This window comes from Colias croceus, chromosome 22 (assembly GCF_905220415.1).
Source record: "Colias croceus chromosome 22, ilColCroc2.1".
NCBI lineage: Eukaryota > Metazoa > Arthropoda > Insecta > Lepidoptera > Pieridae > Colias > Colias croceus.
Window position 1 is genome coordinate 7,132,126 of NC_059558.1, and position 144,179 is coordinate 7,276,304.

At 33.4% G+C, this 144,179-nt stretch overlaps 7 protein-coding genes across 14 annotated transcripts; 4 read left to right on the top strand and 3 right to left on the bottom strand.

Moving 5' to 3' along the window:
- The first annotated feature begins 5,438 nt into the window (after positions 1-5,438).
- LOC123701698 (cytosolic beta-glucosidase-like) lies at positions 5,439-11,158 on the top strand. The gene is made up of 7 exons (XM_045649203.1): positions 5,439-5,694; positions 6,268-6,356; positions 6,862-7,009; positions 8,070-8,233; positions 8,932-9,084; positions 9,729-9,820; positions 10,833-11,158. Exons 1-7 carry the CDS (start codon positions 5,565-5,567, stop codon positions 11,131-11,133), a joined length of 1,077 nt encoding a protein of 358 aa, XP_045505159.1. The 5' UTR covers positions 5,439-5,564; the 3' UTR covers positions 11,134-11,158.
- Positions 11,159-14,545: 3,387 nt separating this feature from the next.
- Positions 14,546-23,115, top strand: LOC123701866 (myrosinase 1-like). The gene is made up of 11 exons (XM_045649449.1): positions 14,546-14,599; positions 15,592-15,695; positions 16,771-16,918; positions 17,161-17,327; positions 18,487-18,747; positions 19,284-19,372; positions 19,807-19,954; positions 20,393-20,556; positions 20,924-21,073; positions 21,568-21,656; positions 22,876-23,115. The coding sequence occupies exons 1-11, from the start codon at positions 14,571-14,573 to the stop codon at positions 23,096-23,098; spliced, it is 1,572 nt and encodes a 523-aa protein (XP_045505405.1). The 5' UTR covers positions 14,546-14,570; the 3' UTR covers positions 23,099-23,115.
- A 1,822-nt stretch (positions 23,116-24,937) lies between these two features.
- On the bottom strand, positions 24,938-32,840 carry LOC123701683. 3 transcript variants are annotated; one of them, XM_045649183.1, is made up of 3 exons: positions 32,627-32,840; positions 30,007-31,597; positions 24,938-27,043 (listed from the first exon to the last, which is right to left on the bottom strand). In XM_045649183.1, the coding sequence occupies exons 2-3, from the start codon at positions 31,590-31,592 to the stop codon at positions 25,027-25,029; spliced, it is 3,603 nt and encodes a 1,200-aa protein (XP_045505139.1). In that variant the 5' UTR covers positions 31,593-31,597; positions 32,627-32,840; the 3' UTR covers positions 24,938-25,026. The 3 variants fall into 3 exon arrangements, with proteins under 3 accessions (XP_045505139.1, XP_045505138.1, XP_045505141.1); XM_045649182.1 differs by having other exon boundaries at positions 24,938-27,037; positions 30,001-31,597; XM_045649185.1 differs by lacking the exon at positions 32,627-32,840 and adding an exon at positions 32,491-32,531 and having other exon boundaries at positions 24,938-27,037; positions 30,001-31,597.
- A 1,899-nt stretch (positions 32,841-34,739) lies between these two features.
- Positions 34,740-38,094, top strand: LOC123701684 (protein SYS1 homolog). The gene is made up of 3 exons (XM_045649186.1): positions 34,740-35,167; positions 35,584-35,705; positions 36,709-38,094. The coding sequence occupies exons 1-3, from the start codon at positions 34,979-34,981 to the stop codon at positions 36,896-36,898; spliced, it is 501 nt and encodes a 166-aa protein (XP_045505142.1). The 5' UTR covers positions 34,740-34,978; the 3' UTR covers positions 36,899-38,094.
- Positions 38,095-45,859: 7,765 nt separating this feature from the next.
- LOC123702008 (snake venom 5'-nucleotidase) lies at positions 45,860-69,961 on the bottom strand. 3 transcript variants are annotated; one of them, XM_045649645.1, is made up of 16 exons: positions 69,604-69,961; positions 68,361-68,503; positions 57,756-57,876; positions 56,637-56,744; positions 55,730-55,816; positions 54,523-54,689; positions 53,787-53,885; positions 52,841-52,963; positions 52,400-52,565; positions 51,226-51,404; positions 50,535-50,690; positions 49,840-50,019; positions 48,689-48,813; positions 48,320-48,418; positions 47,045-47,141; positions 45,860-46,388 (listed from the first exon to the last, which is right to left on the bottom strand). In XM_045649645.1, the coding sequence occupies exons 2-16, from the start codon at positions 68,484-68,486 to the stop codon at positions 46,305-46,307; spliced, it is 1,917 nt and encodes a 638-aa protein (XP_045505601.1). In that variant the 5' UTR covers positions 68,487-68,503; positions 69,604-69,961; the 3' UTR covers positions 45,860-46,304. The 3 variants fall into 3 exon arrangements, with proteins under 3 accessions (XP_045505601.1, XP_045505603.1, XP_045505600.1); XM_045649647.1 differs by lacking the exon at positions 68,361-68,503; XM_045649644.1 differs by having other exon boundaries at positions 68,361-69,961.
- Positions 69,962-70,077: 116 nt separating this feature from the next.
- Positions 70,078-71,257, bottom strand: LOC123702016 (carbonyl reductase [NADPH] 1-like). The gene has a single exon (XM_045649661.1). It carries the CDS (start codon positions 71,172-71,174, stop codon positions 70,302-70,304), a length of 873 nt encoding a protein of 290 aa, XP_045505617.1. The 5' UTR covers positions 71,175-71,257; the 3' UTR covers positions 70,078-70,301.
- Positions 71,258-72,798: 1,541 nt separating this feature from the next.
- Positions 72,799-119,334, top strand: LOC123702013 (phospholipase A1-like). Of its 4 annotated transcripts, XM_045649654.1 has the most exons (7): positions 72,800-72,899; positions 73,873-74,047; positions 108,478-108,582; positions 113,344-113,493; positions 116,161-116,314; positions 117,715-118,404; positions 118,618-119,278. In XM_045649654.1, the coding sequence occupies exons 2-6, from the start codon at positions 74,023-74,025 to the stop codon at positions 118,385-118,387; spliced, it is 1,107 nt and encodes a 368-aa protein (XP_045505610.1). In that variant the 5' UTR covers positions 72,800-72,899; positions 73,873-74,022; the 3' UTR covers positions 118,388-118,404; positions 118,618-119,278. The 4 variants fall into 4 exon arrangements, with proteins under 4 accessions (XP_045505612.1, XP_045505610.1, XP_045505613.1 ...); XM_045649656.1 differs by having other exon boundaries at positions 72,799-72,899; positions 117,715-119,334; XM_045649657.1 differs by lacking the exons at positions 72,800-72,899; positions 73,873-74,047 and adding an exon at positions 76,276-76,424 and having other exon boundaries at positions 118,618-119,277.
- The last annotated feature ends 24,845 nt before the right edge of the window (positions 119,335-144,179 follow it).

Sequence of the window (144,179 nt, forward strand, 5' to 3'; positions counted from 1 at the left end):
TAAATCTTTAAAATTAATTACTTATTACACCTTGTTTGATTTCAGTATGAAATCAAACTATTTCCATGTCAATAAATATTCAATAGCCGTGGTTCCTTGACCAGTTCAATGGGAATTCAACAATATATTGATTTTTATGATTTATCTTTTATTAAAAGCCTCTACTTTCCGTTATGATGTTTTCAACGTTAAAATATACAGTTTATTTTTTATAACTTTATGAGCAATTTGCATTTTTTCTCACTTCGTAGAACTTTAAAATAAATTATAGGTACACATCAAACAGGAGTAAAAGCTTTTCAATTTCATCAATAATTGCAAAGCCAATTAAATTATAGATCTCTTAGACTATACATACGTTTTTTTTAATAAAAAAGTCAGTCTTACATTAATTCCCCATCTCTCGGACTATATAATGTTTATAATAATTAAAAATTAAGTTCACACATTATTTAATATAAAATATAAATAGTCAGTTGTGATCATGACCTTCCGGGTACTGGTTGTGTTCAGGTTAGTTAAAAATAGTTTTAATTTATTTATTTATTTCAAGTGTTTATGTATTACTACACAATGACAAGATGGTTTTTGATGAAATTGAAGATGGCAGTAGATAGATTTTCGGGAATAATGTTTATTTAGAAATATTTACTTTTACGGTTTAAGGGAATTTGGTGAAATATTTATTTGAAGTTCGTTTGTTTTATAACGTTAAAAGTTACTTTTTCTTCTTTTAATATAAATACAATACAATTTGGAATTGACATAACGATTTTGACGAACATTAATTTTAACATAGCGAATTGTTGTTAAAATACATTTTGATAAACACTTCCAAATGTGATAATTGAGATAAGTACAATTAAACATTGCATATTTTTAGAAATAAAAATATCATACTGACTGACACATGCCAGATGCACGCTTGTTCCCGAAAATAATATTTTTCCCGCTTCTACAACATTTTTTTTTTAATTTTTATTACGTAATGCTACGCTGCTATCGATCGTAGTACGATTACAAACTAGACTTATACTTGATGCTTCCTTGGATTTCCAAGACAAGATTTTTTCTATTCGAAGTAATTTCTGAGGTTAACGGGATTATTTAACAAAACTTTTTATCTTTATAATAGAGACTTTTCCTTTATAATAGATAACTAATTAAACTAATTTCGTCCTTTAATTATTTTTGAATGTTACGACTGGCAACATATTTTAATACTAGCTGTTCCTCGCGGTTTCATCCGCATTGCTCTGCTCCTGTTACTTATATCTAGAGAGAAGAAACATTTTTTAACGTGAATCAAACCGGGCAAAGCCAGAACGAATCCTTAGCATATTATATTATGTAGGATTTGTTTTGCAGATTCCTTAATATTTTTACTACAGAGTTCATAATCTATTTCTCTATTCCTCATGCCTCTCTCTAGCTCTATGATTAAAATATATACCTCTTTCCTATCTTTATCTTGATCACTAAAATATAACATCACAAAATTTCAATGTCAGAACTCATAGTTATCCTAAGAAATATTAAAAATGCAAAAGTAATCTTGTTAAGTGTAATTAATAATCTGTACCTAAGCGAAAAAAAGCTAAATGAGATGTTATTTTATGTATCTAATAATTTTAAAAACTGTGACTTTGTAAATCTAAAACCCTTTTATAGGACAACTAAAATGTACTATTTTGAACTTTGTAAAATTCTCAACTATAAAATTGACATGTATTACTATACAAAAACATTTTTAACCTTCAAAAAAAGCCATTATAAAAGACAAAAAACGTTTTCTGTAAAAAAAGAGTTGCCTCCTGAAAAAGGTACCATACCATACTACTTTCCTATTGTTTCAAAAACAAAATGTTCAAAGTCGTCGGAGATACACGTTAGTTCGATTCCAGACACGTCAGTAACATTTTTTCGAGTCTAACGTAGCTAGTCTATTACATCAAAATATTGCGGGCCTACTTAACAAAATGCAACTTATTGAAGTTACAATTAACGAGCTTTCGGAATTTGGTAATAAAATTGACTTTATTTGTTTTTCGGAAACTTTTATAAAAGCAGGACACGAAACATGCATACAATTAAAAAACTTTAAACTTGCAAGTTCCTTCTCTAGACGCAATGAAAAGCGAGGAGGAGTATGTATCTTAACTGACAAAACTATACAATCAATTAATATACCGTACTGTAATGAAATTTCAGTGGAAAAAGTATTTGAATGTTGCGGAGTCGAAATACCAAATATGAAAATGATTATTATTTGTATCTATAGGACACCAGATTCTAATAGTACCAACTTTCTAAACATTTTTGAAATTCTTTTGCATAAAATGACTTTTAAATCAAATAAAAAAATCATAATTGCTGGCGACATGAACATTGATATTTTAAAAAATACACCCATTTCCAATAGTTTTAAAGAAATCTTAATGGCCTACAACCTTTATTTGCACATTAACCAACCCACGCGGCGAAACTCCTGCTTGGATGTTATCATAAGTAACATTAGAGAGTCAATTGGCAAAGTTCATTTTCTTGATCTGTCAGACCATGAAACTGGCCAAACGTTACAATTTCCCATTGCCACAGTGAAGAAAAAAAATCACATCTTTATAAAAAAACGTTGTTACAGTAAAGAAAATACGAAGAAATTTGTTAATGCTCTAAACAGCTTATCCTGGACCGAGGTTCTACAACAAACCTCAAGTAATGAAGCTTTCAATGAATTTCATGACATCATTAAATTATTTTTTGATCTATGCTTTCCCATAAACAAAATCAAATTAAAGAACAGTGTAGCATCACCCAAATGGATTTCAAAAGGTATAAGAATCTCAAGTCGAAATAAACGTAAGCTTCGTCATACATACTACAAAAATAAATCTGAAAATAACAGAAATAATTATAAAAAATACGAAAGAGTTTTAAGAAAGTGTATAGTATCTTCTCAAAAATGTATTAACCGTAATTATATAAATAAATCAAAAAATAAATCAAAAGCGACATGGAATATAATATCAAATAAAATTAATAATAGTAACATGTCTGAAAATATCGAATATATATCACAAAACGATATTGTAATAGATGAACCAGCTAAAATTGCAGAAGCTTTCAATACGTTTTTCAATAGACATAACTCCGCTAATGGTTCTGGTTCTGCTAAGTATAGTATTGTGTCTAAAGAATCCTCTATTTTCTTATCTCCGTGCATAGAATCCGATGTTTATAAAGCTGTACAATCCTTGAATAATACTGCAGCAGTAGGATATGACAATATACCAACATGTACTATTAAAATGTGTATTAAAGTAATATGTCCTGTATTAGTCCATCTGCTTAATTTATCTCTTACACAAGGTATATTCCCTGATAGACTCAAATATTCAGTCATTAGACCTATACATAAAAAAGGCAAACGTCAGGAATTAGTCAATTATAGACCAATTACCCTTATACCAATAATAGCAAAGATTTATGAAAAAATTATGTATAGCAGGTTAAATCGATTTATAAGTAAATTTAATATCATTAAACAAGAACAGAATGGATTTCAACAAGGTAAATCGACCACACTCGCAACTCACACATTGACAAAAAATATTATTGACAACATTGATAGGCGTAATGAGGTATCTGTAGTCTTCTTTGATATGAGCTGTGCATTTGACTGTGTTGACCATGAATTTCTACTCAGCAAATGTTTTCTGTACGGAATAAGAGGTCCAGCGCACAAGTGGCTGACCTCATACTTGACTAACCGTATGCAATGTGTAGAGATATCGTATATAGACAACAATTCGTTAAAAAAGTCGGTAAGATCACAATACGTACATAATAAATACGGAGTGCCACAAGGCAGTATCCTCGGGCCTCTCCTGTTCTTATTGTACATAAATGATCTTCCTAACGTTACAGAACATAAATGTACTCTGTTCGCGGATGATGTATCCATCACCATACCTCGTAACAAATTGACCACCTACAAAGAAGACATTTATTTGACTATTAAAAATGTAACAGAATGGCTAAAATATAATAATTTAACTCCTAACATTACAAAGACAAAACTAATGCAATTCTGTAATTATCATAACATTAGACATAACCTTGACATAATTTATAATGGACAACGTATTGACGAAGTTACTGAAACGGTATTTTTAGGTATCACATTAGACAACCACTTAAATTGGAAAGCTCACACGGATTCTGTTTGTACCCGTGTAAATAAGTTTGTATTTGCCCTCAGAAGAATTAAACAGATTATTGATGAGAGAGCGGCAATCATTGCATATCATGGTTATGTTTCATCGTTGCTTCGGTATGGTCTTATTTTATGGGGCAACTCTACTAACGTAAAAAAAGTTTTTATAGCTCAGAAAAGGTGTGTCAGAGCAATATGTGGAGTAGGGCCCTTAGAAAGTTGTCGAGACTTATTTAAGCGACTCGGACTTTTAACACTTACTTCCTTATACATCTTGGAGGTTGGAATATTTGTGAAACAGCATCCCTATATGTACATTAAAAGTTGTCAAAATAGTCAGTACCCAACCAGGGATCCTCACAGATTGCAACTTCCAATTTGTCGCACTGCTTTATGTAGCAAAAACAGTCATGTTATGAGTGCGAAGATATATAATAAAATCCCAATGGCATTTAAGGAATTGCCCATGCAATTGTTTAAACTTAAATTAAAAAAGTGGCTGCAATCTCATTGCTTTTATAATATAAATGAGTTCTTTGCTTGTAAACACTAAAGATAGAAAAGGTAGATAATAATAATAACTGTAATGTAAAATGTTAAAATTAATCTAAATATATATTGTAATTTAGTTAGTTAAATACACATAAATATTTGTATGCCAGTCTGCTGGCGAATTGTGCGGACTTTAATGTAATATATTGTAAAACCTTGTAGACCACAATTCCTGCAAATAAATTATTTCATTTCATTTCATTTCATTTCACTTGCAACATTTACAAATACAGACAAAAATGCTCATAAAATAAAAACTACTGGGCCTATCCGAATTAAATTTTTATGGGACCAATTCGACACCATCCCGCATCGAACAAAAAAGAATCACGTAAATCGGTTCAGAAACCTCGGAGTAATCGGTGTACATACACAAAATAAGCATACCGGCCGAATTGATAACCACCTCCTTTTTTTTGAAGTCGGTTAAAAATTCGTCGACGTCAATTAATTAATTAAACTTATGCATTTTTTTACAACATCAGACCGTATAGGTATCCCACAAGTACCGAGTCTGTAAATAATTTCTTCATTGAAGAAAAATAGATCTATCATGTCCAAACTTTAAGTTACTGTTATACGTAGAATTATGGTTTCACTGTATTGATACGTGGTTTAGCTTAGCAGGTAAAATATTTCTTCATGTTTTTCTTACTTTTTTGCAGGCGGCTGGACAAACCCCCTCATAGCAGACTGGTTCGCGGATTACTCCAGAAAAGTGTTCGAATTATACGCAGATCGAGTTAAAACTTGGCTAACTATAAACGAGCCATCAATATTATGTGATATTGGGTATATGACTGGGACATTTGCTCCTGGGATTATGGAGGACCAGTTTGCACCTTATATTTGTACCAAAAACATACTTCTAGCTCATGCGAAAGCTTATAGGATATTCGATCAGGAGTTTAGACAAATCAATGGAGGTAAATTATTTTTTATCAAAGATTTTTGTAGCCGATATTTGCATAATTGATAAATCGTAAACTAAGCTAGTTGAAAATAAATCCGAATAACTTAAAATAAAAAAAATATAATATATTTTTAAATTTCAAGATAGTTACCCAATATAAAAATCTATCGATATTAATATATGTACAAGCACTAGCACATCTTTCTATATCTGTATAATGAAACAGCAAGATTTCACATGTCCACTTATGAAAACATTGAAACAAAGTTAATCGTAGAAATGATTATGATTATCCATATACTATAATATTATAAAAGCGAAAGTTACTCTGTCTGTCTGTCTGTTACTCAATCACGCCTAAACTACTGAACCAATTTTCATGAAATTTGGTATGGAGATATTTTGATACCCGAGAAAGGACATAGGCTACTTTTTATCCCGGGAAAATGACGCAATCCCGGAAATCCCACGGGAACGGGAACTATGCGGGTTTTTCTTTGACTGCGCGGGTGAAGCCGCGGGCGGAAACCTAGTGTTTATATATAAATCATACCAAACTGAAGTTTTTGTTACAATAATCTTGCAGGTCGCATATCAATTCCAAATCAGGCGCCATGGTACGAGCCGCTAACACAAGACGATGAGGAGGTCGCTGAAATGGCTATGGAACTTGCGGTAAGTGTTTTATTGCTTTATACAAAATATTAAAAAAAGAGTCCGTGTTCCGAGCACGTGTGTCAGAAGTGAAACTTCTTTGCACCTTGCTACGTGATGTGACGGTATTACTATGACGCGACCTTGAAAATTCACTCTCAAAGCGCTTAAAGAAGTTTCACTTCAAAACATTTTAATTTATGAAATGCCCTGGTTAATCGCCGAGACTCTCTTTGTACTCGGAAAAAGTTCTAAGATCGAATGTAGAGCCAAGCGTCTCTACACGTGTTTACTCCTCAAGCCCTAGTAGAGATTGATATGACATTTGAATAGTTATATACGTCGTTAATAGGCACTTAGATTTCAAAGTATTTCTAAGTGGAATTCAAAATCAAAACAATTAAACTAAATTATCGTATTATGTAAATATTTATTTTATTTATACAATAAATAAATAGTTCATTTTATTCCTCGAAATGATAAATATGTGGTTTTAATTAATTAAATTATGTTTTCCAATTAACAGGCAGGTAGATTCTGTCATCCGATCTTTTCTAAGGATGGTGGATGGCCACCAAAACTAGAAAAACTAATGTGGAAGATCAGTCTCATGGAGGGACATAGACGATCTAGATTACCTGAGCTTACAGAAGAAGAGAAAAAATTGATAAGAGGTAGTTTTTCATTTAAACCAGTAGCATTTAAGTGAACTGAAACTCGATTTTCTTGAATGTAAGTTCATACATAGGTACATAACCTTAATATGTTTTTCTCATAACACCACTATTATTTTCCTTTTATTTTCATCATATTCCCTCCCCTCCTTTTCTAATGGGTTTCATCCGACTGCGATTTTTTTGCACTTTTTATTATTTTTAAAGGGATCTACCCCAGTCTATATACAACGACTTTTCGGACGAATAAATTCGTTTTACTTCATAGGTACATAATTCTCCCAAGAAATAGCATTGCGTTCTGTCTTATAATAATAAACTATATTTTTGTGTAGATATTATAAAAAAAAATTGAATTTTTGTGTTGGTTTTTTTTAAGCTTTTTAATATTATATTTGAAAATTGTAAATTAAATGCCGATTTTATCTTAACTTGAATATTTACATTGTTTAAATAGATAATATTTTGTCTGTCGAACTTTATTTTTATGTAGATATTATATTATATTATTAATATTATAAAAAATGAATTTTTATGTTGGTTTTTAACTTTTTATGTACTTTAATTTAATATTTTAAAATTGTAATTTTTGTATGCCGATTTTATTTTAATATGACTGACATTAGTTTTTAAATAGATATTCTGTTGATAATTTGTTAAACGTTATCTTGTGTATTTATCAGTTTTTTTTTTTTAATGTTCATAAGTCATAACCGTTTTCAAAAGCATGTAGTGTTAGCCTGTAAGTAATTGTTACACTTGATACGTTGAATTGTATTTTTCCTCTTATGCCATATATAGTGTAAACAATTGTTGGCTATCCTTTGTAAATAAATAAAAAAAATAAAAAAAAACTAATCTCATTGAAGTATTATAATTTCTATGATGTTTTACTTATAGAGGAAACGATAAAGTACCTACTATCCTATACACACGCAGTGTGGTGGTACAGTTTAAAAGCTCTACAATTTTTTAAATATCTAATATATGTAGATTATACCATTGAATATTAAATCAAATATTATATCTGTTCCATTGTATTTTATTCTCCTTTTAACAGGAACGGCAGATTTCTTCGGTCTAAACTACTATACCTCTCGTGCGATACGACAAGCGAAGCCGGGTGAGAAGATAGGACAGTGGTTCCTTGAGGGATCGCCAGAACTGAATGCGGTGATGGAAGTTCCAGCTGATGGTTATTATAGCTCTTCACCTCTTGTATATGTAAGTAACAGAATTACAAATATACAAACAAAGAAAATATAAATTCTTTATTGTGCCACAGAAAATTACAAATGAGATCAAATAAGTAAGTCAAAGAGTACAATATATTTGGACACGTATAAAAATACAAGCTGATGAACAGAACCTCCTCCTTTTGTTTTTGGAAATTGGTTAATTACGTGATCAGGATCAGTTTTTATTACATAATTAAAAAGAGAGATTTCAAAAATTTGTTAGCACATACCTAAGAGGTTCACAAATAACAGAATTGAATGATTATAATATTTAAAAAAACGTGTAATTTTTAGAAGTATTTCATTCGAATCTGGGAATATTAGCATGATAAATATTAAATTCGTTATTTAATTTTATTTAATTTAATTGAAGTTATACTTCTTTTGGCGCGATGGAGAAAAATGATGAGAGTGAATTTTTACGATGCGCGCGCACACCGACACCTAAATTTAACAGCATGAAGTTAGTTCTAGGTGGTATGAAAATTGTTAACTATGTTCAAGTTGTATATTCTAGTATTTTTTTTCCATACGCCGAAGTAGTATAACTTCTAACGCGTGTACATAAGTACACACACTCTTTTTTTATAGATATTGTAATACTCTGCTTAAAGGCTGCAGACACTTCCTTAAAGTTTATTATACCTCGAAAAGCATGGTCATTATCCTATAAAAATATTCTAGATATATCCTGAAGGCCTACGCAAACTGTTGAGCTGGATTAAACAGACATACGGAGACTGGGAGATCTTCATCACAGAACATGGCTACCCCTCCACTGGGCTGGAGCTCAATGACTATAATAGGATCGTTGCTATTGGAGAACACTTGGAACAGGTAGATACCTGTCAAGTAGATACTTGATATTATAAGTTTGTTAAAATTGTAACTCTATCTAAAACTACTGAATGGATGGATATTTTATTTTTATTTTTATAGCATTAAAATGATTGAGATGTTTATAAAGAATATAAAATGAAAAATCGATGATGAGACAGGATTAGAATCCGCGACTTTACCTAACAAAATTAAGAGTTCAGAAAATAGAAACATATTTTATTTCTCGATAAAGATGCATATTCGGATTACGGGTCATTGTTTGTATACATATTTAGGATATCTCCCGTTATAGTTTGCCGTATAACTTATTTTTATGATTTAAGATTACGTTTAGCATGAAAGCTCAAAGAAGGCCTATGTTTTTTTAAGCTATTGCATATCTTCTATCGTAGGCCTTGAGCGCGGGGACCGAATCTAGAAATTCCGTAATGAAAAAACCTCACGCTGCCCACTCCGACGGGCGGAGGTGTGGCTTGAAGGCATAGCATGCAATAGCTTTACCGCGGCAGTCCCCGAGTGCCACACGTTTTTTCTTTTTTATTTACAAACTTCCAAGTTTGAAATTTTATGAAACTTACGGTGAAGAGGAATTCCATTCCTTTACAGTTATATGTAGGTACTAACAATGTCACTTTCCTTAGGTCCAACGGTCCATAAAGGATGATGGTGTGAATGTTACTGGTTATACGCTCTGGTCCCTGCTGGATAATTTCGAGTGGGCAAGTGGTTTCTCGTAAGTATAAAATAGTTGACTATAATATTTTAAATGCAAAAGTATGTGGAGATGGATGGAGGTTAGTTATAATTTCTGAAAAACAGCATATCGAGGTGAAATTTACACACATATTGCTTAGTCCAGCATTAACTATATAGGATATTCTTACACTATACTACTTTATAAGAACCACGTAGTCTGTTTTTAGAAATAGCCTATGTACGATGATGTAGGTATCTCTAAATCAAATTTCATCCAGATTCGATTTTGCAAGAATTAGTAGGTAATAAACATTCCCTGACTCATCCACACAAACTTGTGTGTTTGTAGAAGCAGTAAGATTATTACCTACTAGCAGTCTGCCCCGGCTTCGCCCGTGGTACATATTTCCGATTTCGCAATAAGAGGTAGCCTATGCTCTTTCTCAGCTTGCAGCTCTGCAGCAGAAAGATTGTCTGTGATAAATTTCATCAAAATCGGTTGAGAGGTGAGAGGTGAGAGGTTGAGAGCGGGACAGCGTAACAGACAGACAGACAGAGTTACTTTCGCATTTATAATATATGTATAATAATATAATAAGCGGCCGCGGACTGCCCAGCCCCCCTAGCCCAGTGGCTTTCTGTTAGCGTAGCGTTCAATAGAATAGACTACGAATGTATGAGTAGATACGTTTATCTACAGCTTACGTCAATCTCATACATATTCTATTGAACGCTACGCTAATAGAAAGCCACTTGGCTAGGGGGGCAGGGCTGTATCTCTATAGTGCAGTCATGGGCAGGCTGCGGCTGGTGTCCCACAACACATTAAAATTCTCTAAAGGGCCTCTGCGTGTTGGACCTGTGTCCCCACGTAAGCCTCCCAAAGGACCGGGTACCTTCCTTCTGGCCGTACCCGTGTATTATGGAGAGAAACATAATAATAATAAGTAGGGATTTATAAACTTTACGACCATATAATTAATCTGTTCTAAAGTTATAAAAGCTCTATAGAAGTACTGATCAGATTTCCATTGTCTTTTTTTTTACAGCCAGCGGTTTGGTCTTTACCAAGTTGACATGGATGATCCAGAACTCAAAAGGATACCTCGATTGTCCTCCAAGTACTACACATGTGTGATTAAACACAACACATTTGATGTACCAAGTAACTGCTTCGACCAATCAGAAAGCGCGATTCGTGCTACGAGGCAATCCTTATCGAATTTACCAATCCCTAACATGGGGGAAAGCGTTAGTTTTTTCAAGGAAGTGTATGAGAATAGACGATGCATTGTAAAAGTTATGAAATTGGGGGCAAAGATGATGGCATTAGTTGGCGCGAATAATTAGGTGTCTATGTTTTTTTACCCTACATCATTTTAGAGGTTATCTCTCTATGATCAAATTAAAAGACAGTTTATATTTATTATGTAAATAATTATCGTTATGGTTTGCTGATGTAAAGTTGGAATGAATATAATTAAATATAATGTAAATTATAATTATTTATTGATATCAGAACTTGGCGTTTTATTTAACCTAACCCTATTTGAGGCTACGATTACGACCTACGTTTTTATAATTTTCTAACAAAAAAAATAATAATAGAAATCCTGTCCTGTTTTATCATTTTTGTCATGTTTCCGATACATTATAATAAATTATCATTTAAATATTAAAATTATACACTACTTATGGGCATTGCTCTCATAGGCCTCAATAATGTTCTAATTGGCCATTTCAAATTTCGAAGCAGGGTTCATTGAGCTATTATTACTACGTACAGAGAAGACTACGTACCTACCTATATATCAATACTTTTGCCGAAGTAACTATTCTCTAATCTGTGCTTTTGCAAATACATAGTTAAACAATTGTCATTTGTTAATTATTACAGGTTATTACAAGCATCATATTCTTGTAAAAACTAAAAAGGCGTTGTTTATGTTAAACAGTAGGAACTCGATTTAAATTGACTTTTAATTATTTTTCTCTTAATTATACTCTTGTATCACCAGAAAAAATACGAAGGTTTATATAAATGTTACCTCCGTGGGCAAAAACACGCCATAAGTCTATTAAAGGACATTAATGAATTTAAATGGGTTGTTGATTCATTATTACGAAAATTGTGGGATCTTTAATATGCTGATCAAGGTATAGGTAATTAAGTCATATTATAAATTATAAATACCTAATAATAAAAAAAAAAAACTATTAAGAAGCATCATCCTTAAAAAATCCATACTTAATATTATAAATGCGAAAGTAACTCTGTCTGTCTGTCTGTCTGTTACTCAATCACGCCTAAACTACTGAACCAATTTGCATGAAATTTGGTATGGAGATATTTTGATACCCGAGAAAGGACATAGGCTACTTTTTATTGCGAAATATATACCACGGGCGAAGCCGGGGCGGACCGCTAGTACTTTTTATGCGTAATTAACGTGATTTACTATGATGTTTAATAAATGTAAAAAAACGAAATCAATACAAATGAGAAGTAAAAGAAATATGTAGGAGTAAAGAAGTTCAATTGGCGCGGAACTCATGTTTTTTTTCAGTTTTGTTCATGTACATGTACAAACACACATATTTTTAATAGGTACTATAGATTTAAAAAAAACATATTTCTCAACATAAGTTATTTCCAACTTGAGTGAATAAGTTTTTGTAACTTTGAATATAGACGTTCCTTTTTCCTAATCGTAATACATTACCTAAACTCCCTTCGTATGAAATTCAAAGGGTCTTACCACAAAACAATTAAAACACAGTTTAACTTTAAACCAGGGATAAACCAGGGACCACTGTAATAGTCGTCTTTGTGATATACGATAAAACCAGAAAAGAGAACCCGCGCTTAAAGATAAACCCTGCCTAAGTTTTAATCTATACTTAATAGTTAATATTATAATTATTATAATCTATACTAATACTAATATAACAAAGCTGAAGAATTTGTTTGTTTGTTTGAACGCGCTAATCTCCGGAACTACTGGTCCGATTTGAAAATTCTTTCGGTGTTAGATAGCCCATTTATCGAGGAAGGTTATAGGCTATAATATAACATCACGCTACGACCAACAGGAGTGGAGCCACGGGGGTGAAACGCGGAGCAGCTAGTATACGATAAAACCAGAAAAGAGAACCCGCGCTTAAAGATAAACCCTGCCTTAGTTTTAATTCAAGATATAAATAAATTTGACATCTTGCAATTATTTCAGTGTATTTAATCTCTGTGTGTTAATTGTATTAATATATTTTAAGATTATTACATCAAATAAATAATTTATTAAATAATTTGTAATTTTCATGTTCACGTTCATGTTCATTTTCATTTTCATCCTCATTTTCATTTTCGTGTGTGCACGTGTGATACACATTGCACACATTACAATTCCTATGGTGGATTTCTTTTGTAGTAATAATTCTTATTTTCTCTCTCTAATCTAATGCTCCGTTTGTCCACAAAAATTACCCACTAAACAATAAAATAACATTCTTCATTATAATATTATGAAGTACAGTAATTGTAGATTTGCGGGTATTTGAACATTTGCTCAACACAATCAGTTGGCATGTCCGGGCTAGAGAAGGGGTCAGTCAATATCGAACTGTCCGACCGAACGCGCGTATAGTAGCGTAGCAAATTACATGGCTTAGTAATGACGGTTAAAAAGATTTTATTATAATAAGTTAGTGATATTTAGTGTGGATATACCTAATGGATTTACAAAGTATACTATGTAACAATACCTATATGAGTTTTCGTGAATGCCTTATCTTGTAGAAGGCTATAAATTCAACACACTAAAGTTTACAACGTAGCGGCAACGTCGCATTGGTTCTTGATTTTGATGGGTAATTAGAAATTATATTATAATTAGTTTAAATATTTGAGAGGCGTAATAAGGTGAAGGTCAACGATCCCTTTTGTTTGTCGCTATTTAGTTTAATAGATATACAAACAAACAAAATATGATTAATTCATATTTTAATATGTTTATTTGAATAAAGAGAGCGAACTATGTACCAGGTACTTCTAACAATTTTAACACTGATGGATTTGTAGTTGGTTTAAAATGAATTTTTTGTATTCCATAAATGATTACTGTTCCTCGCGTTTTGACAAATGGTGTGACAGCCACAAATTTTGATACTGTCGCATCTTTTTTCTATGAACCTCGGTAATTTATTACCAAGATTTTTTTTCATAATATAATATAAATGGAAAAGTTATAATATGAAGCTATTTTTATAGCACCCAGTACCTACTGTATACACTGCGTAGTTATGTTAAATCTTTAAAATTAATTACTTATTACACCTTGTTTGATTTCAGTATGAAATCAAACTATTTCCATGTCAATAAATATTCAATAGCCGTGGTTCCTTGACCAGTTCAATGGGAATTCAACAATATATTGATTTTTATGATTTATCTTTTATTAAAAGCCTCTACTTTCCGTTATGATGTTTTCAACGTTAAAATATACAGTTTATTTTTTATAACTTTATGAGCAATTTGCATTTTTTCTCACTTCGTAGAACTTTAAAATAAATTATAGGTACACATCAAACAGGAGTAAAAGCTTTTCAATTTCATCAATAATTGCAAAGCCAATTAAATTATAGATCTCTTAGACTATACATACGTTTTTTTTAATAAAAAAGTCAGTCTTACATTAATTCCCCATCTCTCGGACTATATAATGTTTATAATAATTAAAAATTAAGTTCACACATTATTTAATATAAAATATAAATAGTCAGTTGTGATCATGACCTTCCGGGTACTGGTTGTGTTCAGGTTAGTTAAAAATAGTTTTAATTTATTTATTTATTTCAAGTGTTTATGTATTACTACACAATGACAAGATGGTTTTTGATGAAATTGAAGATGGCAGTAGATAGATTTTCGGGAATAATGTTTATTTAGAAATATTTACTTTTACGGTTTAAGGGAATTTGGTGAAATATTTATTTGAAGTTCGTTTGTTTTATAACGTTAAAAGTTACTTTTTCTTCTTTTAATATAAATACAATACAATTTGGAATTGACATAACGATTTTGACGAACATTAATTTTAACATAGCGAATTGTTGTTAAAATACATTTTGATAAACACTTCCAAATGTGATAATTGAGATAAGTACAATTAAACATTGCATATTTTTAGAAATAAAAATATCATACTGACTGACACATGCCAGATGCACGCTTGTTCCCGAAAATAATATTTTTCCCGCTTCTACAACATTTTTTTTTTAATTTTTATTACGTAATGCTACGCTGCTATCGATCGTAGTACGATTACAAACTAGACTTATACTTGATGCTTCCTTGGATTTCCAAGACAAGATTTTTTCTATTCGAAGTAATTTCTGAGGTTAACGGGATTATTTAACAAAACTTTTTATCTTTATAATAGAGACTTTTCCTTTATAATAGATAACTAATTAAACTAATTTCGTCCTTTAATTATTTTTGAATGTTACGACTGGCAACATATTTTAATACTAGCTGTTCCTCGCGGTTTCATCCGCATTGCTCTGCTCCTGTTACTTATATCTAGAGAGAAGAAACATTTTTTAACGTGAATCAAACCGGGCAAAGCCAGAACGAATCCTTAGCATATTATATTATGTAGGATTTGTTTTGCAGATTCCTTAATATTTTTACTACAGAGTTCATAATCTATTTCTCTATTCCTCATGCCTCTCTCTAGCTCTATGATTAAAATATATACCTCTTTCCTATCTTTATCTTGATCACTAAAATATAACATCACAAAATTTCAGCGTCCTTTGCACCGCACAATGCTTGGCCCACTCGTTTCCACCAGGGTTCAAATTTGGCGCCGCGACATCAGCTTATCAAATAGAAGGGGGTTGGAATGCTTCTGGTAAGAAATATATTATTTAGGGCATTGAGATTTAGGGCCGATTTTTCAATCCATAGTTAAAACTTATCCGCCCAATAAAGTATTACACGATAATATTAAAATGTCACCCGTAAACTGTCAAATACGGCCAATGTTTACCTACATTAATTAAATAACGTACTAAACTACCATTTTTGAAATGGTAGTTTAGTACGATATTCGACGAATAAGTATAATTAACCAAGGATTGAAAAATCAGCCCTTAGAAAAACAGACTGTCTTACCACAAAAAAGTTTATGCAGGGTTTAACTTTAAGCGCGGTTTCTCTTTAATCTGGTTTTGCCGTATTTCACAATATAGACATGTGACAAATCCCTGGTTTAAAGTTAGACTGTGTTTAAATTGTTTTGTGGAAACCCAGTGGTTTGATAGATAGATTAGATATGATTTTGAAATGTAGGTTTTTAGAACAAATTGAATATTTTAGGTAATTTTCAAGGTAGCCATTATCTGGGTTAATTGGTTAAAATTTTAATACGATATGTTAAATAATTAAACACATTTATTCGGATAAAAGGATTATGTTTATATTTTCTTTATTATTATTCCATAATTAATTAATTTATTTGTTTAATCTTACCTGCTCCAGCGGCGTTAAAAAATTTATACAAAAACTTGCGGATAAAGCCGCAGTCAGATAGCTATTACATCACAAGATGTGACGAGACGCAAAGAATTAATACTGAACATAATATGGGTATTTCATAATAGGTGTGTTAATTGAATTCTTTAATTATTAATTTTTAATGTATGTGTCTATAATAATATATACTATCTATTGTAAACAATTTGAATCATAGGGTTGAATTATTCAATCAGTTATTTCTTTATGCATTTTTATTGCATCCTTTAGACTCTGTTTCCACCAGAGATGTGCGAGGATGCGTATCGAGGGATGTTTGTAAACAACCAATAGTATCGATTCGAACGCTTAATGAAGCAATACTATTGGTTCTTGACAAACACACACTTCGCTACGCATCCTCGCACATCTAGTGGAAATACAGCGTAATGTAAACATTTATTGGCTTTCAGGCAAAGGTCGTAACATTTGGGATACATTTACACACGGTACAAGCAATATAGTGGTCGATAAAAGCAGTGGGGACATAGCATGCGACTCCTACCATTTGTGGCAACAAGATGTTAACATGGCTGAAGAATTGGGGCTCGATTTTTATCGGTGAATTTTCTATTATTACACTTATTATAGTAAAATTATTGAAAAAGGTTGTGCGAGCATTTTTGTGGGCAAGTGCATCATATGGCACAGGCAACTGTTTATGATTTTTATTTTAAAGTATATTTCAAATTTTTAATATTATAAATATTATACCACTAACCCCACTCATAATATTTTGTCTAGGTAACTAAGGAATATGATATCAAAGTATTTACATACATACGTACATTTTACTATTCCAGATTCTCCATATCATGGTCCAGGCTACTCCCAAAAGCGTTCGCAAATGAGATCGATGAAGATGGAGTAGCATATTACAACAATTTGATAAATGAATTGTTGAAACGCAACATAGAGCCTGTTATTACTCTGTATCATTATGACCTTCCACAGATTCTGCAAGATCTTGGTGAGTTTTATAGCTATTTGAAAGAAGGGAAATTATTAGCACAAGCTGATGTTAGGGATCCGCTCCGCTCTATTTGTAGTCACATATTTATTTCTGGACGTATTTGCATTTAGTGAGGTGGGGTATAGGACACCTATATAAAGAACCTGTACAATATTTACGTCTATTAAAATCGAGCCTAAAATGTCAAAGTTAAAATAACTATTGTAGACTCAGGCCCGTGCTAAAAAAATAAAATGACGTACAAAATCAAATGACCAAATTTACCCCGGCAACTGTCGAAAAATAAAAATAAATTCCGACTTTGTGGACCACCATTTTTGTACGGAATAATGGATTAAAAGCAGTATAGAAACACTAAACAGTATGACACAGATGCCGTACAAAATCAAATGACCAAATTTACCCCGGCAACTGTCGAAAAATAAAAATAAATTCCGACTTTGTGGACCACCATTTTTGTACGGCATCTGTGTCATACTATTTCTATACTGCTTTTAATCCATTATTCCGCAACGCCGTACAAAAATCATGGAGAGAAAATCTCTACCTGAACTTTCGAATTCTCATCTGCACTCAGGTGGACAGCTTACAAGTGATGTCATAGTGCTGAATCTTATTATTTAATGCTCTTATATCGTTCTAGATAGGTCACCTGGTGGGTCAAATGTCCCATAATTTTTTCAACATGGGCCTGTAGTCTATTGATGCACATTATATTATACCGTTTAATAATATCTCAAGTTTCATTTGATGCGATTATAATATAGGTACTATTGGCTATTCTATTTCACTTTGTTCACGTGCTACCGTAATATAATGAAACTTGGACAACTACACAGTTTCCGTCTACTTACTAATATATAATACTAGCTTACCCCCGCGGCTTCGCCCGCTTTGTCTAAAACCTTCCTCTTGAATCCCTCTATCTATTAAAAAAACGCATCAAAATCCGTTGCGTAGTTTTAAAGATTTAAGCATACAAAGGGACATATAGAGACGACTTTGTTTTATATTATGTACCTACTACCTAGTGATTATACATACCTACTTAATAATTACTATAAAGACTGATAAAACGTTTGCAAGAGATAAATTGCTTGTCTATTACAATATTTTTTTCATAATAAGTATATAATATTATAGTAATTTATTTCAGGTGGCTGGGTGAACCCCCTCATAGCAGACTGGTTTGCCAACTACGCCAAAGTAGCTTACTCCCTCTACGCTGACAGAGTAAAGACTTGGCTCACCATCAACGAACCATCCATACTGTGCGACTACATTTTCACCACTGGGATGTTTCCTCCAATGATAAAGGAACCCGTACTGGGACCATATTTGTGTAATAAGAATGTCCTGTTAGCGCATGCCAAGGCTTGGAGAATATATGATGAAGAATACAAGCCTGTTTTTAAAGGTACCTATAATATTATGTGTTATTAGTTCGAGTTAATGAGGTCGTTAAATCCATACTTATGTGTCTTTTTAGATATATTAAATTTATTAATTACTAGCTTTCCAACCGCGGCTTCGCCCGCGCAGTCAAAGAAAAACCCGAATAGTTCTCGTTCCTGTGGGATTTCCGGGATAAAACCTATCCTATGTCCCGGGGTAAAAAGTAGCCTATGTCTCTCGGGTATCAAAATATCTCTATACCAAATTTCATGCAAATTGGTTCAGTAGTTATAAGGCGTGATTGAGTAACAGACAGTTACTTTACAGATACTACAGTTACTTTCGCATTTATAATATTAGGTAAGTATGGAAGTATGGATATAATCGGCAACAAAAAAAGGGATTATTGCGTGACAAATGACAGTCGTCTTAATAATCATCACTGCCACATGGACCATTACGATTAATTTTGTAATTAAAAGATTAGCAAGAAATAAATAAATGATTTATTGTTGTACAGCAACAAAATTACTTATTACATAATCATTTTAATTTCAGGTCGAGTATCGATAGCCAATAACCCAGTATGGATAGAACCAGCTTCTCCAGAACATGCAAACTTGGCGGAACTCGCCAGGGAATTTGGGGTGAATTTCTTACCATTATTTATTTTACAGACAATATAATACCTACACACTACTGCAGTAGTCATACCATTTCGATAGAAGTGCATATTAATTACAACGTAAAAAAATCTTTTTGAAGTGAAAACTTCTTTAGCGGCGTTGAGCACTTTTTCTGTTATGGGTATAAAATCTTAAACTCGCGTCAGGACTACGTGACCTGATCGAAAAAGCGTAAGACGGATGGAGAGTAGACAGCTATCCCCTCTCTACTACGCGCGTTTTCACTTCAGCTGCCGGCACTCCCGGAGTGCAACCCGTTTTTTTTTTATATTCTTATTTCTTACCAAACGTACTTTATATAGGTACCTACTAAAAGCACTTTAACTGTGCAATATTTTAAATATCTATTATTTGTATGAATTTATTGTAAATCTTTGTTAAATAATTAATTTCAGGCTGGTCGTTATTCCCATCCTATATATTCAAAAAAGGGTGGATGGCCACCAAGTGTCGAGAAGCACATGGCAATACTGAGCAAGAAGCAAGGCTATTCAGAATCAAGACTACCCTCATTCAGTATTGAAGAAATTGAACTTATACGAGGTAAAGTTTTATGTGATGTCTTTTATTTATTACTAGCTTTCCGCCTGCGGCTTTGCCCGCGTTTTCAAAGAAAAACCCGCATAGTCCCCGTTCCCGTGGGATTTCCGGGATAAAACTTAGCCTATATTACTACTTACTATATTAGACGTGGATAATGTAGCTTTCGAATGGTGAAAGAATTTTTAAAATCGGTCCAGTAGTTTTTGAGCCTTTTCTTTACAATCAAACAAACAAACAAAGTTTTCCTCTTTATAATATTATTAGTGTAGATATGCTGACCTCTAAAATCTTAGACAAAGCAGACCATAATAGTTACCATATCCGTAAACAATTAATCAGTATTTCTGTATGTTGTACGACATACACGGTGAATAAATCCCGTTTAAAATCCGTTAAAGTCTTTAATTTGTAAACTGGACACATTATTTTATTTTACAGGTACTTACGACTATTACGGACTTAATCATTACACGAGTCGTGTTATTCGTCCAAGACGACCAGGCGAAGAAATTGGGCCATGGATCTTCTACGGCTCCACGGAGTTGGATGCTGTGCTGGAAACGCCGAAGTCCTGGCCCACCACTGATGCTGATGATGTTGTTGTAAGTGCTTTCAAAAGATGAATATTATATCCCTTTGCAAAAAGATAAAGTTTACTCAAGGATACTTACCTACCGGGATTATATCGAAGTAAAGGTGTTTTATCCTATCCCAGGTAACAAGTTACAAAATACGGGAGCATTTAAATATTCTTATCACTAACATTTACTGTAAAGAAAATAAATAGGTATTCCAAATTTATTAATTCACTTCTTTCGTTATGTATTTCATACCTAAAATATGAGGATCGTTTCTAATGTTCATTTAGATTACGACAATATTCAATCGTGAAAAGAATTTATTCTATTCTATGTTTAGAGCAATTAGCAAATGAATTAATTATTTCTCAAACAAAATATTATTTTCTAGATGTATCCTAAAGGAATTCGTAAGCAATTAGAATGGCTTCATCACAAATACGGAAATATAACCTTCCTGATAACAGAAAACGGCTGTGCAAGTCGCAGTGATGACAATGACCAAGACAGAATAGCCTTTATTAAAAGCTATTTAGAGCAGGTACCTAACACTTTTATTGATTCAGTTATTCCTTTAAAATTTCAGAATATACAGGATGGAAATTTTACAATGGGCCCTGAATGGAAAGTACTTACTTACCTACTTCAAAATTTTTCAACAACGAATTTTTCTTTCAGCAAAATTTGTTATATTATCAAGTTGTGTTTGTATTTCAACTTTCAAGTAGTTACTTCCTCTCCAGAGCCAATTGAAAATATCCACCCTGTATATTGCATATAACTAGTAGTATGTGTGAACATGTTCTAAAAAGTCTTGTCAAATTGGTTATTTTTTTAATCGGAATGTGACAGGAGTAAAAAATCGTCAATGTTGATTTCAAACACTGATTTCAAATAACTACTAGTCAACTGAAAAAAACATGATTGCCGCTTTTAAAACTTAACCAAACTGAGTAAAGTTTAACAAGAACACATCCATTTCTTAATTTTTTGTTCAGACTATATATTTTAATAACGACTATCTTTATTTTTTAGGTATCCCTTGCTATTAAAGAAGGTATTCATGTAGAAGGATACACTGTGTGGTCACTGATGGATAACTTTGAATGGCTTTTTGGTTACAAGTAAGTTTAATTTATAAGTTTAAATTGTTGCTAACTGGCAACACTGTGAAATATATACTCATTGCCTCATTGGAGTATTTTATGAGAAAGATTGAATTTTGTCTATGGATAAAAGAGAATAAACTACAAAAACAGCAAAACTATATCCAAATATCCGTTATCGAAGCGAGATTTCCATAATATTATGGAGACCGGGTTTGGTTGTCTCACGGGTTGGTTGTCACAGGGGTCTTAACACAAAACTGAACTATCGAATAAGTCTGTTGAACAGCGTGGCAAGAGCGATACAGTGACAACGCTGTCCCCACTTCGCGTCAGACCGCTCCGATCTACCGTGAGGGCCTCACACGAGTTTATTGTTTTCGCACAGCAAAAGTAAATTTTTGTGCTGCTGTGTCGAACCTCGTTATTATACCTTCTTGTTTCACAGTAATAATCTTTCAGTTCATTTAATGATGATGAAATGTGTTTTATAATATCGTAGTACAGTTTTTTAGATATTCATTGACCGGAATTTATTTTCAATGTTTTTTTTCTAAAACGTGATATGGGGCTCGTTGTCACAAATTTTCGGGGGCTGGTTGTCACATGTCAACCAGCTCCCTGTATGCGAGCTGACTTTATTTGCGTTTTGAGGTTGTTTGTTTCAGCCGTTAATTTTCAATCAACACCGGAAAATCACCCTAACAAACCTGCTGGAAGTCCATATATCCTTGATGACTCTTGATTTTATTGACTCACGTTTATTAAGTATTATTTGCTAAAATTGTGATTCTTAATATTCAGACTGAAATAAAGACTGTCTACGGTTTCATTTGGTTAAGAGTTCTTAATTAAAAACTATTCCGTAAAATTATAAGACCAAAAAGTGACTTTCTATTTATAAATTGCCTGTTATTTAGTATGTGACTACCTACCCTAGGCATTGTGACAACCATCCCTGACCCGGGGTTATAAGTCACATTTTTCTTTAGGGTGAAAATACAAAATATTTCTACAACTGATAATATAATACAAAAATACGTTTATTTATTTTGTAACAGAATAATTACACTATCGTTTGGTATACAAATATCATTCCTAAACAACGTATTTTGGAAGTTACATAAAAAAAGTTAAAAATGTGACTTTCATCCCCGCTCTCCCCTACAATCTAAAAAAACACTATTAATATAATGATAAATCACCCAGAAAATTTTGTTTATTTTTTATTTTTCAGAACTAAATACGGGTTATACAAAGTCGACTTCAATGATCCTCAGCGAAGAAGAACACCACGTGCGTCGGCGCATTATTACGCAAATGTCATCAAAACCAGAACAACAGATTTCCCGACGAATATAAGACATAAAAAAAAATATTATAATAATCGCTCGAACGCGAAAAGCCTTCACAGCCATAATATATTGTTATTTATTTTATGTTGGTTATGTGTAAAATAAAATTCTCTTCTAAATTATTCTTATTTTGTCTCGTTTTACTGATAGTGTAGTCTGAATACTAATATTATAATAAAGCTTAAGAGTTTGTTTGAACGCGCTAATCTCAGGAACTACTTGTCCGATTTGAAAAATTATTTCGGTGTTAGATAGCCCATTATCGAGGAAGGTTATAGCACAGTATTACAATACCTATTATTGTATCATCACCCTAAGACAGGAGCGGAACAATACGGGTGAAACCGCGAGGCACAAGGGTCCAAGGGAAAATGACAACACGTTTTCAAGTTAAGTGGTTTTAATTTCATAATCTATACTTAATATTTTGTAGAGTTAGTTTGTTTGTTTGACGCGTTTATCTCAGGCTCTGATTTGAAAAAAATTTTACATGTTTGATAGCCCATTTATCGAAGGCTATTATCATTACGCCAAGACCAACAGGAGGGGAGCCACGCGGGTGAAACCGAAAAAGCGCAGCTAGTAATGTATATTGCATATAAGATCTAAATATTAAATTACAATAACTTCCATTTTAATAACATGATTTAGGAAGGGTTAGTAAGAGGAATTAGGCATCATAGGTAATAATAACACGTTTATTACAAAATCATTTAATGAATAATAAAAATAACACTTTTAAAAATTGTCATGCTTATTTAAAATTTTCTTATACTTTAAGATTTATAAATATGTATGTAAAAATTGCATTTAATGCTATAAAATAATTTTAATCTTAATAACTGGATACATTCATGTAAAAGTTGTATAAAAATAAAAGTAAAAAATTGTATAAGTACTTATTTGCATTCAATTTTAAAGAGTACCTATGGCAAAAACAAATTATTCTTATTTTTTTTTTATTGGCAGTAAATTTCCTCTTTTTTGAACAATGCCAAAAAGTCTTGCTAGAGTATATGCATAAATTACGATTTTAAAACAGCACCAAAACATGTATAAGAATAAATTTCAAGCATAGAGTGAAGATACGTTCTAGGGAAGCGCGTTCCATCTTAGACCACATCTCAGCTTAACATCAGGGGAGATTGTGGTCAAGCGCTTCCTTATACCCAATAAAAAAAAAATAGTTTGGAAAATCCAAAAGTGCACGCCTCATAATCTCATCCTTTACAATAAAATTGATTATTTATAATGAGTACACTATAAATATAAAAAAGAAATAAAATAAAACAGTTGGAAAAGTAAAGAAAGCGGTACCGTAATAATTGAGCTATTTTTCTTGTGGCCCCACCTAGATGTGAAACTGCGCAGGTTTAAGGGACTGACTACCAACTTATTTTTTTAAACCTTGGCTTATATTATAAAGAATCGATTTTATAATGGTGAATTTTGAGTACACTATAAATATAAAAAAATAAATAAAAATATAAAGAATATATATAGATATACTAAAATTATGGAGAACAGTCGATATTTTTTTTTGTTTATTTAATAACAATTAAACCACATCGAATCAGACCCTGAAAAATGAAAGGGTTCTATTCCTAAGCATACTCAAGCGTAAGAGAAAAAAAAAAGACTCGATTAGTAAAGTATTTCGGTCGCTATCGTGTTAACAAGAAAATCCTCCGCACATACAGACACACGGACGTCCAAGACAGAACTTTTTTAAACTGTTTTTTAACTAGTTTAAATAACAAAAATGACATCAAAAATATCATGAATGTTAAAAATAGTGTTTTTTCTTAATATGTGTGTGTATGTATTATCTTACAAGTGCAATGTATGATACATAAAGACATTTTAAGTTTGAAAAATCAGATGTTTTGCGCGAAGTGACAGTAGTACCCACCTCAACGCTTCGCTTATGAGGCGTGCAATATTATGCGAATTTTCTATAACTTGATTTTGCATTCAAATCTCCTAATAAACGATTAAAAACATTTATTTTGTGTATTTGTGACTAGCGCACTCTAATCGTCCATACCAAATATATTAAAATCACCAGCCTCCAACTCTATCTCTTCAGGTTTCTCTTCCATTCTCTTCTTAGATGCCTCAGCCTTAATTTCTTCGATATCTTTATAGGTGTGTCCCTGTTTGTCCTTTTCGATGTCAGCACCGCACTCGACTAGATAGTTAACTATTTCAGAGTGACCTTTCAGAGCCGCGTAATGCAATGCCGTCATTTTATTATCTTCGTTTTTAATGTTAATATTCGCCATATTTTTTGTCAATTCTTTCATAATGTCCAGGTTGCCGTACATAGCAGCGTAGTGAATAGCTGCATTGCCGTTGTCATCGACATAGTTAATGTCTACTTTTTCCAGAATACTCGCCAAATTATCAATATCACCGTTTATTCTAACAGTTTCAATAAGTTTCAAATTCGCTTTAGTTTCCTCTTCTCTCTGTTGCTTTTTTATACGCCACGTGTGCGCTACGTATTCGGGGATTAGTTGTAAATAATTTCTCCAATGCTTGGACTCTTTAAATTTCTGAAATAATTCTTTTTCTGTGTCAGTAATACTGACAGTATCAGGGAAATTACCATCATTGTCTATATTTTCAAAACAAAATCCGCCGCTTTTTAAATCATAAATTGCTTGTACTGATTCCAAGTCTTCAACAAATTCTAATGATTTGTTTATTATTTCTCCTGGAAGATCATTTGTGTCCAAAACTTCGCCGATTACTTCAAGCAAAGCATTACCGTGCGCTAAAACGTTACGCATGTTGATTTCAGTCAGTAATTTGTTCTGTTTCTGTATTGTTTCTATTCGCTTACATTTAGCCGATATGTTAAGCAGATCAATTAGGATCATTTCCAAACAAATTCTAAATTGGGCATTATATTTATACTGTACTACTAAAAGGTCACGGTGTTGCTTATTTATTATATTTGAAAGTAAGGTTATCCTTTCCAAGTAACACTTTAATAATTCTGGTTCTCGATCTGCAACATGCAAGCTATGAATAATTTTCGCTGATAGTTCATCAAATGGCTCAATTGCCAATGCGGTTTTAATATTTTTTTCCATATCAGCACAAAAGCTCTTTCCAATTTTACAAAACATTGGTCTTTGGCTCTTATGACATTTGGGAATGTTATTGGATATATATTTAATTTCCTCTTGGGTTATGAATTGTTTCATATTCAGAATTGCATTGAATTCCTTTATGCCATCAAATGTGTGAACAGCACTTATATTTGCCGATTGAGCTTTTGGCGAACAATGTTGTTCTATTAACTTCAGTAATCTTTCAACATTATCTTTCATGTCCTTATGCTTGTATCCATTGCGACAAAGTTGTTCGTAATTATAAGAAAACATGCTGAATTTTAATTCTGCACTGGTGTCATCAAAACTCTTTGTCTTTATAATTAAGAATTCAAATAATCTCTCTATAGTGTCCCACAACACCTCTACATCTATATAATTGTCAATAAAATTGGATAATGTGTCGCGAATGTCAGCATTATTTGCGGAGTTTAAAAGATGTTTTAAATCTATAACATCTTTAGAATTTGGATAATCACTTAATGTATCAAGAGCTAAACTATTTCTCAAATTTGTCCATTGATTGCTCTGATATATTACCTTTTGGAGTAAGTCATTTATTACTTTTTCATAGTGACTAAATTTTTTTGTCAAAAACATACGTATTCTCCTCATTTCTTGGCCATCTTTCTTGCTAAGCATATTAAAATCATGGTTAATATGCCCAACTTCTATCATAAGGCTTCTGGATAAACCATGTTTACTCCATGTCTCTGTATAAAATCTATCTAAAAATATTCTTTCCATCAAATGATACATACAGCCTCCCAGAAACTGTGAATAGCAAGAGTATAAATAATTAGGCAAATCGATTTTACCTTCTATCTCGTCTCGTCTATCAGACAAAATTTTGAAGCCGAACTTAATGAGGGATCTGTTCACGAAATATCTATTTATACTAATCACTTTTCGTATGGCATCTCTTAAGGACGCTGTCACAAATCTGCGTTACTCAAATTTAGGTATCTAACGTCGCCACGTGGTTCGCGGGAACATCACGCTCACGTAAAAGACGTAAACATAGCGCATTCCATTTTATAGACCATCTTCATACTTGATATTATTATTTTTTTTTATATTTTTATTGAAATTGATTCCAGAAGATTACTGGGAACTTTAAAAATTCATTTTGTTACTATTATTAGTAGGTACGATCCTTATAAGTATTTTAGTGTATTCAACCAACTTAAAAAAGTGTGACTATTTTACAACAATTTGAATATGAATTGTATTATTGTATACAATATCGAAGCTTTTTAAGAAATGTATAAAATACTTTTTTAAGAATTATTATCATACATAATATTATGTTACCGGCAATATATTAAACCCGGCATTGTATGCAATTCTTAGTAAATGTATGTTATTTCGAGAAACAGTCGGAAGGAAATAAATTAAATTCGTTACCACACATTCACATTACCTATATCTTTAAATCTGAACTTTTCCTAAGTAGCAAACACATTTGCAAATGTGGGTGGTTTTTGGGGTAGCTATTAACCAATATGAGGTCAAAACTAAAATCCAAGATGGCGCCGACGAAAATTTGAAATCTTTTCGTCATGGGTGTCATTTTCAAGGAGTTGGAGTCGCTATTAATCAATATGAGGTCAAATCTAAAATCCAAAATGGCGCCGACGACAATTTGACATCATTTCGTCACGGGTGTCATTTTCATGGTTTTTGGGGTAGCTATTAACCAATATGAGGTCAAAACTAAAATCCAAGATGGCGCCGACAAAATTTTTATATATTTTCTTCATGGGTGTCATTTTTATGGTTATTGGGGTAACTATTAACGAATATGAGGTCAAAACTAAAATCCAAGATGGCGCCGACAAAAATTTTATATATTTTCTTCATGGATGTCATTTTCATGGTTATTGGGGTAGCTATTAACCAATATGAGGTCAAAACTAAAATCCAAGATGGCGCCGACGAAAATTTTACATATTTTCGTCATGGGTGTCATTTTCATGGTTATTGGGGTATCTATTAACCAATATGAGGTCAAAACTAAAATCCAAGATGGCGCCGACGAAAATTTTACATCTTTTCGACACTGGTGTCATTTTCATGGTTTTTGGGGTAGCTATTAACCAACATGAGGTCAAAACTAAAATCGAAGATGGTGTCGACGAAACTCGTCTTTCGGCATGGGTGTCATTTTCAAAGTTTTTGAGACAGCTATTACCAAATCCCCAATGTAACCGTCGATAATTAGGTATATTTTTCTTACTCCTTTAAAGTAAACTTAAATAAAATAATAAAAACGTTAACAACCACAGTTTTGTAGAAAATCTTAAAAAAAACAATTTTAAAGAACATTGAAATGCATATTTAGAAATTTAATATAAAACGCAACTCTGTGGCAATAATGTTAATATTCTGACAGATATTATTAACTTTAAATATATTCTTTAAATATATTCGCTAAACTTTATTTAAAAAAAAGTTTATCTAAAACATTTAAACAAAGAGAATAAAATAAAAAAGAACGTGTGTGCCGAGAAAACGTGTCAGGAGTGAAACTTCTTGGGCGAGATTCATAGATACCAAAATCGCCGCCTTGCTCCATAACGCGACAGTATTACCATGACGCCATCTTGAAATTCGACGACCATCTTGGATTTTAGTTTTGACCTCATATTCGTTAATAGCTACCCCAAAACCATGAAAATGACACCCATCACGAAAAATGTCAAATTTTCGTCAGCGCCATCTTGGATTATAGTTTTAACCTCATATTCGTTAATAGCTATCCCAAAAACCATGAAAATGACACCCATGATGAAAAAGATGTCAAATTTTTCGTCGGCGCCATCTTGGATTTTAGTTTTGACTTCAAATTGGTTAATAGCTACCCCAAAAACCATGAAAAGGACACCCATGACGAAAAGATGTAAAATTTTCGTCGGCGCCATCTTGGATTTCAGTTTTGACCTCATATTGGTTAATAGCTACCCCAAAAACCATGAAAATGACACTCATGACGAAAAGATGTAAAATTTTTGTCGGCGCCATCTTGGATTATAGTTTTGACCTCATATTCGTTAATAGCTACCCCAAAAACCATGAAAATGACACCTATGACGAAAAGATGTAAAATTTTCGTCGGCGCCATCTTGGATTTCAGTTTTGACCTCATATTCGGTAATAGCTACCCCAAAAACTATGAAAATGACACCCATCACGAAAAAAAGCCAAATTTTCGTCGACGCCATCTTGAATTGTTTTACCCCACCAATCTATTCAACAACCCATAAAAAAGAGGATCTCAGGCAAGGTAATTTTAAAAACATAATTTTAAATTACAAATAATTGGAATATGAAACTTGTATACAGAACTTTACTCATATAAAGTATCAAATATTTCAAATCACGAAAAAGACAGTGCACGCACAATAATCTTTTTTATTTCGTTTTTATTTTTGGCACGAGGAGCGATACACCCGTCCTTCCAAGAGCGCTTCTGAGCGCGGTCTGACGAACCGCGAGAACAAAATGTATGAAGAAATCGACAAGTATTTTTAATTTAGCTCATTATTGAAATAAAATTTTGATTTAGATTCATAAAAATTACACCATATATAAAGGACTATATATCCCTCAATAAGATATAGTTAAGAAGATAGATTAGGCTCTTAATTTTCCTAAAATGGTACCGGTTTAGACCCCATTTTTTGCATTTTATGCGTTTATTGTGATGGAAAAAACGTATTTCAGCGACAATTTTGTATGACGTCGTACAATTTTTATAAGATGAACGTAGAGCTGAATATATTATCTTTAAATTAAGATATTACTATGTTCTCACGTGTAATTGCTTTAAGTTAAAATGGTACCGAAAAACAGCGTGTTTTTGTAAAAATACGTTATAGCGTCCTTAAATGTAACAAATCTTGTAAGACTTTTTCAAAAATGTGTTCACCATGTTTAGCAATCTCCATTCGCCAAAGAATTTTACATTTTTTGGCCTTGCTGAGATAGTCTCTTATATCGTTAAGACTATCCACAGCATCTATTGGTACTTCCGCGAGTATCAAAGCGCGCGTTGTTGGATCTAAATTCATACTTTCTTTGGTGCTTTTGAGAAATTCTCCAACAACTTGCAATATTCTCTCCAGTAATAGTTGCGCTCTCTCCTTTTTCTTTTTTATATCAGACATAGAAGGAAGTTCCTGAAGATAACGAAACATCTTTTTTAAAGAATAATCATCTCTCATTTCAGGACATGGTGTAAGTGATTGGATTTCTTCATCTGTGAATTTAGAATCCTTTGGCCTAACATTTTTCTCTACAATTGGCTTACTTAATTCTTCTTTGAAGTGTTGTAACATATTAACAAAGTGATCTCTTTCTAAGTACATCACCAAAAATCTTATTAACTCTCCCATATTGACCGAACTGGGTGTTTGATATATGTGGACCTCATCATTTTCAATTGTCGAGATAATATCACCTTTTAGTGTACTAGTTTTCGATAAATAAAAGGTCCATTTCGTCCTTAAATGATAAATAAAGTGATAAAGCTTAGATTCTAATTTTTGGTACATATTGTTTTCCATTATAAGTCTTCTTTTTAATAAATGAATATTGTCTAAAATTAACAAACATATGTTGTAGTCCATTTTCCAAAAGAATGTTTTGAACATATAGAATGCTTGTGCTTTCCAGTACAAAGATATACCATCTTCTTCTTTTTTCTTATTGTCTAAAACAATAGCAAGTACCTTCTTAGTGTAAATATTAAGTTGTTCAAGAATAATATCAATAATTTCTTCAATTAGATAGATTTCACGACAAATTGATTGATTGTAATCAGATATATCTTTCCATTCCTTAATTTTCTTTTTAATATCTCCTAATTTTTCATATAAATCAATTTGGAATTCGTTATAAATGACAATACTTTTAATGTGGGCCAATGTTGGTGGGTTACAGCATTTGATAGCATTACTTCTCTTGAATTTTTCTTCAGCACTGCTTAATAGAATACAGAGATTACTTAAATTTTCATTGTCATTCACACTGCTATCTTTATTGTATACCCAATGAAGATCCCCAGCCCAATAGTCGTAGAACTTTTCAAGTAGTACTTCATTCCTAGTTCGCATACAGATGAAGAATGTATTCTCTATTGTTAGATTGCGTTGTGCTCTATCCAACGGGGACAGATAAGGCAAAAGCTCAGTTTGTTCAAGAAGATATTCAAGCATTTCAACTTGAGAATATTTGCTTATGCAGCTGAATGTATCAAACTTGCTTCTTGTAGTTACTTCCTGTATCACGACTTTATTCTCAACAGTATATAGAGTATTGATTAGAATTTTAAACGTTGATATATCACTATTTTGTATAGCTTCAACAAGTTTCTTAAATATTTTAATTATTTCTTTAGACAAAGAGTCGGCATTGCAATTTGTTAAATCTTCTACAATATTGTCTTCTTGAACTGATGTCCCCGGTTGATCCATTGTTGCTGTAAATGATACATTCACATAAAATAATTGAAATGTTCAAAGGATATAATATATTGTGTACAAATATAATAATGCTACTAAAAAATTATATTCCAATCATGTTATGTAAAACTTTTATTTTAGTTAATAATAAATTAATATTTCGTTATTAATTAATTTGTATAGTAATAATTTAAGCATGATTCACGCTTCACTGTGCTGAGGGGAAGCAGTGCGGGAGCTGAGAAACAAATGCCGAAAACCAAGCCATTGTCTGGCTTAAATCACTTCATCATACAAAAAGTATACTTACAATACTGTTTGATTGCTCTCTAACAAGGTATAGCGTAAATCATGTTTTATGATTAAACTAGCTTCCGCCCACGACTTTGTACGTGCATCCCCGTTTTTCCCCGTTCCCGCAAGAATTTCGGGAAATCCTTTCTTAGGGGACGCCTACGTTATGACATCTACTTGCATGCCAAATTTCAGCCCGATACGTCCAGTGGTTTGGGCTGTGCGTTGATAGATCACTATATCAGTCACCTTTGAGTTTTATATATAGATAATCATAATATGATATTTTATCAACCAAAATTCAGTCACAGAAGCTAATAAATTATAGATACAAGTAAATAATGAAACAAGTACTATTAAAAATCTGAAACCTTTCAATTCTTATGGCACCTTGTTTGGTTTTATATCAAACCAAATGAAAATCTATTCCATAATATTAAAAGATCTAGATAGTTTCAAATCTCCATGCAAAGATGACATTTTTTCTAGAAATTTACGGAATTGGCGGGAACGAAAACATATCGAGGGTGAAATGCACGCTAAATTCATAAATTACATAATATGTAAACGATTTAATGACAAGCTTTAATAATAATATTAAGTAATTTTTACGAACCGGGTTAATCTGTGGCCTGGAATTTGTAAGAAACCTTCTCAATATCGAGGGTGAAATGCACGCTAAATTCATAAATTACATATGTAAACGATTTAATGACAAGCTTTAATAATAATATTAAGTAATTTTTACGAACCGGGTTAATCTGTGTCCTGGAATTTGTAAGAAACCTTCTCAGTTCTCGTCCTAAACGCTTCAGTCAAAGTTCTACTCCATACTATATTTTTGCAGACGTTCTTCATAGTATGTTTAATATTATGTATGTGTATATGGTTGTTGCCAACATATTGTTCTATGGTTTCCACTACTCGTTGACTCATACTCCATACCTAGTATCTTTTGCAGCACTTGTTGAGACTTGAACTTGTTAACAACTTTGAATTTTGATAACATGCATGATGCAATATGCATCAACTGAACACATCAACACAAGCTTTTGAAATGTCAACTGTCAAGCTTGAAGCATATAATATAATATACAGTATTATACAGTACGTAGACAGAGAAACCAGTATATAGATAGTATTATCTATGATGTCAAGTGTATGAGAATTGAGAACTGATTATGTATGTTTGGTCAAAAGTCAAAACGTCTAGAAAAGGAAAAATTGAAAGTAAAATATTGGAAATCCAGAAGAGAAAAAAACACATAATATTATAACAGATACCTATAATTATAAACTAAAATGCATTATAATTGGGGAATCCCCAAAGATTTACTGCCATACGTAAGGCCGTATTCAGAAAGAAATCTGGAAACTTAAAAGTGCTTACCGGCGCTTGTCAGCGCTGGTTCGTTATACTAGGAAGCAGGTTGAAGCAGATTAAAACAAATTTTATTATGGCAGCGCCCAGCGCTTACCAGCGCGTGTTGAAGCTTGTCTAAACTTGTCGGCGCCGGTCAGCGCTTATCGGCGCCTGTTCATATATTTTCCTGCGCAGGTTACCAGCGCTGACAAGCGCTGGTAAGCGCTTATATGTTTCCAGCTAATTCTTTCTGAATACTAATAACTACTGATTTTTTTACCTAAAATTAAAGTACCTACCTAATTATAGGTAAACCAGAATCTGATGGCAATTAGGGAAATCAAAATTTTGAGTGTGCAACCCTAGGGAAAATGGACTGAACGATCTTGATACTGCTTATTTTTTAGTTTGTTCTCAATATCATTAGTCACATTACATAAGTGGACAATACTGTACTTAATAATGAGATATCCACTTAATATTATGTAGGTACATACTTACATGTATAATATACATATTACTTTTACACAGGTAATACATATTATTATTTACACATACCTATATTTGTATGTTCATTGTCATTATGCCATGTGAAAATATCGATGTTATATCGATAGAAAACTAGACTGCTTATAATTTTTTGTAAAATAAAATAAAAGTAAAATAAAACTATGTTTATTTTCGTAACTATTAACAGATACACACATTATAAAATTGATTTGGACAGCTTGGACTTGACGAATAGCCGTATTGGAAACTCCTGTAATAAGTTTTCATAAAATTATATTCCAATCAACAAACAATATTATAGTTACCTACATATAATATTTTTTAATTAAAAGTATCAAAGCGGGTAAGTCCAATTTACCAATAAAATCTTCTAAATTGAAAATTGTGATGTGTTTGACCCTTCTTCATCAAATATTTTTCTATACACATTATAAACAACACCTCTTGCTTGTGATCACAGCGGCTTTTTCGACATTTTCGAAGATTTTTTAGACAAAATCCTAAAAATTATTTATCAACTGCAAAAAAGACAAATAATTTGACAACCAATTTGATAGTTGTCAAATAAGTTGCCACATGAAAATCTTTTATTTCTTAAATATAAATATGCCATCAGATTCTGGTAGACCTATACGGAATTGATAATGGAAATGAATAGGTATTATATTATTGTGAATAATATAATATGTATAATGTGGTAAAAGCACAGAGAAACATTACTTGTTGGATGTCTGTGGGTAAAAGTCAAAATCTTCGTATGTTATAATTCATTATGATTCACAAACGTAAAAGTTGTTGTGGTTAAAGTTTTATGAAGGTTTGATGCAAGTTTTATGCATCCTTGATAGTTGATGCATCCCTATCGCTAGTAAATTTATTATGCTCTGTGGTGGACATGTGTCACTAATTTGTCAAATATTCTGTGCTGTGCTCTGTGCTGTGCTGTGATTCTGTGTTATTTTGTCAATGTCAAGTGTGAAGTGATATTATTTTGCTTTTCGAGGCTCGACCGCTCGAACTGCGATTTGCGAATTACGATTTCGAATATGAAATAATTTCTTGGATCGGCTTGGCACAATCTGATATCTAAACTATTGATTGGTATTTATATTCTTGGAATAACAATTTCCCCTTTATATGTGGCATAACTATCGAAACGAATTTATGACGAAACAGCTGTGCAAACGTTTGCCTACATAGAGAACTTTGATGATACAAGGAAGTCATTTTAATGGCAAAAATGTCCAAAATAAAGAAGTTAACCGGATCCTTTCGGTACACACAGTGGGATCCATGCCTGATTATATCACAAATAGTAGCCATGCAGAGTGTAATGTATTTAACATTGTGTCTTCTTGTCGCGATTATGCAGGACCTAACGGGATCAACGAGGACCCTCGACCATATATTTGAGTATCATGTAAGTTATATAAGATTCTGCGAAATAAATATTAGGGTCGTCGCAAACGGGCTACCGACCATAGCTACTGGTGGCTAGTGACAGCAACTACACACTTTTTACCATATATTTTTTATAGACCCACCGCATACGTGTAGCCGAAGGCGACCACTTGCTATAGAAGTGATATATTTAAAAAAGTGTCAAGTGGCTCTCGCTGGCCAGTAGTGGCTGTGGTTGGTGGCCCGTTTGCGTCGATCCTTACAGTAACCAAATTACTATATTTGAGTATGGTCAATCTCTCTGTGGTATGGTTGATCCTCAACTATATATTTGAATATAAATGATATTGGTTTAATAAGAATAAGCATGAGCAATAACTGTAACCAAATATTTTAGTATATTATGTCATCGTAATACCTTTTACATAATTTCAGGAAATCCATGTAAAAGACAATGAAGGGAGGTCTGTCATTTTGGCGTTTGTTATAAATGCAGTTATTGGTGCATATCTGTTGTGGTTACTAGTGGGACGGACTAAACTGTGCTTGGATTTCAGGTAATTAAATGGATATAATATATATGTTACCGGAAATGTATGAAATCAAGGAATTGTATACAATTCCTTGATTTCATACATTTCTATCTATCTTTTATATCATTTCTATCTATTTCTACTATCTAACTTTTAATGTAAATATCATAAAATCAACTTATATTTATTCTTATAAAATAAAATTTTCATTTTGCAAGTAATCAGTCCCCTCGTCCCGCTGTCTTCGCGTATATTTGGCGCAGTCGGATTTACAATCGGCCGTATTACATTACGGCTAGCTGTTTTAATATGCCAAAAATTCGTCTTTTTCCCAAATTCTACAAAAAGACGGTCGCGAGCCGACGGAGCCCCACTTCGTGGGGCTCCTATTTCTGTGTAGTTTTAAAAAACACGAACCTAACCTAATCCATCCCCTTATCCAAACCAAAAATTTCTGATTACGAATTATCGGCATAGTTACTACAAAATGCCGACCGTTTGTAAACGGCCAGATTATATACAATTTGCCTGCGACATATCATAATATTTTAAATGTTTTACATTTCCGATAGCTATTTAGGAAATGTATAGATTTCCTAGGAAATGTGTATAAAATAATTTATTTCACACATTTCCGAACGATTTTAGGAATTCTATACATTTCCTAGGAATTGTATACAATGACGGATTACATACATTTCCGGTAACACATATATATAAATAAATAAAAAAATAATTGGAACAAATTACTCAAAATCAGATGTAAGTATTTTATAAATTTACAACATTTTTGCACTTATAATTCTAACTCACGTGAAGAAAAATTTTACAATTTTTTCAAATAACTACTGCTTTAGTATGAATAATGAATGCTATAGTAGGATATAGAACCTAAAAAAATATTTTTCTTTTTGAAAAATCTATTTTTGTGGCATATTTTGAGTTTTCGAACTTAAATATTTCAATCTTCTCATGTGTAATAAATGAAAATTTTGTAAAATCAACTACATAAAAACAATATTTTCAGTTGCACATACTACGGATTCCATCTGCTAGTATGCTGGCTGTACAACGGAATGTTCCCAACCACGTTTTCCTGGTGGGCTCTGAACATAGCCTGTGCGGCGATCACGTGTGTGGCCGGCGAGTTTCTGTGCCTCCGGACTGAGTTACAAGCAATACCACTCAGTAATATAGGTGCGAAGGTGGACTTATGAAATACGAACTATACGAACATTTAAATACAGCGAAACATGCATTGAAAGCAGGACAGATCTGTGCTTAAGTTATGTGAAAAGTGTCCATATGTAATAAAATAAATCTTTTATAATCTGTAGGTGTTGCGTTGTGTCCAGCAAATGTTACAAAAATTCGTGAATCAACCACAAGAGTGCAGAGTTCACATCTGAATTTTTATGGATAGATGTGAAGTTAGTTGTAAACGATAGAAGAGTGTAATGTGTTGATTAAAAGATATGGAGTGTAGATAAAAGGATATGGGCCTTTTTCACAATCGAGAGCATTGGCCCAGCAATAAATAGTCGATGTTTACCGCCATTACGGCGATTACGAATAAACATGTACAATGACAGCAGATCATAGACATTCAGCCCTTCTACACTATTTTGATTGCTCTACGTCTCCAACACTGTCCATTGTGAAGAGGGCCCAATAAATACTATTTCTACACCACCACCCTTATTTGATACAATATAGCAGACACTTTTCTATACGAGAGTTTGAATTCTTTATCTATACTCCATAAATTGTTTTGATGGACATTACATGGTAGAATAAGTAGTATTGGTGCGAATGTATTTATGAAACTCAAATTTTTATGACTATCTATATGTTTTATAGATATTGAAAAAGAGAAGGATGATCAAGGTTAATAGTACTGTCTCTGTTGCTAAGTGAGGTTTTTGCAAATTGATATGTAATATCATTGATGTTGTAAATTCCACCAAAACCGAATTTTAATTATAAATAGAGGAAGAAATTGTTTAAATCATCTGCAATATTATTGATTGATTTTGCTTAATTTTGATATTCAAATGATATAAAAGCCAGAACATTGATTTTGCATATAGAATAAAGTTTGTATGTCATCTGTAATCATAAAATCATTTTTAAACTATTGCATAGCTTCTATCGCGGGCTTTGAGCGCGGGGACCGAATCGAGAAATTCCGTAACGAAAAAACCTCACGCTGCCCACTCCGACGGGCGGAGGTGTGGCTTGAAGGCATAGCATGCAATAGCTTTACCGCGCCAGTCCTCGAGTGCCACACGTCTTTTTTTAAATACATAAATGGTCAATTAATTTATTTAGAGCAAGTACATTGATTAAAGATGGTATGTTTAATGCGTAAATACATAAAGTTAGACGCCATGCATTAAAAAATTGATGATGATGAAATTACTTTTATTTATTTATTTAATTGTCCACCAATTATGTAATATTAAAGCAGTACCCATATTATTTTCTATGAATTATTTGCACTGTCTAGTTCAACTGAACATCTTTGTAAACAACTTATAATACTGAAAAATATTAAAATTTATAAGTAAAATGTTAAACTATTAAAATGTAGTCTTTATTTGGTCTGGTTGTGTTGACTATTTATTTATTTTGAATGTGTTACAGATTTCTTTAAAGAAAAATCAGGTTTAAATTATTACATGTGATAAATTCAACATGATTGAAAGTATTTTTGTAAAAAAAATTGTCTTAGTCTGGCAGGACACAGAAGGTTGACAATTACTTGTCCATATAGGAAATCGATCAGTGAAACAGATGAATGAATAATGCATCTGTCCCTTACCCCACTAGGGGACATGGGACTTCGCTTAACTAAGTATTTTTGTAATTGGAAAAATAATAATATTGAAGATTTCCTGTTAAGTGAGAGTATCAGATAGGATATAGGATAATCAATTTGGAGTATATGTATAATGTAGTAATGGTTAATGCTCGAACAAATAATAGTAGAAACTAGAAATTGTTCTGTTATATTCATTATTATTTATAATTATTAATTACCTTGTTAAGAGCAAAATTAGTGACATACAATGATCTGTTGAGGATAGAAGATGATATTGTAATTAACGATTTATGTTATTTTTTTCACATTTGCACAATGATTTTTGCCTCTTACTGCTTATTTAATTTTTATACATAAATGCCCTACAATATGTTTCTAAATAATAGTGTAAATAAGTGTAAAAGACCTATTAATGTATGACAAATATATTGTAAATAAAACGAACAAACAATTTTGTTTTATTAAGCTATTGCACTAAAATGGAGGCTCTTATTGTCGGAGGACTCACTTTGGGTCCCTGCGCCACTCCAGTAAGTAAGTAAGTAAGCTATTGCACAGCTTCTATCGCGGGCCTTGAGCGCGGGGACCGAATCGAGAAATTTCGTAACGAAAAAACCTCACGCTCCCCACTCCGACGGGCGGAGGTGTGGCTTGAAGGCATAGCATGCAATAGCTTTACCGCGGCAGTCCCGGAGTGACACACGTCGTTTTTTATCTATTCGTCCTTGTTAGAAAGAAACGGTACGCTCGAGCTCCCCCGCCTCGCTGCGCACATACCTATACAGCGGTAAAGCGGTCGCGGTCAAGCTATATGTAGTTCAAACATATCGAGAAAATAGATTTTTTGTAGTTTTATCGAGTTATAGTTACTACATATTACTAAATAATTACTACATGAGTCTATTGTCTGTCTGTATATATATAACTAACTGCTCCGCGCGGTTTCACCCCCGTGGCTCCGCTCCTGTTAGTCGTAGCGTGATGATATTTAGGCTATAACCTTCCTCGATAAAATATGAGCTATCTAACACCGAAAGAATTTTTCAAATTGGATCAATAGTTCCCGAGATTAGCGCGTTCAAACAAACAAACAAACTCTTCAGCTTTATAATCTGTGTTTATAATATTAGTAGAGATTTGTGTCTGGTTAGTAGGTAGTAGGTATAGAGACTGATATAGGCTACTTTTTACCTGGGTTAAATATCTCATTGCTAGGGGAATTTTCTTTAAAAACGCGGGCAATGCCGCGGCATGTATGTTAGTATACTATAAATTTATATGAATAAGGCCTATATGGAGTTAAAAAATACACAATACCTAGGCATTTTAGTATGGAGGGATTCAAATAAATGCGTATTTTTAAAGCTCCCATAGGAATAAGAATTCAGATGTTTTATTGCAGTAAAAGATCAGCTTCCATTATTATCTGCATAGTTTATATTTATGCGCAAATTTCATGAGAGCAGCTAAAAATGCGGTCCTTACATACCTAGGTACTTAATATTCTACAAAATATAGATAAAGGTACTGGTTTCTCAATTTACCACTGTACTTTCTGTTTAGGGTAAAAATCAAACAATCCGAAATTTTCGTACTAATTTATTTGAAATATAAAACAAGACAACAGTTAAAATAATTATTGAATATCACAACATTGTTAAATTATCACAAACATGATACTAAAGTAATGGAAGTCACTAATTGTAAACAAACACATATAAATAAAAACAAATTATGTTCTGGCCTTTTATAATACCTTATTTTGTGATGTCGGTTAATGTAATGTTTTACAATTTTTACGATTAAAGAGAAGTTTAAATTCAAAAAAGTTTTCTATAAATAAAAATCTCTATGGTTGGTTCTTAAAAAATCAAAAGTAATAACGTCACACTAGAACTATTTGACTATGTTTAATACTGTTAAAATACATGCATTATTGTTATTTGTGTTTTCATTTAACTAAATAATATTCTACGGTTTATAAAGAACAAATAAAATGGTAAATTTTGTAACCATCTCATTTCAGATTGGCCACCGATGTCGAAATTCTGGAGAAAGATCACCATTCTTACAATCCTTTCGGTAAAAAAGTAAAGTGAACACATGAAACACGACTTATTTTTTCATAAAGGTTGTTGGTTTCTTTGTACTCTGTGGTAAATATTCACAGATAATAAACGTCGATAAGCCCTTATGCCAGTAACTACTCAGTTTATTGATTTACTTATTATCTTTTCTATTACATTAACAGACATCACTTATATTTGGTGCACTAGCGTTTACAAGGTGCTATTCACTAAATGCTATGTATTTACAATAAACTTCTGTTATAATCTGGCAGTAGATATAGTGATGTCTTCAGTCGGTTTGAAAACAAACATACGAAAAAAACAAATAGAGTGATGAGGTTTAATGGGAGCTTTCCCATACTTAATTTTTTTATTGAAACAGTTTGTATAAAAAAAAATAGATGCCAAGACATTACAATAAGGTGTGGATAGTTATTAGCGCTTATTTTGAAAGTACCCTCAAAATAAGTAATTTTAAAACTACATTTAGACTAAGAAATAAAACACAACATCAATTTTATGATATTAGTTATAACTAATGATAACGTTAGACCGACTGAAGATTATAAATTTAAATTTAAAGCGACAACAAAGGCAGGTACAGTAAAATTCGCTTCAAATTATAAAATAAAAATAATGATGTAATAAGTCTCTTTATTTTTTATTGTTTCATAAGCAAAAAGGATAGTTTTCTCGTTTCTTTATATAAACAAAAAAATATTTTATATACAATGCGTTATATACGAAAAATAAGCAAATTTTACTGTACTCTACATCAATATTTCCTCCGAGAAACCACCCAATAGATAATTAGGACACCATATTCCGTTTTACGTTTAAAGCACATTTATAGTAGAGCCATTTTAATAGGCAACATTTGACAGTTCAACAAAATTCAACAACGTAACCTAGTAACGACGACATAGAATAACATTATATTTCGTTTTGTTAGAACTGCACATTTGCTTAACTTTTTTCAATTATGATTACATATTTAGAATAATAATGACCGATACAAGTAATTTTAAGATTTCATTTTACTGATAAACCATACTAAACATAATAAACAATTTCTGAATTGAAGAACTGACGTCGCTACAATTTTGTGTCAATAAACCTTTTTTCTTTTTAAATACCAGAGACGTTACTCTGAAAATCGAAATCTGACTTCTAGAATCGAATGCATTGATTACTTGTGAATAAAAATCATCATAAATTAATAAATTCGATTTACAAATGTTTCAAATCCGTATCGATTAATTCACTTTTATCGATGTTTTTAAGCAGGTTACCTCTCTTCGAAGATAAAATTGATAGACGTCAAATGTTGCCTATTAAATTTGCTCGACTATAATATTTTTATATAACTATCATAAAAATATATGACATTTAGAACAGACGAGACAAGCATAGATTATACAGGGTGTAATCGTTAAGTGTGCACAAGCGATTATTCCGTAACTATTGCAGATACCAAAAAACTTTAAACTGATATCGAAAGTACTTAACCTAATGAGTAAAATGGCCATAATAAATTTTTAAAAATAAAACGAGAAATATCCAAAAATGTTACATTAAACGCTCCCATACATTTTATTTTCCATACATTTTGTATTCATAGCAGATTTTCGAAGTGATGTCCTCATTGTGCAATACAATGAGGAGCTCTAATTACAGTTTCTAAATGAACTTCCCTTCAAATTTGCGAAGTAATTTAAAGCAGAAAACCAAAAAAAGAAAGAAAAAGCTAAAATCTTTCATAATAAATGTACTAGGTTGATCCAAAAGTAATGATACTTGGGTATTTCCTGTACACATAAAAATATAAAATTAATGTTTTTTGCTTGCTCATGTATTCACTAAGTAATCACAAAAAAATCATATCAACAGACCACGTTTCCAATTATTTACATTAATTTGAATGTGAACCGTGCGTGCCAGAATGTTTCCCGACGGAAAGAAGAAACAACGATTCGACATGTAGAAGGTAGTTAAATTTCTAAATTTTTAATGATATCAGGATAATTTTTTGTCACGTTTTGTGATCATGGACGTTACCCGAGTTCACCTTGTTTATGCTGAAACCAAAAAAACAATCAATGTCCTGGATGCGAGCTTCCAAAGTGACGATGAAGAAAGTGAAAATCAGTAGGTTAGATTAAAGCGGTAGTTTTTTGGGACGCTGAAGGAATAATTATGGTGGAATATTTTAAAAAGGTAGCCACTTTATTGGGCTCTTACTAAACAGACAAAATTAAAAGATTGCGGTAGGTTAGCAAGGAAAAGAGACATGGCAAACTGCGGACCTGAACGCTGTTTCACCAAGACAACGCACCAGATCACAAAGCGTCAGTTGCGATGGCTGCCATTCAAAAATCGGCATTCCAAATGCTTGAACACCTACCCTATTTTTTAGATCTTGCTCCTATTTACTTTTATCTCTATCCTCGGCACAAGAAACACTTTCTTAGCAATAAATTATTTTAAGACGACAGCGAAGTGATGGCCGCGTGGAGGGGTTTTTGTGGATGAAGTCAAAGTTTTTTTTTTAAGTTTAGGAAAAAAAATATTGAAGTATATTTTCTAGTTAGAAGACTATCTAGAGAGTTACATAATTATTATAACTGTAATGACCTTGTTTAATATTGATTATCATTACTTTTGGATCAACCCATGTACATGGGATATTCGTATCTCATACTAAATGTATGGGAGGGTTTTAAGTTAATTTTTTAGATATTTCTCGTTTTATTTTTAAAAAATTATTATGGCCATTTTACTCATTAGGTTAAATACTTTCGATATCAGTTTAAAGTTTTTTGATATCTGTAATAGTTACGGAATAATCGCCTGTGCACACTTAACGATTACACCCTGTATATGTATATAACGTAGGTAAGTATTTGGAAGAGCCATGAATGAAATTTTGCCCTGAAAAATTGCAAACGCTCTATCTACTTCTTTTAAGTGAAGGAGTAGATACTTTATTTATAAAATGTTACTAGTTGCAAAGTTCTGCACTATTTTCAATTATATCACAAAATTACGTATTTGTCTTTTATTTACTAGGTGCACTTATAAGTGAGTTAGCATTTTCGCTTAGTACTAAGCCATTGTGAACGATACGTAACGAAACATTACACTATAATATTATGCACTTATTACTAGCGTGTCGCACTATCTCTTAGTAAAGCTAGTAAACTAAGCCAATGTAAACGAGACAACGAAATATGGATCTATTCGGTAGTTGCTCAGATTAAGGCCTATACAAGCATAAGAATCAACGCTAGATTCAATAATTGAATTAAATTTTTAAACTATTACGATATTATAAGTAAAAATGTATAGACAGGTTACTTACACCATATTCGATCTTCAAAAACGTCAAAGTGAGATGGCATGATTCAACTATCGCGAGCGAAAGAGACAACTGAAGGAAATTATGGCTTATTAGCATTGAGATATACATATGGAGACGACACCGCCTACATCACTTAATATGTTCCGCACAGATTTTGTTCGTGGTGTCTCCTCCATACGTAGTAATATTATCTCAATGCTTATTAGCCACATTTCGACGTGCCACTCCCGAAGCGCTAATAACAAATCTACACCTTTTTACTTATAATATCATTGTTAAACTATAATATGTAAAGCGTAGAGCCAATACATTTTGCTTACGTATATATAGCTGTCCTTATCTCTCATTCAGAATCGCTATTGAATAGACAGAGATAGATTATGAGATTTCGATAAGTTTAACATTAGCTATCTCGCTCTGATATTGAAATTTCTGAACGAGAGAAAGAGACAAACGTATGGTGCAATAATGAGCAGAATAATCAATAACCTATTACTCGTTTAAAAATACTTCAATATTAAATCTGAATAATCTCAATACTTTACTATTTTAAATAAAAAAATCTCTTTTTTTTAGTGAATATTAAAAAATATAGAATTTTGCATTACTTTTCTTGCTCATAAAGATATTAACAAAACACATATAAAGGCACTATGTATGAAAGCTAAGATATTTACGGGCGGAGCCGGTGCAAAAGCTAGTCTATTATATATTTATATATTATAAAAAGAAAAGAGTTAAATGTTCAATTAATGTAAGACTTGCACTGTACATTAAGCACCCTAATTATAAACAATTATTTTTAATAACGAAATTTTTTAATTTAATTTATTTTAAAAACTTCAAATCTAACTTAACTGCACAAAAAGAAACTGAAAAAATATTTTCAACAGAATTTATCATAAAAGCGAAGCCGTGGGCTAAAGCTAATCATACGAATTGAATCTTCTATACTATAATAATAATAGTTAAAAAAAAACTAAAAAACACGCTTTTTATAGAAAACTAAAAAATTGAAATTTTTATCAAATTAGTGTATTGTCATCGGTCCTCAATAAATCTTCAAAGTTTGAACGAAATCTGGCCGTTTAAAGTGGGTCAAAATCGCGCCCAAAGAAGTCCAAGAAGGTTACAAACAAACATACAGGTGAAGCTAATATAAAGCGTGTAAAAAATGAATCCCAAAATGTGTTGGTAAGCGCATAACTTGAGAACGGCTTAACCGATTTCGTTAATTCTTTTTTTATAATATTCCTTGAAGTTCGAGGATGGTTCTTATGTAGAAAAAACGTGAATATGTAGCACGGGCGAAGCCGGGGCGGACCGCTAGTATTTAATAAAATCAAATATATTATATTTTTATATATTGCAGAAAGTTAATAGTGCAAGCCAAAATAAACATGTCGTATCAAACTACAAGAAAACATTTATGTTCAAGCAAATTATTTCACAATTATGTGTCCCTCTCACTCTAACGCATGAAGTCATTAGTGCGAGAGAAACAACACTACAGTTAAGAAAATACTTTTTAATATTTTTAAGACATTAGTAACTATAATATATAAAATAATTGAACAATATGAGGTAATAGAACGACTGAACTTTAAAAACTAGTTTTATTTAAAATCAAATTATTTTTAAAACATATAATATGTATAAATTATTTATTTAAAATATAAAGTAATTTGTTCTTTTAGAGATTCACACATAAGTAATATGTTTTACATTCTGCCAAAGAAAACGGAACTTTAATATATGAGCCATAAGATCTTTAATAAAAATAATTCACACGATAAAAATATTGAAAATGGCAGCGTATTTTTTTAAATTATTTAAGTATTCAGACATATTTGAAAGAAAAAGTAACGTTTTGAATATTACTCGAGTTAAATATTTCGACATATTTGAAAGAAAAATAAATAATATTATTTTAAATCGATATTAAATATCGATACGGCACTTAAAAGATAAAAAAATAAATAATGTTGTTTGGTAACACAATAATAACTGATTAGTTTTCGCGAAAATAATCGACATTTTTTACATTTATATTGCTTTAGAAACAAAAAATTACTTGTATTATGTATTATTAAAATATACAGTAACAGCACAACGATAATATTGCTTCATAAAAACGGTGCAAAATCGATACCGGTAATCGATATTTGACTCGATAGATCGATTTAAATCGATATTATCTACTAAATAACTGACTATCAGATCAACCATACTTCACAAAACACATTTGAAATAATTCATAATTGATATTGCTTGCTAAACATAATCATTGCTACAACAAAAATCGATGTTTACACAACCGATAATATAATCGATACTAATCGATATTAATCGATACAAAATCGATATGTTTAAGGTGAATTTTCATCTTCGACTTCTTTGATGACGGAATCGGACTCCCAGCGCGCTCTTTCGTCTAGTAACTCTTGTAGTTTCTGTGAAATGTGAATTAAACAAGTAAAAATAAAAAAAAAATGATGAAAAAAAATTTAACATTTTTAAATATTATATTTGAGTAGACGTGGTACAGTGATAACCGTTTTATATACATTAACATGAATCGATTTTTTTATTCATTTGAACACATCAAAACAGCAACTGCTGCAATCGGCGACAAAAAGCGAAATGATAGGTGTTTCGTTTATAAAATTACTAGCTTACCACCCGTGGCATCGCCCGCGCAGTCAAAAGAAAAACCCGCATAGTTCCCGTTCCCGTGGGATTTCCGGGATAATACCTATCCTATGTCCTTTTTCGGGTATCAAAATATCTCTATACCAAATTTCATGCAAATTGGTTCAGTAAATAAGGCGCGATTGAGTAACAGACAGACAGACAGGGTTACTTTCGCATTTATAATATTATAGTATGGATTTATACAAAATGACCTACTATTGATAAAACTTACTATTTTTAATTTTATGGTTAAATTTTCTTTATGTTTTTTTTTTAATTTTGTAAAATATGCGTCATAAAATTTCCTTCACATAATAAATAAGTTGACAGAGGAATTAATGTTTTTTTTTTTAATATCATGACCGCATAAGAAATAGTAGTTTTATGCAGAAACATTCGTTATTATTATACATACCCCGGGAGAATCAAGTATAATAATCCTGTTTTCCACTTTAGGCGCGAGATCGCAAGCATTTTGCTCCAAGTCATCTAGAGACGCGCGTCTTGTTAATCTGTAAATAAATTAAGTAGGTTTGATTAAAGTATAAAAAAAAAAATAACTATCTTCAAAATGAGATAAAAGCACGCCCCGGACACTCCATACAAAATTATCGTTTTGACAGTCACACTATAGTGAGTGCAAGTGTGTGTGTTGATGCTTTATGGTTGGCACATTTGTGACTAGCGTAAAGAAATTCGCGTTTTTCTGATGAAATACATCCGTAAACAGCACAATATCTAACCATTTTCTACGAAAAACGATAATCACAAATCCAAAATAATAAAATTACTTTAAGTCAATTTGACTAATGTTGTCAATCTTCGTTCTTGCAGACAAATACGGACCATTTTTAGGCTGATCGTGCGGGGTGAGGTAAGTGTTTAATTTTGGCGGGAGGCGGAGACTATCCGTTCTGTAGCGTTTATTATGTATTCTGTGATAATTATATATTATAGTGGTAAAGGTTAAAAATAGGTTAAATACATTTTGTTTGGCTATTGCTAAATGCAAATTACCAATTTATTTTTGAGGGTATTTGAGATTTCAAAAGTATTTTTCTATCTCTATCTCTTCTCTATCCTTAATATTAATCTTTATATGCATACTAGTTTTTGGCCCCGTTCACAAAGAAAAACCTGCATAGTTCCCGTTCCTGTGGGATTTCTGGCATAAAAAGGAGATTGCATTATTCTGGGTCTTCAGCTACCTACATACATCAAACAAGTGATAACTGCGTTAAAAACAACCGACTTCAAACTTGCACTTGCAAAATTTACAAATACCTACAGACAAAAATGCTCATAAAATAAAAACTACTGGGCCTATCCGAATAAAATTTTTATGGGACCAATTCGACACCATCCCGCATCGAACAAAAAAAGAATCACGTAAATCGGTTCAGAAACCTCGGAGTAATCGGTGTACATACATAAAAAAAAAAAATATACCGGCCGAATTGATAACCTCCTCCTTTTTTTTGAAGTCGGTTAATGAAACCTACGTCACCTATTGAGTAAGAGAGTGAAGAATGTAATAATTACTTTTGTGACTGTATGAATTGTATCGATGTTTCGGTTCATTCGTTCTTGCTCATTGATACTTGCCTCTTGTTCGCAATCAGATACACGTTGTTTTATTTTATTAATAATAATATTAGTAGGACTTGTAGGATAAATAAAAAATAAATACCTATGGTGTGTATGCTGACCCTCGGCTGCTGAAGAGGCCCTTCGAAGGGGAGGTGGACCGTCCAGCTCACTGCCATCCAACATCTTCACCAAGCTATGCCTGATGATGATAAGAAATTCATATTTTGTTAATTTTTATGATAGTTTTATTTTATTTATTTTTAATCTATACTAATATTATAAAGCTGAAGAGTTTGTTTTATTGTTTGTTTGAACGCGCTAATCTCGGGAACTACTGGTCCGATTTGAAAAATTATTGCGGTGTTAGATAGCCCATTTATCGAGGAAGGCTATATCATCACGCTAAGACCAACAGAAGCTGAGCCACGCGGGTGAAACCCCAGGGCACAGCTAGTTAAGTTATATTTACCTGCGGCTAAGTGTAACAAGAGATTGTCTGTGCTTAGACGGTCTAGATTTGCCCGTGCGTACGTTGATCGCTGCGAAATGATTTTGTATGGCCATCCCTACCTCGGGACACATGTCTTCTGATACCTGCGATATTTACATAATTATATATATGAATGTTCATATGTTTTGCACTTGTATTTTATGGGATTTACAAGTGTTGATAATTATTAAAAAAACAAAATACCCGACTGCACACTAAAAAAAGAGTAAAAATCCTATATTAATTACTCCCGTGATTGAAATGAATCTAATGATACCGCATACATATTTTTTTAAAGGGAAATTTAGAAAAAATATTATTATGTCTTTATCCCGTGGGACTTTTAGGATAAAATGTATCCTATGACACTCCCGTAATCAAGACAAATCTAACGATACCTCATACATCAAAATCCATCAAGCCGTTTAGGCTACAGGTGGTCACAAAGGAAAAGACATACATACATACTTACATACACTCGAAAAACATTACCCTCCTTCTTTGGCAGTCGGGTAAAAACATAGAATAATTAATAATGAAAATTCATAACTTGAAAATTATACGTATACAATAATTAAATGCAAAAGTTCGAATTATTGGTCTGATTTACTGACGCTAAAACTTTGAATAAAACTTAACATTGAAGAAATAAAATAAGGGAGAAAATTTTCTATCACAGACGGCGCGGGGCGTCATCACTTATCGTTACACCTTTTTTATTTACAAGTTCAAAATAACAAATCTCAAGTTAAAAATCAAATTTTTAATGATAATATTGAAATAGTCTCACCAAAACCTGATAATCCCGTAACAAGGTGAAGTGTGTGGGCTAATGATGATGATGATGGTGATGGTGATGATGATGATAATATTTTAAAGTCTCACCAAAACCGGGCAATCCCGCAACATGGTGAAGCCATCGTTCCCCGCATGCAAGTACTGTTTGACTCCCAGCCTGTACTTCTGTTCCCTCTGATATTCATCACCGATCTTCACCAAAACCGCTCAATCCCTCAACATGGTGAAGTATGTGGGCTGATGATGATGATGGTGATGATGATGAAAAAGTCCCTTAACGTGGTGAAATATGAGCTAATGAAGATGATGATGATAATATTGAAAAGTCTCACCAAAACCGGGCAATCCCGCAACATGGTGAAGCCATCGTTCCCCGCATGCAAGTACTGTTTCACGCCCAGCCTGTACTTCTGTTCCCTCTGCAAGTATTCATCACCGATCTTCACCACTTGTTCAGCGACCCGCTGCCCGGGGGGCTTGGACGGATCGAACGCGAACGAAACACCCGCTACCTGGGATTTAAAAAATATATAATATCTATTGAATATATTGGGATTAAAATGTATCTACATTGGTTTTTCGCCCGCGCAGTCAAAGGAAAACCCGCATAGTTGGGAACGCGTTCCCGTGAGTTTTCAGGATAAAAACTTGTGTTTTTAAGTTTCATGAAAATCGGTTCATACAAACATACAGACTTTAGTATAATCTAAAATGTAAAAGAATATAAAAAATTCAATTAGCTACGAACCGATCAAATTTTTATATTCTTCTAAATTTTTCACTTTGAAAAGCATTTGGCACGTTCAAATGCGTACAGGTATGCTCATTATCACTACATAAAACAAAGTCGCTTTCTCTGCCCTATGTCCTTTGTATGCTTAAATCTTTCAAACTACGCAACGGATTTTGATGCGGTTTTTTAATAGATAGAGTGATTCAAGAGGAAGGTTTTAGTATATAATTTATTAGGTTTTAGACAAAGCGGGCGAAGCCGCGGGCGATAAGCTAGTATTATATACATGAATACCTGGGGAAACCTGCCCTCCAAGCTGGGGTACTTGCTGACGGCGTTCTCCAGCACCTGCAGTACGGTGGCCCCGCTCGCCTCCACCACCACCAGCGGGTCCCGCATCGGTATGATGCTGCACAGGTCCCGGAGCGTGAACTCACCTGCCGGGTGCACCTGGGAAGGAATAAAAAAAATGTGTGCGTGTACAAATGTACACACGGGAGAAGTGAAACCTCTTTATGACCTTATTTTTCAAAAAATAATTTACTGTATGCAACTTTACAGAAATACGTCGAATCACCCGTGGTAGGGATAAGAAAAAGATGGCGCGTAACGAAAAAATGTTACACTACATTTTTTTCCAACCCCGATAAAGAAGTTTCACTTCAAAAAAGATATATTTCTATAATCGACTGATTGGTAGTGGCCCTGCCTTCCAAGCCAGAGGTCGAGCCAGGGTTCGATTCCCACCCGGAAAAATATTTGTGTGACGAACATAGATGTTTGCTCTGTGTCTGGGTGTTAATTATCTATAAAAGTATTTATTTAAAATTATGTATACATGTATGTTTATCAGCCATCTGGTTTCCATAATACAAGTGAAAGATTAGTAATGGGATCAGATCGTGCCGTGTGTGAAAAATGTCCTGAAATATTTATATTCATCCTTACAAACTTTCGCATTGATAATATTAGTACAATATCTCACCTGATCTGACCGGAAAGTCCCCGAGTTAAGCAGCAGCAGGTCAGCAGCAGTAGCAGCCAACAGCACGTCGCACACCCAGTTCCCAAGGTTGCACTCTTGTCGGCGAATACAGGAGAACCTCCCTTCTAGCGGCACGCAGAACTTGCCGAGCACTTCGTCCATTTTGCCGTCTATCATTGCTGTGGAAAATAATCTTAATAATATATAAATCTCGTGTCACAATGTTTGTCCTCAATGGACTCCTAAACCACTTAACCGATTATAATAAAATTCGCACACCATGTGCAGTTCGATCCAACTTGAGAGATAGGATAGTTTTAATCTCAAATCGTTTTAGAGAAAGCGTGCGAAGCCGCGGGCGGAAAGCTAGTCATGTATAAGAGATCTATCATACTAATATACTTAATATTATAAATACGAAAGTTTGTGAGGACGTGTGTGTGTGTTTGTTACTCTTTCACGCAAACACTATTTAACCGATTACAATGAAATTTAACACACATAGAGGGTAACTTGAATTAACACATAGGATAGGTTTTATCCCGGAAATGCCACGGGAACGGGAACCATGCGGGGTTTGCTTTGAAAACGCGGGTGAAGCCGCGGGCGGTAATCTAGTTAACTATAAATGTACTAATATTCGAGCTGAGGAAAAAGAGAGGCTGTTGGATAGGTGTATGCCTAAATAACATCAGCTACGCAGATAATATGGTCCTGTTAGTACGCACTGCAAGTTCCATTGGAGAATTATTGAATTATGCCTTTCTACTTAAATAAAGAAAAACTAAACTAAAATTATTATTAAAAAGCATGAAAAGGCCTTATGGGAGATAATCTTTAGCAACTTGTTCATTTTGTTGTCTATTATTGTTACTAAACGAAATCATTTCTCTAAATGGCATAAAAATATTTTCATTTATGATCCATATTTTATGATATAATACATGTCGCAGCCAATAAATTTAATAATAATAATAAGTCGTTTAACTAACTGCCTGAATATGTTGCGATATCCATTTATTATAAATACATATTATGATATTATGACAAAGTCAACCTTTTTCTGAAACTTTACAGCTTTTGGGTCGGTGACAGATTTTTGTATATTTTATCAGATTTATGCATTAAATTTTTTAATCAAATCATAACCAAGTTAATAATTAGTTTATAATACCTGAATATTTCTCCACTTTGGCCTTCAGCACTGGATCCTCAGCATATTGACTCGTAACATTAACTTCAGATATATCGACGCGAGCGCAGTCGCCGGCAAAGTTTATATTGATTTGACTGAACTGACGGAAATCTGTGCCGCTTTTGACTATGTATTTATTGTTTACCTGAACAAAAAAATTTTTTTTTTTTAATTTTTTGATCAGAATTATTTTTCATATCAGTTGTTTTTTTATAATCGAACCCGAGATAATCTTGTAAAAATTCGATGATGAAGACGTATGAATATAACAAGAAATAAAGAACATAATAAGAAAAATTCGCGCATGAAGCAAGATTCAATCGAACTTTTTCTTCTATAAATTATTTAAAAAATTAACACAATATTGTTCTTCAAAAAAAAAAAAGCTGCTATAGAAAAAAAAATTAGTTTATAAAATACCTCCAAAACTTCATACACATGATCATGGCCGCCCAGAATGAGATCAATTTTGTTACAACCCTCCGCTAACTTCACGTCGTTCGGCGTGCGCATGTGCGTTAACGCTATCACGTATTCACAGCCCTGGAATTAAAGTGAAGTCTCTACACTAATATTATAAAGAGGAAAACTTTGTTTGTTTGTTTGATTGTAATGAATAGGCTCATAAACTACTGGACCGATTTTAAAAATTCTTTCACCATTCGAAAGCTACATTATCCACGAGTAATTTAGGCTATATGTATATTATCACGCTAAGACCAACAGGAGCAGAGCCACGCGGGTGAAACCGCGCGGCACAGCTAGTAAGTAATAAAATTCTTTAGACTTGGTTTCCACCAACTTTAAACGGACAGATTTAATTTAAACTTTGTACTCTTTATCAAGGATCGGTGACAATACAATAATATCATGAGTTTAAGTGTGGATTAAAGTTTTTTTTGTAAGTATGTTAATTATTTATCTTATAACCGCTTGTATAATTTTTGATGTTTGTCGAGAAGGGTTGTTTATATTAAAACTAGCGGTCCGCCCCGGCTTCGCCCGTGGTAAATATCTTCATCCCTTTTTTCGCAATAAAAGGAAGCCTATTGTTCTTTCTCAGGGTCTAAAGATTGTCTGTGCCAAATTTCATCAAAATCGATTGAGAGGTTTAAGCGGAAAAGCGTAACAGACAGACAGACAGAGTTACTTTCGCATTTATAATATTAGTAGGGCTGTATTCGATACGCTATATCTAAGCAAAGAATTAAAAATGCTAACATATTTTTTGAATGATTAACAAGTTTGCACTTATTTTTATTGTGCTACTATAAAATCTATGTATATTAATATAATTGATTTTCATAATATTATGATATTTCTGTCCGCAAAAGACTTTCTGCAGAAACTATTATAATAAACATACCTCTTCTTTAAGTTGTGACGCCAACTTCGATCCCGCTTGTAAGAAATCTATAAACGTCACTTCTTCTGGATTTATTGTTGCTAATGTGTCGAGCCATTCCTGAAATATAGTATAAGTTATTTACAATAACAAAAAGTAAATTATTAAGCTATTGCATAGCTTCTATCGCGGGCCTTCGCGGGGACCGAATCGAGAAATTCCGTAACGAAAAAACCTCACGCTCCCCACTCCGACGAGCGGAGGTGTGGCTTGAAGGCATAGCATGCAATAGCTTTACCGCGGCAGTCCCCGAGTGACACACGTCGTTTTTTATGATAAAACGTATGACATATACAGACTGGCCAGGAGGTCAAGACCGTTATGTAGAAAAAAATTGTATTTTTTTGACCTTGTTTTTAGGGTTTGATACGAAGAAATACACTATAAAAACCGGTGAGTGCGTGTGTGTGTGTGTGTGTGTATGTGTTTATACGTGCACTATTTTATTACTTTTTTCTTTAATTACATGTTCATTGTTCAACCAGCCAATTTTATGGCCATTGCATATGAGCGCATGTGTTATCTTGCCATCGCCCAACGGCCTGCCTGTTTCGTTGTCTATCACGTGCATGTGTTTGTGTAAATATAAGTGTGTGTGTAACTATCACGTGTTCAATGTGTATCAGTGTGTTTGTAGATATGAGCGTGTGTGTGTGTGTAGATATAAATGTGTATGTGTGCGTATTATTTCCTTTACCTGTTCAACCAGCCCGATAAGGCCAATCTTATGGCCATTGCATATGAGCGCGTGTGTTATCTTGCCATCGCCCAACGGCCTGCCTGTTTCGTTGTCTATAACGTTTGACATAAGCCATGGAAAGCTGCATTGCGCTACAAGACCTGATAGGATGTCTAGACCGAAGTCTGAAAAAAAAATTTTTTTTTGTAGGTTACGTGTTTATATATTACTAGCTGAACCCCGCGGTATCAACCGCATGGCTCAGCTCCTGTTGGTCTTAGCGTAACGATGTGTAACCTATAGCCTTCCTCGATAAATGAACCATCTAAACACCGAAAGAATTTTTCAAATCGGACCAGTAGTTCCCGAGATTAGCGCGTTCAAACAAACTGACAAACAAACTCTCCAGCTTTATAATATTAAGTATAGATGAGATATCGAAGTTGATTTTTTTTGTGATTATACCATTTTTATTTAGGTTCGATACGTTGTCAAATATGACTCGGATTAATTGTGTTTTCAAAAAACCTTAAAAACAGTGAGTCAGAAATAATTATACTTTCGTTTCATAAAATAATCTTGAAACATGTATCTTTGAGTGTATCTATAACAAACAAACAAGTTTCAAGCTAAGGCTCTGTGCAGACAGAGAGCGTTCTGCGTTCTGCGTTCTTTGTGATGCGAAGAATCTATAGCGCAGCGCCGCGATCTGACTGCGTTCTGTGTGCGCCGGCGCTATAGATCCTTTGCATCACAAAAAACGCGAAACGCAGAACGCAGAACGCGGAACGCAGAACGCTCTCTGTCCGCACAGAGACTAATTGTTTATGAATCTCTGAATCTCAATAACATGTATAACATACTATACAGACTTGACCTTAGTTAAGTTCATGTTTAATGAAACAATTCTTCACGACATTCATTCAATATTTCACGACAGCTGTAATAAAATCCGCAAGTATTTAAAGGAATTATCTTGATTTTGTTTACTTTTTATTTATTTATTTTTGCTTTGTATACCACATAGTGACTTGACTCATTAATCATGTTGTGTTATCCTGTAAATGTTTGTCACAATTGTCTTTTTTTTTTGTTATATTATGTACCCTAGCTCTAATTATTGTTGTGACTGATGTTGGATAACCTAAATAAATAAAATAAAAAATAAAATTGTATTCGGTTAGGAAAAATATAAATAATTAAATCAAAATAAATTATATCTTACCAAAATCGTGATTCCCGAAGACAGCACAGTGCGTGCCGATTTCGTTCAATACTGGTACCATCTGTTCTCCCTTTGTGAACGTGCTAACTGTCAATAAAATAATACTTTTTATCATCATATTATATACATAGAAATTGATAAAAATAATTAATATATTATTATACTAGCTTTCCGCCCGCGGCTTCGCCTGCCTTTTCATAGGAAACCCGCATAGTTCCCATTCCCGTGGGATTTCCGGGATAAAACCTATCCTATGTCCTTTCTCGGGTATCAAAATATCTCTATACCAAATTTCATGCAAATTGGTTCAGTAGTTAAGGCGTGATTGAGTAACAGACAGACAGACAGACAGAGTTACTTTCGCATTTATAATATTAGTATGGATAGACTCTGAATATCTTTGTTTGAAGTGCAACTTCTTTAGACGAGAGAGAAAAATTGCAAGGCCGTGTCATGGCAATACCGTCACGCCATGGAGTAAGGCGATGATCTTGGTATCATTGAATCTTGCCAAAGAAGTTTCACTTCTGACACGTGTGCTCGGCACACACGCTCTTTTTTTGTCTTGTTTTTCTAATTTCTACCGTCGCAATCTATCTCCGTAGAATCACAGTATAAATAGTTACGACGCAAGTAGAAGTAAATTGCAATACAGATAAAAAACAATTTATTTATGTTCCTTAGTAATATTAATTCTAAAAACTTATTTAACTATGATATTTAGTTTTATAGCATTCAAATGCTTTATAAATAAGAAATTTTTAAACATCAAACATCAAATTTAATTGTTACAATATTGTAAAATATTGTTACACAATTGTAACTAGTTGTTACAATGTTGTAAACATTGAAATAATGTTTCATAATGGATGATGATGGTATTATGGTGATGGATTGTTCAACTTACGCATACTGGGCGAGAAGACATCCCCACTGAATAATACTAAAGGGTTGAGGTGCTGTAGGCCTTTGACTGCTGTACTAAATCTTAAGGCACCTCCCACTGGTTCGTTGTCTGAAAAAATTTATGTTTGCTTATTTATATATATACTTAAAAAGAGCATAAGGGTGATTTTCCACTAATAATGTGCGGTGATGTGAAGCGAGGAATGTGTTTGTAAAGAATCAATCATATCGCTTCATTTAGTTTGAAGTTTGGAGCGATTCTTTTGGTTATTTCCAAACACATTCTTCACTACACATCGTCGCAGATTATTGGTAGAAAAGCTCCCTAAGACTTAAGCTAATTGGTCGATTAAAAACACTTACAAGAAATATCAGATGTCGCAGTCAGATCGTATAAATCGCCATAATACATTACGTCTGTTTTATATTGCCGCCGAGAATTTGGCAACAGATATTTTCGGTTCAATTTAAGGATCACTATTTAAAAACTACACAGAAAAGGGAAAAATTAAATTATTGATTGTATACAGATGACGGCGAAATTATAGTTTTTCTGCGACATCACTATTACACAGAATAAACATTTTATATGGTGACTATTACATAACAAGCCTGGAAGTAAATTGTTTGTAACTAATTGATCGATGCTACCATTGTTATCTTGATAGCACGGATTTATGGTTTCTCACATCTATTTTTATCTCCATTCAAGGGCTACGACCTTGCATGATATTTCACATGGATATACTGAACTCTCCATTCATCCTGGTTTTGTCCGTGATAAAAAATATAATCTATGTTACGCAATATTGGACCAATGGCTTCGTATTTGGGATAAACAAATAAAAATCTATCCTCATTGTATTATTCAACTTTATATGCTCATAAAAGGAATATCATGATGATGATCATGATTTTAGCAACATCTCCATTTCTCACGGTTGTAACGTGATGTTTTAATATTTTGTCCTTCCTGGACCAATAAACAATCAATTTTTCAATACAAAAAGAATTTTCAACCCTATGGTCTGGTACCAGAGATTCACTCTTATTAGTTTTCAATTATTCAGCTCTATAAAAAATGCAAATATATATACGCATTGGTTTTATAAATACTCACTAGTAGTCGGCTCGATGTTATACACATCATTAAAGTGTATGATGACCACATCGTCCCCCATACCTCGGCCAGATAGCTGACTGACCGCACGCCTGCCCACTTGCCTTACTTCTAATGATGCCTGGAAAATCAATCATTATTTATAAATATATATCTTAAACTTTATTTAAATAAAATAGACGTTGCATGTTCTTAGAGAAATGAAACGATTTCCTATATTTACTGTCATATCTAGAAAAAAAAACTATCGATTTAATTATTATTTCTTTTGGTTTTCGAATAGTTTCTTTTACAGGTATAAATCATGTAGAAATTGCAGCATAAGAACTAGGTACTGTTTATAATTATTGTATGATGGCAGAACAATGAATGAAATAGAGAGAAATGAAAAGTATGTGATTTTTAATATATTAGTACGGGAGCTAGCAACGTTTAAAAAAACGTCATTTTAGTATAGTTGGGTTTTTGATATACTGTTTCTCTTGCTATTTCGGTTAGAGTCCGGGCTGTCTGGCTGGCCGCAGTGGTTGCGTTTATTAGTGCGCATCTTATCTGCACAGGAAAATATCCTTAATTTAAAGTCATTTTTTAACGCGTAATTTTTAATCTTTTGCCTTTAGATAGATCCATCAGACATAATTTTTTTATTGCAAGACGTTTTTTTCGTTGTAAAATAGGTGCCATACGCAATTTTTATTTCAAAATAACTAAAATGTCATCGAAATAAGTGAAATTACATCAAAATGAGTCCGCTTAAAAGGTAAACCTAAGTAATAACTTTATTATTTATATTGTATTATCCTTTTTTAATACTTGTATTGCATAATTAGTAAACTTATATTTTTAATAGATGGTTTCATATTTATTACACTTTTGGGTATAAATATGATTGATACATTCAATATCTTGTAGCAAGCGATAACAACAATGTAAAAGAATTAAATCAAATACGACGCTTTGAATGTAACGAAAACAATGTTATGTCATTAAACGTGTATCCTAAGTCAATGGGCCTTAGTCAAACTGCAAAGCCGTCTTATAGTGAGGTAACAAAATCGAATGATGGTTTTACGATAGTTTCAAGTAAAAAGCGTATTAAAAATAAGTTTTATAATCGTAATGGTACCGCAGAGTTATCTAGTAAGTTGCGCGTTGCGGAATTAACCTCTGCTGTCTATGTGTCACGAGCTAGTAAAACAACTACAGCTCGTGACATAATGGAATATATAAATGACATGGGCGAGGAGTGTTTAAATGTTGAATTATTGCCCCAAAAACAGGAAACACAATTTGTTTCTTTTAAAATAGTAATTAATAAAAGCAAATTAGACCGCCTGCTTAGTGCCGATTTTTGGCCTAAGGGAATTAAATTTAGACGTTTTCGCGATTTTGTGCCAAGGAACAATACAAGTAGTTTTAAAAATATTAATAATGGACGATAAATCATTTACTTATTGTATAACTTCTTATAACTGTAAATCAGTTAAACGATCGATTAATTATATTCGTGATTTAATTAAGTATACCGATATACTCATTTTACAGGAGACATGGCTTTTGCCACATGATTTGAATTTTATAAATGAAATAAATAGTGAGTACAGTGGCGTGGCCAAGTCGTCTGTGGACACGTCCACGGGAATATTGAGGGGCAGACCCTATGGTGGGTTGGCCATATTGTGGAATAAAAATAAATTCCCTTTTGTAACTCCTATTCAGTGTGCTAATAATCGTCTTGCGGCTGTTCGAATATTAATAGGGAGTAAGTTAATGTTATTAATTAATGTATATATGCCAGTTGATAATAAGGACAACATGACGGAGTTCATTGATTGCTTGGCCGAAATAAGTGCTATTATTGACGAGTCGGACACTCAATGTGTTTATATTATGGGAGACTTTAATGCTCATCCTTCCGCCGAGTTTGGCCAGGAGTTAATTAAATTTTGTAAGGATATGTTGTGGGAATGTGCAGATTTTAATATACTCGGCATAGATTCTAGTCATTTTACATATATTAGCGAAGCACATGGCTGTCAGAGATGGTTGGACCATTGTTTGACGACAAAAGCCGCATGGCAAACAATATCGAAGGTAAATATTCACTACGACGTTGGGTGGTCGGATCACTATCCATTAAGTATTACATGTCGAATATCTGACGAGATTATACCAACAATCATCTCTGACAGTAATGTGAATAGACTGAATAGCTTTAATAGAATTAAGTGGGGTGTAAGAACGGAGGAACAGATTAGTAGTTTTCAAAAGTATTGCTGTGATAAATTGGACAATTTCTGTGATATTTTTATTTGTAAATGTAGTAGTATGCACCAATGTAAACATCTTGATGAGCATCATTTATATATTAATAGATTATACGATCATATTGTGAATATTTTACAAAAAGCTGCTATTTTTAGTGGAAGCGTAGTAAACAAAACGAAAAATAGGAAACATGTAGTAGGCTGGAATTTCCATGTTAGAGAGAGCCATCAGGTAGCTAGATATTGCTTTAAGGAGTGGGTGGAATCGGGCAAACCTTTAAATGGACCTTTATATGATAATATGAGAAAGAGCCGTATAATATTTAAAAATAAAATTCAGTGGTGTCAGAAAAATGAAGATCGTATTAAGATGAATATATTAGCTACATGCAGTAAAAACAAAAACTTCGTAAAATTTTGGCAAACTACAAAAAAGCTTAATGGTAGAGAGAGTAGATCGGTTTCTGTAGATGGTGTGCAAATGTCAGATCAGATTGCAGAGATATTTGCTAATAAATTCAAAACTAAGCCTCTCCCTGTCAAGAGTGTGCCCGGTGTTGAGACCGTCAATCACAACGAGCCAGTAACTATAGATAAGGAATCATGCATAAAATTTACTCATAAAGATGTTAAAAAAGCCATAAAAAGCATACAAAGGGGGAAATCACCCGGCTATGACGGTCTCAGCATTGAGCATATAATTTGGGGAAGTGAGAAGTTGGTCGAACATTTGTGCAACCTATACAACAAGTGCATAAAATATTCTTATTTGCCCAAAAATTTGATAAGAACAATAGTTGTGCCTATTGCTAAAAATAAAAGCGGTAATCTAGGCGATTCGTCTAACTATAGGCCTATATCTTTAGGAACTATATTAAGTAAAGTGCTGGAGCGTCTTATTCATCCTGAAATACAGAGATCATTAAATATTAATGAAGCACAGTTTGGTTTTCGTCCTGGACTATCAACGGACGCCGCTATTTTTAGCCTAAAGAGTACCATAAATTATTATAAGCAACACAAAACATCGGTGTATGCTTGCTTTTTAGATCTTAGTAAAGCTTTTGATCTGGTAAATTATGGTATTCTTTGGGATAAACTGGAAGCAACAGGAGTTTCTTACAGTGTAGCGCGTCTGTTGAGATTCTGGTACGGAAATCAAACAAATTATGTCAGATGGGGCGACTCCATGTCTAGCGGGTATAGGTTAGAATGTGGAGTACGTCAAGGAGGGCTAACCTCTCCGGACCTGTTCAATCTCTACATAGATGGATTGATTGGCGAGCTCAGGGGAACCAGGGTTGGATGTCATCTTGGCGACGTGTGCGTAAACAATTTAAGTTATGCCGACGACATGGTTCTGCTGAGCCCCTCAATTAAGGGTCTGAGAAAACTACTCTCAATTTGTGAGAATTATGCTAATTCTCACGGCTTGAAGTATAACGCTTTAAAGACCGAATTGATGGTATTTAGATATGGACAGGGACCGGAGAGAATACCTGGGTTATTTTTGAATGGTTCTCCTGTTAAAATCGTGGAACAATTTAAATATTTGGGTCACATTTTGACGGGGGATCTAAGAGACGATTCAGATATTGAACGAGAGCGCAGGGCCCTTGCAGTCCGGAGCAACATGCTGGCGCGAAGATTTGCCAGGTGCACTACTGACGTTAAAAAATTGTTATTTAAAACATATTCCATGTGCATGTATACGTGTCAATTGTGGTGCAACTTCACAAATAAAGCGATTTCTTCATTGAGAGTGCAGTATAATAACGCATACAGACTCTTCATGAAACTGCCCAGGTTCTGTAGTGCATCTGGCATGTTTTTGGAGACGAGGGTCCCGGATTTCAGGGCTTTAATGAGATCTCGAATCGCAAATTTTTGGGAGAGAATGAGACGCTCCAGTAATAGTATTCTGGTGGCTGCCTCTAACTATTATGACAATCCAGTACTTCTGTACTGGTGCAAAGTTCACTCACCATATTATGCTAGGGATAAACCTATAAAGCCAAGAAAAAACTATAAATGATGCTCTAATTGTCTTTAATCTTAATCTTTTTTATATATTACTTTTATATGGGAACCCAACATTTCCTGAAATAAAACAATTTTATTTATTTATTATTTATTATTTATATGAATTTGATGATATTTGTATTTTCTAGTGTTTGATTTTACGCGAATATTATACATTTTGAAATTAAAGACTTGGGAAAATAATACAATGAATAAATCGCGTTTAAAATCCGTTAAAAAGTCTTTAATTTCTTGATGATATTTGGTTTTTATCAAGTTTACATTAACGTCCTATTTGAGGTTCGTTGGGAAAAGGAGGCGATATGGTAGATTGTTGCAAAAAAACTGTAAATAGTAAAATGAATATTATAGTAGTGTAGTACGCAATTTTTTTTTTAGAGCAGTGGTGGCTCAGTGGTGAGACCTCGGACTTCGAATCGATAAGTCCGGGGTTCGAGACCTGGCGAGCGCGCAGGAAATAAATTGATTTTTCAATTTATCTGCGCATGTTGTAACATCACCACTGCTCGAACGGTGAAGGAAAACATCGTGAGGAAACCGACATGTCGAAGAATTAAAAAGTTCGACGACATGTGTCATCCGCCAACACGCACTTGGCCAGCGTGGTGGATTATGGCCTGTACCCTCATAGGAGGCCCGTGTCCCAGCAGTGGGAACGTATATGGGCTGATGATGATGATGATGATGATAAGTAACACAGTGATTACTTATCCTTCACTGGGACTGATGTTGATGGAATTTCACTTACTTCGATGATATTTTAATTATTTTGAAATAAAAATTGCGTCTGGCACCTATTTAACAACGAAAAAAAACGTCTTGCAATAAAAAAATGTATGTCTAATGGATCTATCTAAAGGCAAAAGATTAAAAATTACGCGTTAAAAAATGACTTTAAATTAAGGATATTTTCCTGTGCAGATAAGATGCGCACTAATAAACGCAACCACTGCGGCCAGCCAGACAGCCCGGACTGTAACCGAAATAGCAAGAGGAACAGCATATCAAAGAACCAACTATACTAAAATGCTCACTTGTCAACGTTGCTACCTCTCCTATACGATATGGGGGTAGTTACAAAACTATACGATTACATTTGTATGAATAACATCATCAAATTTAAGGATATTGTTTAATTATAACTTTAGTTCTCTTTTTCGCGCATTATAGTCGAATCATGCCAACTTTGTGAGCCGTTTTTGAAGATCGAATGTTGTATTTTTTATACTCATAATACTCCTTTTTATACTCATAATAATTTTGCCATTCGGCAGAATTGAGCCATTCGGCAACGTCGCATTCTCTAACTTCAACCTATTCCATTTCAAATTCCAAAACATTAGATATATAAAGTGTAATAAATTTAAATTGTTTGTAGACTTTACAAAGTTCACGGCCTTATTACTCGACCTAAAGCTTATCAAACTTGGAGACTTAAATATAATTTATTTACGGAACTATGTCCATAGTGATTATTTTGGGTGTCTGCTACATTATCTGTATGAATTAATGAGTCACCTTTGATATTTTGATGTAGACTCGGCCTCTATTTAGTAGGCAATATGCCGATTTTTTGACTGATACGATCATTGTAAAGTTATGGCATTTTGTACGATAGTGGTTATGAGATAACACGAGTCAGGAAGTATTCTGAACTTTAATTTAAATAAATTGATATAAAATGTATATTTTTCTACATCATTCAGTTCTAGTACCACATCTACAGCATTCAAACAAATTGTGGCGATAATTATAAAAGAACTAATCATTGCACTATTTCAAAACATATATATTATACTAGCTTTCCGCTTGCGGCTGCGCCCGCGTTTTCAAAGAAAAACCCGCATAGTTCCCGTTCCCGTGGGATTTCCTGAATAAAACCTAGCCTATATTACTCGTGGATAATGTAGCTTTTGAATGGTGAAAGAATTTTTAAAATCGGTCCAGTAGTTTATGAGCCTATTCATTACAATCAAACAATTAACAAACAAAGTTTTCCTCTTAATAATATTAGTGTAGATTATCATGTAATAAGACAAAACCATAGAAGTAATATAAGTATGTGGAATCGTATGTATAGTATTTCTGCTTACTATATCCATACGAAAAATACGTGCGTTTATGAGATTATAGCTTCCGCCTGCGACTCCGTCCGCGCGGAATTATTAACAAAAAATAAGATTATTTTTTTTCTACGTATTTTTCCGGGATAAAAAGTATCCTATTTTATGCCCAGGATAATAAGGTATAATTATACCAAATTTTATCGAAATCGAACCATTAGTTTTCACGTGATGCCTTCACATACAGACAGACAGACAGACAGACAAAATTTTTTTTAATCACATATTTGGATTTGGTATCGATCCAGTAACACCCCCTGGTATTTATTTTTTCAATATTTTCAATGTACAGACCCTTCTACAGATTTATTATAGGTATGTATAGATATGCAGAAAACTGTCCTTTCATTGATATTATAAACATAGAAAACTACTTTAAAAAAAATTCTGGATATTAGCATTCAAGTAGTTAACCCAAAAAGCTATTCTTGGTTCGGTTCTCAATTCGTAAGGGCATTTTTTTGACTAAACGATTTTGCTTTGGCTATCACTGACCAACGTTTAAGGTGCCTTTCATTTATGAAAATCATTATTGTCATGATTTCAAAAACAGTTTCATTAAATACGTCAGACGTTAAACAAAACACATAGCCCTTTGAAACAAATCGTCCTAGATTAATGCAATCCGTGTATGCAAATAATGTGTTAAGATTAAGCCGTTTAGCCGAGACAAATGCCTAATTTCCCCTCCCATTCCTCCAAAAGTGCTAGAGTTACGAGATGCGATGACTCTAATTACCGTTTGGACTTAGTCCAACGTTCTATGCACATTACCATGAATCGTGCAAACTACCCTCATTAAGGCACGACGTATGTTATAAAAATGTGACCGTCAATTCTAAATGGCTTCCTGAATACCGCAAGTAAACTCTTAGATATATGTATAACCATTATGAAGCATTTTATGCTATTAAAATGTTTTAATTAAAACACCCCTGTACAATTTTCCTATGTACACTTCAAAATGGCGTGTTATTATATAAAACAGTTTATTCGATAACTAATAAACATAAAACCACGACCTTTCGTGTAGACTCTTATTGGCAGCGACTAAAGCTGCTACCACAAAGTACTAGCACCTCAAAGGGTTTATTACACACTTCACCCCCGGTGAAACTTTCGCCCCACATCCATTGTATGACATAACAATAAGGTCGCAAGGTCGATTTGATTTCCCGTTCAATGTCAAGGTAATTGTTACGGAAATAGATACTGGACAGTATTGTCGGTTCACTGCATTCTTAATCAGTTGGTCTGGTATCTGTTTTGGAGTATCAATGCCCAGTAACCATGCATGATGTCTTTTAACAGCTTTATTTCGAGTGTGGGAAAGAAATAGCGCTAGACGATCTATATAGCGCTATCCTTTTTCCAATCTAGAAGTACCTAATACCGCTTTAAGGCATGGTACGGGGGTAGGACCATACTAAAGGTGAGATGTTTATCATATCGATTTCGGTTATTACACGCTAAACCTTGTATACTATGGTGATATTCTAATCAGCTAATATGTTTATCTATTTTGTTTATGTAGGTTTGTTCCATACTCAGAAATGAGATGCATTCTTATCATTTGTTGATTTTGGTGATATTCTCATGAACATCGATATTTTGTGATTCATCAAAATTTTGCTAATAGTTATTTTTGTTATATAATATTCATCTGGTTATGTTTACAAATTGTCGGTGCTGTACTCCAAAAAAAAGTGCTTGGGGTTATATTCTCATCAATTATTGTGATCCATCGTACTTCGTAGTAGTACTATTCTTATAGAATACAAGGCAGATGTAAATTTTATTCACAGATAAGAGGATCCATTTGGGTGCCTTGCCAAACTGAGATCTATTATACAATGGGAAATAACAATTAGGTATGTTGTAAATTGGAACACCAGTATGGAATGGCAACCATTCATGTGCCAAACAGTTTCTTAATTCGGCAAAGAATAATCCTCGAATCGTTCGAAGCTCAAGAGATCAATAAAAAAAATGCGATAAGATTCCATTAATCATATACCGCTGAGAAATTACCAATTAATTGTAGAAATAAAAAATAAACAGCAAACGATTAAGTAAAAGCACTGAAGAAATGTATTTTTCAAAATTCGTAAAAAATCGTCGAGCAGGGAATAAAGTTTCTGAAAGCAGACCAATGGATAGAGTATAATATAGTATCTCTAAAATGGTCGAGCAGGGAATTTTCAGAAAGCTAGCGTACGTACGAAAGTAGGTACGGGTCCGGGTAGTACCTACCTGCAGTTTTTATCATTAGAATATCACTCGAAAATTGCTTGTGCTTACATTTTTTTTATAACGTTATAGGATAGGACGCCTGGACGTGTTAAGCAATACACGCCGCCCATATTATAAAGCCACTCCACAGGAGAGTGGATGTGCTGCTGTCCTCAAAAAGGAAAGAGAGGGACGTACACATGTACACGTTTTTTCCACTTAATAACGATGAGTTTATTTTAGTTCCGTCAGATTTATGTACATAAATTATTCTTTACATAAACTTTCAGAGATAATTAGTTAATGGCATCTCGTTTCAAAGGTCCCCTTGAGGTATTCTGGAGTATCTACTTTGTGTGGAGTGCTTAAATTTAGTAGTGGGTTTTATTTTTGACCTCCTTGAAATAGTATAAGGTTCTGGGTTCAATTCCCGTTGCAGAGTTATTGATATTTTCAACCGACTTCAAAAAATAGTTCTCAATTACTTTTTTAATTTTGTTCATTATGCGTCATGTCACCTAATTGACAGACACACTCAACTCTCTCCTATCAACTCTATGGGATAATAAAAAAGTCACCCGGGAGTTGCGTCGCCACGTGCGCGCACTTTCTTACTAGACCATATAGAGTTGATGGGAGAGACAAAATAGTTGCAGAGACAAAAGTCGCTCGTGGGCGCTAGCTCTTAAACTTATAATTAAAAGAATAATATATTTTAAACTAACTTAAATGCTAAAATAAATAGATTTAAGGTATGTGTTGATAGATCTACATAATAAAATGTATAAGAGACAGTGTAAAGAGGTGCTAATATAATCATGCAATTTAGTATTTAATGTTATATTACAATAAATACTATTGTGCTGTGAATGTAAGATTGTCCATGCGTATGTTTAACTATACATATATCTATCTTACTTGTCTAAGTATATAAATAAAAATTAATCGCCAAATCTGTTGCTAAGCGTAAAACTCGAGAAGGGCTTAACCTATTCAGAAAAACCTTTTAAACTTTTTTGTTGAGGCGCAAAGAAGGTTTTTATGGAGAGTCAAAACATAATATTATGGACAACATGGCAAACTATGTCTGCGGGCGCAGCTAGTGAGATATATATTTTTGAATATAATTTTTTTTTAAGATTTGATGATTTGCCAATTTAATTTAAATTCTATCAGGTACAATTTTTTTTACAAATTCCTACCTTTATAATTATTATTTTAAATTTTTGCAATAATTCTAAATGTCAACATCGTAATCAATAACTAAGTTGTTATTATAGTTCAAGTTGTGGTCATTGAACCAATCTAATCTATTTTTATAATGTCATTTTATAATATTGTTTTTATATAGTTATAATGCATTATATACTGTACTGTAAAGAATATAATCTGCACCATAAATTAAAAACTGTAAACAAGATAATATTGACCATACTTATACCATACTTATTTGTGTAATAATGTCCTATAATATTTATTTATTTATTTTATTTATACTGATGACTATATGACTAAATAAATAGTTTACCATACATAGAAGGCCTTTTTTATATATTTTTATTGTATGATAAGGTAGCGCTTGACCACAATCTCACCTAATGGTAAGCTGAGATGTGGCCTAAGATGGAGCACCCTTCCCTAGAAGGTGCCTGTTCACTCTATCCTATTTATCTATACTAATAATATTATAAAGCTGAAGACTTTGTTTGTTTAAACGCGCTAATCTCAGGAACTACTGGTCTAATTTGAAAAATTGTTTCGGTGTTAGATAGCCCATTTATCGAGGAAGGCTATAGGCTATATATCATCACGCTAAGACCAACAGGAGTGGATCACTGCGGGTAAAACCGCAGGGCACAGCTAGTTCTAAATATATGTAAAACAACATGTAGCTGCACAAACATCCTACAAAGCGAAACATGCATACAACAAAACCGTGCCTGTTTCAGCCATCCGACGACTGATCGGACACCATCGGTCACTTCCCCGGGGACGTCCACACTGGTCGACTCTATCAGTGAACTCCATCGAGACCGGAGCGCCGCTTGCGCCGCGAACGACGCCATTGTATGTATATAGCGCACTAGAACCATTGTATTACTTATTCTTTAGTTTATGGTTTGTGAAGAAACATAATGTAGTTTGTAGTAAATAAATAAATATTCTTGATTTATAATATACTTTAGAGTAAGTAACATTGTTACACGAATTACATTATTATTTTTAGAAGAAACGCATTATATGCTCATTTTGGGAGTTATGTCAAATTTAAATAGTTTTTATGTTGATTTTATGTAGGTGATGATGTATTTAGCGCTTCTTTTAAGTGTTTACATTATATTATTTTAATGATTTGAGTTTACATATTTTATTAATCAACACTATGAATGCACTATTTACATATTTTGGCTTTTTAAATATTAATTGATGTCATTTATTGTACTTTTTAGAAGGTTTTGTATATTGATAACATGAATTTATAAAATACTTCTATAAATAACTGTAAATATTCTGTGGACTTTGCCTCCAAAGATTATTATTTTTAGTTCTAACAATTAATTTAGAAGCGTTCTTTTTTTATTTAAATGTATTCTTTATCTTTCATAGAAGAATTTAATGTGCCATAAGCTGTGCACTTTAGATGGTGAAAATATAAAACTCCCTTGTTGGTTTTCTTCTCAGTGTATCTGTTACACATTGTTTATCTGTTTTATTCAATTATTTTATTATTAGCTATTTATATAAAAATTCTGTATTATTTCATCAATAGTACATTCACAGTTATTGCATACACTGAGTCAAGGACACTTTTTTCTATTACAAAACAGATCACCAGCTGAAGTAGTCACATTTATGTTTGTTATTAATAGATAATACACAAGGTGAAACAATTTAGCACACTAAAACACTTTCTAACAGACACTACACTTTAGAAATTCATCAGTCTGCGCAAAATCATTCTTAGAATGTTAATGAATTAGTCAGGGTCGAGGTGATATATTTTGGCACCTAAATACATTCGATAAATTGTATGCATATAATAAAATAGCATATAAACACCAGATCTCAGATACATTGACAGATAATAAATAATATCGCTCACATGTGCAATATTTCTTTAAACATCGTATTCCTTTCGTCGCACTTTAAAATCTAATAAAACTAAATTAATTTATCGCTTACCTAACAGGTTGGTGAAAAATTAGCAGAAGCGCCGATCTATAATTATACTGTTTTAAAATTTTCAGTCACTAAAATTGTACTAACGATTTTATAAACTTCGATTTCTCGATTTATTTTAAATTCCAATAGGATAGCACACCCACAAACGGAATAGATTTTGGTGAAACTGTCATTTGTCACTTTAACAAACTGTACGAAACTAATGTCAAGTTCGATCGGTTGTCAAAACACTGTTCCAATTCACGCTTTAATTAGGTAGGAACTATGAAAATAATCTATTACCGATATTTTATCGATCAATATTAAAATCTCAGAGCAATATGCTCTGAGATTAAAATAATATATTTATGACCCAGAGTCATCTTAACATGGTTACCAGTTTAGTATTCATAAAATATTTAAATTTATTGGAGGTCCATTCAAAGATCGGCTACATGGACTTTATAAAGACACGTAAATCATAAGAACACAAGCTTAATATTAAAATTATCTTTATTAGGGGTTTAATAATTATTGAAGACGTCAAGACGTCCATTTCATGAGTTTATAGTAATGTATACACTTTAAACGCATATATAAAACTCCGTTTTCTCAGGACTTAAAATATATGGTTGGTAGATATTTTATTTTTAAATACATCATACAATTTTTTAAATATTTTTAACAAATGCGCACATTTTATTTAAAAATAAATATTTTTACTTCACCAAACATTCATGTTTGTAGTAAAAGTCACCTTCAATGTCGAACCAGTCAACTAATTTCTTATTGTACCACAAAAAGCTACCTTTTAAGTTGGGCGATGCGTCTAAAATTAAGTATAAAATAGTTTCCGCTGCTTCATCTGGTTCAAGTTCACCTCCGCCTTGTGCCATATCAGTCTTCACGTGACCCGGGTGAACTGCGTTTATCGAAACGTTACTGTACTTCCGCTGTTGGACCATAGTAAGAGCAGTAAGGGCTACTTTCGATACTCGGTGTTCTGCATGTTTTCCTTCATCCGCAAAATCGTCTTTATTAAATGTTCCGTTTCTTAAACTCTCTAAATACTCGCCAACAAAATTGTTTATTTGCTCTGTAGTCAAATCTTCTCGCTGCAATATGTCCAACCACTTTTTGTTTTTCAAATTTGATAAGTGACCGCAAGCACTTGAAACATTTACGACTCTAGCGCCATCTCTTAGCAGAGGGAATAAGAATTCTTCAACTGTCAATAGGCTGCGATAATTTATGTCAATGTTACGTTTGGCGGCCTCATAATCTGGGTAAACTTGTTCGCATTCAAGGATTGCTGCATTGTTAACAAGAACATCGATTGCACCGTGTTTCGATTTGATAAACTCGGAAAATACTTTAACACTTTCTTTGCTACTTACGTCGAGTTGATGGTACGATGGTGTCAGTCCTAAATCGTTCAATTTTTTCACCGCTTGTAATCCTCTTGTTTCGTCCCTTGAGGTTAAATAGACCGTACCGTTAAACCTTTTGCATAATCCTTTAACGACGGCGAAACCTAATCCTTTGTTTGCTCCGGTGACAACGGCAACTTTTCCCGCCATTTTTCCTGTCATCTGCTGTTACGTTCGATTGCAATGGCGACGTGTTGTGCACTGTTAAAGTACAATGTGTTGTGTTTATTTACTGTTGCGATTACGTCACGCTGTCAACGGATTCTGTAAATGATAAAAAATACAATATCTTGCAAAGCTATTGTAATTGTTTCATTGACCTGCATTCTGTATTTATATTTATAAATTCATATAATTACCTACTTAACTATTTATTTTTAATTTGTATTTACTTCTATTACTTTGTATTTACTTCTTTACAAGTATTTTATTTTAGTTAAGTAAACTGAATAATAATTATTATATTCACACAATATATTTATTAGGTTCCTTTCAATTAAATCCAAAACTCCGTTATTTAAAATGCACTTCAATAATAAATTAATGAATCGAATATGCACAACTTGGACACGTTTCAATATTTTTAAATTGAGTGGGTAGATAAAATATTATAATGTGTGATCCGAAATGATAAAGCGAGAAGCTCCGGTTGTCCTTCGCAACGTCTTTTATTTATTCATCTCAGATTGATTTATTAAAAAAAAAAGACGGGGAAGTTGCCGCGGTAAAGCTTTTGCATAGCATGCCTTCAAGCCACACCTCCGAGCCCGTCGGAGTGGGGAGCGTGAGGTTTTTTCGTTACGGAATTTCTCGATTCGGTCCCCGCGCTCAAGGCCCGCAATAGAAGCTATGCAATCTACCTATAATATAAAAATGAATCGCAAAATGTGTTGGTAAGCGCATAACTCGAGAACGGCTGAACCGATTTCGATAATTCTTTTTTTTTGTTATATTCCTTGAAGTACGAGGATGGTTCTTATGTAGAGAAAGCGTAAACATGTACCACGGGCGAAGCCGGGGCCGGGCGGACCGCTAGTAGCTTAATAAAAAAAGACGTATGGCACTCGGGGACTGCCGCGGTAAAGCTATTGCATAGCATGCCTTCAAGCCACACCTCCGTCATCCATGCCCCTCGGAGGGAGCGTGAGGTTTTTTTTCGTTACGGAATTTCTGGATTCGGTCCCCGCGCTCATGGCCCGCGATAGAAGCTATGCAATAGCTTAATAATATACTATTTATAGTTCGAGCGACAGTAGCTGCGCGATGTATCCAGTATCCGCTCTGTTCAAAGGCTATGTAACGCTTCAACGTTCGGCCTAGTCATTTAATCAATAGCAGATTCAACATGATGCGACCTAAGCAATGCGCAATGCAGGAAGTGCTAATAAGTTCCTACAATATTATTACGGTAAGGTGATCTAAATTTTACAGATCAAAGAAGAAGAAGAAGTACAAAAAAAAGTCGTTAATTACCAACGTACCTATGTAGGTAGTTTACCTGTTTTTTTTTTTCATGTTTTCCTCAGTATAGTTCAATGTTTTATTTAGATCATTGTTTTATCTTTATTACCTACCTATTCTCTTCCTTAGTTCCTACTTGTTTGACATTGGCTGCATACTTTTGTCGAATTCCTAAAAAAAATATGAGTTATCAAGATCATGCGGTAATTAAGGGGTAATTCGTTTCTGTGATCTGTGGGGTAATTAATTATGTTCTATGTGATTAGATAGTGTCTGCAATTTTCAAATTTTATGTTTTGCACATTTCAAATTATGAAGTTTCGCATCTTAATAATAATTTCTGGTGCGATGAACATTAAATTATTTGGGAGGTCAATTACCTCTATATTTTTATTTGGGTAAATTTTATCTGAAATACAGATTATGGTGAGTTATCGTGTCATCTTTTTTTTTTAATGAACGGATAATAATATTATTAAGTAAGTACATAATATTATGTTTATTGATGGAAAATGCATTGATATAATACCTAAGTGCTACCTATACATAGTAATTCAATGAGAAGATTTTTGTTCCTTACGATTTAATTAAAAATTATTATTTAAAAATTTTTTGATTACTGTTACTTACTGTTTACTGTTAGGTACCCATTTGTTTACAATTCGTCCTGTTTACCTATAGCCTATAGGTAACTACTTTATTTACAAATATAAAGCCAAAATGTTACCGTAAACAATTATTAATATTACCATTTATTTACCATTTAAACATGTAAATAGGATTATATCCACGTGTTGTGAATATTATTATAATGTAATGATTAAATTCAAAGTTGGATCACGTAGTTACAGGACGGAAATGTAGATGGAGCAATTTTTCCTTATGAATAATTAAGCGTGGAAATTTAATGGATTTTTGAGAATAAATTGAGTAGAACTTTCTATAATATATAGAACATGAACTTATGGTAAACAATTTTTGAATAGCAATTTTCTGTACCTAGAGATCAAAAGCTGAAATTAATTTAAATTAACGAAAGTACCTAAGTACCCACCTATTTATTCATTTTGATTAACGAGATATAAATTTCTTCTATTTTCGGTGTTTTGATAAGTTTTTCTCTTCCTGAAAAGAATAATTATAAAATAATTACAATTTAAATAAAAAGGGGTAAGCAAAAGACAATTTCATGACAAAATTCATACATACCTATACATTTTTAATTAATTGCCTCTTTCGTTATAGTCTGTGATAGAGCATGTAATTTTTCTGTCCAAATATTTTCCCCATTAGGCTAAATAATTCACTATCCGTATTTATTATTATGTATTCCTTAAGTATACGACCTATACGACTGAAATAGCTACAGTTATATAATATTTATTTATATTTTCCACAGATATGCAATCACGTACCAACAAATGTGTAATTCATACCGCGTTCTCATCAAGGATTATGGGAAATAATGTGCAGGATCGCGTTATGCAATAAGGTACAATCCATTATTATCTAATAATGGATGGTACCGTTCTAGAATGAAACCTTCTCTATGGAAACTACTTTTGGAACCGGTGGTAAGTAAATTCTGTGTATGAGCGCTTTTTAGAGTTTAAAATACCGAAATATTTTAAATAGTTACTAGCATTTGAACCACTATTAAAAAAAAATATGATATCTATGCATATTATTCAATAGTTGCTTTCTTTAAGATTGAAGTAATGTTACGTTTTCATAAATAACAGTGAAGTGTGAATACAAAGAACACTGTAATATGCTGGAAAATAAATATTACGTTGTTATAAACATAAAATTTGAAGGGTGTGTACTGTGTAATAAGTAGCGAGGTTTGTACGAAGACAAGTTATTTCTGAAGAAAAGTTTTTCCGTCTAACTGTTATTATATTTGCATACTGTTATATATGATTTACCCGCAATGCTCTGCTTTTATTGCTTTAGCGTGACAATATATAGCTTTCCTCGATAAATAGGCTATCTAACACTGATAAAATTTTTCAAATCGGACCTGTAGTTTAGTAGATAAGCGCGTTCAAGCAAACAAGCTCTTCAGCTTTATTATATTAGTAAATAGGATTTATTAGATAACATAACAAGATGTTAATAATTCCCACAGCAAGACATAATGGATTCGGGCTAAGCAAACGTGATTAAAATCTATTAATTTGATAACTCGTTAGCTTTAATGATAACGCTGGTTTATCTATATTTCCTTATGGCAAAGATGTAAGGGGAGATACGTTAAATGTTATAATTATGTTAATTATCAAATTACCTTATGTTTAAACATAATTAGTTTAACTCTCTGATCATCGGAATTAGGAATTGTTTAAGAGGAAATTTCTTACACATTATCCTGTATGCTTTCGTATAATATAATTAGGTAAATATCTAATATGATTTATCGGCGAGCAGGCATGATAGAAAAAAAGCCAACTCCAGTTGGCTGAGATACTACAGTACTTATAATATGTATATACTCATCGTAGAAAGATATGACTAATCGTGGAGACATTATCTGCAGGATCGATGACCTTTATATGCCCTCTAAGGCCAAGAAATGCTCCAATACTACCATCTTCCAATCTCGCCTATTACATGATTACCTACTAGTAAAACCTCGCACAAGGCATTGTCACATTAGGCCATTTTTATTAAATATTTATTTACATTTCAAATTATCATGAGCATAATTTAGCGAAGGACATTAAAATCCTCGGAATTCCGCTTCCGAGTCCACCAATTAACATGTTATATCATAGTATTGCTTCATGCCAATACGAATTATTATAAGTCGTGGAATAGTGACATTGGCCTTAAATAGAATTGATCAAAGTATTTTATAAAAACCTTGCATGTGATGCAATAATGTATCTGGTTTTAGAGGCGAGGAGATTTTTATTCGAAGGTTGTTCGAATCAGACTTTATGAATAGCCACTTGAGTATTAAATACTTGTTACATAATTGGACATCGCCGGACCTGTTTCATGTATATAATTATAACTGGTACATAGTGCACTGGAATCAATTATAAAACTAGATAATAATTGATATTATGTGTATTTATTATGGGAAATCTCATCTATTAATTCTAGATTTTTATAGTGAAAGAAGTCACAGAATCTTTGTTCTTTCACAATAAAATAATATCTATAAGGTATACTCTCTCGAGATATATAAGAATATATTTTCTTTTTTGTATGTAATTATTATATTGCAATAAATATTTATTATATGGGATTCTAGTAGAAACTTGGAAAAATCGTATAATGGTAACTATATATAATAACTAGCTGCGTCCCGTGGTTCACAAGCATAAATTAATTTTTCCTTTTATATAAAAAACGGTCTAGCCGTTACAAAGATTAGACAGAATAAATAGATAGAGAGACAAAAATGGTAAAAATACTATTTTGGTATATTATGTGTCGTGTATACATTTAGTTAAAAGGGGTTATTTAATATGATAAACACTCCAATTTATTATTGGTATAGATAACCTAAATTATGACCCGATTTAATTGCGTTGCTTTTCAATCGATTTTATATGTAGGTATCAGAATTAATAAATTTCACGTAAACATTTACTAACTAGTATACTATCTTAGCAATTTTAATGCAACCTCGAATTTTTATTGACACTAAAATTTCAAATTAAGTACGAAATTATAACTACTTACAAATTGCTTAAAAAATAATTAATAAACATTGAATATCATAATTATTTTGTTTATTTAATATCTTGCTTCACTCTAGCATAACGCAAACCTGCGCAGACGCATGCTCGTATCCTTGTCCTTAAACTTGCTACTTCATTTCGTAACTTCACTCGTATCTAACGTTGAAATATATTTTTAATAAAATCGATTGAAATATATTTTTGTATCTGTGCTGTTGTGTTCTGTGGTGCGGTTTGTGATTTGTGTTTTATATAGGTTTGTTATGTTTTATAATACATAGTTATAATGAATGTAGAGTGCATCGCACTTTCAAATAGTTAGATTGTGTATTTTATTTAATATTTATTATATATTTTATTTAATATGAAGTTAAATCAAAATAATAAAAGAATAATCTTAAATTGGAAATTCTTTTTCACGCAAAAGCGTTTAAAAATCTGCTTGATTAAATATTTGGGTTTCATTGATAAAACATCTATAAAATATAAAAAAGTTTCTTCGTTCGAATGACTCACACATTTCTTCCAAATATTATTTTTAACCGACCTCTTCCTTTTTCAAAAAAAGGAGGAGGTTCTCAATTCGGCCGGTATAATTTTTATTTAACAGTTAGGTAAAAAAAACTCTTATTTCTCTCATATTTATACGAAATAAGCTTTATTTTCTAACAGTAATTTATAATATAAATACCTACGTGAAAGAAGAAACATCCATCCATAGTTACAAACTTTCGCATTTATAATATTAGTAGGATATACCTATCGGTATTATAAGTAGATATATAATATATTTTAATGTTTTTGGTCATTAACCGACGCGACGGACATCCCCAAAATAACGGAAATTTTTGAAATTGAAGCGTTGTAGGTATTTTTTTGGTTTTTGAATTATCCTTATTGTGACTTGTTCATGTATGACCTTCCATTTTGTAATTTTTGCTTACTTACGTTTCAAAAACAGCGTTTTTTATTAACCTTAGCTGACCAGTTTTTCTGCCAGGACAGCCTTATTACTAATGGTTAAAAAAATTATCTATGTATTCTCATAAGATCTAACGAATATGAACAAAAATTTTCATCAGAAAGGTTACCTAGTTTCGGAGGGTTTTCATTACAAATTAGAATGACAAGACAATCTTATAATATAAAAATGAATCCCAAAATGTGTTGGTAAGCGCATAACTTGAGAACGGCTGAACCGATTTCGTTCATTCTTTTTTTATTATATTCCTTGAAGTACGAGGATGGTTCTTATGTAGAGAAAACGTAAATATGTACCACGGGCGAAGCCGGGGCGGACCGCTAGTTTTTTAATAAAATAAAATGAATACGCAAACTGAGTAATATATTCGAATAAAAAAAATTCAAGATATAAATAATGCAATTATTATCTAAGTTAATTAATAATTGAGTTTAATTAGTCAAAATATAAATAAATAAAATTCTTTATTTAAGAGTAACAAGGACCCTTTACATTACAACACTTAAGTAATACAAAAGAAGAGAACTGTGTTATTTTAATTGTAAATAAGTTCATAGAAAGGAAAGGTCTCTTTACAATACAATACATCCACCGAACGGAATTTATAAATAATAAAAAAGTTTAAATAATTTATTAACTTTCCGTATGCTTGTAACCTTTTCACTAGTAAATGGTTTAAGTGATCTTTATTAAATGGCACAAGAATAATAGTCTAAGATCCCACTGCAGGATTACTTCGTTAATAGTTTTTTATAATTAGAAGAATATATTATATCGACTAGATTTCCAGTCAAAATGTAAAACTCTATTTCAGAAAAATTAATTACGTATAGGAATAATAATATTCCTATTGACTTAAAAATATTGTACGTTTAGGTAATTATATGTGTTAATCTATGGATTTAGAATAAAATTTCCTATATAAATCAATAAAAATCGAATATTTACGTATATTACGATGACCCTCTCTGACGACCTTGCATCGTCTCATAATTTTGTATGTATTTTTTGAGGATTTTCCGATGTGTTTTTATTAATTATAATGCTATGCTAATGATAATCGAAACAAATATTTATATTAAGATCAGTAGTATAAAGTAAATAAAAGTAGGTAGGTAGGTAGGTAGTTACTGCAGTTTAGCCGTCTGTCTGCCAAGAGAGATATTTCCGCATAATATCCAATTATCCCTTTAAAATAAGAATTTTTGCATGTGCAATGCGAAAGTAACTTTGTCTCTTCATCATGCCTCAACCACTGAACCGACTTGGATGAAATTTGGTACAGAGATAGCTTGGGACCTGAGTAAGGATAAGGATAGGACATAGGATAGGTTTTATCCCGGAAATCCCACAGGCTAGTGTAGTGTATTTTTAACTTTATTTCTATTAGTGTACTACTAATACTTGTACTAATACTCGTATATTTTGTTATCGAATCCTACTTAATAAATTATAAATGCGAAAGTTTCTGAGGATGTGTAATGTGTGTGTGTGTGTGTTTGTTACTCTTTCACGCAAATACTACTGAACCGATTACAATGAAATTTAGCACACATATAGAGATAACTTGGATTAACACATAGGATAGGTTTTAGCCCGGTAATCCCGCGGTAACGGGAACTATGCGGATTTTTTTTGAAAACGCGGGTGAAGCCGCGGGTGAAGCCGCGGGCGGAAAGCTAGTAGATAATAATGCTCTTATATCATGATGCCACTGTTAATCCGAGCAAGGTCTCTGGTTTATCCTCCTTCCGTTTAAATCCAATTATATCTTATCCATAGTTTACTTTTATAGTCATATTATTATAATGAGGCAGCATTTTTGGTATGTTTGTATAAAACAAGCACCGAAAACCACATAATTCCAACCAATGCGAAAAACGGCGGAATTCAATTTATAACTTTAATGTTCTTCAATTTTTTAGTGAAGCGTCTAGTGTGTTCATAAAAAATGTTTAATACTTAGACATAACAAATATAACCTACTACAAAAGTCGTCAAATATATTAAACTACTTGACAATTTTTAGATAGGCTTTTTTTTTTTTTTTTGTATGGTGTTTCTCAATGTTAGCCAGAAGGGCTACTACATTTTAACGCGGACGCGGGGGTGAACTGAAGGTTCACCCTGGTAGCGACATGCACAAGGGCGTCCCCCCTTGACGGGGACCACGAACCTCGGCTTGAGCTGTCGCTTGAGTGGAGGAGGCCAGAAGGGCCCTAATCGGACGGGAAGATAGGCTTGTGGATAGGCTCTACTTTATGAAAAATTGATTATTAGCTACAAGAATTTTTAATATTACTATTTGTGACATTATAATATCTACATGAATACATTATTATCCATAAAAAGCATACCTACCTATCAATTCAAATAAGAACGAGGTCATTGTCTTCATAATAAAATATTTTTTATGAATCAAAAATTAACATACTGTGAAAGATATATCCAATAATTTTTATTTGTAACAACAACATGTGTAATATTAAGATGGATTGTATGTTTGTCATTTTATATTATTACTAGCTGCGCTCCGCGGTTTCACCCGCGTGGCTCCGCGCCTTTTGGTCTTAGCTTGATGAAATATATCCTATTAGCCTTCCTCGATAAATGGGCTATCTAACACCGAAATAATTTTTCAAATCGGACCAGACTTGAGATAAGCGTGTTCAAACAAACAAACAAACGAGTTTGTTCTTTTTTCAGCTTTATAATATTAGTTTAGATTAAAGACGGTAAATTTAATTATTTCTGTAGTAAACAATAAATAAAAAATCATTGTTCCTAGCAATCGAGTATTTGGGGGTGCAGTGGTTAATATTAGAAATCGATAAATATATAACACTAGCCGCTCCGCGCGGTTTCACCCCCGCGGCTCCTCTCCTGTTGGTCGTAGCGTGATGGTATGTAGCCTATAGCCTTCCTCGATAAATGAGCTATCTAACACCGAAATATTTTTTCAAATCGGACCAGTAGTTCCCGAGATTAGCGCGTTCAAACAAACAAACAAACTCTTCAGCTTTATAATATTAGTTTATGATAAGACAATACCATCACGTCAAGGCGACGATTTTGGAGTTTTGAAGAGAAAGAAGAAGAAGTTTCACTTCTGACACGTGTGCTCGTCACACACGCATTTTTTAATAACAATAATTAGTCGTTAGAAAAATAATTTACAACGAAAAATATGGGCCTTGAGCAAGATGAACAACCTTCGTGTATCAACATTTTTGTTGAAAATGTCAACAAATGGTATATTCTGGTTAATTGGCATTATTATCTTGCGATTTTATTACCAACGAACTTATTTATCCAGGCTTTTATAGGAGAATTTTTTTCGATGTATGTAAATTAAAAATAAATAAAACTATACCGTATACGGATACGAATTGAGCAGCTCTTTTCATAATTTTTGAAGTGAAACTTCTTTAGACGCATTGAGAGTAAAATTTCAAGGTCGCGTCATGGCAATAACCGTCACGCCATGGAGTAAGGCGACGATTTTGATATTTTTCTTGCTAAAGAAGTTTCACTTCGGAAACATGCGCTCTGCACACACGTTTTTTTAACTTATCAGTTCAATTATGAATAAAAAATGTTTGTTTTTTACTTTGTGATTAAGTTATAGGCCAAGATACTTTGCATGTTTACGGAATTAATTTTTGCGTTAATTTTTGGGTTAAGATCAATGTTGGTTGTTAAATCATTACTAAACTACTGTTCGTGAAGTTATTTGAATTTTTCGTTCATAAAAACATTGTAACAATGAAAAGCAAGGTTATTACCTAACTTCAGTATTAATGTGTACGCACTACGCAGTCAGAGTCAAATAAGTAGATACTATGTTTAGGAAGCAGCAAAATATATGAATTTATATTGTTCTTTGTGATTCTTCTTTCAATGTTTAAGGGGTAATTTGAGATAGGTATATACAAACTACAAAGGTTTGCTAGAACATTATAATTTATTATTATTTCATGTATGCAAGGTACCTAACAATGAAACGCAGCAGTATTTCATTGATTTCAAACAACAGGTACAATAAGAACAAACAAGAATTTTTGTGGTGAAACTTCTTTATCGGGGTTGGAAAAAAATTTTGTGTAGCTAACATTTTTTCGTTACGCGTGACATTTTTCCATTACGCGCCATCTTTTTCTTATTCCTACCACGCGTGATTCGATGTATATTTGTAAAGTTGCATATAGTAAATTATTATTTGAAAAATAGGGTCACGTTACGTTTTTTTTTTTTTTTTTTTTTTTTTTATAGCATTGGAAGGCAAACGAGCAGACGCAATGGCCGATGTTGATGGCAAAGTGCGTCGCCCATAGACGTCCATAACATACGTTATGGGTGTTGCCTACCATAGAGGGAAAGGGGATGGGATAAAAACGGTCTTAAGGAGAAAGGTGGAGCTAACCGTGAATTAGGTAGCGGTGTGCTTTTGGCCTTTAAGAAACACATATGCTTTTTTCTTAAAATAACTCAAGTCGTAATTCCTCGGAAAGACAGTCGATGGCAGATTATTCCAGATTTTACTAGTCCGTGGAAGAAAGCTACGGTTGAAACGCACCGTTGTGCTGCGCCAACCATCCAGGTGGTGAGGATGGTATAGGCTTTTGTGGCGAGCTGTGCGATGGTGGAATTGAGCGGCCGGAATAAGCTCAAACAGCTCTTCAGAACACTCCCCGTGATACAATCGGTAAAATATGGAAAGACACCCTAAGTCCCTTCTTAACGATAGAGGGTCAAGCTTTACGGTCAATCTGTGGTCGTTGATGATTCGAGCCGCTCGACGTTGGATGCGGTCAAGTGGAAGAAGTTGGCAGTTCGGGGCTCCAGCCCATAGATGAGAGCAATACTCCAAGTGGGGTCGCACCTGTGCTTTATATAGCAGCAGAAGGTGATTTGGCTCGAAGTACTGCCTCGATCTATTGAGCACACCCAACTTTTTAGAAGCCAGTTTTGCTTTTTCTTCCAAATGACCGCGAAATTGGACGTCTCTCGAAATATCAACGCCAAGGATTCCGATGTAGGGTGAAATACTTAGGGTAGTGCCCTGAAAGCGGGGTGCATTGCCAAAAGAAGACTTTTTTGCCGAGAACGCGCAGACCTGTGTCTTCTTGGGGTTGAATTCCACGAGGTTTAGTCTACCCCATTCTGAGACTTGTTCCAAGGAGGTCTCAATAGAAGAGACAAGGCTCGTTCGACACTCATCTATAGTCTCCTTGGAGGATTTTGCATGGCCGGAATAACTGGCATCTCCAGTGCTGTCATCCGCATAGCAATGTATGTTGCTGGTTTGCAACATATCATTGATATGCAGGAGGAACAGCGTTGGAGATAGCACGCAGCCTTGGGGCACGCCAGCATTTATCGGCAGAAGTGCGGAGCATGAACCGTCTACAGCGACCTTGATGCTCCTGCCACTGAGAAAGCTAGCGACCCAATCGCACAATCCCCCAGGTAGTCCGTAAGATGGAAGTTTGGAGATAAGTGCCTTGTGCCAAACCCGATCGAAGGCCTTGGCGATGTCCAAACTTATAGCCAACGCTTCCCCCTTACTCTCAACTGCTTCCGCCCATTTGTGGGTTAAATAGATGAGAAGGTCTCCAGCAGAACGACCGTGTCGAAAGCCATACTGGCGATCGTTTAGTAGCTGGTTTTCTTCTAAGTAACCCAGGAGCTGGCAGTTAATAATGCTTTCCATTATTTTGGAGAGTATGGAGGTTATGGCGATAGGTCTATAGTTTACCGGATCAGTGCTATCGCCTTTTTTTGGGATCGGGTGCACCAAGGCAGTCTTCCACGAATTCGGAAAGATACGCATTGAGTATGAAAGCCGAAACAGGCGCGTCAGAATCGAAGTCAGTTACGTGTGTACACTAGTACACGCACACATTTTTTAATACCAGTATAAGTATAAATATTCATTCATTTTAATTGAACTCATAAATGAAACAAAAATAAAACAATCGATAGCGAAACTAGTTCTGGAGCGTTGTCGCTCCAGAACTAGTTCTTCCACAAGACAAGCTTTGATACAGTAGTGAAAAGAGGAATAGTCTTAGATCATTATTACTACATAGTATAAAACAAAGTCGCTTTCTCTGTCCCTTAAATCTTTAAAACTACGCAACGGATTTTGATCCGTTTTTTTTAATAGATAGAGTGATTCAAGAGGAAGGTTTTAGTATATAATTTACTAGCGATTCGCCCCGGCTTCGCCCGTGGTACCTACATGTTTACGTTTTTTTTTCATAAAAACTATCCTATCTCTCAAGTTGGATCGAACTGCACATGGTGTGCGAATTTTATTATAATCGGTTAAGTGGTTTAGGAGTCCATTGAGGACAAACATTGTGACACGAGATTTATATATATTAAGATTAGGTTTTAGACAAAGCGGGCGAAGCCGCGCGCGGTAAGCTAGTAGTGTATAAACTTTAGTATTATTTTATCAACATTTTTGATGACTCATTGTATCTCATGATCTATGATTACTCGTGACCGGTACAATTCAGTCTTCACGAATCAAACAGTAAATATACCCTTGAATGTCATTATTATTTCAGAATTATATTTCCATAATTATTTATGTCGTTAGATGTATCATTTGATATTTTCAACTGAGTTCGATATCCGATATTTTATCTACAACGTTCTTCATTGACTTCTCTTTGCAATTTGCATCAATCAGAGCGTATGTTCCGAGCATACGTGTCGGAAGTGAAACTTCTTTCGCAAGATTCAAAGATACCAAAAACGTCGCCTCTCTATGATGTGACGGCATTGCCATGACGCGAACTTGAAATTTTACTCTAAACGCGTGCAAAGAAGCTTCACTTCAAAACATCAGTGATATAATACAAGTAGCCAGTAGGTATAGGACAGTATTAGGTATTTTTATTAATAATAATTAATCTGAAGTTATAAGTTTGTAAAGTAGTGATAAGTTTGTTTGAACGCGCTAACCTCAGGAACCAATGGTACGATTTGGAAAATTCTTTCAATGTTAGATAGCCCATTTATCGAGGCTACAGGCTATATTACATCACGCTAAAGCACTGCGGGTAAAACCGCGGGGCACAGCTACTAACAATATGTCTTTGACCAGCCGCCAGCGGGGTAGACAGCCTTAACCGTCATACAAGGCCTGTGCCCCTGCATTTAAAGGTCATTCATCCGATCATTAGGTGCTTTCGATTAGCTCAAAAACTGCTTTATCCATTAAAGAACAAACTTGTTTTTAATTATATAATAACTAGCTTTCCACCCGCGCCGCGGCATCGCCCGCGCTGTCAAAGAAAAACTCGCATAGTTCCCGTTCCCGTGGGATTTCCGGGATAAAACCTATCCTATGTCCTTTTTCGGGTATCAAAATATCTCTATACCAAATTTCATGCAAATTGGTTCAGTAGTTTAGGCGTGATTGAGTAACAGACAGACAGACAGACAGACAGAGTTACTTTCGCATTTATAATATTAGTATGGATTACCGAGTCTTATACGCTATACATATTTATTATCTCAATACAAAATGAGCGAAGCGGAAGAGGAGAGACTATGATTCGAGTATGATTTCTAACATTAGTTTGCTTTTTAATTCATACTAATATTATAAATGCGAAAGTAACTCTGTCTGTCTGTCTGTCTGTAACTCAATCACGCCCAAACTACTGAACCAATTTGCGTGAAATTTGGTGTAGAGATATTTTGATACCCGAGAAAGGACATAGGATATGTTTTATCCCGGAAATCCCACGGGAAAGGGAACTATGAGGGTTTTTCTTTGACTGCGCGGGCGAAGCTGCGGGTGGGAAGCTAGTTATAAATAAATAAATAAATCTGTATTTATTTAATCATTTCATAATGCTTAGTATAAAAATATCAGCTACATCGAATTTAATTCTGTCCCGTTCTCGAGAAAAATATAGTGTATTATAATTTGTTAAGTTCTAAATAACGTTGGTGAAACCACAGGCGGAAAGCTAGGCATATACTTGATTCTGGTTCAAAAGCAGTTTCAAATTAATAGGACTAAATTAACAGAACTGGAATATTAGTACTGGAATATACTAATATTTCAGGATCACATAATACGTACCCCTGACAGTCCAACCTTAAGGTATTTGTTGAGTATTGAGATTAATATAACCTAGAAACTTTCACAATTGCCCATAGTTTATAGATATTTGATTCAACATGTGGCTTGGATATTCAAGATCTTGAAGTATGCATGATCAAGTTTTAGCTCAAATTATGTCTAGCTAGACTGAAATTTACTGAAATAATTTAAAGAATTTTAGTCAAAACTGTTACTAGGCTTTTTTTGATTTTTTACTAACCTTTTGATAAACAAACACAAAAAGAAATATGCAATTTATTACAGAACTGTTTCCGATAGTTTAAAAATACTTACCCTAATCGAGGCAGGCCAGTGTTTGCATTATAAGTGTTGTAACTTTATATTATATGGATCTCAGATGAAGCTAGCAGCAGCTAAATAAAAAAAAGTAAATAAAAAAAAAAATAAAAAAAGATGATGTTCAAAAATCATAATATGGTGTTCTACAAGGTGTCACTTTAGGTCCAATACTCTTTCTATCTTCTAAAAACGACCTTTAAATATTTTCGGATGTAACACGTTTAAAATAAATACGTCTTTTATTAATTCTTATAAAATATGTGAAAATAATAACATTACAGAATGAATATTCAAATAGGAAACGGAAATTAAAAAAAAAATAACAATGTTATGACGTAATAGCCTAAGTATTAACAAAACTGTATTTGGTTGTAAACTATGTTATTTGCTCTTGAATATTACGTGTGAACATTATATTAATATGCTAAATATAAAATTGAATCGCTTTGGCAAGGTTATGTCTAAACGAGTCGAAATAAGTAGTCGTTCAATTTAAATTTCAGTTATGTTTATTATTTACTATTTATGTAGTGTTTTTTGTGAAGAAAGATGTTTGTAAGTGTATGTTAATATACTGTATTGAAAGTTTGTCTCAAGGAAGAAATTTTCAGAACTTATGGAGTGATTTTAGAAACTCTTGATTTAATAAAAAAAGAGATAGTGTGTCAGTGAGTGATATAAAACATTTTAATTTAACTCTAAAACTCAACCAAAGTTTTGTTTTGTAGAAAATTTGTAAATAAAAAGAAAACTGAGAAATGCATTTCAAAATTAAACGAGATTTATTGTACATGTTGTGTTTATTAATTATCGCGAAAAATCAAAGACAAGGATGACTATGCAGTGCTATTATTTTTGAACCTATTTTTATAAATTATCTCTTACTAGCTGCTCCGCGCGGTTTAACCCCCGTGGCTCCTCTCCTGTTGGTCGTAGCGTGATGAGATATATATATAGCCTATAGCCTTCCTCGATAAATGAGCTATCTAACACAGAAATAATTTTTCAAATCGGACCAGTAGTTCCCAAGGTTAGCGCGTTCAAACAAACAAACAAACAAACTCTTCAGCTTTATAATATTAGTATAGATTCGTCCAAAACTGACCAAATTATTTACATGATTCTTGATAAGATAAAAATACTAGTTCGTATACTTGAAAAACTAGGTTCAACAGATGCCTAGGTTTTATGTATTAATGTCAAGTGAAACGGCTGTTTGTAAAGTGCAATTAGACGTTTACGGTGAGATTACAAGTTTCAACAATGTACGTTAAAATTACTAGAGTTACCATGGGTTTTAATGTGTCAGATATTATAAATTTATGTATATTTTCCGTATTATTCAATTGTCTATTTTAGAGAATACCAAGAAAACATAGATAAACTTGAAATAAAAATATTATAATTTACTCGTCGCCGCTTTAAACTTTAAACTTGACCTGTTTTAGGCTCTTCACTTGGATGTCAATACAAACTATAAATATAAAATCATCTCTTCAGATATCTATTAGAAAAAATTATCATTGAAAATGTTACATTTATAACAATAAGAAAACAAAATGGAAACTAAAGAATAGCTAATAATAATAGGTATGTGGTCTGTGGTTTCTAAGATTATCAGATAAACGGATAAACAATGCATCATATGATATCCTAATAATGAAATTATTAATATTAAGAGCTTCTTTCTACAAATATATTATAAGCTTATTAATACATTTTTGGTGATTGTTAATGTTTACAATCTATAATATAAAAATGAATCCTAAAATGTAAGCGTATAACTATAAGGTAAGCGCATAACTTTAGAACAGCTGAACCGATTTCTTTAATTATTTTTTTATTATATTCCTTGAAGTACGAGGATGGTTCTTATGTAGAGAAAATGTGAATATGTACCACGGGCGAAGCCGGGGCGGACTGCTAGTAGTTTATAAATAAAACAAAATTTGTTTCCAAGGGAAGGATAGAAACTAATATTTCAAACGCGAAATATTTGGACACTCTAGTTTGAATTAGATTATTATATTAAATATATTATATTAAGCGTCCTTACTTTAATTTTTAAAGGTAAAAGATGAAGGTAATGTCACAATTAATTATCTATACATATAATAAAATCGTAGGAAAGTCAAAACTGTACATTGAATATTTTTTTAAAAGAATACCTGGGCCGTGATCTATAATCGATATAGAAGCCAAAAACATAGTTTTTAGAATTTTTGTCTGTTTGTCTGTTTGTCTGTTTGTCTGTTTGTCTGTATGTTTGTCCGAGCTAATCTCGAAAAGTACTGCATAGATTGACTTCAAATTTTGCATGAATATTACTAACAGGTCGGGTGAGGCTATAGGCTACATATTATCAAGCTATCATCTACGGGGGAGGAGCTGTGAACCTTTATTTTTCTTACGTATTCCGTGTATTACGACAGCGTACAATCTAAAGACTCATGTTTAAATGTTGGTTTCGAGTAAGCCATGCTATTATCTAGCTTTACAAAATAAAAACTATGTCATTTACGTAATTTGGGCAGAGAAACAGTTTAATGAATTTAGTAGTATAAAGACAAATTAGAAACAGCGCCATCTATTAAATGTTATAAAAATCAAATCAATTTACACGTTAACTATTGGAAATTAATAATCAAATGACGCATATATAAATGTTGTTTGACAATATCTAGATTGACACTATAAAAATTATGCCATTTAAGTAACTTGGGAAGAGAAACATAGCTTAAAGAATGTAAGTTGTATAATGTTAATTTTGTAACAGCGCCATCTATGAGATTTCGTAAAAATCAAATCAATTTACATGTTAACACTACTGAACACAATGTTAAAAATTAATAATTTAAATATAATTATGTTATTTATTTATTTAACTCTTTAACCCATATCTTCCGTTCCCTATAAGATATATTTCGTGTAAATAATAAACTACATTTTTTTTAAAGTGAGGGTACCTACTTAGATGTTTATTATTTTAAGTAAAAATAGACACCATTATCTACAGTTAATCTAATGATTGTGTTCCAAAGAGTATAATAATATATTGTTGTGTTCATTAGTTACAATTTTTAAAATCTTCGTGTTTTATAAATTTACTAGCTTACCACCCGCGGCTTCGTCCGCTTTGTCTAAAACCTAATAAATTATGTACTAAAACCTTCCTCTTGAATCAGTCTATCTATTAAAAAAACCGCATCAAAATCTGTTGCGAAGTTTTAAAGATTTAAGCATACAAAGGGACATAGGGACATAGGGACACAGAAAGCGACTTTTTTATACTATGTAGTGATATTTATAAAGCAATTGAATGCCATAAAACCAAAAATATCAAAATATGCAATCTTCGTGTTTTGTGAATTTTCACCATCATGCGTTCCCACAAAAGGTAAGTTGTTACTTACAGGTATTTATTGAAATGAAATGAAATGAATGATTCTTTTATTATTTTGAGGTGCATTGGGAACAGAAGTTTTTGATAAAATTTTATTTGTAAGTAGCTTTTTTTATAGATTTACAGTTAACTTTTGATTTTTTTATTCAATGCTAATAAAATTATATCGCCTTTGGAAGACGATTTCTGCTGATATTTTTACTACACCACTTGAAAATTGATGATTTGATGATAAAGACAGTAGCAGCGAGGATTAAGTGGAAATTAGTAATCATCCGCTTCGTCAATTTTTGACTGAAGTTAATGTCCAACGTCCAATGGTTCAATCATTGGAAGTATCTCGGAAAATTTTGTAGGATATTTTTCAGGAAGGAGAGGAGGGGCAGCCAACCACATATCAAACTACTACGTTTTAGTACCGAAAAAAATGTTATTGCCAAATGAAACGTAAATTTTGCACTCACAACTTTACAAGTAATGTTTTTATTTTGACTTTGCGGTTATCTGATTATAATATTTATCGTTATGGCTATCGACGTACCGACCGTACTGGGATCAGAGTAGGTAGATACATGATATACAGTTCATCATCCAGGATTGCTTAGAGCATTTTCACACTGAAAAAGATGTTTTCTTTGAATCGTAGTTGTAGTCGTAGTAAAGTTACTATGTAAACTAACGTAATTTAATACTACATATTCTATAATGGTGTGCTCAAACTGTTAATCTACATTTAATTTAGATTATTATTATTTTGATACTAAGTAATGTAGAATTTAAACCACATTCATGTTTTCTTCAGATTTTAAGATTTTCTTATCAGAGTGTTCAATTTTAATGTAGTTAAATTTTATAAGAGACAATAATTAAGAAAATTTTAAAATAAAGTGTCACGTATTTTTTTTAAACAACGAATGACGAAAAACGACCTAATCGCGGACGAAGTCGCGGGCAACAGCTAGTACATAATATATAAACGCAAAAGTGTGTTAACGTTTAATTTTATGAGATACTAGATGTGCCCCGCGGTTTCACCCGAATTGCTCTGCTCTTGTTGGTCTTAGCGTGATGATATTATTATATAGCATAAAGCTTTCTTCGATAAATGGGCTATCTAACACCGAAAGAATTTTCCAAATTGGACCCGTAGTTCCCGCGATGAGCGCAACAGACAAACAGACAAACAATCTCTTCAGCTTTATAATATTAGTATAGATTTGTAACATTTAAATTTTCATAAAAAAGTAGGTATTTATCATCGTCAGTGAAAACTCTATCTTTCTTTAATGAATCTTGGTTATAACTAATGAATTAGTTTGCTATAAAAATAAACATGAAAAATATAAATATACATCGGCGGGAAGTTTAGATGCTTAGCTGTCAAAAGAATCAATGTCATTAAGGTCATTACTTACATACTCATTAATTTTGAAAACTATGCAAAAAACAGAATGCGTGTCGCGGGTGCGCGCTTCCGCATATTTATCAGTCTATTGCTTATTTTTTTCATACATAATTTGTCATATTTGGTGGTTATTATTGTAACATAATGACAGCCATTGCTGGTTCATTTTCTCGATTTCTGGACTATTACCTTACGCAACATTTACCTGTAAAAAAAACATAACTCATGCTGCCCATCGTGAAGAGCCCATATCTTTCCTAAATTTCAGGGCATGACAAAACAATAATGCCCAGACGCAAATTTCCATTGGAAAAACTAAACTATTTTTTTTTTTCTCTCCTATAATATCCAGATGCCCCGTGTTAAGAAAGTAACCGTTCTGCGTCGTAACTTTGGTGGTGTAGACATAGAGCGACTTTGTGATGATGCCCGCAATATTAATTGGTTGTCTGTCATAAATGCTGAATCGATTGATGACAAGGTGCAAGGCTTTAATTTCCTAATAACTCAGCTATATGATAGGCATGCACCACTAAGACCAGTTAAATTAAAGCACGCGCCTTCACCTTGGTTAACTCCCGAAATCAGACTTTTGATGAAGAAGAAGAATCGCGCTAAAGCTAAATTCAGATCCTGCAAATCTGATGCAAATCGTGAAAAATACAAGAATATTCGAAATCACTGCAACACTATGTGTAGAGATGCACAACGACGCCATATCTATGATTCGGTCGAAAACGGCGACCCCCAACATATCTGGAAATTTCTCAAATCATTAGGAGTTGGGAAAAATAACACTCATCAGCTTCCACCCGACCTTAACCTTAATAATCTTAACAGTTTCTTTTGTTCATATAACTCTATCCCTAATTTCAATAACCAAATAAGTATAAATCATATTTCTAGCCTTCCAACTCCTAACTATCCCCCGTTTACTTTCACTCAATTCGCCGTAGCTGATGTTAAAAAGATTATCTTGTCTATATCTTCGAAGGCCGTTGGCACCGACTCCATTTGCCGTAATATGATCATTCCTATCCTTGATATCATTGTTCCGATCATTACTCACATCCTGAATTTTTCAATTTCATCCCACAGCTTCCCTACCATTTGGAAAGATGCTCATGTTATCCCTTTACCTAAAAAGATTAATCCGTCATCCTTCAATGAGTATCGTCCCATTTCCATCCTACCTTTCCTGTCCAAAGTACTGGAACGCTTAGCTCATAAGCAGTTAAGCCAGTTCTTGTACGGTAACAATATCCTTAGCCCATACCAATCCGGTTTCCGTCCTGGTCATAGCACGGTAACTGCCTTAGTCAAAGTCGCCGACGATATTCGCTTAAGTATGGACAAGCAGCAACTCACTGTATTAACTTTATTGGACTTCAGTCATGCTTTTAACTCTGTTGACTTTGAAATCCTGCTGAGTCTGCTCAAGTCTATTAATATCTCTCCTACGGCAATTGATTGGTTTCATAGTTACCTGACTGGTCGTCGGCAGCGTGTTATGTATGATGATAAATTTTCATCGTGGTGTAATATCGTTGCTGGAGTACCTCAGGGTGGCGTGTTGTCCCCACTTCTCTTTGCCATTTTTATAAATTCCTTGACTCCTCATATAACGTCTCTCTACCATATGTATGCAGATGATCTTCAAATTTACACCCATTCAGATGCAGGGTCTCTACCGGAGGCTATAAGAGTGACAAATGCTGATTTAGCCTCAATAAGTAATTGGAGTACACTTTTTGGCCTACAGATCAACCCTAATAAAAGCCAGGTTATTATAATTGGAAGCCCGCATCATCGCTCAAAAATTAGCTGGTCCGATTTACCCCCCGTACAATTGGATGGAATTGTCATACCTTATAGTTCAAATGTAAAAAATCTTGGCATAACTTTTGATGAGGTTCTTTCTTGGGTGCCACATGTTAAAACTGTTAGCAAAAGAGTGTTCGGAGCTGCAAGCTCTTTAAAGCGGTTAAGTCACTTCTTGCCTATACCCACTAAGGTTATGCTTGCTCAATCCCTTCTCCTTCCCCTATTAGACTACGCGGACTCTTGTTACACGAACCTGAGCGAAGACCAACTCAATAGACTTGAGCGATTGCAAAATTTCTGCATCAGGTTTATATTTGGCCTTCGCAAATTTGATCATGTGTCTGAGTTTCGCAAGAAACTCAAGTGGTTACCAATCCGATTGCGTCGGAATGCTCACACTCTCCACCTCCTCTATTCCATTCTTTTTAATCCACATACTCCTAGCTACTTGAAATCCAATTTCCATTACCTTGCTTCCGAGTCCTATACCCTACGATCCTCTAATAACTTTCTTCTTCGTTTCCCTGTGCATGGCACTAAATTATACGGTACATCGTTTACGGTGTCAGCAATCCGTTTATGGAATGCCCTTCCGGAAACGATTCGACGCGCCCAGACGTTACGATCGTTTAAAAAGATGCTGAAAGACTACTATCTATCTATATAAGTACTGTCTATGTATAGTATGTTTGTTGTTTATGTATATAATATATTTAAAATGTATCTATGTACATATATGAATATTTATTTAGTATGTTTAATGTTTATGTATATATGTATTGTATTTATGTAAACATAGTGTTTTGTGTATTATGCTTTATTTTATTTAAATATAGTTTTATTTTATTTTTTATTTTTGTTGTCAAATGCAAAATTACTAATTGGTACCTAAAGTTTTGATTTGTCCTTTGCCTGAAGGTTGCCTGGCAGAGATGGCTTTGAGCCATAAGGCCGCCATTTGTACATTTTGAATGGTTTTGTTGTATTTTTATTTTATAAGACTTTTGTAAGTACAATAAAGAGTAAATAAATAAATAAATAAATAAATAGTTTGGAAAATCCAAAAGTGCACGCCTCATAATCTCATCCTTTACAATAAAATTGATTATTTATAAAGAGTACGTGACTATAAATATAAAAATGAAATAAAATAAAACATTTGGAAAAGTAAAGAAAGCGGTACCGTAATAATTGAGCTATTTTTCTTGTGGCCCCACCTAGATGTGAAACTGCGCAGGTTTAAGGGACTGACTACCAACTTATTTTTTTAAACCTTGGCTTATAGTATAAAGAATCGAGTTTATAATGGTGAATTTTGAGTACACTATAAAAAAAAAAAAGTCGATATTTTTTTTGTTTATTTAATAACAATTAAACCACATCGAATCAGACCCTGAAAAATGAAAGGGTTCTATTCCTGAGCATACTCAAGCGTAAGAGAAAAAAAAAGACTCGATTAGTAAAGTATTTCGGTCGCTATCGTGTTAACAAGAAAAAGGATCCGCACATACAGACACACGGACGTCCAAGACAGAACTTTTTTAAACTGTTTCTTAACTAGTTTAAATAACAAAAATGACATCAAAAATATCATGAACGTTAAAAATAGTGTTTTTTCTTAATATGTGTGTGTATGTATTATCTTACAAGTGCAATGTATGATACATAAAGACATTTTAAGTTTGAAAAATCGGATTGGTAACGCCAATATAATTAAAATAGTAAATGTAGATATTGAATGTTTATTATTCTGTGGTGTATTCCTTCATCCTTCCCTACATACGAGCACAACCAATCATCGCGCGCTATTTAGCGCTCGTCACGTGACCTACCTATGTCACGAACGACAGCCAGTAGTTCTCTCCGATCTTTAGCGAGGATCGGGACTCACCGCCGGAGAGCTTCCACGAGGCTCTCTAGATCATCAGGCATTGTGCTTTTGTAACACCACCGGGGTATCCCGTGCCCCGGCCCTTGGTCGCGCTCACCGCCGCGTGTGTGTTTGTGTGGAGTGTTGGACTGGACCCGTTCTTGCCCGCCGCGAGCTGGAGGACCCTGACCGCGTGGCAGCGGCGCGTGTGTTCTGGACGCTACTCCCTCCGACGAGGTATGTGCCGTGTGTTCCCGTCTTTCCCCTCTTTGCTAACACCACGTTGATCTAAATACAGTCCACTTTATATCGAGAATACATTTAAGTATAAATTTATATTGGCGCGACCATTGAGTGGTACCTTCGATCCGGATAGTAACCATTGATTGGTCCATTACGAACCGGATAAAACCTGATGATTCCACCGCCCTTATTAGGATACTCATTGTGTAGGCCCTAATAAGCGTATTAGTAGTATCTTCAATGCGAAATACTATTTAAAATACCGCGTAGAACGACAATGCGTCTTCTACTATTCATATAAAATATATTTTAAACCCGCCCTTATTAGGATACTCATCGTAGGCCCTAATAAGTGATATAATAGTACATTCATTGTGAAATAACTATAACCGCATAGATCGACATTGCGTCGTCTATTATTTTCCGCTTAAAATATATTTTATTCCGCCCGTGACATTAAGTTACGCGTATATTATTATTAAAATAGTTAATTAAAACTATATTCATATCGTTTATCCGCAGTTATAACGCTAAAATCATTATAAATCGAACATATTACATCATATTTATCTACGGTCTACCCGCACTCGAAATTTATCGAGTACCTACCTACATTCCGCGATCCGCTGTTATAATCCGACCATATTGTAATTGCATAGTGCATACTCGGTTCTTATTACGCTTGCGTCACTGACCTACTTTATTTGGTCGTATTACTTGTTATTGTAACTTTTACTGTAACATTCTCAGTTTGAATATATACTTTTGTTATTAAAAATGCCGCCTAAGAAAATGACTAAGTTACCTGATAGTGACGCTTCGGATGTTAATGATTCGGAAGATATAAATGATTCGCAGTTATCCATGTTATTAGCTAAACGCGAAGTTATATTCGAAATGGTGCAACAAATGTATGATTTGTCTTTAAACGTTCATAACAACGCCTCGCTTATGGAAAGTTTCCTTGACGAGTGCGCGCAGATAGAATCACTACGTGAAAGATTTGAAAAATGTTTAGACGAATACAATACTCGCTTATTATCGTTAACACCTACCGCGAAACCTGATTATAAAAGTCTCGTTGCATTCGAGTCTTTATATAGCAGAGTTATAAGAATTAAATCTCAATATTCGCAACCAAGTCCGTCACACGGAGATATTAATAATTTGCATAAAAATAGGCCTAAATTACCGCCTATCGAATTAGTACCATTTTCGGGTGATATTCGCTCATTTCCGCTGTTTCTTTCGAATTTTGAATCAATTGTTCATAACAATCCTGGCCTTACAGATGCCGAGCGTTTATATTATTTACTAGGTAAATTAACGGGGAAGGCCACAACTGTTATAGCTGGTATAACCCCCTCCGCTGAAAATTATAATTTAATATTACAAACTTTAAAAGATAAATATGATGATAAACGTATGTTAGTATCCGCGTATTTAAATCAAATGTTTGATTTTAAACCTTTACATTGTGCGTCCGCAACAAACTTTGATTTATTTACAGATAACTTTATTAGCGCAGTGCGCGCCTTACAAAATATAAAGTTAGATAATATTACAGATTTAATGATTGTTCATATCGCGTTGAAGAAGTTAGACTCAGACACTGTTCGCGCTTTCGAGACTGAGTTTGGTAGTGAAATGCCTACTTTTGATAACTTAGTTCAATTTATTCAAACTCGTGCGAAGGTATTAGAACGCATTCATCCTTCCACAAATTCGGGAATAAATAAACCGCCTCGAAAGAATAATAATTATAACCGCAGTTCAAATAATACTTCTTCCGCACCGCCTAAGACGTATCAGTCTTACGTAACAACAGCTGATTCCGCTTATAGTTGTCTTTGTAAAAATATTACGCATCAACATTTATATAAATGTTCGAGTTTTCATAAAATGAGTCCGCAGGAACGTATGAAATACGTAAAGGATAGAAACGCGTGTATAAATTGTCTCAGTATAAAACATCGAGTTTCTAGTTGTTCGTCGTATTCTAATTGTCGCGTTTGTAAATTAAAACATCATACAATGTTACATTTGAAACGCGAATCTTCCATACCCGCGCCTGCGTCTCATCCCCCGCCGCGCAGCACACCGCCGTTGCCTGCGCCGTCGCCGCCGTCGGGCGAGTGTGTCCGCTCTGACGTAGCGCTATTTACCGCTAGCTATACAGCTGATACTGATAACGCATTTCTATGCAACCCGCCCGCGAATAAACAACATACTATTTTATTATCAACCGCTGAAGTCGTAGCTTATAATTGTAAAGGCGAACGGCTTATTATTCGCGCGCTTTTAGATTCCGCTTCGCAAAGTCACTTCATTACAAATGAATGTTGTGAACGTTTAGGTATTAAACCGCAGAAAACCGAACGTACTATTATTAAGGGGTTCGGTGGTTCAGAAAAAATTATAAATAGTAATTCCGTAAATATAAAATTTTATTCGCGCCTTGACAACAACATATCTTTTAATATTTCACCGCTAGTTGTTGATCATGTTACGGATTTATTACCTACCGCTGTTATAGACACTTCTGTCTTATCGCATATTTCGCATTTACCGCTCGCAGATGAGAGTTTTGGTACGCCAAATAAAATCGATTTATTAATCGGTGCTTCTCTGTTCCCTCATCTGCTTCTCCCCGACGTAGTTCATGCATCTCGTGACTCGTCGGCGCCCGCTGCATTGCGCACGGTGTTAGGCTATGTAATAATGGGTTCAGTACCCACCATACCTAACATACATAAACCGCCCTTGACGTGTTGTCACGTTCAAGAGACCGCCGCTATTGACTCATTAGTCAGGCGTTTCTGGGAGCTCGAGGAGCTTCCTACCGCACCGCCCGTTCAACATCCCGATGATGTTGAATGTGAAGAATATTATAAATTAACTACAACCCGCGACCCCGTGAGTGGCAGATATATTGTTTCGCTTCCATTTAAGGATGATTTCTACACTCTCGGTGACTCATTTAATATTGCCCGCAAACGTTTCATGTGCCTTGAAAGAAAGCTACAGGCTTCACCTAAATTAAGGTTGGCATATGATGACGTCATAAAAGATTATCTAACGAAGAATTATATTTCACCCGCGCCTCCGTATGATCCGCGTGACCCTACACCTATTTATATTATACCGCATCACGCTGTTCTGCGCGAGGATAAATCGTCGACTAAGCTGCGCATGGTTTTAGATGCTAGCATGCCAACTTCTGGAAGCCAGCGTTCATTGAATGACCTTCTGCATGTTGGGCCGAATTTACAAGGCAATTTGTTTACAATAATTTTAGGTTTTCGTCTCCACGCGATTGCCATGACCGCCGATTGCCGCCAACAATTTCTGCAGATATTCGTGCGTGAGTTTGATCGTCGTTTTCAATGTTTTTTATATCGTTTCAGCCCGCAGGATCCGCTGCTTCTTTATCAATTTAATCGAGTTTGCTTCGGCATCAAGTCTAGTCCTTATCATGCATTGCGCACGGTAAGACAGCTCGTAGAAGATGACGGCGCGAAATATCCGCTCGCGAGTAGCATTGCGTCTTCCTCGTTGTATATGGATGATATCGCCTTCTCTATTCCCACGGAGTGTGAAGCAGTTTCCGCGTCGCAGCAGCTCATCGATTTGTTTAAGGGAGCTCAGTGGGATCTAGTTAAATGGAATAGTAATAGTAAAAATGTGTTAGATAATCTTCCCGCTTCGCACAAACTTTTACCCTCCGCGGTAGAGTTTGATAAGACCGTGCAACATAAATTACTTGGTCTGCATTGGTCTACTGTTGATGATTGTTTTTATTTTAAAATTACCGCACCCGCCGATGTGATGTGCACTGAGCGCTCCATCTTGTCAACTACCGCCCGTCTGTGGGACATGATGGGCTTCGTTGCTCCCACAGTCGCGTATAACATCCCATCAGATAACTACTACCATGTTTCTGGTATTGAAAATCCCGCTGACGTTCTTTCGCGTGGCATTACGCCACAAAATCTCGTCTCGCACCCTCTGTGGTTCCAAGGACCCCAGTGGGCTCGTTCGGACCCGTCTGATTGGCCTCTTAGGAGTCTCGATGGTGAGTCTATTGTAGACCTTCCCGAACGAAAATTATTAGCGCACACTGTGTGCCCGCCTATAAAGCATTGCGCTTTATACGATGCCGCCCTTCGCGTCTCGTCGCGTCGTGTATTTTATATTAATAGGTTCCTTATATTATTACCCCGCCGCGGTGTTATGATCACCGTAGAGGACCCTAATTTCGCTGAGAATAAAATTATTCCCGCCCTGCAAAATAAATATTTTGCAGAGGAGTATTCTAATATACTCTATTATAAATTTTATTCGCAGGCCTTCAACCGCTTGAAGCCTTTTATTCGCAACAGACTTATCCTCATCGGACGTCTAAGCGATACCGCCCTGGAATATGCACATAAGCATCCAGTGATATTACCGCGCAATGATCACATAATTATCATGATCATTGATTATTATCATATTAAATATATGAATATTATAACGCATTTGTTTCGTGTTATTTTAATCACCGCGCTTTTATTAGCATTACCCGCGCCGCAAGTCAAATCTGATCACGTCAGTTTGCTTGATAGGCATTCGCTACTGGGCAAGTTAGTCCAGTCGTTTTGGAAACGTTGGAGAATGAAATACTTACACGGTCTGCAGGTTAGGCAGAAATGGAATACGCCTTCCACACCTATTACTCCTGGAACGGTCGTGGTTGTAATAAATGATAATGCACCGCCCCTAACCTGGCCTTTAGCCGTCGTAGAGAAAGTACATCCTTCAAAGGACGACGTCGCGCGCGTTTGTACAGTTAGAACCGCCAAGGGAACTTACCTTCGCCCGGTCGTTCGTTTATGTCCGCTTCCAAGACAATAGTTATATCGTATTAATATATTACCGCAGTTAGTTAAGTTTAATTTTAAGTTTTTGCACCGCTTTCGTTATAATTTCTTAGTTATAACTTATAATACCGCCGTGACTTTAGGAATTTTTATACCCCGCTCGCATTACGCGATCCTAGAGTCATAGAATTTGTTAGTTATATTCCGCCGTGACTTTTAGGATTTTTTATTATCCCGCTCGCATTTTGCGCTCCTAGAGCCATAGAATTTTTTATTTATATTACCGCCGTGGCTCTTAGGACTTTATAAACCCGCGCGCATTATGTGATCCTAGAGTCATAGTTTTTCGCTGTATCTTATGATTGGTTTTAAATGGTGACCCATTTAGGGCGGGTGGATATGGTAACGCCAATATAATTAAAATAGTAAATGTAGATATTGAATGTTTATTATTCTGTGGTGTATTCCTTCATCCTTCCCTACATACGAGCACAACCAATCATCGCGCGCTATTTAGCGCTCGTCACGTGACCTACCTATGTCACGAACGACAGCCAGTAGTTCTCTCCGATCTTTAGCGAGGATCGGGACTCACCGCCGGAGAGCTTCCACGAGGCTCTCTAGATCATCAGGCATTGTGCTTTTGTAACACCACCGGGGTATCCCGTGCCCCGGCCCTTGGTCGCGCTCACCGCCGCGTGTGTGTTTGTGTGGAGTGTTGGACTGGACCCGTTCTTGCCCGCCGCGAGCTGGAGGACCCTGACCGCGTGGCAGCGGCGCGTGTGTTCTGGACGCTACTCCCTCCGACGAGGTATGTGCCGTGTGTTCCCGTCTTTCCCCTCTTTGCTAACACCACGTTGATCTAAATACAGTCCACTTTATATCGAGAATACATTTAAGTATAAATTTATATTGGCGCGACCACGGATGTTTTGCGCGAAGTGACAGTAGTACCCACCTCAACGCTTCGCTTATGAGGCGTGCAAAATTATCTTTACGTCTTTTCTTAATAATGTAAAATTCTACCGGTGATAGAATTTTTGTAAGTAATTTTGTACCCAGCTGGGGGCACGGTAGTGCCAAAACGATAATATTATTACAGACAAATGTACAAAAAAACTCTGTAGTTAATAACATGTAGTTGATTGACTGACTGGTTGGTAGTGATTCCCACCCGGGACAAATATTTGTGTGATGAACAAAGATGTTTGCTATGATGTATGTTATCATAACACAAACGAAAGCTTAGTATGGGCACAGTATTACCGGAAATAATATTGTAATACTGTGGTATGGGATCAGATCGTGCCGTGTGTGAAAATTGTCCTGAAATATTTATTTATTTATTTATTATTTAATATAAGGTATCCTCTTCTAAGTTCTCATGATGATTCATTTAATATCAAATATCAAGAAGACATCTTACAAAAAAGAAAACTTTATTCACCTTTAGGAAGAAATTGTAAAACTTTATTAACTGAAATACAACAGCATGTTTCTTAAAACCCCGTCCGTCTAGAAAAGGGTGGAAAAATAATTACCAAAACATTACTTTAATATAAGCTATATTTTATGGAACGTGGACGTAAAATATAATTTTATGAGAAGTGCAATCACCCATTCAGCACTATGTTTAACTAGCTGAGAAATATAAATAAACAATAAAACGTAATGTCATACAATTGAATACATTTAAGTGTTTGGTTTGAATTCGTAATAAATATAATTGAACTGTAAAATAAATATTAGCTGACAGCTGTTAATAATAAATATATTATTTAATTATTTATCTCGATAAACCCGGAGTTTAAAATATTATTGCAATAGTTTTATAAACACATCATTCAGAAGCCTTTTCGTTAGAATTGCCAACCAAGCTTTCGATAGAATTACCATTTTGAGAATAAATATCCGATATTATATCATAACATATTGTTACTTTTTGTGGATTATACCAAATGGATCGTAAAGACTGCGTGCGCATAAAGAAAACTGTTTTATAAATGTGTTTTAAAATCAGCAATGTATAATATCTAAACATATAACATAATGTGAAAATCCTCCAAAAATTATTATTTTCACACGGAAATATGTTTGTTAACATGTTACACATTACATATTTTGATCGAAAAGGCCACCAGTCTGATTTTTTTGTATGTTCTATATTTAATACTTAATATAGACTGTTAGATGTAGGTATTAAACAAATATAAATATTTTATTTATGGAAGGAGCGAAGTCTTCAACAATGCTTGTATTTTTCGAGTATCTATCTACTGAAATAAGATAATAATTGTCAACTATATTAATAATATGAAGTGTTTAAGTTAACATCAGAAAAATCTGTATTATAAAACGTAAAAACATTATGTTTATGTATGTATTATCGCGATAGGTATGTGTCGGGAAACCTATAATAAGACAACCACGTAGGTATTATATACTATATATTATATAATATACTAGTTTATAATAGATTTGCGGTTGATACACGAGAAAACCAGCGCGTGTATATAATTACTTGAATTAGTAACTTGTTCTAAATATATTATTAATTGTTTATTATGATTAAATAGTAAACACGCTATACAAATCAAACAAAGATGTCAGTAATTCCCTTCGTTCCATTACTTTTTGGGCTTCTAGTAATTTCCGATTGATTTCTATTTCTATCTATATATAATATACTTATTACTTACATAATATTTAAACGCCATTTATTCAAATTTATCGAAATTAAAAACAAAGACAAAACAATACCTACTTTTATGTGCATAGTTACAAGTAAAATACCAGATATATCATTTACTAATTGATTATTCAATAATAAATAGCATATGCAACCTAAGATGCAACCCAACCTATTTATGGATCAATAAAATGACGCCATCAAAGCTCATTCATAGGATTGTGCCACACTGAAGTAAAGTATCGTAGAAGTTTAGTAATACAGCAGTCAATTTATTTTAGACTACTTAAGTAACAAGAAATAATTAAATTTATATTTTTTTGGTTTTATGGCATTCAAATGCTATATAAATATAAATTTATAAATGTTAATGGCGGAATGGCGCGAAAGGATGCGGGTTCGAGTCCCGCCTCGTGATCGAATTTTTTCTATTCTTTATAAATTTATAACAAGAAATAATATTAAGAAAAATACAAATTAAGACGCTTTGTACAGGTGAAATATAAAAAAAAATCTCGATGATAATATAGCTAGATAGGTATTTCGATATTTCGAGGTAAATAGATACATATTTCGAGTCAATAAATATATGCTCTTTTGTAGGTAGCTATAAATTTATAACATTTACGGTATACTATATAGGTATGTAAGGAAAATCCGTTCAAGAAGAATACAGCAACTCCTTAATTGGTCAAATCCATCCATTTGTTTGCAAGAAACAAGGCTATAATAAATTTCGGACGATAAATACAAGATATGCTTAAAAGAGATAACCTTTCCTTGTAGAAACACAATTGCCTGGTTTTGTTTTCTTAATATAGTCCATTGAAAAGTTACATTTGGGGTTGCATTTCTAAGAGGACGCAATTTTATTTTTTTGATGTGTAGAGGGGGTTAGTGTGAAGCTATCACCAAGTTTGTGGGGTCGCCACCATTGTCCCACGGCCGCCATCTTGAAAATAGTGGTTGAAATGGTTTTTACGATATATCTCTGAAACTATTAATTATCTGATAAAAAAAAATTGTTAATATTATTTGTTGCAAATTAAATTCTCTACAACTTTGGTCCAGTAACTTTTTGTCGTAGAACTATAAATAAAAAAATTATAAGCGAAAATGTTCAGAAATTAGAGCTATTTAAATGTTTCGGTAAAATTGTTTTTTATCATTTTAAAAAGAAATGATATCAGACCATTTTTGTAGATTGTTGAAACATTTCAATGGACTAAGTTTTTCTTGATATTATAATTTTTTTGAGGATTTAGATGTGATCTTTCAGAAATAACCTCGTCATGAGACATTTTTTAAGAATAGAACAAATTCGATCACTAGGCGGGTATCGAACCCACGCCTTTTGTCATACCAGTAAATAGCAAAATAAACAAAAGTTATTAATTTTTTTTTTTCAAATCAAACATTCAAATAACAAAATAATGTGTGCGTGTACTAGTGTACACACGTAAGAAGTGAAACTTCCTTATGAGTTATGACCTTATTTTTCAAAAAAAAAAAAAAATTACTATATGCAACTTTACAGAAATACGTCGAATCACGCGTGGTAACTGGTAGGGATAAGAAAAAGATGGCGCGTAACGGAAAAATGTCACGCGTAACGAAAAAATGTTACACTATTATAAATTTTTTTCCAAACCCGATAAAGTTTCACTTCAATAGATAATGAGTTCGATACAACATCGCTTTACGGAGTAGCCCTAAGAAATTATGCCGTCCTATAAGTCCATAATTTTTATAACAACACTGTAATAAATGTCCTTTAAATTACAATGCCTTGCATGATATAAATATAATCGATCCAAAGGTTTTTAGTTTTACCTCGCCACTGTACGGGTTTCATGTGAGCTTTAAAAAATATACGCCGCGTAGTCAAAGAAAATCTATTCCCGTACCCATGGAATTTCCGGGATACAAATATCTCTATCGTATGTCCTTTCTCAGGTCTCTAGTTATCTCTGTACAAAATTTTATCCAAATCGTTTCTGTAGTTGAGGCGTGAAGAAGAGACGGACGGAATTACTTTCGCATTTATATTATTAATAAGTAACTTTTAACTGAACCTTAAATAAAGACTAAAGGCATTTGTTTTTGAGTGTTTGTGTTTGCCTGGATTTATGTACACAACAATTTTATAAAAGTGCAGTCACAAGTCATATAAGTTTACTAATCAGGCAGTGTACCTAATTATATTATACAAGCGGTTCGCCCCGGCTTCCCCCGTGATAAGAACCATCCTCGTACTTCAAGTAATATAATAAAAAAAGAATTATCGAAATCGGTCCGCCCGTTCACGGGACCAAGGAAAACGGGTTTCATTTTTATATATTAGATACTTACATACTCGTAGATACTTACATTAAAGAAAAAATACATCTATAAAAATTCTGTCTATTTCTTATCTACATTTTTTGCCAAACTGATTGATTTAATATATTCGAAAATATTGACTTAAGACCTAAATACAAGTATCGATTTGATTAATGTCGAAACATGAAGAAACAAAAACTATATCATAATAAACATTTAAATATTTCTTATGTAATGTTATATAATTATAATGTACATTCATGAATAATTCCAACCGTTTCCGCAGGTTTACAGTGGGTTTACACACGTATCCTTGAAATTTACATGGTTACATAATAAATGATATGAATAACAGTAATCTATTCTAATATTATAAAGCTGAAGAGTTTGTTTGTTTGAACGCGCTAATCTCAGGATCTACTGGTCTGATTTGAAAAATTCTTTCGGTGTTAGATAGCCTATTTATCGAGGAACAAGCTTACCGCCCGCGGCTTCGCCCGCTTTGTCTAAAACTTAATAAATTATATACTAAAACCTTCCTCTTGAATCACTCTATCTATCAAAAAAAAACCGCAACAAAATCCGTTGCGTAGTTTTAAAGATTTAAGCATACAAAGGGACATAGGGATAGAGAAAGCGACTTTGTTTTATACTATGTAGTGAAGCTGTAGGCTATAACTATATCATCACGCTAAGACCAACAGGAGCGGAGCACTGCGGGAAAAAACCGCAGGGCACAGCTAGTAAATAATATGGATAACAGTAACCAGAAATACTTTTAATACAGAAGCTAATCTATGACTTCATAATTCAATGAAAAAAAAAAATCGTTTTTAAAAATACAGTTGATAAATTTAATTAAAAAATTTCTGATACAGTTCTTAATTGTATCAATGCACACATTTTCTATGATAAGTTATAAACAAATTCATATTATATTACTAGCTTTCCACCCGCGACTTCGCCCGCGCAGTCAAAGAAAAACCCGCATAGTTCACGGGAACTATGCGGGTTTTTCTTAGACTGCGCGATTTTTCTTTGACGGGAACGATCCCGTGGGATTTCCGGGATAAAACCTATCCTATGTCCCGTGGTAAAAAATAGCCTATGTCCTTCCTCGGGTATCAAAATATATCTATCCCAAATTTCATGCAAATTGGTTCAGTAGTTAAGGCGTGATTGAGTAACAGACAGACAGACAGAGTAACTTTCGCATTTATAATATTAACTTATTAAGTATGGATAAGTAGTATGGAACCACTATGGGATCATGTTTTACCCTAAGGTTTTACCCTTTAAAAAAATAATAAATGTATATAGTACATACAAGGTACATACTTTGTAGTTTAAAAAACGAATTGGCACATTTTTCTTTTTCTCGTTTTGATATATGCAAGTCATGCTAATTCCTTGTGAACGTAAATTCATCTAATAGACTACAAGCCCGCATAGGAAAAAAATATGGGTCAAATGAACCACCAGGGGACATATCTAGAACGATAGAAGAGCATAAAATAATAAGATTCATCACTATGCCGTCACTTGTAAGCTGTCCAACTGAGTGCAGATGAGAATTGAAAAGTACAGGTAGACTCGGTAAATTTTGGTCATATATTTTTGTACGGCATTCTTAACCATCGATAGATCCATTAAAAATAATAAGAAACCGCTCAGTGCCGTACAAAAATGGTGGTCCACAAAGTCGGAATTTTTATTTAAATTCCGAGAGTTACCGAGGGTAAATTTGGTCATTTGACCATGTACGGCATCTGTGTCATACTATGCCTATACTGCTTTTAATCCATTATTCCGCAACGCCGTACAAAAATCATGGGGACAAGGGGAAAAAATCGAGAGTTGCAATCCCCTCTCTTTCCCCACTCCAGGGGGTCATTTGACTAAGTACGGCTTCGGTTCCAAAACATTATCTAGCACTCAAAAGTACTATTAAAAGCAATGCCGTCAAAAAATAATTGTTCTTTTAAATGTATACCAATAATCATCTTAATTTCATCGAATTCTTGATATAAAGAGCTGTAAGGTCATTTGACCCTGTACGGGAACTTTTTTTTTAACATGGTCATGATATTGTAAAATTCAATTGTTGTATAGTATTGCCGTTCAAAAGAAACCGTTCTAAAAAAAGTTATAGAGAAATGCAAAAACAGAAATTTTGTAAAAGTTTAAACATCGTAGATTAATGAAATATAATAGTTTTCTACACTTTATTCGTTGTTTTAAATAGTATTAACATAGATAAATTAGGAAAAAACGATGCCGTACATTTTTGTGCAGACCACATCTTTTAGGCTGATGAAAGCGACGAAAGCTACAATTTTAAGGGTGCTTTATGGCCATTTGATACAGTACGGCATTAAAATATTTTTACCCAACTACGGCAAAGCAAAAGGATGGTTATGATTTTGACAGGTCATGTATGTATGTTCATCTATTCCCTCGTAACTTCTAAACTACTTATCAGAATTCGACAAATGACATATCATTAGAAGCGTCTGAATTGTTCACTGGATAACCAGCAACCAGCTAGCTAAAGGCTATATGGGGTTTCACAAAATCTAATGTGGCGCCCTCTAGCGGACAAAACATACAGAGTAAAAAATAAAGTTAAGACAAATATACCGTGTTTGGTATCATTTGAAAGCGCTTTACTTGTACATTTTGAATATGTATATATTACTAGCATTTGCTTGTGACTTTACCTGTATTCATGGGCTGATTGCATATAATTCACATCTTTTCGTTCATAGCTTCTTTATTAGTTCATCAATTTAACGGATTCCATTCCACCTGACTGGTGATAATTAACCACCTCGAGCTTCTTAATATTAATGTATATTTATATTTTATTATCAAAATATAAAGCAAACATTTCGTTATATGGATTTTTTTCCTTTTCAGATTTTTCCCCTTTGAACCAACGAAAATGTACGGCACATGAAAAAATATTATCTATGCATAAAATACTTTAAAAATAAATTTATTTCGTGTTGTGTCAAATGACCCCCTGGAGTGGGGAAAGAGAGGGGATTACAACTCTCGATTTTTTCCCCTTGTCCCCATGATTTTTGTACGGCGTTGCGGAATAATGGATTAAAAGCAGTATAGGCATAGTATGACACAGATGCCGTACATGGTCAAATGACCAAATTTACCCTCGGTAACTCTCGGAATTTAAATAAAAATTCCGACTTTGTGGACCACCATTTTTGTACGGCACTGAGCGGTTTCTTATTATTTTTAATGGATCTATCGATGGTTAAGAATGCCGTACAAAAATATATGACCAAAATTTACCGAGTCTACCTGTACTTTTCAATTCTCATCTGCACTCAGTTGGACAGCTTACAAGTGACGGCATAGTGATGAATCTTATTATTTTATGCTCTTCTATCGTTCTAGATATGTCCCCTGGTGGTTCATTTGACCCATATTTTTTTCCTATGCGGGCTTGTAGTCTATAACTTTATTTTTCTATCGACTACAGACATGTGATATTTTATCGAAGGTCGTATATTTGTCAATCTGTATGGAATTTCATTGTAATTATTGGCAATATCTATTTGTAGGATACAATTTCATTATTATTAAGTTTTCCTTCACCGCACATAGGTGATGTTCATCATGTACAGATAAATTGTAAAATCTATTTTTACCTGGTCGTTCGGCTTCGAACTTCCGACTTATCGATTTGAAGTTCAAGGTCCTCACCAATGAGCTACGCCTATATTATGCTAGCTTATCTTTCCACAAGAACTCATTATAAAAAAAAATGTGTGCGTGTACTAGTGTACACACGTAAGAAGTGAAACTTCTTTATGACCTTATCTTTCAAAAAATAATTTAATATATACAACTTTACAGAAATACGTCGAATCCCGCGTGGTAGGGATAAGAAAAAGATGGCGCGTAACGGAAAAATGTCACGCGTAACAAAAAAATGTTACACTAAATTTTTCTCCAACCCCGATAAAGAAGTTTCACTTAAAAAAAAACCTAAAACATCATAAAAAATCCGCCTAATTGGAAGAGTCTTTCTCGAGATTTACGCTAAGCAACACATTCAATTCATTTTTATCATATAAAGTTCGACGACATGTGGCATCCGCCAACCCGCACTTGGCCAGCGTGGTGGATTATGGCCTGTACCCTCATAGGAGGCCCGTGTCCCAGCAGTGGGAACGTATATGGGCTGATGATGATGATGATGATGATGTATGGATAATAGAACATAATATAATTATTTTCATTTCTTTACAGAAACAACAATGCTATCAATACTAACATTGCTATATCTCACAACACTGACGAACTGTTTCGACCCCAAGCCAGATATAGGAAGACCTGTGGGGTTGGTTCCAGATTGTAAGTGATTATTTATTTATCTAAAAAAGTATTAATACTATTAAATTTTATGAAGTGAAATTTCTTTAGGCGCGTTGAGAGTAAAATATCAAGGTCGCGACATGGTAATACCGTCACGTCATGAAGTAAGAGGACGATTTTAGTATCTTTGAATCTTGCCAAAGAAGTTTCACTTCTGACTCGTGTGCTCGGCACACACGCTGTTCTTTTAAAATAAAGTCCAGTTAAAAGAGCTTTTAAAAAAGCTTGATTGTGCGAAAACATCTGAAAAATGTTTGTCGTGTGTTTTCTTTTTCTTTTATAATTTGTATGTTTCTTAGTAAAGATAAATTTAACTGCACTCCTAATCCAAAAAGCTTACTACAAAGCTTAATGCTATACATATTATTATGTAGAGATTTTTGAAGTGAAACTTCTTTATCGGGGTTGGACAAAAATTTAGTGTAACATTTTTGCGTTACGCCGTAGGCGTGACATTTTTGCGTTACGCGCCAACTTTTTCTTATCCCTAAGTTTCACTTCTTACGTGTGTACTCTAGTACACGCACACATTTTTTAATATTATATAGTGCTAATTACATCGTAACATAGTTCAACATACTAGGTTAAAATATACCTAACATTACGTTACAACCAATAGGAGTGGAGCAACAATAAAAATATGTATTGCAAAATTAAAAAAAATCGCGGGACACATTGTAATCAAAACAATGCCATAAATACTTCATACGTAATATAGGAGCCACAAGATTATTATTTTATCAAATAAAACTATTAATTTACGATAAAATACTAGCAATCTAACCTTTATTACATGCAATGTAACATTTGCAATTACAAGTCGCAAGGTCACTAGGTCGCCTATTAAACCTTATGGCACGCTAAATATAGTGTTTATTTAGAAAAATATATGTTAAATGTGGGTTATAAATACACATATATATTGTAATTTAACTGCAATATTGTATAGAGTAGTAGAATTTATAATTGAACTATTAAATGATAGTAGTTACTTCCTACCCTGTTGGTCTTAGCGTGATGATATTTAGCTTATAGCCTTTTCGATAAATGGGCTATCTAACACTGAAATAATTTTTCAAATCGGACCAGTAGTTCCTGAGATAAGCGCGTTCAAACAAACAAAAAACTCTTCAGCTTTATAATATTTAGTATATAGGTATTTGAACTTCAACTTTGATGAACAAGATTTTATTATTATTATATATATTTTATATTTTATTAGTAAGTTGAAAGCTCGTTTATTAATATCGATGGATACTACAATATTAATGATAAGTTGAACACACTAACGTGCTATCAAAAACAAACTGAAAAGTTAAAAATTTATAGCCACTGTCACTCAGGACGACGCGGACGTCAGGATTCCAACGATATCCTTGTTGGTACATCGTTATCTCTTCAGTTTTCAAACTATATTAGAATAAATTATTATTAACCGACTTCAAAAAAAAGGAGGAGGTTATCAATTCGGCCGGTATATATATATTTTTTTTTTATGTATGTACACCGATTTCTCCGAGGTTTCTAAACCGATTTACGTGATTCTTTTTTTGTTCGATGCGAGATGGTGTCGAATTGGTCCCATAAAAATTTTATTCGGATAGGCCCAGTAGTTTTTATTTTATGAGCATTTTTGTCTGTAGGTATTTGTAAATTTTGCAAGTGCAACTTTGAAGTCGGCTGTTTTTAACGCAGTTATCACTTGTTATTTTCCCCTTTAAATCTAGCTGTATAGAAAAAAGCTCTATATTATATAGCGATCCTCGATATTAAGGACTATCCAACACATCAAAATTTTTTCATTTCGTACCATTGGTTCCTGAGATTTGCGCATTCTAGCAAACAAACCCTTCAGCTTTAACTACCTGTATATTTACATACTTCAACTATTGGATTTTTGAAGTATTAAATAATTATACACGTAAATTAAACAAGAATAACTAAAAATAAAGTCTTTTCAATCAAAGCCGGGGGATTAGCTTAGTGTGTATCAAATATTTACATAACTAATATGTGTAGGTAAATAAGCGGCTACTAATCTTACTAATGTATTGATTCTTCGGTACAATGATTCTAACTTACTGTTCGATATTAAATTACTCTTCTTAGATTTGTTACGGCGCATTATGCACGCGCCTAAAAAAACTGCGGACAGAGCTTGTATTCCAATACTATTATTATTTAAATAAATAAAATAATTCAGGCTATTTTGCTGTATTTTTTGTTTGCTTTAACTGCCTAATGAATTATGATACTTTTAGGAAGTGTAGAGAAAGAATCCATGTACTAATATTATAAATGCGAAAGTAACTCTGTTTGTCTCTCTGTTACTCAATCACGTCTTAACTACTGAACCAATTGGCATGAAATTTGGTATAGAGATATTTTGATACCCGAGAAAGGACATTTTACCCCGCGACATAGGATAGGTTTTATCCCGGAAATCCCACGGGAACGGGAACTATGCGGGTTTTTCTTTGACTGTGCGAAGCTGCGGGTGGAAAGTAATATAATATTTTTCGTAAAATTCACGATACATTTAGAGAAAAAATAGTTTCTTATCTAAATACAAATTGAGAGGCGTGAAATGAGCTAGAAATAAGTATGCAGTAAATAATATAGCTCCACAATATTCACGGTATTTTTTGCGCCACGATAATTGAGAATGAAGGAATAATGTCGAAAAATGTAATGAACAGACAAACTTTGTGACTAAATTAATTATAATACTCTGATAACTTATAAAAATCACGAACTACTTTTTAATTGTAGGTATTATTGGAAATACTCTGCCGTGAACAATTACCTCACTTTATAAACGTCGATAATTATGACACTTAATTTACCCGTCACCTATATCTAAGATAATTATTATAAATGGTGTTTCTCTTTCCACTATTTAATTATACGTATATAAATCTATATACATATAAAACTCAAAGGTGACTGATATAGTGATCTATCAACGCACAGCCCAAACCACTGGACGTATCGGGCTGAAATTTGGCATGCAGGTAGATGTCATAACATAGGCGTCCCCTAAGAAAGGATTTCCCGAAATTCTTGCGGGAACGGGGAAAAACGGGGATGCACGTACAAAGTCGTGGACGGAAGCCAGTTATAAATAACACTTAAAACTTCCGTGTAAATGTATAATTTTCTATAATACTTATATATATTAATTATATACATTTATGCTATTAGATCTTGTCAACATGTCACCTTGGATTAGTGCCTTTAGATGGAGGACATTCTGGCTTCAGCCTCACCGAAGTTCATTAAAAAAAAATTGAAACAATAATTACATAATTATATTCAGTCAAAAGCTTATGAATTTATAGTTCATGTTAATGTATGCAAATAATAAAATAATATATTTGCTTGCTTTCATTTACATGCACTTACCAAAATGATTAAAACTTTTTGGTTTTAATTTGCTTGAACAAACACACGATTCACGAATGCGAAAGGGCAATACCCCGTGCACCACATAATAATGTGAATAATAATTAACAGTTACTTCTATATTTCTTTTATTTATTTATTCATTTAGTTACCACTGAAACGATACAAGCAACGAATTAAAACTTGATGTTACTAATAACGGTGCATTTACATCAAAAAATGAGCGAATGCTCATTCTAGTCCCACTATGTCTTCCCCAAAGTTATTTTAGTGTAAACAGGCGTAGATCATTGTTTCGTTGTTCTTAGTAGGTACGTTCTAAAACATTCTATGCAATGTTCTAATACTGAACAAAACTGAATACAAGTTTTCGTTTACACTAAATAGTAAGTACGAGATCCGGCTGCAGGATTAGTGCGTTCATCGGTTTTTTGCTGAAAACCTAATTTTTATGTATATTTATAATGCGGCTGTTAAAAATTATAAATATTTACGCCTATTAGTACACCGACGCATTCGCGTGCGGCAGCGAAACAACGAGAAAAAGAGAGGATCGGCTGTTAATTATATTAAATCAATATTACTTTTTAAATTTGTCATTTTGAAAAGGACGACATATTTTCTTTCACTCAACCTTAAATATTCAACATCTTTAACAGCCGGCAACCCTTATTTGCGGCCGGATTTAATTAGGCAACCATATATGATAATAAATAGAAAAAAATTAGCTTTAATTTGATATATGATTCATAAATGTACGTTATGAACGTAAAAATGAATCGAAATCATACCTGTTTGCACCAGGCTGCCAAGATGTTGCGGCCAGGTGAAAAGCGGCAACCGTGATTTTTTTGAATCTTTATATCATTTGCCGTGATGTAGACTACATTTTATTCAAAAAAACAAGTTAACGAATTTTTTTCCCAAAAATCGATTAGAAAAATTTTAATTAAACATGCTTGCGGCCAAATTTTGACTGGCAACCTAGTCGATATATATTCTCCTAATTATAAATATACATAAAAATTCGGTTTTCAGCAAAAAACCGATGAACGCACTAATCCTGCAGCCGGATCTTAGACTAAAAAGATCACGAAAGAATGCTATTGTTCTAGCTCTAGGCTCTAGCTCTATATTCGTTTGATGTAAATGCACCGTAGACTAACTATTTTTGCAAACCGTTTTAATTATACTTTTACCTAAGACTATTAATTACAGCTACCTACTTACTCTTATTTATTTCATGTTTCAATTCCAATTCTTTTTAATAACAAATCTATTTTTATCCAATCCAAAACTACCATTTTTACTTAGAAATATAATATATCTCTCCAGGTCCAGGCGTCCAAAAGAACGCAACCATCACCCCAGAGTCCCTCCCAGCGTTGCAAGTGTCAATACAGAGGGTCACCCCCACAGGAGTGTATCGACGAAACCTGCCTATTTCATCGGCGGTGAAAGCTATAGTTAATGATAAGAATTTTGGTAAGATACAAGATGTAATGTGAAAGTTATTGGTAAAACTAGACATGTGATAAACTTTAATTAAAAAAAATGTTATAAATTGAAGTAAAACAGTGTTTAATTATTTTTTCGCAAGCGGCTATGTGATATGTTTTATATTATCGTACTATAGTCGTCCCTGGAAGTTCCATGAATTTGCAATCCATGTATTCATGTATTTCACGTTAATCTCTTTTATTTAATATTGATCTTCTATTTTAGAACTACCATGCTGTCTAAAATACACTAACAACGGTTAATATTTACACAAAATAAGTAGGTTTATAAATGTGTACACTGTGTGAAATAAAATATTTTTCATTTTCATAACAGATGTACAAGTAATATTTTTTAAAGAATAGAATAAATTCAATCGCGATGCGGAAATCGAAGGTTTTCTTTTCTTTCAAAATTTCTCATTTATAAAGCATTTTAATGATGCACCTTTTAAATAAATAAAGGTATTTAAACTTTCCCTTCATGTAACATCAATCTGGATAATTTAAATTCTCACTTTGCTTCTTCATCTTCACTTAACGCCACTGTAAAAATAAACTCTACTCTTAATAATCTTTCTACCGCTTCTACTCCTGTTTTTCCTCCGTTTGTTTTTAAACAAAGTTCTGTTGATGAAGTTAAGAGGGCTATCCTGTCCATATCGTCGAATGCCATCGGTACTGATCTTATCAGTCGTAATATGATCATTCCTATCCTTGATATCATTATTCCCGTCATTACCCATATCCTAAATTTTTCAATCATCTCCGGAACTTTTCCTAGCTCCTGGAAGGATGCTCACATCATTCCCCTCCCCAAAAAATCTAATCCATCAAACTTATCTGATTTTCGTCCTATTTCCATCCTACCATTTTTGTCCAAAGTACTCGAGCGCCTTATCCATTCCCAGCTTAGCACTTTCCTTAACATTAATAATATCCTTAGTCCTCATCAGTCTGGTTTCCGTCCTGGTCATAGTACGACCACTGCACTTGTTAAAGTTACAGATGACATTCGTTACGGTATGGATAACAAGCAACTCACAGTTTTAGCACTTCTTGATTTTAGCAATGCCTTCAACATGGTAAATCATGATATTCTGCTGAGTTTGCTTCGTCTTATTAACTTTTCATCGACAGTTCTTGATTGGTTTTCAAGTTACCTGGGCGATCGGCGGCAGCGTGTTTTGATGGATGAAAATCAGTCAACTTGGTGCGCAGTTGCCGCCGGTGTGCCTCAGGGTGGCGTCTTGTCACCTCTTCTCTTTGCTATTTTCATAAATAATCTTACTTCTCAATTAACTTCTCCCTACCATATGTTTGCTGACGACTTACAAATTTATACCCATTCGACGCTCGATGAACTACCAAATGCTGTTCATTCTATTAATAATGAACTGGCTAAAATTGTCATTTGGTGCGATCAATTCGGCCTTAAGATCAACCCCGCAAAAAGCCAGGTTATTGTAGTTGGTAGTCCTTACCAAATATCTGAGGTTGACTGGGGTATATTGCCTGCTGTACATATTAACGGTGTTATAATACCTTTTAGTAAGCATGTTAAAAACTTAGGTATTCACTTAGATCAAACTTTATCTTGGTCCCACCAGATTCAAGAACTTGGTCGGAAATTTTACGCCGCGTCTAGTTCTCTACGACGTCTGCGTAACTTCTTACCCATACCGACAAAAATTATGCTAGCACAGTCCCTACTCCTTCCCATTATTGATTACGCTGATGCATGCTTTCCTGACTTAACGGTTGAGCAACTAGACAAACTTGAGCGACTTCAGAACTTCGGTATTCGGTTCGTATTTGGTCTCCGTAAATACGACCACGTCTCCTCTTTCCGCAAGAAACTCAAGTGGCTCCCAATTCGTCTTCGCCGGAATGTGCATTATTTGCTTCTCCTGTATCGTATCCTTTTTGACCCCAAGACCCCCTCCTATCTCAAAATGAAATTTAACTTCCTGCATTGTGAAAGCTATTCTCTTCGTTCGGTCGATAGGCTTGTTCTGTCTACTCCTTTTCATCGAACACATTTCTTTGGTAATTCCTTTACAGTCACTGCCATAAACCTCTGGAATGAACTGCCGATAAACATCAGACAAGCTCAATCCCTAACTTGTTTTAAAAATCTCGTCCGAAATCATTACTCAAATCTGGCTTTTGACTCGGTATAGCATATTTAGCTCATTATAATATGTATTATTATATGTATGTATATTATTTCTCTAATGACTCCTTGTTCTTTGTCTTTTATTATTTTATATGTATTATTGTATATGTATTTATAATATGTATGTACATATATATATTTTACATATGATATGTTTATTTTTTTATGTATGTTTTATTTTATAGTATTTAGTTTATAATCTTTATTAAATAATATTTTTATTATCTTTGTATAACATTATTATTTATTTATCTTTGCGTATACTTTCTACCAACCTACCTCCTATTTCTAGTTTATTATTTATCCTTCTATCAGTTGGTTGCCTGGAAGAGATCACTCTTGAGTGATAAGGCCGCCTTCTGTGCTGTTTTTCTTTTAGAATAAGTTTTGTTTGTATTGTATGTATTTTGGCAGCACAATAAAGAGTATAAATAAATAATAAATAATATTTATTTAATAAATACCTACTTCCAGATCTCAAGAACAAGAAGACAGTCCTCTACGCAGTGGGATTCTGGGACAGTTCCTTATTCCCTCACAGTCAAGCGTTGGGCAATGCGTACTCGAAAAGAGGCTATAATGTACTGGTCACAGACACACTACCATTTTTGACGTATATTTATCCGAAGTAAGTATATTTTAAGTAAATAATGAGAAGGTTTTAGCTAATTATAAAGCTTTAATATGTCAATTTTCAATTAAATTTATAAAAAGTACGAATGAAAAGTTACGGCTTGGTTAAAGGAGAGCAGAGACATTTAAAAGAGAATATGTAGAATATATCGCATGTTTATTTTGTTTGTGTTAAGGAAATTTGCTATAATAATCATCAATTACCTACTGCAAATTTTCTTGCACTAATCTCTGCAATCAAGATTTTAATTACAATTTTAATGATTAATTATCGTAAAATATAATATAATTTGTAGAAAACGTCAGAAAAAGAATCGTATTATTTAGTTTTTGACATAAATTAATATATCTTCTTAAAAAAAACTAACACAACTCTAGACCATTAATTACAATATCAGTAAAATATACTAATTATAAAGACCTTACTTAATTTACAAACAATTGTATTGTTTCGTACGTTATATTTATACATAAAGAGCTGCATACAATAGATCGCTAAACAATGCATTTTATCAATCTATCCACATAATAAATTCAAAAGTAACTGTCTCTCTGTCTGTTATGTTTATGCAATAATATGAAAGTAATAGATATATAATAAATTATATATAATAAAAGGATTTTTTTTATTTTCTGACAACTTCAACATTTCAATTACCTGTGTCAATTACATTTACCTAGTTAAAATATACTGTACATTGTAATGTACGCTTCAATTACACTAGGTTTTACTGTCTTAAAACCCCATTCTATATACATTGCTATTATAAACACATTTTAAACTATAGTAGAGCCATTTTAATAGGCAACATTTGATAGATCAAAAATATTCAACAACGTAACCTAGTAACGACGACATAATTAGAATAACAATATGATATTTCGTTTTCTTAAAACTGCACATTTGCTTAACTTTTTTCAATTACGATTACATATTTATAATAATAATGACCGATACAAGTAATTTTAAGATTTCATTTTACTGATAAACCATTCTAAACATAATAAACAATTTCTGAATTAAAGAACTGACGTCGCTACAATTTTGTGTCAATAAACTTTTTTCTTTTTCAATACCAGAGACGTTACTCTAAAAATCGAAATCTGATATCTAGAATCGAACACATTGATTACTTGTGAATAAAAATCATCATAAATTAATAAATGTGTTTCAAGTCCGATTGACAAATGTTTCAAGTCCGTATCGATTAATTCACTTTAATCGATGTTTTTAAGCAGGTTACCTCTCTTCGAAGATAAAATTTATAGACGTCAAATGTTGCCTATTAAATTGGCTCGACTATAATAAGTGAGCGTCACACAAAGCACCCATCGGTACACACCGCAAATAATAATCAATAAATTCTCATATTCACTTCCATATTATATTTCCAGATCAGTCCGTCTAGCTCGCGTGATTGGACGAAAATTCGGTGAACTCCTCGTCAAATTATCAGAGCAGGGGCTCCCGGCAGAAAAGCTCGAACTCGTAGGCATGAGTTTAGGCGCTCATATTGTCAGCCATGCTGCGAAATACTATTATTCCGTAACAGGGTTAAAGCCCTATCGAATTACGGGAATAGATCCTGCTGGACCTTGTTATCGAGGTCTGCCTATAGAAGAAAAACTCTGGCGTACAGATGCACATCGTGTAGATGTATTACACACTAATATAGATGGTTTTGGCATAGCTGAACGTTTAGGACATATAGATATCTACGCGAATGGTGGGGAATACCAGCCCAGTGATATTCCATACATACCTTGCCTTGTTGTTTGCAGTCATATAAGGGCTTTAATATATTGGTGGATAGCGTTGGAAAACCCTAAAAAATTCATAGCTGTTAAATGCGATTCGATTCAAGACGCGAGGTCAGCTAATTGTTACAATGGTACAGAGTTGAATTATCTAGGTTTGAATACGGATTTTAAAAAGGAGGGGATCTACTATTTACCGACGCATAATGAATTCCCGTATTATAGAGGAAAGGAGGGGTTGAAACCTGAAAATGAAATATATTCGTCTACTAGTAGGAAAATTAATGCTGACGATTATTTTAGGACGTAAAATTGTATTGTATTTAGGCTGGTTGCAGAGCTTGACCGACCATCAGTGCGTACGTCAGTCGCGCTTGTCATATGTATGGAAATTCATAAAACCGTTCATAGCTAGACCGACCATACGCACGCGTATTGTCATGCGCATAGTGTCTGTCATCTTCATACATTTTGTTGATGCGTATCGTCAGGACCGACGGTACGCACTGACGGTCGGTCAAGCTCTGCATCCAGCCTAAGTAATTGTTGCGGGTTATGTATTCGTAGGCCATATCGTTAAACATTAACATTAACTTATATATTTTGTATTAGCGTTCAAATATATTTTTATGTGTTGCTAATAATATTATGGTGTCTTTTAGATCTAAAATCTTTTGTATTGTGAATGCAAAATTTACAAAAAATACATACTTATTAAGTAACTTTAAGTCACGTACTGTTTTATGAGTCGTATTGCAATATTTTATTTATTTATGATAAATATTAAAATCTATAATTTGTGATAATAGAAGAAAGTTTCTTTTTTAGCTCTATATGCGGGATTCAATACTATGCTTGCCTTCACCAATTTAACTGATCTTAACAACGTCTAAAATAGTTTTATTCACTGCAGTAGAGCTTATTTTAATAGCTTAGCGATGTATTTAATGATCAAACAGTTTGTAATGAAAAGATAAATTCATTAGTGTTACCTGATAGTCCATAGAGTGGAGCAAATCAATGGAATAGTGATAATATTCAATAATTAATAATTTATGTGTGTACAATGAACTGCATTTATGATTTAGATTTACGCGTATTAAGATTTATTTCATAATCGTGTATAAGTTTACATATTATAAAGTAAGGTGAAATGTATGTTGAGAGAAATAGTATATTGATGCCGTAAATATATGGAAAAAGTAAAATATTATCTAAATTTTTTAAAACTCTTTTATATAAGCACCTCTCCAATTTAGCATATCCTTCTACTTAATATTATGTATTTTATCCCTTCCTATTATTAATTTATATATTTTATGTATTCTATCTTCTATAATCTATATTATTATTTTATTTATTATATCAGCCACCCGCGTAACATGTACTACGTTTCTTCTTTATCTCTTACCTTGGGCAGTCTGGAAGAGATCGCTAGTAAGCGATAAGGCCGCCTTATGTACCTACCTTTTGATGTACCTTTGTATAATTGTAAATATTACTTGGTGTGGTATATTAAATTGATAAATAAATATTATATTCGATGTGTGTTACAAATCTAAAAAAATTGATAAATGAATTGTTGCCATTATTTTTTTTTAATCTAAATAATTATTGTTACAAAATATTGTATTAGTAATTAGATATATTTGTAGCAGACAAAACTCATCGCCGGTCAAAAGGACTTTTGACTGCAAAAATACGTCAAAAACGTTTTTGACCGACGCGGACGTTCTTAGTCAATAACATTTTTGACTGGCAATAAGTTTTGACTGTAACGTTTATAATAATTTTAAGGATAGGGTTTTTTAATATTTTAAGGTTAACGCACAAAGAAAGTGATATAATACCTATCTATACCTATAAGTGATTGTATATCTGTGATTTATGTTACTTTTATTATTATTTAATTTTAAAGAAACCAAGGTATATTAAAATGTAAAAAATTGGACTGTTGTTTTACTTTAATAATAGGGAATTAATTACGAACCTTCTAAATTTACTCCCGACCGTAAGAATATTATCAATATCCTTTGATAAAATAGATATTACTTTCCTACATTATAATAAACTAGCGGTCCACCCCGGCTTCGCCCGTGTGTCATATTTCGCAATAAAAGGTAGCCTATGTTCTTTCTCATCAGGGTCTAAAGATTGTCTGTGCCAAATTTCATCAAAATCGGTCCAGTAGTTTATGCGTGATAACCATAAATACATACATACAATATACATAGATAGTTACAAACCTTTCCTCTTTATAATATTAGTATAGATGTATTTCCTTTGAATTGAAGTTTCTTCATACAATAAACACAAATCATATTATGAGGAAAATTTGGAAGAACTTTGTTCGAGTTTGTTACAGTTTAATATACGATTGAGCAAATACATTTCTTCACTTATTGTTGATTAATCGAAAATTGTCTCATTGTCCCGAAAATTGTCCCATTATCCCTTACACAGAAGTTGGGTGTTTTCGATTAGTGTAGTAGCTTAGTAAAGATTGATTGCTTTTTCTTGTACATAATATACTTCATCTAATCTGTACACCGTTAGGAGATTGACCTATTTGTACCTATTAGTATTTATTACTAGCGGTCCGCCCCGGCTTCGCCCGTGGTACATATAATTACGTTTTCTCTACATAAAAACCATCCTCGTACTTCAAGGAATATAATAAAAAAAGAATTATCGAAATCGGTTCAGCCGTTCTCGAGTTATGCGCTTACCAACACATTTTGCGATTCATTTTTATATACCTCTATAAGATTTATATACTGATTGGCATAATAAATGTTATTCGAGTGGGCTTTTAATAATCTAGCGGAATTAAAAATTAATATTTACCTATTCGAATTTCGAATATGCAACTGAAACTATAATATAATATAACATTATAAACACTTATAAAGCAGTGTAAGTACCTAAAGTTCTTGCTTATAGTGATTTGCCAGTCAATATAAAGTATAGGTAAAGACTCAAAAGATTTATTTAAACAATATTTTAATCATTGTGAAACAAATATATAATATACTTGCACAATACCTACAAAAAACGAATTTCCACACCTAATGTGAACATCGTCACGGGATAAATCTAGTTTTACGAGATACATTTGTATTGGGAAAAAAACGATACATAATATTGATGTTCGAATTGAACGTGTTCGCTTGATAACAATTATTTTGACCAGTTTTTTAGAGATCCTTAGTGAATAAATTGTAGGAAGAATTAGGGCTAAAATTATAAATTAAGATATCTTCTCTTTATAATTTTATAGTTACTCATGTAAGTACTATTACTATATGAAAAAAACCGCTTTTATCAAGATTTTTATTTAGGTAAGAGACAGTTAACTAAGTATATCTTGATAACGAGTTTCTTAGAAATTTCTTGAATCATAGACATTGCAATACCCGACGTTCAGGTTCTTTTGAATGAAAATTCGTTATATTTGTAGCGACTAGCGACCTTATTGTAAAGATTTTTTTATTAAACATAACTTATATATCTATGAATTAAGTTATCGCATGCATCTACTCGGATAAAACTCGAATAGTTGAGAATACTAAAGGGGTTTTAATCCCGCCATTTTCTATTCTTTAAAAATTTCTCATTTAAGAAGCATTTGAATACTATAAAACTAAAATATATTAGACAGAGATTATTTCTTTCACATTATTTCATCTATTCCAGATGAGTAAACAATTTTTTATCTGAAAAATCGTTACCATTCTTTCATGAATGTTCAAACAGGTGAGCAAAACGACGTAATCACTTATTTATATTTATTTACTAGCTTACCGTCCGCGGCTTCGCCCGCTTTGTCAAAACCTAATAAATAATATATACCTACTAAAACCTTTCTCTTGACTCTATCTATTAAAAAAACCGCATCAAAATCCGTTGCGTAGTTTTAAAGCTTTAAGCATACAAACGGACATAGGGACAGAGAAAGCGACTTTGTTTTATACTATGTCACTACATAACATCACTATGTTATAGGTATTGTACCTACTGATTGGAACTTTATATTTTTCAGTATTCAATCGAGCCGATATTTACTACAAAGCGTATTTTAATCATTTTTAGAAACGATGGAAATAAAATGTAAATACAACATAAAAAAAAATACAACATTTTAGTAAAATACTCATAATAATATGTGAAATATAAAATACTCATAAAACACACATGTGATATATCAATATATTTTTTAGTAGGTATATTACGGTTCGCTTTGTTTGCTCTATCAAAAAAAAGACCATAGACAGAACCCTGAACACATTGTTCAGAAAAACCAATTTAGCAGTAATCCAGGGGTAACCCACAGTGGGAATAATACATCGAGCCGCCAAATTAAAAAGGCTGACTTAATGAATTCAAAATGTACGAAATAAAACGACGCTTCGACAGCCCTGTTTCAGCTTATTGCCCTTTGTTTTTATATAACAAACGCAATCTTAGTTCTACTGATAGGTATTAAAATGAATACGTTACTATAAGTGCATAGTCGAATGGTCATGTTAATAATGTAGTCTGTGGAAGGAGGTATCACAGATTATACATGAAATATGAATACAGAGAACTTTCGGTGTATCTCTGTGTCTGTCTGTATCTCTACACCTAATTTAGCAATTTATATCTATATGCATGAATGTAATTATACTTATAGGCATGTAAAAAGACTGCGTTTAAAAACAATGGTTGTTACGTCTTGTTTACACTTCCCAGTAATAATTTTTTATTCACCTACTAAAAATGAAATAGCAAACTTCAATATAATGATAATGGCCAAGCAAGTACTCGTCTATGGTCTAATTTTCTATTTACCTAGTTATTTGTTAGATATTTCTTTAGTTACCTACCTTACGCCCATCATCATACGTTCTTTATAAAATATTATATGTAATGGTGAAAAAAAGATTTTAAATATGACATCAATTGTTGCATGTTTGTCGAAAACAATAATTTGGTTACTTATCCTGTTTATATTCAACAATTTTTAACTTATCTAGCCAGTAAATACATTAACGAATCCACTATGTAAATAAACATTTGCATTAAAAGCAAATTCAACAATAATTATTTTCGAAAGATATAAAAGTAGAGTAATATAAAGGGCATAAATAATGTTGCAGAACGCATTTCGAATGTAAATTTTATCGTCCAAAATTTCATCGTAAAGTATTTTATAACAATGTCATTTGCGAATAGTTGCGACATCTGAAGAGGTAGTCAACATTTCTTGTAAGAACTGTAGGAAATTTTAATTAGTTACGACACCTAGCGTGGGTATTAAAATATTAATTTTAGGTCTGCCTGGTAAAGACTGTTTTATAGACGAGTAGAATTCTTGATAATAATTCTACGATTACATATCTATTAAAAGAGGTCTAAAAAGGTTGACTAGTCTATATACAGGGTGTCCCAAAAAGTAGTGATGAACGGAAGCTGGGAGGTAGAGGACCTAGAGGGCTATCCGAATCATCCCCATGTATGCTATACGATTTTTCGTATTTTACATTTTTATGTTACCATACTGAATTGGCTATCTTTCAGCTTAGCACACAAAAAAAATCAAGCATCTAGCGCAATAGTTCACGTCACCATGAGTGAAAATATCATCGTATTCGGTGATAGGTGAAAAATTGAAAAAAACGTCATAACTTCGAAAATACGAAAAATCGCATAACATACCTACATGGTGGTGATTCGGATAGCCCTCTAGGTCCTCTACCTCCCAGCTTCCGTTCATCACTACTTTTTGGGACACCTGTATACAAAACTCAAAGGTGACTGATATAGTGATCAACGCACGGCCCAAACCACTGGACGTATCGGGCTGAAATTTGGCATGCAGGTAGATGTTAGGACGTAGGCATCCGCTAAGAAGGGATTTCCCAAAATTCTTGCGGAAACGGGGAAAAACGGGGATGCACGTACAAAGTCGTGGGTGGAAGCTAGTCTCTTATAAAATTTATATTAGCCACACAATACCTACTTGATGAGCAACCCAAATCTAAATTTGGGAAAAATGAACGATTTACTTTTTAATTCTTTACTTTTTAAACGTTAACAACACGTATTATAGTTAAACAATGTTTGCGTAATACTCGATTATTTTCTTGACTTTCCTTTACTTGCGACGAATACCTTGTTGGTAACAAATCCTGCCACACCTCTGCTATAAGAAAAAGCATGGCTAGAAATTGTTAAAGAAATAGATCTAAGAATTCAAATTAAAATAGTCCCCAGCCAAGTCCGATATTCTCCATTAAACATCAGAATAGCAAACACCTCGGGAGAAGCAGTTTTATAGCAATAAAACTGTCTTATATTAACTATTCAGATCTTCATTACACTTGGATTTGCAATCCCAGTTTTAAGACTTATGGGGCCGGTAAAAACGTTATGACTCGGATATGTATGAATGTAAATTTTGTATGGAATAGCGAGCGTGATTCTTGTACGAAATATTTAGATTGAAGTGGATATAAAAGCAATGAGTTATGAACTTGGTATCAGATGAGTTAGAGCATGTACAGAATGGACTTTAACATTCATTGAGTTACTTCGGTATATACTCTCTGGAATCTTTTAGTTCAAACTATAAAATTTTAATTATCTCCATCCATAGAAGTACACATTGAGACTCTTGTTGAAAATGTTTATCGGAAGTTATCATAGTTCAATCACCGACGCAAATATTATACTCTTGTTCGCTGTTGTTACCAAATTTTCCCCTATTTTAATAGATAGGTTTATTAACAATTCGGTTGATTCACTCTCCTTCTTCAATATATGGCTTAGTTCTATCACGTTGATTTTTAACATCTGGCTTTAAATAATGCATAGGCCATAATATTATAATAACCATTTGGTTATCAAAATAATGATGGAGAAATTCACACACGTACCTACTGTGTGCACAAAGGCGAAAATAAAACATATTCTTGTCATCTGCCGATATCAGAAATCGATAAAGGATTAATCCTATACGATTAACCTATCCCTTTTATGAAAGGTCGGGTTACGGTTAAAAGGACCTTATTGCCTCGGGATAGGATTGAAATTGTAACAAAGCGAGAAGTCAAAGGCTTTATACAAATCGTAACGACTTTGATATTTAATGTAACTGTCCAAAGAGCGTCACATAGACGGATAAGGGATAATTGTATTGTCGGGAAAAATAGGTAAAATTAAATGCATATTTATTTTTATACCTTTTTATATTGTTCCAATAAATGTTATTAGAAGAATGTTAGAATGTTATTAGTTATTTAATATTATAATTATTACAATTACAATTACAATTTATTACAATAGGTATACAAATGTTATGAGTAAATGGATTTCTAAGAGGATTTTTATGAGATAATAGTCAAGATTATTACAGTTAATTTCAGATTTATATTATGATACATAAAATTTGTATAAAAATAAATAAATAAATGATAACAAACAATAAATTCCCACGAGTGATATAGAATAATATTATGAGTATAAATAGAAATTAATCCCACTTAAATGAATATTTTTAGTGATACTCGTACTTGCCCACATCGTTAATAAAAAAAATAATTATAACACAAAAAAGAGATTTTCGACAAGTTCTACAAATACTTGAGAAAATGAATAATGAAGTAAGAAAGAATAAAAAAATTTCAAGAACATTCAAGGAAGTACGTAATTACGTCCTTGAGTGATTTTATCGAATTTCCCTTGTTCCAAGAATGGCCATAGATTGAGTATTTTTAATTACTACAATCCTTGCCACGGCAATGAAATGGTCGATAATTTAGTTGATTGTGGTACTCATATTAATGTTATCGCATTATCACTAGTTCTAAAGGGCTAGTTAAGGGACTAATGTCTAAAGACAACTGTCCTAGTTTGAATTACCTACTTGGGGCAAAAGTCATAAATTTTCCGACTATATTGCAACAATTCACTTGCAACAAAAAAAAAATTAATTACACATAGGATGTTCTTTATACATAAAACTTAAACTAATGAGTAGTATTTATGAATGTGTAATAAGAATGAGTAATCTAAGTAGTGTTAGAAGAGTGTAAGGATTACTACAAGAATCCTTGTTCGTTGTTTTTTGTGTAGTTAGTATGAAAAAATATAATATTATGAATACAAACGACGGGAGGGCATTTGTGTATCAATGTTTTAAACTTCTGTGGTTTTTGCATCGATCGAATTTTGTCTTTCTTAGGGAATTTATCAACACCGACCTTATGTTCTAACTAGAACTGTGCCATAACGATTTTATTTACTTATTTCTGTGGAGGGAACGTCAAACTTTTTATGGAAAAGTTTTATTTTAAACAAAATATGTAGTACTAAATACGCTATCCTTACTGCGAATGCCAACAAATAGAAAACTAAGTAATTGCTGGAACAAGACGTGCAAATGGAGTTACTGGCTCTTGAACTGTAATATCGACGTTGATTAGAAATTACAAGGAAGGGTGGTTAAAGGTGAGGGTCGTTGGTTCGATTTCAGTCTACCTGTTATTTTCTTGGGTGATGCATTTTTGGAATGAGTATCGATAATTAATTATTTATAGCTAAGATTTTTTATGTCTAATTTTTCAGGTAAATGTATGTTTTTCATTGAATTTTATTAATCCGTTGGTAAGTAAAGTTATTTTTGAGGTATAATTAATAATTTTAATAATTTTTTCAGATTTTAAAAATATCTATAAATTATGTATGGGAATTTGATGAAAAATGCTAGGTATTTGGAGACGGGCAGCTGCTGATGGGGTAACGGACGAAATCTACCTATACCCGTGGCCCCGTCGTTGATGCGGCTTGACGGAATACAGTGGGGTTTTGGTCGGTAGGAATCCGACATAACCCACGGCCCTATCCCCAGAAGCCGTGGGTATCTATGCAAGATTTCCCCACTTAAAAAAAAAAAAAAAAAAAGGTATTTATATAGGACCGACAACATAAATATAGATAACTAGCGGTCCGCCCCGGCTTCGCCCGTGGTACATGTTTACGTTTTCTCTACATAAGAACCATCCTCGTACTTCAAGGAATATAATAAAAAAAGAATTATCGAAATCGGTTCAGCCGTTCTCGAGTTATGGAATTACAACGAAAAGTGGCATTGATTTTTATATATTAGATGCACATTCTACTGTATATTATTATTACTGTAGATTTATAAACTAAATTAAACTTGTCTTTCTGTTTCTCTCTTCTAGATGTAGGTAGGTACATGCAAATCTTTAGAATACAGATTCCTTCAAAGAACATACATTATTTGCGGTTAATAAAATCAGATAAAGAAATATATAACAAAATACACTATTAAGATAATCTACAATAAACATAACACAAGATATTAATCAGAATAACAGGCCAAACTTACCGTATTTATTTCCCATACTTGTCAACAATAGTCCTGTTTACTGAAGCATCTGCTATTATCTCGGTTCGACGTTAGACGGGCTGTTAACAAACATTTACGTATAATAATATCAATATTGTATCAATGTATGCTTTGACTATAATCTATACTAATCTATACTAATATTATAAAGCTGAAGAGTTTGTTTGTTTGAACGCGCTAATCTCGGGAACTACTGGTCCGATTTGAAAAATTCTTTCGGTGTTAGATAGCCCATTTACCGAGAAAGGCTATAAGCTATATGTCTATATGTACACGCTAAGATCAACGGGAGCGGAGCAATGCGGGTGAAACCGCGGGGATTGAATTTGATGAGAAGCCTGTTTCAAACTGATAAAGTATTGGGATATGTATTTAATAATTAATTACGTCAAAATCAGCTTAGTGCTTTTGTGAAGGCATTATACAGTTACATTTTCATATCCTGAACTGCAACGGATTAGACTTTCACTTGTGGGATTTATGAGAAATTTATTTAAATTTATCTCAGCTACATACGCTTTTATAATCAGCCTAAATAATAAATAGACACAAAAATTGAGTTATAATGATAGAAGTCGCTAATTTCTGAAAAATATTGAATTATAAAACCGGCTACTCACGTACCTGCCGCAGGGGCAATAGAATTGCACCCTTAATTGTAATGTGTATAGACAAGCAGGGGCAATTTTTAAATTGGCCTCTTTAGCTTTTCAAATTGCTCCAACTGCCGTGTAATCGGTATTGCCTTTCCGGCAGGTGTGTGAGTAGCCCGCTATAAGATACCGTAAAAGGGCCAATTTACCAATCAGATTACACCTTCAGGCTTCAAAAGCTGTTGTGATAACAAAAAAACAGATGAGGCATTAACAATTACATAATTATTAAATAGTCCTTTTTAATTATAATCATTTCCAATACACATCCATCAATCCGACTCCCTACAGATTAACCGAGCCGCTAATAAACTCAGTATTGATGTTAATGCATCGTCAGCCACATAATGGGTATCCGATGTACCTGTCACTGTTCACGCGGCGGTAAACATGACGTTACCTCAACCTATAATCTATACTAATATTATAAAGCTGAAGAGTTTGTTTGAACGCGCTAACCTCAGGAACTCCTGGTCCGAATTGAAAAATTCTTTCGGTGTTAGATAGCCCATTTATCGAGGGAGGCCATAGGCATACCTATAATATACCTATTATCACGCTAAGACCAACATGAGCGGAGCAATGCGGGTGAAACCGCGGGGCACAGCTAGTAGGTAATATAGGTTTAAATAGTAGTATTAATAACTGGGCTTGAATGTTATTACTTATTAGGGTAGGACTTTTGGAGCGGTACTTTGTAGGTAGCAAATAGGTAGAACACAGAGCGAACAGCCTCGCTAAGCTTTAAAGAAGAGAATTAACAAGAATTATAGTTATGATAACATATGTAAAGTATATATGACACTACCACTATTCTACGATTATAACGACAGCTTATACCTAAGTCAAAATCAGGCTGTAGAGCGTACTAAAGAAATATACTCATACATATTAGGTACCTAGACTCGAAAAAAAAAACCAATGTTTTCGCATTTGGGTAATAAAGTAAACAAAAAAATTAAAACAATATACAGCTTTCTTTCAGTCAACTACTTCGGAGTATCAGAGACATTATATAATTACTTCCTTGTTCCTCCCAAATCTTGCCACCTATTATCAACGTCTACAACAATAGATATGTTCTATTTTTCTTTCTACGCGTCATAACATAACAGACATTCCTCCAATATTAGCTTTGCTTAACTTACGAAATTCTTGTTATTATTCAACATTCAGACTATCGCTTTACCAGCAAATTCAATCAAAGTTAACATAACTAAGTTTGTGTAAACTCGTCGAAAACGAGCGGAATGCTGTGTGCAGTTGTATTATGCTTTAACATTTCAAACTCAAGTCAAAAATGTATTTGTTCAACTAGTTCATGGTGGCTAAGTGCGGGTTGGCAGATTGTTGCAGGTTCTCTTCATCGTCGTATAAAGAAAAATTGAAAATTACTTTAATTTCTGATCGCTCTTGAATTGGTAACATTTTGAAGAATTTTTTCACGAAAATACATCTTTTCTACTGAGAAGAGTAGGGCTAGGGAGTAGTAGAGAGAGTTTTATTCAGAAGAGCCTTTTTGAGTCAGCTGTTTTTAAGCTATTGCATAGCTTCTATCGCAGGCCTTGAGCGCGGGGACCGAATCGAGAAATTCCGTAACGAAAAAACCTCACGCTCCCCACTCCGACGGGCGGAGGTGTGGCTTGAAGGCATAGCATGCAATAGCTTTACCGCGGCAGTCCCCGAGTGCCACACGTCGTTTTTTTTAATTGCCTCGGTTCCGTCAGAAGTGGGTAGGTACACGTACGTTACCCTATTTGTTTAGAAAGTAAAATAAAAACGGCGATACATTGCTAGACTAGACTTAATTTTAATCCACTTTAAAAGGACAGATTTAATTCAAACTTTGTACACTTATCAATACAATAATTTCATTTTTTAGCTTTTTAACTATATTTATTTTGAAATCAATTGAAAATCATCTGTCAATCCGTTCATCTAGGTAAATAAACGCTGTGTATCGATCGAATTCAGTTCACGGCAACTATTGTGCAAGTTTTGCATAAATAAATATTAAAATCCCAACTAATGACGCTCCCAACGCTTTTGAATACACAATCGCTTCTGTATTTTAAGTAATTAGTTTGTATTGAGTTCTAGACGAACTATTTACATTATCGCGATTTATTTTGAGAACAATTATTAAATCTTAATCTATAATGACTTTATTTTTAACTTTGAAAAATATGTTTGCTTAAATAACGCTAACGACCAAAATTATTTGGTGAGGAAAATTCTAAGTGGAAAATAGTCATAGTTTCGTTAACATAAAATATATATTATTACTGCTTATGTTCCTCAAATATTGCCAATCTTTAGAAAGTGAGGAGTAAAACAACATCTTCATAAATATAACTTAATGTAAAAATTATGATTGAAGCAGTGTAAATTAAAGATTTTAACGGATTTTAAACGCGATTAATACATTAATTTCTGATTGGAGCAGTGTATTAGCAAATGTATTAGCAGTATTATATTATCTGTGGTAATAAATACTAATCAATGTATACTTAAATAACTTTTAAGCTATTGCATAGCTTCTATCGCGGGCCTTGAGCGCGGGGACCGAATTGAGAAATTCCGTAACGAAAAAACCTCACGCTCCCCACTCCGACGGGCTGAGGTGTGGCTTGAAGGCATAGCATGCTTTACCGCGGCAGTCCCCGAGTGCCACACGTCGTTTTTTTATTACTAAAGGGAGCAATGACTTCATAATTTGTAGCTAAATTGTTTCAATTAAATTTTAAGCGCTCATCCAGTCACTACCACAGTATTAAATTTAGCACACTACATAATCCATACTTAATATTATAAATGCGAAAGTAACTCTGTCTGTCTGTTACTCAATCACGCCTAAACTACTGAACCAATTTTCATGAAATTTGGTATGGAGATATTTTGATACCCGAGAAAGGACATAGGCTACTTTTTATCCCGGGAAAATGACGCAATCCCGGAAATCCCACGGGAACGGGAACTATGTGGATTTTTCTTTACTGCGCGGGCGAAGCCGCGGGCGGAAACCTAGTATTATATACAACTGTTATAAACATTTCCAACTTTAAATGAACAGTAATCAAGACTCGTTGAAAATGCGAGTAGTAAATAAATATCCCCACTTTATCTGAAAACGAAACGGTGGCCATAAAGTGGAAAAAGATTGATATTGGCCTTTAAAATCGACACTGCTACCGCTGTGCAAAATGGGAAAAGATTCAGCAGATTTGTAGTGTAGGGTGACTAGGGTTCGTGGGAATAAGAGGACACTTGGAGGTGAGACAAACTGTGTTTACTGAAATGATGTGTAACCTAGTTGATTGTAAGGATAATTATAATGAGGTTGGTCATCTGCTTTATGTATAGATGTTTTACATATTACCTATAACCGTAAAACATATTACACTTTTGTATTAAATAAATAATATTCCCCATAACATTTATATAGAACGTCGAGCGATTATTATATATGTGTTTTTATTCTTGTTATCATGCTACAATAATCTTTAGTACCTAATGTTTGTCTAACAGACAATGGATAATTTAAAAAAAAATCCAACACAAATGCCACTAAAATGTACAAGCTATTGGCTGGTTTTATTCATGTAATTTTTAACAATGACTACCATACATTTCTAAATCAGAAAGAATAATTCTCTACCGAATTAAAAATTGCCGCATTTGATCTCAATTTTTCTATAATCTTTTTACTAAACAAATAATCCACTAACACCAAAACCTGGCAACACTACACAAAAATAGATGTATTCGTTCCATCCCCGTGCACATGATAGAAAGATGGGTTGATTCTAAAACCTATTGCGGGCAACACTGAATATGAATCTACTGAAATGTAGTGAGGACATGTACCCGAAATTGAATAGAGAATTCCAAACGGTTAACGGTTTAAATTAAATGACGGTTAACGGTTTTTAAATTATTCGAATGCGTTTATGAATTTTTGAATTCATGCGTTTTTAATTAAGTTTTAGTTACTTATGTTAATCCTTATGTTATTTTGTTAGTTATTTCATACCTATATAATATTATAGAGCTTGCTATGTGTGTGAAAGGATAATTGGTTCATTCAATCATTCTCAAATACAAATCTGTGGTATTTGCTAATGCCGCGCCGTAAAAACGTAGATGTTGCAACTATTGCATTTGTATTTTGTATATTTTATTACTCTATCTACATATTAATGATACCATAGTAAATTGTTTTCGTAGTACATTCCACATGTTCCGAATACATGTTCCAACACGATTTGCAGAAACATTTTGAGCTGATACGTGATTATTATGAGCTTGTGTCGTGTGTGAAGCTTTGAAATGTCTGTATTTGATGGTCGAATTTCGACATGACCGCCAATGACCTACCTGGTGCATTCAATAAGTACCTAGCCTCATCACCAGGGGGCGCTATTGTTTCAAAATAGGTTTACCACAATGTAGCTCATTCTTTTTTAAGTATTTTTTTTAATTTTCATTCCAATCCCTTCATTTGTTTTAATTTGACAACCTATGGAAGCGAACGTATCGATCGGTTTTACAAAAATGGAAAAAGAGCAATATCGTTCGGTGATTTGATTCCTATTTTTGGACGGGAAAGAGCGTATCGAAATCAAAGGCCGCTTGGATGCCGTGTACGGTGACTCTTCTCCATCGATAGCCACCCTCAAGAATTGGTTCAACGAGTTTGCACGTGGCCGTACGTCGGTTTTTGATGAACCACGTCCAGGTGCACCAAAAACAGCTGCTACGGAGGAAAACATTAAAAAAATCCATGATCTCGTATTGACAAATCGCCGATTGAAGGTTCGGGAGCTAGCTGAGACTGTAGGCATTTCAGAAGGAACAGTCAATCATATTCTTCACAAGGAACTTGGCATGAGAAAGCTGTCGGCGCGATGGGTGCCGCATTTACTCACACCGGAAAACAAGCGCAACAGTGAGCCCACGTCGGAGACGTGTTTAGCGTTGTTTAAGCGGAATCCAGGGGAGGTTTTGCGTCGTTTTGTGACAGTCGATGAAACCTGGATTCACTGGTACACACCAGAGACCAAGAAGCAATCAAAACAATGGATCCAGACCGGGGAACGTACTCCAAAGAAGGCGAAAACTGTAAAATCGGCCACAAAAGTTATGGCCACCATTTTCTGGGATTCACAAGGAGTTGTCTACATCGATTACCTCGAGAAGGGTAAACCAATTACAGGGCTTTACTATGCCAATTTATTGGACCGATTCGACGCCGAATTAAAGAAAAAACGACCCCATCTGGCTAAGAAAAAGGTGCTGTTACACCACGACAACGCACTGGTTTACACGTCTGCCGTTGCCATGGCCAAATTGGTCGAATTATGCTACGAATTGCTGCTTTATCCACCGTATTCTCCAGATTTAGCCCCTGGTGACTTCTTTCTGTTTTCTAATCTGAAAAAATCCCTCGTCGGGAATAGATATGGATCAAATCGGAGGCCTATTTTACAGAGTTTGAGAAAACATATTTTTCGGACGGTTTAAAAAAGTTGGAGCATCGCTGGACTAAGTATATCGAACTAAAAGGAGACTATGTTGAAAAATAAATTGCTACTTTTCCAAAATTTTCGTATACTTTTTCTAGGCTAAGTATTTATTGAATCGCCCTCGTATTATACTAGTAGACGCGGCATACGACAACATCATTGCACTAAAAAACAGCGTAATTAATACATACCTACTTACTAACGCATTATCACCAATACAGTTGTTCTCTCTTTCACTCTCACGCACGAGACATAATACATGTCTCACTCATGTACTTCGTAATAACAACTGCCGATTAAAATATAAAAAGAACGTCCAGCCACGACGCTGAATGGTGCGTGTCTAAGTGAAACTCGGGCACTTAGCTGAGTTTTTTCTTGCCAAAATAGAGAGCGGGTAACGTATCTAGCCTTTTTATATAACATAGATGACCGCGTATATTTCAGGAAGCATAACCGCTTTGGGTGCTTATTACCAATTACTCAATCAATTCCACCACAATTCCACCCTCACCATAAAGAATGGCATAATTTTTAAATCACGATATTGCTCTCTTTTCTGAAGCTCTGAGATACTATTTATTAGATGTATGTATCTAAGAATACCTACAGTGTTTTCCCATTAGGAGTTCCTACGCTTAATATTTGATAATTGATATATTAACCATATAATTTCTAAACATCACTACATTGTATAAGTGATAACTACATTAAAAACAACCGACTTCAAACTTGCACTTGCAAAATTTACAAATACCTACAGACAAAAATGCTCATGAAATAAAAACTACTGGGCCTATCCGAATAAAATTTTCATGGGACCAATTCGACACCATCCCGCATCGAACAAAAAAAGAATCACGTAAATCGGTTCAGAAACCTCGGAGAAATCGGTGTACATACATAAAAAAAATATATATATACCGGCCGAATTGATAACCTCCTCCTTTTTTTTTAAGTCGGTTAAAAACAAAGTCGCTTTCTTTCTCCCTATGTCCCTATGTATGCTTAAATCTTTAAAACTACGCAACGGATTTTGATGTATTTTTTTTAATAAATAGAGTGATTCGAGAGATAAATAGAGTGATTATAGAAAGCGGGCTTTCCGCGGGCGGGAAAGAAAGCTATTTTATAAATAAAGAAGAAAGGATTGAAGATTGATTACACTGCATGAGAAGGGACCATGTTTGGTTTAATACATTAATTACAAAGGCATGGGATTATAATTATAACACAACATAAATGTTTTAAACAAATAATAAAGATTGATGACTAGTCTCAGTGTCCAAAGCTGTCCAAGTAAAAAGCAGTTGAATTGGCAATGATGAGCAATATTATACAAAGAAATGATGTTAATGTGCCACTAATGGCTGAGGAAATTAGGCTATGTAGGCTTTGATTAATTCCCGTAGAGATTGACCATACTGTGGGTATTTTAGGGATAACAATATTCTTATAGTATGTGATATGCAAAGAAAAGTATGAATTGGTGTAGGGAATAAGTAGTTATATCTAATTAAGGTTTAGGTCTTTATCTTAATAATTATAATAATAAACACTTCATTGCACACATATAACAAAACAAAGAAAAAATAATACACTCAGAGTAATAAGATGCGGTACAATATAGGCGGCCTTAACGCTAAGAAGCGATATCTTCCAGGCTATCTTGTGGAGAACACGGCAGTTTGATTTATCTACTTACCCAAAAAGAAAATTGTAAACAGATGCAATCTTATTATCCCGATACTTTCACAAAGCTTTTCATTTAATGCTTGCATGATTTAAATAATTAAGGCTGGTTGCAGAGCTTGACCGACCATCAGTGCGTACGTCAGTCGCGCTTGTCATATTATGTATGGAAATTCATTAAACCGTTCATAGCTAGACCAACCATACGCACGCGTATTGTCATGCGCATTAGTGTCATAGTCATACAATTGTTGATGCGTATCGTCAGGACCGACGGTACGCACTGACGGTCGGTCAAGCTCTGCAAGGGTATGGTGTAGAGATGTGTGATCATACATTTATTATGTAACTCAAAAATTTATACAGTACCTATAGGCACGTAATAATACAACCAAAGTTTAAACTCATTCAACTTTAAACTCTACATAATAGAGTCATTATCAACAGGAACAATTCGCACAGTACTCTCGCCTACAATTGAAACAAACTAAAGGAATTTAATTAAATGATTATCGTTACGATCGAATCTCCTTGCATCAGCAGAGCGAACTAACGAGAGTCGCCCGACTCGTAAAAGACATAAAAGGTACATTTTCGTTTCTATTTAGCTAGATAATGCATGTGGCTGCGTCTGTTTTGAGTATGAGTTTTTGAAGCTAACACTTGAATTTTTTACATATTATTATATTCTTCTTCCCTTTTTATAGCTCTACCTTTAATAACGTATCCTGATTAATAGGGTACGTTGTGTGTAAAGTGTTAAATTACTTGCAGAATTTTTCGATAGTTATTAGCCTATCTAAATTGTATAAATTTATATTATGTACTTACCTCAATATTATAATAATATAAAAAAAGATGAGTTTTAGTTTTAATCCTCAAAGATAATTAATTAGTTCTTCCATGATGGTATGAATAGCATTATGCAGTCAATATCTTTGAGACAGCACAAACAGCTTGATGGATGATAACATACGAGGTGTCAATACCTATTTATTCTGTACTAGATTTCCGCCCGCGGCTTCGCCCGCGTTTGCAAAGGAAAACCCGCATAGTTCCCGTTCCCGTGGGATTTCCGGGATAAAAACTATCCTATGTGTTTATCCAAGTTACCCTCTATATGTGTGCTAAATTTCATTGTAATCGGTTCAGTAGTTTTTACGTGAAAGAGTAACAAACATCCATACATCCATACATCCATACAAACTTTCGCATTTATAATATTAGTTCTGTACTATTATTATATTATTATATGTGTTACTACTTAACATAATATACTCTTGTCCTCTTGTGGGGTATGGGACATAATATGTTATGTTAATGTGCTTTGGGGTAATTCCAAATTATAGGAATACTAGCTTTCCACCCGCAGTTTCGCCCGCGCAGTCAAAGAAAAACCCACATAGTTCCCGTTCCCGTGAGATTTCCGGGATAAAACCTATCCTCTTAACCGGGGTAAAAAGTAGCCTATGTCCTTTCTCGGGTATCAAAATATCTCCATACCAAATTTCATGCAAATTGGTTCAGTAGTTTAGGCGTGATTGAGTAACAGACAGACAGAGTTACTTTCGCATTTATAATATTAGTATGGATAATATTGTGAAATTTTGTGTGAATTTAGTTATTGATTAAACAAATATGAATGCTAATTATAAAGCTAAAGTTTGTGATTAAACGCGCTCATATAACCACGAGTCCGATATTAAAAATAATTTTACTGTTAGATAGTCCATTTATGAATAAGGCTATGGGCTAAACATAATCACGATCAGACCAATTGAAACGGAGCAATGCGGGTGAAACCCCGGGGCACAGCTAGCCATTTTAGGCATAACCTTTACGACACAATAAAACGATGCTCTGAAGTATTCACAATTTTATAAAATTACCCCATATTCGTAATTCTCCTAATGCGGAATGCCCTATATATACCTACATATGTTTCACTAAACGATTTTCTTTATAAGTAGGTCAGGCTTTCTATGTCTTGCCAGACCGAGCTTTTTCTATAACGTCCTCTGGGAATCAAACCCTCGGCTAGGCTTGCTGTAGGTTCTAGAGAGTAAATACTAGAAGTTATAGTATTTTCTAGTGTTTGATTTTACGCGAGTATTATAAATTTAGAAATTAAAGACTTTTTAACGGATTTTAAACGCGATTTATTCATTACATTATTTTCCCGAGTCCCGACGTTTCAGTCGCAGCCCCGTGACCACGCTCGCTGTAAAGTGTTCGAAACGTTGGGAAAATAATATAATGAATAAATCGCGTTTAAAATCCGTTAAAAAGTCTTTAATTACTAGAAGTTATTACCGCTATATTATTAACGTTACTCCATTACCAAGGAAGCTGTTTGCGTAAAATCTTTACTAATATTATAAAGCTGAAGAGTTTGTTTGTTTGCTTGTTCGATAATCTCAGGAACTACTGGTCCGATTTGAAAAATTCTTTCGTTGTTAGATAGCCCATTTATCGAGGACGGTTATAGGCTATATGATCACGCTAAGACCAATAGCAGCGGAGCACTGCAGGTAAAACCGAAAGGCACAGCTAGTAATTAAGATTAGTACAGATTATAGTATAAGTTCTGATTTTTTAGGAATTAAATCATAAATAGAAAATATGTTTGTGTTACAAGTACTATAAAATATGGTCACCCAGGTTATTATAAGTAAATAATGAATAATGGACAATATTCTCGGGCCCAGCAAATTGAGTAGAAACTTCCAGAAGCATTGTATTTGGCGAAATTGTTTTTCGCCGGATGCCGAAGATAAAGCGGGCTATTTATTGTGAAAAATAATTACTTTAATTTTTGAGGAAACGCGCTAATGTCCCCCTTTGTTGTTTCATTTTGTGATGAATTTCTTAAGCCATCTGCTTTTTAAATAAAACCTAAGTTGTGGGATTCGTTTATAATAATTTCGTGCTGGTTTTTACAAGGTTTTAAATGGGTTGCTATGAAAAAATTTGAAGTGAAACATCTTTAGGCGCGTTGAGAGTAAAATTTCAAGGCAATACCGTCACGTCATGGAGTAAATATCTAAATATTAAAATGTAGGTACGCCAAAGTAATTATTATCATATAAATAATTTTAATTTAATTTAATTTCCTCTCTACCGGCTCTTGTTAAGAGCATTCTTGGTACGCAAGCTTGCATTCGCTATCTCGAGAGATGTTCCTTTTGATATGTACCTATATAATTTATTATTATAGTATGATATAGTACGTAGGTAATAAAATTCATCGGTAAAGCAAAATCACATTTGTTAAAACATAGGATAAGTAGTTATTATGCTGAAAATCCCACGGAAACGGGAGCTATGCGGGTTTTCTCTTAGCACGCGAGCGAAGCCACGGGTGGAAAGCTAGTAATTAATATAGGGTTAAGATCAATGTTACTTAAAGCTACTAGCTAATACAATCTATACAAAAAAACTTTTTTATAGGTACCTACAAGAAAACTCTAAACCACAAAGAAATTTGTCATTCCTACACGTTTTCACCGCACACTAAACAAGAATATTTTCCGCTAATCCACACCGTGTCCACATTTGATTCGACACTCATGATTTATACATCATCTCTCAGCAAATATCACTGTCTAGAGAGGGAGTCCATTTTGAATGCAAATTAACAAAGGAACATTGCGATGGGAGGAAATGAGGTGGATGACATGTAAAATTCGCGCGCTTTTTTCAGGGTTACGCGCGAAATTTGAGGTTATGTAGATTATTCCTGTTTTGTTATACAAATGTATAATGTTCGTGCCACATAGTTGTATGAATAAAATAATTTATTTTATTATCATATTGCAAGTTATATTTGTTTATATGATATTAAATACAACATTTGTAGAATTTGATTTAGCAGTCAAAGGCACCTAAAAGCTCGTCTTAATTAGAAGTTTAAAATGGCCGTTGTAGAAAAATAAACTATAAATATTAATAATAAACATAAAAACTAATCTCTACTTTAAAATTTAAACATGAATATAAATAAAAATAAATGTAGGTACATTAGCAAGTACGTTTTTTCCGAAACGACGCTAAATCAAACCCAACAAGTTACAGATTAAATTTATCGAGTACCAAAATAAAACAACTAATTCCTCCCTTTACGGGAGAGCCAAACATTGCCAGCAATTTATCTCGAAGCGTACCACAGACTATAAAATGTTTGAGACATTATAGATTCTGGCCACACAAGTCGTATAGACGTGATCTTAATTTAATACGCCATGCTCAATATATTTCTGTTTTTCATTATGTATAAGCACGTTTACGCCGATTGTAATTGTGTGGAAAAGTTATTAATTTTCATACGTTTTTGTTGTGAAAGGGAAAAAATAAACCATTTTCAAGATTGTCTTAGGTTATTTGATTTAATAGATATTACGACTGCTGATCGAAATACAAAATGTAAGTATATTAACAAAATTAGGGTTATGATATTTTCCACAAAAAAAAAAACGCTTTTATCAATTTGTGCAGCGTTTTAGACTCTAGTGCAAATATATTAGACTAGCTTACCGCCCGCGGCTTAGCCCGCTTTATCTAAAACCTAATAAATTATATACTAAAACCTTCCCCTTGAATCGCTCTATCTATTAAAAAAAACCGTACCAAAATCCGTTGCGTAGTTTTGAAGATTTAAGCATACAAAGCATACGAGAAATACATACGAGAAAGCGACTATGTTTTATTCTATGTATCTAGTGATAAACTGCTCAAAGCATTTGGACGTATTTTGAGAATACTTTATGTCACTTAAAATTAATCATTTAAAATTATTTACGATCATCAAAAGGACGCTTAGTTGTAATAAATTAAAAACTTTATTATATCATATTTGTCTACTTAGAGAAGATTCTCTAAGTAGACAAATATGATATTATAATAATGTTTTTATATGTATGAACTATAAGTTAACTGAAAACAGTGAAAAAATAGTTTGGAAAATCCAAAAGTGCACGCCTCATAATCTCATCCTTTACAATAAAATTGATTATTTATAAAGAGTACGTGACTATAAATATAAAAATGAAATAAAATAAAACATTTGGAAAAGTAAAGAAAGCGGTACCGTAATAATTGAGCTATTTTTCTTGTGGCCCCACCTAGATGTGAAACTGCGCAGGTTTAAGGGACTGACTACCAACTTATTTTTTTAAACCTTGGCTTATAGTGTAAGAATCGAGTTTATAATGGTTAATTTTGAGTACACTATAAAAAAAAATAAAAAAAAGTCGATATTTTTTTTGTTTATTTAATAACAATTAAACCACATCGAATCAGACCCTGAAAAATGAAAGGATTCTATTCCTGAGCATACTCAAGCGTAAGAGAAAAAAAAAGACTCGATTAGTAAAGTATTTCGGTCGCTATCGTGTTAACAAGAAAAAGGATCCGCACATACAGACACACGGACGTCCAAGACAGAACTTTTTTAAACTGTTTTTTAACTAGTTTAAATAACAAAAATGACATCAAAAATATCATGAACGTTAAAAATAGTGTTTTTTCTTAATATGTGTGTGTATGTATTATCTTACAAGTGCAATGTATGATACATAAAGACATTTTAAGTTTGAAAAATCAGATGTTTTGCGCGAAGTGACAGTAGTACCCACCTCAACGCTTCGCTTATGAGGCGTGCAATAATATTGCTCTCTAAAGTAGTCCCTAGACTACTAGAGAGCTGCATGAGATTGAATATGGAACACGTTATTATCAATTAATCTTATATTTGATTATATTATCATTCAACACGTTACCATGGAAACGCTAGTCAAAAAATTCATATACCATGCTCCTTAGATTACAAAATAAAAGACAGATGGAGCGTTGCCGAACTAAACCGAATAATTTATCGTCATTTTCAATAAAGCTATGTGTGCTGTCATTTCGCCGCTGCACTGTACGTACACGGTGCTTCTGTGTGCGTGTAATGTTGTCAGATATTGAAAAATTTCCCAAATTTTTCCCCGACTACGCAAAAAAGAGGGTTATGTTTTTCGAGTTTATGGATATTGGATGTATGTATAATATTTCTTTGACACGCCCTGCAGTATAAACCGTTGGACCGATTTTGAGTTGTGAGGTTTCATTGCAATGATCTGAATTATTATGTTAGTGGCGGTAGTGACGTAGGCTTTATACATAAATGAGAAGTCAAGTTTTAATTTTTATTTATTTAAATTCTTTTATTACATAAAGTACCTGCCTACTAAAGTTATTTATGGACAAAAAAATTGTATTCAATTTTTTATTAAATAAATTACATAAAAAAAGTTTCAATATAAACTATAATAATTATATTATTTTTTATTTTTCATAATATATGAATACGAATAGCGGTAGGTAGTTTTTAGTCGAGAATACGGGACACTTTATTTTCATCATATCCATCATGGAGTTCACATAAATTAAATCGCTAGCGAAAACGACTATGACTTTTGACGTTTATAAGCTTTATAAAGTAACAAAATAATGTATTATGCTTATTAAAATAATCTAATAATTATCATGAACCTTTAGTGCACTATACAAATAATCACATTCACGATCGAAAAATCCAACAGCATTACCCTGAAGATCCTTTAACCATTTTACCGTTTTACCAATAAAAATGGCAAATTCATTTTCAAAATACTGGCAACATACGTTGAAGTTTTGTATTCCTTCATATCTGTAAAATTATTATTCGTATTAAAGAAATAAATCAGCCAAATAATCTACAGAAAACCTGTGAAACGATGTTATATCTTTTTTTTTGTTTTCGGGAACAAATTTTACAGCGTTTTATTATCACAAGACGGCATTTTTTTACTAAAATTGCAAACCCTTTTTGACGTATTGCATGACACTATATGCGCTATAGCACTGGTGCAGCGACGTATTTGTTTTTGATTTCGTATTTTCTTTGACAAGGGCGACGGGCGGTTGTCATGCTCCATCTGTACTTTATTTTGTAATCTAAGCCATGCTCTTGACCATGCTAATTTAATGCAACCACAATGCAACATTGTCATCCATCTCGTTGCCATGGTAACGCTAGTCAAAATTTTCATTTAACATGCTAATTTACATGAAATATTGTCATTAGCCTTGTTGCCATGGTAACGATGGTTAAAAATATACGCTTATAGCATGCATTGGCATATTTATATTGATAAATAATAGGGCCATTAGAGTTGCATTAGGTGTGAATGTACGAAAATGCAAATTCACTCAAATATTCGATCTTTATTACACTTATAGGGTGACAAGGATTTTGTGAGTTATTTATTTTATGAAACAAAATATTTATTTATTACATTTATTTCATGTTACAGACGATAAATTGATCCATAGAACAGACATTACATACTAACATACATACCTATACTAATAATTATATCTAATAATATGCATACTATTATAATGTTTAAAATTTCGAGTGGATACAGATCGGAATCCAATAAAATGTGTATAATTTTCTTCAATATTACCTATAATTAAAGTTTATGAAATTATATCCAAGAGACAATCGCATAACAAAATAATCTATTTATACGCTGTGAAACATAAAAAGTAAGTATATTTTATTACATTAAATTAACTATCGAATTACGTTGAACACAGACGGTCTTATCACTAACGAGCTATCTCTACCAGACAACCACAATATTACAATAGATATCGGACATTAAGATACAATGAGCCAACTCTCTTATCATGGGTCCAATCTCTTAAGATAAAGGAGGAATTAATAAGGACATTCTAATATCAGAAACGTATCGTTATCCATAAGAGAATATTTTGCATTAATATATCCTGTCGTAATATATTATGTTAATGGACGGGATTCAGGTGTTTTTACAAGATTGAAAGGTACTATTCGGGACTATTAATATTCAGCTCAGTCCTGGTATAGGGATATGGCCTATATGTCTTGCCTGTTACGTAAAAATTCTTATCTTCTTAATCTGGTAAGTCGGATACGTTGTATGGCATATATTTTTTATCTGTAGTCCTTTTTGTATGTTTAGTATGTATGTTGATTTTTTGAAGTGAAACTTCTTGTGGCGCGTTGAAAGTAAAATTTTAAGGTCGCGTCATGGCAATACTATCACGTCATTGGAGTAAGGCGACGATTTTATTATACTTGAATCAAGATTCATTATGGCAAGCCATAGAAGATTCACTTCTGACACGTGTGTTCGGCATACACGCTCTTTCTTTATTAAATAAGTATACAAAAACGTAACGTAATAATACGTTTGATATAAACCAAATATTTCTTCATTACTTAAACAAACACATGACTTTTATTAGTCAATATGAAATCAAACGTAAGGAAAATTATTATTTCATCTCAAAGGAATTTGTTTATTTACTGACAACATAAATATATGTATGTACAAAACAAAATATATATCAGAATTCACAATCATATAAAGCAGCAAATAAGTAAAATATTTACAATTCATAACACATAAAATATTATAAAATAAAATAATATGTGCGACTTACATTACAAGAGCATTTAAATGTGTACTTACTTCGATTACATCAATTGAGTTCAACTCACCAATCTCAAAGCTTCAATGTCCACTGCAATGTCCTTTGACATTGATATCGTTTGTTTATTACAGATTAATAATTGTAAATACGATTAAACTATCTAATAAGAACTAACTGATATCCATCCTCACAATCTATCGCATTTATAATATCAGAAGGATAACTATCACATAAGAACTTAACTAAATATACTACAACATGAACATACCTATTTTTATTTGTAATTATAACTCGGTTAGTTACAAA

Coding starts and splice junctions, on each gene's coding strand:
- LOC123701698 (XM_045649203.1), top strand. CDS start 5,565: ATGACTGGGACATTTGCTCCTGGGATTATGGAGGACCAGTTTGCACCT. Junction 6,357..6,861: donor AAATGGCTATGGAACTTGCG/GTAAGTGTTTTA, acceptor TCCAATTAACAG/GCAGGTAGATTCTGTCATCC. Junction 9,085..9,728: donor TTGGAGAACACTTGGAACAG/GTAGATACCTGT, acceptor CACTTTCCTTAG/GTCCAACGGTCCATAAAGGA.
- LOC123701866 (XM_045649449.1), top strand. CDS start 14,571: ATGACCTTCCGGGTACTGGTTGTGTTCAG. Junction 18,748..19,283: donor ATACAAGCCTGTTTTTAAAG/GTACCTATAATA, acceptor TTTTAATTTCAG/GTCGAGTATCGATAGCCAAT. Junction 19,373..19,806: donor AACTCGCCAGGGAATTTGGG/GTGAATTTCTTA, acceptor AATTAATTTCAG/GCTGGTCGTTATTCCCATCC.
- LOC123701683 (XM_045649183.1), bottom strand. CDS start 31,592: ATGGATCAACCGGGGACATCAGTTCAAGAAGACAATATTGTAGAAGAT. Junction 27,044..30,006: donor GTCTTACAAGATTTGTTACA/TTTAAGGACGCT, acceptor TGTGACAGCGTC/CTTAAGAGATGCCATACGAA.
- LOC123701684 (XM_045649186.1), top strand. CDS start 34,979: ATGGCAAAAATGTCCAAAATAAAGAAGTTAACCGGATCCTTTCGGTAC. Junction 35,168..35,583: donor ACCATATATTTGAGTATCAT/GTAAGTTATATA, acceptor ACATAATTTCAG/GAAATCCATGTAAAAGACAA. Junction 35,706..36,708: donor AAACTGTGCTTGGATTTCAG/GTAATTAAATGG, acceptor CAATATTTTCAG/TTGCACATACTACGGATTCC.
- LOC123702008 (XM_045649644.1), bottom strand. CDS start 68,513: ATGGTTCTAGTGCGCTATATACATACAATGGCGTCGTTCGCGGCGCAA. Junction 55,817..56,636: donor TGTCTTCTCGCCCAGTATGC/GTAAGTTGAACA, acceptor TTTTATTGACAG/TTAGCACGTTCACAAAGGGA. Junction 52,566..52,840: donor ATGTGTATGAAGTTTTGGAG/GTATTTTATAAA, acceptor TTTTTTGTTCAG/GTAAACAATAAATACATAGT.
- LOC123702016 (XM_045649661.1), bottom strand. CDS start 71,174: ATGACAGGAAAAATGGCGGGAAAAGTTGCCGTTGTCACCGGAGCAAAC.
- LOC123702013 (XM_045649656.1), top strand. CDS start 74,023: ATGGAAACTACTTTTGGAACCGGTG. Junction 108,583..113,343: donor TGTGGGGTTGGTTCCAGATT/GTAAGTGATTAT, acceptor ATATCTCTCCAG/GTCCAGGCGTCCAAAAGAAC. Junction 113,494..116,160: donor AGTTAATGATAAGAATTTTG/GTAAGATACAAG, acceptor ACCTACTTCCAG/ATCTCAAGAACAAGAAGACA.